Source organism: Xenopus laevis, chromosome 7L (assembly GCF_017654675.1).
Source record: "Xenopus laevis strain J_2021 chromosome 7L, Xenopus_laevis_v10.1, whole genome shotgun sequence".
In the NCBI taxonomy this organism is placed as follows: Eukaryota; Metazoa; Chordata; class Amphibia; order Anura; family Pipidae; genus Xenopus; species Xenopus laevis.
The window spans coordinates 131137792-131281970 of record NC_054383.1 but is presented as its reverse complement, the minus strand read 5'-3'; the positions used below and the strand labels follow the sequence as shown (position 1 = coordinate 131281970).

Sequence of the window (144179 nt, the reverse complement as noted above, 5' to 3'; positions counted from 1 at the left end):
CTTCTAAGTCTTATTCTCCTACTGCCTCTCTGACTCTCCGTCTCTCCATCTGAACTACCCTCCTCTTGCTCTCTTCTACTAGGCACCCACAAAACATCAATCTCCTCATCATCATTCTCCTCAGATGCATCAATTTCTTCTGACACATCACAGAAGGAAGCAGCAGCGGGGACCTCCTCCTCATCACTCATTATGTCCATCTCTATCGTGTTCTCTGCCAGAATTAAATCTGGTGTAAGGTCCTCATCTCCTTCATCTTCTTCTGGCAATAATGGTTGCGCATTACTCAGTTCAAGAAACTCATGGGAAAATAACTCCTCTGACCCCAGTGAAGAAGGGGCACCGGTGGTGGAGGAAGTGTTACGTGGGGTGGCCATAGCAGTGGAGGATGAGGAGGATGTTGTGGTAAAGTTAGAAACGGTAGAGGATGGGGTGTGCTGTGTAAGCCAGTCAACTACCTCTTCAGCATTTTGGGAGTTCAGGGTCATTGGCTTTTTAAAACTGGGCAATTTGCTAGGGCCACAGGATTGCATAGCAGCACGGCCCCTAGCACGGCCTCTGCGTGGTGGCCTGCCTTTGCCTGGCATTATTTTTAAAAAAACAACAACAACAACAAAAACTCAGTTGGTTTTTCTGGAAACGATAATACACACAGCTAGATGGCGGGTTGAAGAAAACAGTGTGCAAATAATGCCTACAAGGTCAACGTATACACTACTACAGCGGTGGATACGGATTACGTAAAATATATGAATGCTGCTTGAAAAAAAGTAACTCAAGTGGTTTTTCTAGAGACGATAATATTATCAATATTTAGACAAAATGTGAACAAGCTCACACAGCTAGATGGCGGGTTGAAGAAAACAGTGTGCAAATAATGCCTACAAGGTCAACGTATACACTACTACAGCGGTGGATACGGATTACGTAAAATATATGAATGCTGCTTGAAAAAAAGAAACTCAAGTGGTTTTTCTAGAGACGATAATATTATCAATATTTAGACAAAATGTGAACAAGCTCACACAGCTAGATGGCGGGTTGAAGAAAACAGTGTGCAAATAATGCCTACAAGGTCAACATATACACTACTACAGCGGTGGATACGGATTACGTAAAATATATTATGGCTGCTTGAAAAAAGTCACTCCGGTGTTTTTTCTGGAGACGGTAATATTATGGATATTTAGACAGAATGTGAACAAGGTCACACAGCTAGATGGCGGGTTGAAGAAAACACTGTGCAAATAATGCCTACAAGGTCAACGTATACACTACTACAGCGGTGGATACGGATTACGTAAAATATATGAATGCTGCTTGAAAAAAAGTAACTCAAGTGGTTTTTCTAGAGACGATAATATTATCAATATTTAGACAAAATGTGAACAAGCTCACACAGCTAGATGGCGGGTTGAAGAAAACAGTGTGCAAATAATGCCTACAAGGTCAACGTATACACTACTACAGCGGTGGATACGGATTACGTAAAATATATGAATGCTGCTTGAAAAAAAGTAACTCAAGTGGTTTTTCTAGAGACGATAATATTTTCAATATTTAGACAAAATGTGAACAAGCTCACACAGCTAGATGGCGGGTTGAAGAAAACAGTGTGCAAATAATGCCTACAAGGTCAACGTATACACTACTACAGCGGTGGATACGGATTACGTAAAATATATTATGGCTGCTTGAAAAAAGTCACTCCGGTGTTTTTTCTGGAGACGGTAATATTATGGATATTTAGACAGAATGTGAACAAGGTCACACAGCTAGATGGCGGGTTGAAGAAAACACTGTGCAAATAATGCCTACAAGGTCAACGTATACACTACTACAGCGGTGGATACGGATTACGTAAAATATATGAATGCTGCTTGAAAAAAAGTAACTCAAGTGGTTTTTCTAGAGACGATAATATTATCAATATTTAGACAAAATGTGAACAAGCTCACACAGCTAGATGGCGGGTTGAAGAAAACAGTGTGCAAATAATGCCTACAAGGTCAACGTATACACTACTACAGCGGTGGATACGGATTACGTAAAATATATTATGGCTGCTTGAAAAAAGTCACTCCGGTGTTTTTTCTGGAGACGGTAATATTATGGATATTTAGACAGAATGTGAACAAGGTCACACAGCTAGATGGCGGGTTGAAGAAAACACTGTGCAAATAATGCCTACAGGGCAAATAATGCCTAAAAGGTCAACTTATACACTACTACAGCGGTAGTAAAATAAAAAAAAGTAAAATAAAAAAAAATGAATATTAAAAAAAAAAAATTAAAGTTGGTGCTGCTGAACTACTAGGAGCAGCAGATTAGCACACCAGTCCCACTCCCCAACACTGCTAGACTAATAGCACTGGGCTCTTATAGTAGTAGTAGTAGTAGTAGTAAAACAACAAAAAAATAAATAAAAGCAGTCCTTACAAGGACTACTGTTATTGCAGCAGTCAGCAGATGAGATCAGAAGCAGGACAGCTGCCCACTGCAGCTACATACAGAGCACTGCAGTAGAAGGTAGATTACTAGCCAGCAAAGCTACCTAAGCTTAAATGTTCCTCAAACCCCTGCAGACTTCTGTCCCTCCAATAACAGAGCAGTATCAAAACGATTACTAGCCAGCAAACTTTCAACTGTCCCTGAAATCACTAACAGGCAGCAGCTCTCTCCCTACACTATCTCTTCAGCACACACAGGCAGAGTGAAAAAACGCTGCAGGGCTTCGGTTTTTATAGGGAAGGGGAGTGGTCCAGGGGAGAGCTTCCTGATTGGCTGCCATGTACCTGCTGGTCTGGGGTGAGAGGGCAAAAAAAAGCGCCAACAATGGCGAACCCAAAATGGCGAACGTCGCGCGACGTTCGCGAACTTCCGGCGAGCGCGAACACCCGATGTTCGCGCGAACAAGTTCGCCGGCGAACAGTTCGCGACATCTCTACTTGAGACCCGACCAGGCCTTAGAAAACCCAACTGCTCAGGTCAAAACCGAACCCCTAGTTGCCACCTGCCTGGTTTTGACCCGGGGAGTCTGGTTTGGACTGGAGTTGCGCCCGGGTGAAACTGCTGCCCCTTTTTTTCTAAATTAAGAAAAGTGGGCAGGACTGTCAATTACCAATCACTGAGTCATTATCCCTGACATCAAAAGCACCTTCAACACCACCCGCCTGGTCTCAGACAACCCAAATCAGGTGACGGGCTCACAACTGATCCACATCTGATGCGTTTGTAACCAGTTCAACTTGCTATTGCCCTGCACTATTTTAGATTGGGAGACAGCAGTGGCAAGTGAAGGCAGCAAACAGGTGTGTGTGTCTGGGTCGGCGGGGCCCATTGCTTTTTCACCCGAGGCTCCCCTCAGACCCCCATCCATATTGCAAGCCCCCTCTGGACCCCTGGTGCGCACACACAGTTTCCGCACACGCTCATACCCACCCCCGCTGGTACTTGCACCATTTACTAAGTGAGACTGGGCCAGGAGGACAGGAGTTTTCGGGGCAGCGACAGGGAGTTGGCCTGGGCCGGCGGGGCCCACCAGGTTTTTTCCCAGTGTCACACCGGCCCAGTCCGACCCTGCTCCCTCCTCTCCTCTGTCCTATGTTTTTAGCTTTTGGTCAGAGCTTTGCTTTAGTCTATTTCAGCCCATCTCTATACTCCATCCTATTCCCTCACTAGTACATTCCATGTCAGGAACATCTTTCTGTCCCTCTAAAAGCAGCTGTTGCTAAAAGTCCATCAGAACAGAATATTTTGCTTCACTTCATCCCCTGAATCTGATCTTCCAATGTCCATTTTTATAGATTTCCCTTTTAGTGACAGTGAGCTGAGCCATTAAATTCCGAGGGTCAGACTGTAGAACGTACCACAATGATATGCAGGGGGAGTGTGGCTGTGAGAAATGCATGTGATACACTTGTGGAAAGTTTTAGGGACACAATATACCAAGTAATGGTGGGGCCACGGTCTCTGTCTAAAAACATTTCTGCACTTGGTGTGTCTGACGCTATTCCAGTTAAGGGAAATGGGGGCATTACCAAACGTTTTCACTGCTCTGCAGATATTTTTTCCCCTCTTTCCAATTCTCAAATGTTGGGAGATATGTATTCAGGGCCGACCAACAGTGGGGCACAGGGGGTACAACAGTTCTACGGGTCACCAATGCGTGTTTTTTTGTATTTTTTTTAAAGTCCTAGCCACCAATGTATTATTTTAATACTTTTCAGGCCCCAATGTTTCTTTTAACTTGTAAGGGGGGCCCTGGCACCAACATTTTTTTGAACTTATGGGCAGCCCTGACCACCAATGATTTTTAAAAAACTTTTATGGGGGCCCTGGGACAACAGTTTTTTTTTTGAACTTATGGGGGGCCCTGACCACCAATGATTTTTAAAAACCTTTATGAGGTACCTGGCGCCAATGATTTAAAAAAAAAAACTTTTATGGGTCCCTGGTGCCAATGATTTAAAAAAAAAAAAACTTTTATGGGGGGCTCTGGCACCACAGTTTTTTTTTAACTTATAAGGGGGCCCTACCATCAATGTTTTTTTATAACTTGTGTGTGGTGGTTACCATTTTTAGTGCTGATGTCTGTGTGGTCTCTTAAATGTGGTGTGGAAGCAGGATCTGGGGTGCGGCTTTGGGGCCTGGGTGGGCGGGGCCCCGTGATTTCTAATGGCGGCCCTGTATGTATTCACCGGCCCAGCCAATAAAACACCAGCCAGAGCCAGGACCAGCCTTGATTAAGTGCTCCACGGCTTGGCCCCGCCTCCTCGATATTATGGCCCTTCCCCTATGACATAACCGTCCCGCCCAGTTACATCACACTCTTCCCCCTCAAAGACCTGCCCCCGACCCTGGTCAGTAAAGTTCTAATAAAAACCTGGAAACCATATTCATGGAATTCCAAGGTGACTTCTAGGGGGTTATTTATAAAAGGATATGTTTTTATACCTCAAATTAACTCACAACTCGAAAGTTTTCTGACCTTAAGAAAAAACTAGAATGTAAAAAACTCCAATCAGGGAATTCGAGGTGAAAAACCCAAAAAACCCGAATTAATCGAGTTTTCGGGGAAAAAAATCCCAGAACTGCTCAAATGAATCGAGTTTTCAAGCGAGACCCACCGAACAAAAAACTCAAACATCATGAAGTCTACAGACATCTTCAAATGGTTGAAGGGACCATTGATTACTACATGACCCCGACAGGTTTTAGCTGGAGTATTTTTGGGTTCAAGCTATTTCCAGGGTCAGGGTATAATACATCTTAAATAAAAAAATTGAGTTTAGAAAAAAACTTAAAAGATTTTAAGTTTTTTTTACCCAAAAATTTGAATTTTGACTTAAAAATACCCTCGGAAAACTTGAATTTTTCAGGGAAAAATCGACTCGACTTTTGATAAATAACCCCCCAATATCCTTATGTTACACAACAGAGGGTACATTTTTTTCAGTGAGTCATGTGACTGAAGTTAAATCACTAAGCACCGATTATAAGGATATCATTTACAGTCGGGGTCCATAGGAAAATAGCCATACTTTAGATATGATAGTAGTGAAACTTTAGATGATATAGTGAATAAAGTAGCCCCTATTGTAATATATACGGATATTATAAGTCACAGGAGTTCCATGACCATATAAAAGCAATAATGTTCTGCTGGGGCGGAGCTTAGAGAAGTGACATTTAGAGAAGTGACATTTGGGGCAGAGGACGCGGAGGTTCTTTATAAATGGGGCAAAGAGGAAAAATCTGTTGCATTTGCTGCAACTTTTCAATGAAGTGAAACCTTCTGTCAGAGCTGAAGTCTAATAAATAGGGAAACCTTTCCAGTAATTTTACTGTTTCGGGGTTTTCCATCTTCTTTGATTAAATCCAACAAGTGAGCGGTTGGGTCTCGCCCCGCTGTGAGCGTAATATCCTCATTCATCGCAAGGGGTAACGATCGTTACATTCTCTGTCATTAGAGATTGTAAGCTCTTCTGGGCAGGGTTACTGTGTCTGTAATTCTGTATGTTCTTTATATAAAGCCATTAATTACACTGCATGTTGGAGCTATAAAAGTACATACTAATAATATTGAAATGAAAATATCACATTTGAGAACCTCACCTCCACCAACCTTGAACCTTCTCTAAACAAGTTAGTCTGAACCCTACACCATAAGCCACTGACATCCAGTGTTGGGGGGAATTTGCACTCACACGGGTTCCTGTAGCCCCTGATTTATATGGAGGGTCAGACTGAGGGGCCACAATCTCAGAACATCTTCCTGAGGGACCAGATCCTAATGGAAAACCCAAATGATCTCTAATCCCTTCCATAAACTGAATCACCTCCGTAGCATTTGCCTCTGTCTCCACAGAACGGATTTGAGAGAGGCCCCTGGTTGTCAGATTCTCTGGGGGCCAATAGAGGCCCCACCTGAACTTTTTAGGAGCAAAGTGACCCTGATGTTGCCTGACTTCTCCCTAATGATTTACTAAGGGTCTTTGCCAATGTCGAACACAATCAATGTCCCTGATACTGTGTCTGATCCACTTCTTTAGTTCTCACACCAGGGCCACCATCTTTGTTCAGAACAAAAGCACCACCTTATTGTTATTTCCTCCCAAGTAATAAAACTGACAATTAATATGATTTTCACTGACACCCCTACCTGAACCCCAGAACAGCTGCACCTTCCTCACTGCCCACTTTATATTTAGTCCCTTAAACTGCCACATTTTCCTTTTTAGCCCCACCCACTTCAGGGCAAAAGTACCTTGAAAGGGAAATTAACATTTTTATCATCCTGTTCCCACAATCATTAACTTCTTTGAAGCGACACCAAATTGTCTATATGGAAACTATAAATGAAGTGTCTCTGCTTTCTTGGATCAGGCTGGAGGCCGTGTGATCCTCCCATTGGCTGCAGGCACCTGTACAGGTATAAGATCCGTTACCCAGAAACCCATTACCCAGAAAGCTCAGAATTTCAGAAATAGACTCAATTTAATCCAAATTTCTAAAAATGATTTCCTTTTTCTGTGTAATAATAAAACAGTAACTTGTACTTGATCCCAACTAAGATATAATTAATCCTTATTGGAGGCAAAACCAGCCTATTGGGTTTATTTCATGTTTACATGATTTTCTACTAGACAAAGTATGAAGATCTAAATTACAGAAAAGATCCATTACCTGGAAACCCCCAGGTCCTGAGTATTCTGGATAGCAGGTCCCATACCTGTATAATAAATGCAATTACATGTATGCCCCTCCAGCATTACCAAGAAGTCTCTCTATATCCTGAGAAGTAAAATAGGGGAAACTGAAGGATTTAAGGGGAAACTGAAGGATTTAAGGAGTTTGAGTACAAGACACTTCCTCACTCTGGGGGTCACAACAAAGTCCTATTCTTTTAGCCTGAACTGTATCTCAATCCTTCTGGCTCCGCCCCATTCACTTACCAGCCCCAAGGGTTTCTGGGTACAAAGTTAGAGAAGGGATTCTATTTCTTTTAGCACAAACTGATCAGTTGAAAGACTTAATCTCAAGTTTCCCTTTATACAATGTGTTTTTATACATTACTCTGCACAGGTTCCTATAACTGAATACAAATAAATATCATGTGTAGGGCCCGGGGAGGAGTTCATTGCACTGCTAATACTGATACACAAGGAATTATTATTATTATTATTACTAATAGCTTTAGCAGTAAGTCAGTGCCCATTCCACTGAAGAACATAAGGAGTTACAGTTCATTAGACAGAACAGCAAGTGTCACAGGGAAGCACAGACACCAGGGTTTTTATCTCTGCCAAATCAGCTGCAACCAAGGGTGCCATGGAACTTAACACCCCAAAGTGCAGTTAAGAGCTCTGGTTATGGTGAACAAAATGCTTTAACTCAACCCATCGTTAGTTTCCCCTGTAATTAACTGGGCTTCATCTAGCCACACCCCAAAACCCACTTTTCCCCACCAGAAGGCACTTGGAAACTACAGACTAGTTAATAAAAAGGTTGTTGGTATAACCCAAATGTGTAATGCACCCCTTCTGTCCAACCAACAACCTCATCTTGGATTGGTCCATGAATGTCTGCTGTTATAATGGTCAGTAATGCATTGGTCATATTCTGACATGTAGCAGCTACATCCAAATCAACGTCTTAAAGGAACAGTTCAGTATAAAAATAAAAACTGGGTAAATAGATAGGCTGTGCAAAATAAAAAATGTTTCTAATATAGTTAGTAAAAATGTTATGTATAAAGACTGGAGTGACTGGATGTGTAACATAATAGCCAGAACACTACTTCCTGCTTTTCAGCTCTTACTTTCCACTGATTGGTTACCAGGAAATAACCAATCAGAGACTTGGGGGGGGGGCACATGGGCCATAACTGTTGCTTTTGAATCTGAGCTGAATGCTGAGGATCAATTGCAAATTCACGAAACAGTTATGTCCCATGTGGCCCCCCTTATAGTCACCAGTGGCGAAACTAACTGGGGAGCAGGGGGTGCAATTGGGCCAGGGCCCGCACCCCCTCAGGGCCCCCCGGCATCTTACGGCTCGCCAATTTCCGTGAAGATAGCTGCACGTTTCGCACCAGGGCCCGCCCCCCTCTAGTTACGTTACTGATAGTCACTGACTAACTCAAGAGTTAGAGAGCTGAAAAGCAGGAAGTAGTGTTCTGGCTATTTAACCAGTTTTTATTTTCACACTGAACTGTTCCTTTAAAGTGGTTATTCACCTTTATTATAATGTAGAGCGATATTTAGTTACTGATTTGCAATTGACTTATTTTTTTATTATTTGTGTTTTTTGAGTTATTTAGCTTTTTATTCAGCAGCTCTCCAATTTGCAATTTCAGCAATCTGATTGCTATGGTCCAAATTACCCTAGCAACCATGCATTGATTTGAATAAGAATATGGAAAATTAATAGAGGAGGGTCGGTACAGAAAGATGAGTAATAATTAGTAACAATAACAGTAAATTTGTAGCTTTACAGAGCATTTGTTTTTAAACTGGGTCAGTGACCCCCTTTTGAAAGCTGTAAAGAGTCAGAAGAAAAAGGCAAATAATTCATAAACTATAAAAAAAAAAAAAAAGAAATAATGAAGACCAATTGAAAAGTAGGGATGCACCGAATCCAGGATTCAGCCTTTTTCAGCAGGATTCGGCCGAATTCTTGTGTCTGGCCGAACCAAATACTAACTTGCATATCTAAATTAAGGGCGGGGAGCGAAATCATGTGACTTTTCATCACAAAAGGAAGTGAAATAATGTTCACACTTTTTCCTTTCCCATTCCTAATTTGCATATGCAAATTAGGATTTGGTTCGGTATTCGGCCGAATCTTTCACAAAGTGTTTGGCCGAATCTCAAATAGCTGATTTGTAGCATCACTATTGAAAAGTTTTTAGAATTGGTCATTCTATAACATACTGAAAGTTAACCTGAAGATGAACCACCCCTTTAAAGGGATTCTGTCATGATTTTTGTGATGTAGTTTTTATTTCTAAATTACAGTTTACTCTGCAAATAATTCACTCAAATAATTCACAATATAAAATGTCATTCCTAAACCAGCAAGTGTATTTAGTTGTAATATTGGTGTGTAGGTGCATCTCAGGTCATTTTGCCTGGTCATGTGATTTCAGAAAGAGCCAGCACTTTAGGATGGAACTGCTTTCTGGCAGGCTGTGGTTTCTCCTACTCAATGTAACTGAATGTGTCTCAGTAGGACCTGGATTTTACTATTGAGTGTTGTTCTTAGATCTACCAGGCAGCTGTTATCTTGTGTTATAGGCGCTGTTATCTGGTTACCTTCCCATTGTTCTGTTAGACTGCTGGGGGGAAAGGGAGGGGGTTATATCACTCCAACTTGCAGTACAGCAGTAAAGAGTGACTGAAGTTTCAGAGCACAAGTCACATGACTGGGGGCACCTGGGAAACTGACAATATGTCTAGCCCCATGTCATAATTCACAATGAAATCAGTTTATTCTTTTGAGAAATGGATTTCAGTGCAGAATTCTGCTGGAGCAGCGCCATTAACTGATGTGTTTTGAGAAAAAAATGTGCTCCCATGACAGTATCCCTTTAATGATAGCACCATGAACACGAAACAGGACAGCACAGCTGTTTGGTGAGAGAAAAGAAGGATTAACCAGTGCTTTTTGGTCAACTCAGAACCGACCAACTGCACGTTTGTTTGTATCAGTTTCACTGTACACAGACTTAAGGTGGCCATATACACAGATACAAATACAAAACTAGTTTTCTTATGATATTCGGTGCATGTACGGTGGGAGACAAACCAATCCATCTTGGATATTGGTCGGCTCCTTCAACATCGGCCATTGTTAGTGCTGAATCGTCAGATACAGGTAGAATTCTATTGTTTCTATATGTATCTCCGACAATTCAGCTCTACACGTGTGTATTGAAACCAACGATCTTTCCTGGAAACGTCTTTTCCAGGAAAGATCGCAATTGATTGTAATAGTAATGTCTATGGCCACCTTAAAGGGGTGGTTCATCTTTAAGTTAAATTTTAGTATGGCTATTGTGAAGCTAATTTTCCATTGGTCGTTATTTATAGCTTTTTCCTTATTTGCCTTCTCCCGACTCTTTCCAGCTTTGAGTCACTGGCCCATCTGAAACGCAAATGCTCTGTAAGACTTCACATTTACTGTTATTACTACTTTTTATTACTCATCTTTCTATTCAGGCCTCGCCAATTCATATTCCAGACTCTTATTCAATTCAAGGCATGGTTGCTAGGGGAATTTGGACCCTAGCAACCAGATGGCTGAAATTGCAAACTGGAGAGCTGCTGAATAAAAAGTTAAATAACACAAAAACCAATTGCAAATTGTCTCAGAATAACACTCTCTACATCATGCTAAAATTTCATTTAAAGGCGAACAACCTCTTTAAAGGCACAGGATACAGATGGTGAGGTCCACAAAGAGAAATGCAGCAAACTAACGGACCTGTTTACCAACATTGGAGATAAATATCTGGAGATGTTACTCATAGCAACCGACCAGCAATTAAGTTAGAAAACAAAAGCAAAGATCTGATCGGTTGCTATGGGCAACATCTCCAGATATTTATCTCCAATGTTAGTAAGCATGCTTGTTCCCTTGCAGCAGACCCAAAAAAGTCAGTGTTTTTACAAGAGACATTTGTAACTCTGGAACCTCTGTGCCCCCATCCAATACCTACAAAACAAAAAAAACGGGAAGGGCCATAGTGATTAAACACCTTCCATGGTCCATAAAGTCACTTCAAAGTCTAACTTCCCCTTTACATTTCATAACAGTTAAGAATTGTGACAATCAAAAAAAATAAAAATCAGATGCAGAGACAGAACTTACCCAAACGTTAAATATTTCTATTTAATTCAGTTTTTTCCCCTGAATCAATGACACAGAGCCCGTCTGAACGATTGGAAAAGCAGCACAGGTCACTCTTAATTACAATTAGCATTAATTAATTAGTCAATTACTCGGGAGTCTCAGATCTGCAGAGAGTCACTCATGATACAAGGTTTACGCTAGTTTAATTGCATTAGGCCCAGCTGATGAGCATTAACAAACAGGCAGAGCTGGGGTAACTCAATAAACACAACTTATTGAATTATTAAATAGAAGGAATGAAGTAGCACTGCGGGATCGATTTAAACTGTAAAAAATAAAATTCCAGCAGAGGCGGCGTCTGTGCGAGGGATAACACGCTTAGAAATCGGGTCCTTCCTTCTTCAGCTTCTTGTAATCGATGGTTTCATTGTAGAACTGCAAAAGGATAAGGAATAAAAATGAACTTCTCTAGCCAGGGCACGAGTACAATGTGATCTACACAGGATAGAACTAGTCAATCTATTCACATATTACCTTGTTATTAAAGGAGAAGGAAAGCTGCAGAGAGTTTATTGCCAATACATTAGCCACAATAGTGCAAGCTAGAACACTATATTTATTCTGTAGAATACTTTACCTGAGTAACAGCTCTAGACACTGTTAGTGGACAAGGGGTTTAGATGAATGCAGTCATTTCCTGGTTATATCCTAAATAAGGGTCAGTGTCCTCTTCCGGTCTCCTTTCAACAGACACATGATTCCAGTATGTTGATTGACAAGGGGCAGTAGCTATGGCAACACTGAAGCAACTCAATGGCAGGAGAACTTACCTGACAAACCTTCATTACACTGACCAATATTCCTGCCACACTCACTAGTGTGTAAATGTAAATATGCAGGGATACATATACATGCATCAATATTGCCAGTTACTGGGTTGTCGGAGATGGGACTGTCTCTTAAAAGGAGAAGTAAACCCTAAACAATGGCTAAAAATGCCATATTTTTTATACTGAACTTACTGCACCAGGCTAAAGTTTGAGCTTGTCAATAGCAGCAATGATCCAGGACTTCAAACTTGTCACAGGGGGTCACCATCTTGGAAAGTGTCTGTGACACTCACATGCTCAGTGGGCTCTGATTGGCTGTTGAGAAGCTAAGCTTAGGGCTCGTCACTAATTATCCAGCAGAAAATGAGCTTCCCTGGCTGTAATATAAGCTGATGCTACAGGTTTGCTGATTATTAAATTCTGATGCTAATTGCACTGGTTTCTGTGCTGCCATGTAGTAATTATGTGTATTAATTACTAATCAGCCTTATATTGTGACATTTCTATTCTATGTGTACTGTATATTGTGAGTGGGTCCCTAAGCTCAGTAAGTGACAGCAGCACAGAGCATGTGCAGTGAATCAGCAGAAAAGAAGATGGGGAGCTACTGGGGCATCTTTGGAGACACAGATCTTTACTGCTAAAGGGCTGTGGTTGCCTTGGGCTGGTACAGAAGCACAAAACATCATGTACAACATTTCTACCTACTTCTTTAGTTAGGCTTTAGTTCTCCTTTAAAGCACATGTAATATAAAGGAAGGGAAAGCAATATAGATCTGTATAGTGAGCGTTACTCCAGCGGGTAAGTACAAATCTCCACAGCAAGTTGACTTACCTTATACTGGTAGTTGGGGCTCTTGCTCATCCAGGGGTCGGGGTTATTCTTCCTGTCCCAGCTTTAGAGACATCAAATTGAAGGGTTAACAGAGCAACAGCAGAACCTAAGTGATATTATAGAAGACTCCCGCTGTCGCTTACCTGACTTCAGGGCTACGAGTGGTGACCCGCAGTGCATACAGGATTGAGCCAACACCCCCAAAGCCGACAAACACAAATAGAGGAATCAACTAAAAGGAGGAGAGAAATGGATGTCATATGTAATTGCTGAATGTTACAACAGAAAATGCTTTGTTGCAAAAATAAATAAATAAGACAGAAAAATACAATTCTAAAGCATCTTCCCAATATACATCTATTACAATTGCTCAGTGCTTTTAATGTGGTTTATAAAAACAATTGCTAATGAAAGCAGCATTTAAAAGGGGTTGTTCACCTTTAAGTTTTTTTAGGATGATGTAAAGAGGAATATTCTGAGACAATTTGCAATTGGTTTTCATTTTTCATTGAAGGTTCGAGTTATTTAGCTTTTTATTCAGCAGCATTTTAAGCAATCTGGTAACTAGGGCCCAAATCCCCCTAGCAACCATGCATTGATTTGAACAAGAGACTGGCATATGAAAAGAAGAGGCCTGAATAGAAGTATCAGTAATAAAAAGTAACCATAATACTAGGGATTCCCCAACTCCACTAATTTGATTCAGCCGAAACCCAGAATCCTTTGTGAAACATTCGGCTGAACACCGAACCCACATATGCAAATTAGGGGTGTGAAGGAAAAACATTTTTTACTTCCTTGTTTTGTGACAAAAAGTCATTTGAGATTTCCGTCACCGCCCCTAATTTGCATATGCGAATTAGGATTCGGATTGGCCAGGCAGAAGGATTCTGCCGAATCCAGAACTAAATCCTGTGTTTGGTGCATACCTAAATAATACATTTTTAGCCTTAAAGAGCATTTATTTATTTTTAATAAGGGGACAGCGACACCCATTTGAAAGCTGCAAAGAGTCAGGAGAAAAAGGCAAATAACTATAAAAAAATAATGAAAACCAATTGAAAAGTCGCTTACAATTGCCCGTTCGAGAACATAAGTTACCTTAAAGGTCACCCCTTTAACTCCTGGTTGTTACTTTTTAAACAATGCTGCAAAAGTCTGAGCTCCCCAGCAGCAAAGACAGGTCTGTTAATCGTCTGCCTTGTCTTACATTGTATCAACAGTCTGAACCAGCAGTGCAGAGAATAGACGGGACAGACACGCTTTCAGTAGAAATATATATCAAAACTTAACGATAGAAAATTTGTAATGAATGTATATTGCAATGTTGCTTAGAATTAGGTTTTGTTTTATTAGACAAAATATTATTCTTAGGGTAAATGTTTTATTTGAAGTACACAGAGGCAGAGTTAAGTTGCTGATAAGCTCCATGAATGCTTTAACTGCTCTGCAGAACAGCGAGACAGATATAAGGACATTTACAGGACAAACTGGAGTAAATAAAAGTTTCTTCCAGCAATGAACGGCGTAACTGCAGCTTTAAAAGCAGCTGCACCAGTTACACCCATATCAATCCCAGTTGGATGGCAGATAAGAATAAGCTCCGCCCCCAGTGAGTTGTAAACACATTCGAGTTATGCAGCGTCCATGAGCTACGTGCGGGCGAGAGGGTGCTTAGGTGAAATGAAGGATACAGCAAGTCACAGCTACTTTATAGGGCTTGTTCACCTTTAAATTAACTGTTAGTATAACGTAGAGAGACCGATATTCTGAGACAATTTGCAATTGGTTTTTATTATTTGTAGTTTGAGTTATTTTGGTTTTTATTCAGAAGCTCTCCAGTGTGTTCCTATGGTCCAGATTCCTCTAGCAACCAGTTTGCAATTTCAGTCATCTGGTCGCTAGGCTCCAAATTCCCCTAGCAACCATAGATCTGAAGAGACTGGAATATGAATAGGAGAGGGACGGAACAGAAAAGAGGAGTGATAAAAAGTAGCAATAACAAACGATTTGTAGCCTTACAGAGAGAGTGTTTTAGATGGGGTCGGTGACCCCCTCCCCCATTGGAAAACTGAAAAGATTCAGAAGAAAGGGGCTTATCAATAAAAAACAATGAGCAATTGAATGAGCTATTCTAGAACATACTAAGAGTTAAATTAATGGTGAACTACCCATTTAATTGCCAGCAGCAGCCTGTGCCCATGATACAAGCTGGGTATATGCTGCAAGAAGCTGCTGGGTATACGGGACAATGATTGAGCAATAAGTCTGGAGGGTCTCAGAACTGTCAGGTCATACAGCAACTGTCATTCACTTTGTGCAGTTCACCTTTACTTTAAACATGTTCTAGAATGGCCCATTCTAAGCAACTTTTCAATTGCTCTTCATTTAATTTTTAACAGTTTTTAAACTTCTGATTCTTTCCAGCTTTTAAATAGGGGTCGCTGACCCCCATCTATAAAAACAAAGGCTCTGTAAGCTCCACATTTACTGTAATTGCTACTTTTTATTACTCCTCTTTCTATCCAGGCCTCTCCTATTTATTTGCCAGTCTCTTAATCAAATCAATGGTTGCTAGGAGAGTGTGGGTCCTAGCAACCAGATTTCTGCTAAATAACTCAAAAACCATAAATAATAAAAAATGAAAACCAATGGTAAGTTGTCTCAGAATATCCCTCTCTATATTATACCAAAAGGTGAACAACCCCTATAATATCAGGGTGGGAGCTGCAGAAGTCAAGCTAATGTTCAACTACAACTCCCAGCTGCTCTGGGACATGGGGAGTTCGACTACACCTCACACACCTGTGACTCATCAGTAATAATAGGAGGGAGCCGGCAGGGGCCCCACATGAGCGTTGGGAAGTGTCCCCGGGGGTTGTTTGTATAAAGTGTTCCTGGGGCCGGGGCTAGGACCCGAGAGGAAGCGGCGGCGGTGCAGGTAACAAACAGCGAGGAATCGTGACACGGGGAGGAGACAGGGCAATACTCGCTGTAGACTCGACTAGGGAGCGACCTCTCAGGGTTGAGCAGAAGAAGGGAGACACGAGGGTGCTGCTACTTACACTGGGGTGCTTCCTGGCGTGGGTGATCATAGTGCGGAACATGATGGCGGCGGTCAATGCTCCGAGATCCTCTCAGATTCCTTCACTGCGCCACAATGTCAGAAAGTACAAGCGGGAGGACCCCTAATACGTCACTGGCGTCCTCACCCAGGCCTGCCCCGCGAGTGCCTGAGACTGTCCAACGAGCGCCTGCCAGATTCGCACCCAAATCAGTAATACTATACGAACAAATGGGCAGGGGCCCGGAAGAAATATAAAACCACGGTAGAATATTCCCTCTGCTTTCTGGTGCTGAGCGGTATAGAGGTGCCATTATTAGTAGGGAGCAAGTGTGTTCATCTGTCCTTGGTCATGTGCTTCCTGGTTCCCTTCTTATACCTTAATGTAAATGATAGTAATAATAATAGTGATAATGATAATTTATAATAGGTATATAATGGTATATAAAACATCTGCAGGGCCACAGGTTTCTCATCTATCTACTCAGTTTTACTGCAGCCTTGTACCTTTATATGGTCACAGAACAACCCCTCAGTGACTTCTAATATCCTTATCATTTACAGTAGGGGGTACATTATCCCTTATAATACATGAGTGATACTCAGAGTTCCCTGTATAACTCAGCCTGCAGCCTTGTGCCTTTATATGGTCACAGAACAACCCCTCAGTGACTTCTAATATCCTTATCATTTACAGTAGGGGGTACATTATCCCTTATAATACATGAGTGATACTCAGAGTTCCCTGTATAACTCAGCCTGCAGCCTTGTGCCTTTATATGGCCACAGAACAACCCCTCAGTGACTTCTAATATCCTTATCATTTACAGTAGGGGGTACATTATCCCTTATAATACATGAGTGATACTCAGAGTTCCCTGTATAACTCAGCCTGCAGCCTTGTGCCTTTATATGGTCACAGAACAACCCCTCAGTGACTTCTAATATCCTTATCATTTACAGTAGGGGGTACATTATCCCTTATAATACATGAATGATACTCAGAGTTCCCTGTATAACTCAGCCTGCAGCCTTGTGCCTTTATATGGCCACAGAACAACCCCTCAGTGACTTCTAATATCCTTATCATTTACAGTAGGGGGTACATTATCCCTTATAATACACGAGTGATGCTCAGAGTTCCCTGTATATCTCTGCCGCCCTGTGCCTTTATTTGATCACAGAACCCCTCAGTGACTTCTAATATCCTTATCATTTACAGTAGGGGGTACATTATCCCTTATAATACAGGAGTGATACTCAGAGTTCCCTGTATAACTCAGCCTGCAGCCTTGTGCCTTTATATGGTCACAGAACAACCCCTCAGTGACTTCTAATATCCTTATCATTTACTTGCACTTGCTTAGTGCAATACTATGCAATTTAATAGGCATAAATTCAAGCAGAATCTTGCTTTGAAAATCAATGGGACAACGGTGCCACCTAGTAGTAAAGTAATAGAACTGCAGAGTACCGAACTGCATAACCACGGAGATACTAAGGCTATAAAATGCATGTTGTATTTTCGCAAATTCCATTAAAGAAACAGCAACATCAAAAAATTAAAGTAGAAATATAATGCAGTGTTGTTCTCGACTGGTACAAAGTGCTGTGTTTGCTTCAGAAACACTACTATAGTTTATATAAACAAGCTGCTATGTAGCCATGGGGGCAGCCATTCAAGCACAGGATACACAGTAGATAACAGATAAGTACTACTATAGTTTATATAAACAAGCTGCTGTGTAGCCATGGGGGCAGCCATTCAAGCACAGGATACACAGTAGATAACAGATAAGTACTACTATAGTTTATATAAACAAGCTGCTGTGTAGCCATGGGGGCAGCCATTCAAAGCTTAAAAAGGAGAAAAGCCACAGGTTAACTCAGCAGATAGAAACTTTCTGCAGAATCCCATTATATTTTACAGAGCTTATCTGCTGTGTAACTGGAGCCTTTTCAGCTTTGAATGGCTGCCCCCATGACTTCACAGCAGCTTATTTACAGTATATAAACTATAGTAGAGTTAATCAGAATTCAATTACTTCCAATTACATCCCAGGTGCATGACTTTACATTTATCAACATTGAATCTCATTTGCCACTTAGCTGCCCAGATTGCCAGTTTGTCAAGATCCTGTTGCAAGTGCCACATCCTGGATGGAATTAATTGGTCTGGATAATGTTGTGTCATCTGCAATCACTGATACATTACTTACAATACCCTCCCCTAAGTCATTAATGAACAAGTTAAATAAAAGTGGACCCAATACCGAGCCCTGAGGGACCCCACTAAGAACCTTACTCCAAGTAGAGAATGTCCCATTAACAACCACCCTCTGTACCCGATCCTGTAGCCAGTTTCCTATCCACGTGCAAACGACTTCATTAAGCCCAACAGACCTTAGTTTAGAAAGCAGTCGTTTGTGGGGCACGGGATCAAACACTTTGGCAGAATCCAAATAGATCACATCTACTGCCCCCCCACTATCCAGAATCTTACTTACCTCATCATAAAATGCAATCAAATTCGTCTGACATGACCTATCCTTCATAAAGCCATGCTGATTGCTGCTCATAATGCCATTCACTAGGACAAAATTTTGAATGTGATCCATCAACAAGCCTTCAAATAATTTGCCCACCACAGATGTCAAGCTTACTGGCCTATAATTGCCAGGCTGAGATCGTAATCCCTTTTTAAATATTGAAATTACATCAGATTTTCTCCAATCCATAGGCACCATAATAGATGAAAGTAAATCTGATAAAATCAGAAATAAGGGCTGGTCTAAAACTGAACTAAGCTCTCTTAGAACCCGGGGGTGTATGCCATCAGGCCCTGGAGCCTTGTTTACATTAATTTGTATTAAAGCTTTATGAATCATATCCTGAGTCAGCCACTGACTAGATTGAGCTGAGCCATTCGTGCAGTTATTAAGTGAGCCTGGGAACTCAGACTCCTATTGTATACACTGAAGAAAAGAACTGATTTAGCACATTTGCCTTTTCCGTATCTGTTACAACCATACTGGTACCATTATTTAAAGGAGCAGCACTCTCAACACGCATTTTACACACACTAGTCTAACAGGAACACATCAGTGGCAAACCACATTAATGAGCTCCATAATAGCAACACTGGAGTTATTTTGAACATATAAAATGAACGAGGATTGGGGATATTAACAAGAAATAATTACAGGGCGAAGTACAAAGGATTTATTTATTTTTTTGTCACAATTTTTCATTTTTTATCTTCATTATAGAAAAACAAGCAGTTAACAAGATGAGACATTAACATAAAATAAAGTTAACAAAATAACTATAAATCATAATAATAAAGATAGACTCAAGAATTTATAAATAACACTGAATTTAAATTATTTTCAGGTATCTCGAGCAGTAAGGCTAGACTAGAACGACGTTGTGTATCCATGGAGCAATTAAGAATATTGTTGAATTTCTCTCTTTCTTCAGAATCTAAGTTTTGAAAAACAATATTCCATTTGGAGACGAACTTAAAATAATTATGAATATTTTCAACTCTATAACCAATTGCTTCATTAGTGTAAAGAGTTTTTAACTCTAACATCTCACATTCGGTTGGTAAAGAATTTTCTATAAATTTTTTCAATATAACTACAAGCTGACGCTAAAATCAATTTTATATATTTTGATATATGTGCAACTCTAAAATCTTGGGATTGACGCGCGATTAATTAGGGATGCACCGAATCCCTAATTAATAGCGCAGAGTCAAGCAATTGAGTTCCACGCAGCCATCTTCCTGGTCTTCGGTAAGCTGAGTGGGAGACGGAGGCGAACCGGCGCACGTGCATTCGGAGAAATTTGCGCTGCGTGGATCTCCGTTGGCTGACTCTGCGCCAAGGAGGTAAGTATAAAGTTAGGGGCATTTCCCCGGGGGGCAGCTATGCTGGGGGGGGTGGGAGAAGGGAGGGGGTCTACATGGGGTAGGGGTTTTTTGTGAAAACAGTTGAATTCTCCATTAAAGGAACAGTAACTTCAAAAAATGAATGTTTTAAAGTAATGAAAATATAATGTAGTGTTGCTCTGCACTGGTGTAACTAGTGTGTTTGCTTCAGAAACACTACTATTGTTTATATAAACAAGCTGCTGTGTAGCCATGGGGGCAGGCATTCAAGCACAGGATACACAGTAGATAACAGATAAGTACTACTATAGTTTATATAAACAAGCTGCTGTGTAGCCATGGGGCAGCCATTCAAGCACAGGATACACAGTAGATAACAGATAAGTACTACTATAGTTTATATAAACAAGCTGCTGTGTAGCCATGGGGAAGCCATTCAAGCACAGGATACACAGTAGATAACAGATAAGTACTACTATAGTTTATATAAACAAGCTGCTGTGTAGCCATGGGGGCAGTCATTCAAGCACAGGATACACAGTAGATAACAGATAAGTACTACTATAGTTTATATAAACAAGCTGCTGTGTAGCCACGGGGGCAGCCATTCAAAAAAGAAAAGGCTCAGGTTACACAGCAGATAAGTTCTGTAGAGTATAATGTTATTTGTTATACACTATTTATCCTGTGACATTTAGACTTTTTTCAATTTCCGCCATTGCTACACAGCAGCTTGTTTATATAAACTATAGTAGAATTTCTGAAGCAAACACACACCAGTTTTACCAGTGCAGAGTAGGGATGCACCGAATCCACTATTTCGGGTTCCTTCGAGAAAGATTCGGCCGAATACCAAACTGAATCCGAATCCTAATTTGCATATGCAAATTAGAGGTGGGAAGGGGAAAACATTTTTACTTCCTTGTTTGGTGACAAAAAGTCACGCGATTCCCCTCCCCTAATTTGCATATGCAAATTAGAATTTGGCTTGGCAGAAGGATTCAGCCGAAACCTGCTGAAAAAGGCAGTGAATCCTGGCTGAATCCCGAACCAAATCCTGGATTTGGTGCATCCCTAGTGCAGAGATACACTACATTATATTTTCATTACTTTAAAACTTGTTTTGGTGTTACTGTCTCTTTAGCTGTAGGAACCTTATCAGTATCATTCAGGTTCCCATTCTTTGCTGCCAAGACCCTTTTTGCATATTTTGAAAAAAAAAAAAAAATTATATATATATATATAGACAGATTCATACAGAAAAGTTATATTATTCATTTATTCAGTAGACGGGGGGCTCGGCTCATAGTATAGTGACACCAATGAGAATCTATTTAGCAATATACAGCTTTATCATGAGAAAAAGTGGCGTCCTGCTTGTGCAAATGTATTTTTAACTATTGAAAAAAAAAAATCATCACAGTATGGCGAGTGTATTACATGATATCATAGCGCTAAGGCACCGGATAAAGCTCCATCGGATAAAGCTCCATAAAGCACTATAGAGGCTGCACATATTATAAGCAGAAGGATTTAGCATATGGCTCAATATTTGATTTAATGTTAGACCCTTCCCCACCGGGACCCATGGGCATTAGCAAAGGCCTCACAGAATGCAAGTGGTGTTATACCCTCAGTGTGTCATTGTGTATTGCAGCTCTATACAAACACACACGACTGGTGCACACAGATGCCGCACGTACTGTAGGTCTTAAAGGCAACAGAGGAGTGAATCTCAGTGACTCACACCATAAAACAGATTATTAATAACAGACCTAAATATAAACCTACTATTTACAAGTAAACAGACATTTCTAGAAAAATTAAAAAAAATAATATATATATATATATATATATATATAAAAAAAAAAAAAAGATTGCTATTCCTAAACAAAAAGTATAAACGACTGATCCTCTACTTGGAGATGAGATAATTAAGTAATAGCAAAGACTACCCACAAGTCTTATATTAAAAGGTATAGACGCAAGGGAAGATACCTTTGTGTTCAAAATATTTTCTTTCTTTAAAAAAAAATTACAAAGATTCATACAGAAAAGTAACATTATTCATTTATTCAGTAGATAGGGGCTCGGTTCATAGTATAGTGACCCAATGAGAATCTATTTAGCAATATACAGCTTTATCATGAGAAAAAGTAGTGTCCTGCTTGTGCAAATGTATTTTTAGCTATTTATAAAAAAAAAAAATCACAGTATGGCGAGTGTATTACATTATAATACCCAAAAGCCATAAATATCTTGTAAATTATATCCTTATAAACGGTGAGTACTGATGTCATCACTTATAAACGGTGAGTTCTGATGTCATTTCTGTCACATGATTAAAACGAGTGTATTATAATAAATAAAGTACCCCCAGTTGCAAAATATGACGATATTAGAAGTTACCTCGGAGTTCCATGACCTGTATAACAACACTTGTGATTTTATATGGTCATGAAACTCCTCGGTAACTTACCGTATATACTCGAGTATAAGCCGTCCCGAGTATAAGCCGAGGTACCTAATTTTACCTCCAAAAACTGGGAAAGCTTATTGACCGGAGTATAAGCCGAGGGTGAGAAATGCAGCAGCTTCTGGTAAGTTTCAATCTCGTTTTTGGATGACTATTCTTAGGCGCCGGCTACTATTCTAAGGCGCCGGCGAATATTCTTAGGCGCCGGCTACTATTCTAAGGTGCCGGTTAATATTCTTAGGCGCCGGCTACTATTCTAAGGTGCCGGTTAATATTCTTAGGCGCCGGCTACTATTCTAAGGCACCGGCGAACATTCTTAGGCGCCGGCGACCGTTTTTGCGCTTGACCCGAGTATAAGCCGAGGTAGAGTTTTTCAGCATATTTTGGGGGCTGAAAAACTCGGCTTATACTCGAGTATATACGGTATAATATCCTTATATTTTACAAGAGGGGTTACTTTATTCACTATATACATGATATCACAGCACTAATGCATGGGATAAAGCTCCATCTAAAAGGCACTATAGAGGCTGCACTTATTATAGGCAGGAGCATAAAGCACATGGCTCAGTATTGTATTATTTAATGTTAGACCCTTCCCCACCCGGAACCCATGTGTATTAGCAAAAGCCTCACAGAATGCAAGTGGTGTTATACCCTCAGTGTGTCATTGTGTATTGCAGCTCTATACAAACACACACACACGACTGGTGCACACAGATGCCGCACGTAGGTCTTAAAGGCATCAGAGGAGTGAATCTCAGTGACTCACACCATAAACCATATTATTAGTAACAGACCTAAATATAAACCTACTATTTACAAGTAAACAGAACATTTCTAGAAAAATGTATTAAAAAGGCTAAAAAAGGCTATCTGCCATGAACTCCATTTTATTCAAATAATTACGAATATTAAAGATGATTTCCTTTTTCTCTGTAATAATAAAACAGTAGCTTGTACTTGATCCCAACTAAGATATAATTAATCCTTATTGGAAGCAAAACCAGCCTATTGGGTTTATTTAATGTTTATATGAATTTCTAGTAGACTTAAGGTATGAAGATCCAAAGTACAGAAATATCTGAAGTCTGAAGCATTCTGGATAACAGGTCCCATACCTGTATAAACAACTGATCATTCAGAGATGAGATATTTGAGTAATAGCAAAAACTGCCCACAATTAATTATATTAGAAGGTAGAAATGCACGGTAAGATACCTTTGTGTACAAACAAAAAGCTTTACCTGAAGGTTCAGCCTAAATGGATTGTACAATTCATTAGAACATGAGAATGTTGCTCGCCGGCTGCAAATAGTAAAAATGTACATGGCACTCGTATAAAAAGGGAATATAAAGTCTGTGTGTGGTACATACACATTAAAAAAAGACAAATGATCACAATTTAGGTATTTTTCTTTGGTTGGGTCTGTTCCCCCGAGTATTTAAACAACCAAACTCTCACGGCTTAAAGCTTCACCCTGAAAGAGAAAAGAGAAGAGATTTGAGCATGGCACATAGCACAGGGCAGCCATGTTTTGTTCAATCAGCAGCTCCTGCAGTCAAATCAATAAAGGGATACCGCCATTGCTTAATCTTTACGGGGTTGTTTACCCCCATGGCTACACAGCAGCTTGTTTATATAAACTATAGTAGTACTTATCTGTTATCTACTGTGTATCCTGTGCTTGAATGGCTGCCCCCATGGCTACACAACAGCTTGTTTATATCAACTATAGTAGTACTTATCTGTTATCTACTGTATATCCTGTGCTTGAATGGCTGCCCCCATGGCTACACAGCAGCTTGTTTATATAAACTATAGTAGTACTTATCTGTTATCTACTGTGTATCCTGTGCTTGAATGGCTGCCCCCATGGCTACACAGCAGCTTGTTTATATAAACTATAGTAGTACTTATCTGTTATCTACTTTGTATCCTGTGCTTGAATGGCTGCCCCCATGGCTACACATCAGCTTGTTTATATAAACTATAGCTGTATAGTTTTCCTGAAGCAAACACATCAGCTTTGTCAGTGCAGGGCACAAGCACATTATATTGTCTTTCCTTTACAAAACTTTAATTGTTACTGTCTCTTAAGACATGAGGGTCTTTACGGGTTTACCCCTCTCACACTTTTCATATAATGGGCAACAAGATCAAGAGGATGAACTAGCCAAGAATACCCAACGCTTGGATCTTTGTGGGTTCATGGTTAAAACAGTATGGATACACAGCAATTTGTAAGTGCCTGAATGAAGTTGGACAAATATGTCCCTTTTCAATTTCTTCCCTCTAGAAGAGACAGACTCTGTTCTGCTTATAACAAATACCTACCCTTTTCATTTTCTTCCCTCTAGAAGAGACAGACTCTGTTTCAGTGTACGGAGGAGGTGGAGGAGGAAAATCGTCGTCATCATTACAATTCCTTCTCCCATCAGAGCGCCCCTTCTTTCCAAGGTTGTCCAGTCCATCCCTACTTCCTGCCCTCTGCTGTTTCTTTCTCAGAACATCCTCCAGAAAGCGGTCGTCGTACTCTTGATTCTGATGCTGTCGGCCTAATTCACGCAGATCGTCTCTACTTCGGCTCCTCTTTCCTCCTCCGTAGTCATCACGGGGGTCAGGGGAGCGACTCTGATGGCTTCTGCTGTAGCCGCGACTGCTATGGTCATCGTCAGAGTTGCGCCTTCCCCGATTGCGGCTGTCAGGAGGCTGCTCACGATTGCGGTCTCTTCGGTCGTAATCATCCAGGTCATCCATGGAGTGAGCACGGCCGCGTCTCTCTAAAGGTGGCCCCCCACGGAACCGATCTTCATATGGGTCTTGTCGTGAGGATGGGGGGTGCCTGTATTCACTTCCAAGCAGGCTTTCCTCTTCAATATCCCGGATCGGCGCCATAGGCTGGTTCCGTAAGCGACCCAGATCATTTCTCAAGTTGTTCCTGCGATCGTCCTCATGCAAAGAGCTGATCTCACTCATTGCTGTACCTGGGGAAAAAATACACATTTCGGCAACTTTATTTTAACCACTTATGCTATATTCCCCATGGCATGCAGATATGGCTCATTAACATGCGAGCAGGATCATCAAACGAAAGATTTGACCGAATACCGAACCCTAATTTGCATATGCAAATTAGGAGAGGGAAGGAGATTTTTTTTTTTACTTCCTTGTTTTGAGACAAAAAGTCACACAATTTCCTTTCCTGCCCCTTATTTGCATATGCAAATTAGGATTCGGTTCGGCCAGGGAAAAATCCAAATTTGGTGCATCCCTAATAAAAACTCACCTTTCTCAAATCTGTTATTTGGTTCTCCCGGTCTTGCTGGATCAAAATTTGCCAATTCTTTCTCCATGTAATAAAGAACTCTCATGGAATCTTCCTGCTGGTTGGCTTGGATCCGGTAGCCACTACGAACTAGGAAGGAGGGGAGTAATAATATATTCCTTGAATTTAATATGCTTAATTAAAACTTTCATGTGCTCTAGTGATCCACATTAGTCCTGTTAGACACAGTAAAGGTGACCAACACACAGACTGGATATCCCAGATTGTACTGGTCATCTTCCCATGTGAGGACACTGTAACCCAATTAAATTTAGGAGCTAAACTAGTGCAACAAAAACAGGGTAATCCAGACCAATCAGGGGAATAGAGGCTGAAACTCCACAAAGAGAACAGCTGCAATTAACATGTGTAACAGATCATATTGTCACAGTTAATTCGTTATCATTAGAGAGGAATGCCATGCATATTAAAAGGCTATAAATAGGACTTTCTAATTACCAGAGGTTACGCCGTCGTTGTCCCGAATGAGAGGTGCCTGGGAGCTGTGTCCGCCCACTGCAAACAAATAAAAAAAAAAAAAAAAAAGGACAAGATTTACGTTGCAATTCCTCATATAAAACTAAAGAAGGGGCAAGCCAATTCATCCTATAAATGAACAGTGGGGGTGTAATAGGGATGGGAGTAAATTTAGAAAGAAATGATCCCTTTTTAGCGACGGCACAGCATGGGCCACAATAACTAAGTGGCGCTTCTTAAAGGGATTCTGTCGTGATTTTTATGGTGTCTTTTTAATTTCTAAATGACACTGTTTACACTGCAAATAATTCACTCGACAATATAAAATTTCATTCCAGAACCAGCAAGTGTATTTTTTTAGTTGTAATATTGGTGTGTAGGTGCATCTCAGCTCATTTTGCCTGGTCATGTGCTTTAAGAAAGAGCCAGTGCTGCATTATGGAACTGCTTTCTGGCAGGCTGCTGTTTCTCCTAATCAATGTAACTGAATGTGTCTCAGTGGGACCTGGATTTTACTATTGAGTGCTGTTCTTAGATCTACCAGGCAGCTGTTATCTTGAGTTAGGGAGCTGCTATCTGGTTACCTTCCCGTTATTCGGTTAGGCTGCTGGGGGGGGGGGGAAGAGGGGGGCTGATATCACTCCAACTTGCAGTACAGCAGTAAAGAGTGACTGAAGTTTATCAGAGCACAAGTCACATGACTGGGGGCACTTGGGAAACAGACAATATGTCTAGCCCCATGTCAGATTTCAAAATTAAATATAAATAAAAATATTGGTGGAACATCTGGACAGAACTACTTTTTCTTGACCACTTGGCAGAAACCCTGTGCTGTGCTAGTTGGATGTGTGAGGGTTTCCAGAGCAGATGTGACTGAACAGATTCCAGTCTATAAGGAAGGGTTGGCTGACATTCAGTAAATGGCAGGGAGTATGCTTGTGGAGTCATGATGCTGCTGTAAGAATATTATTGCATTACTGCAGACATTAAGCAGAGACTTACCTGAACTTGCTGCATCATAATCCATTCCATATCCATTGTACATGGGAGGCACTGGTCCCATCTGAATCACAGAGCCCGGCGGGGGCATTTTCACTTGGGTCGGATGAGAGTACATTGATGGGGCATAGGCACTGGGAGCATAGATACTGGGGACTCCGGCAGTAGCCGCCTTTCCTGCTTCATACACTGAAATGAGAAAATAGGATTACTTAATCACATGCACAACAGGATTAGTTAGGGCAAGCTTTGGGGTGAGTGCTTATTTGTGCCCTGGTACCCCTGGAACTATAGCAGGGTGACACCCCAATGTTTCTATATATCTGTAACCTTATGAGCTAAGGGGGCCCAGTCTGAAGGTCAGTTGGGGTGAGATTTGGGGTGAGTGTTTATTTGTGCCCTGGGTACCCCTGGAACTATAGCAGGGTGAGTGTTACCCCAATGTTTCTATATATCTGTAACCTTGTTATGAGCTAAGGGGGCCCAGTCTGAAGGTCAGTTAGGGGGAGATTTGGGGTGAGTGTTTATTTGTACCCTGGGTACCCCTGGAACTATAGCTGGCTGACACCCCAATGTTTCTTTATATTTGTAACCTTGTTATGAGCTAAGGGGGCCCAGTCTGAAGGACAGTTAGGGGGAGATTTGGGGTGAGTGTTTATTTGTGTCCTGGGTACCCCTGGAACTATAGCAGGGTGACACTTTGTTTGCACCTGTAATGCTGCTATTCTGCCTTTACCAAAAGCTTACCACTAGGTGTCAGTATAATACCTTTGCAGCACTCTGGACATGAAAGTGCATATTGGCAATAGATGAAGTGGGAAGTGGAATGCCACCCTTTCATATTTGCCTAACGACAAATTACTTCTACAGTCAGACCCATTAACCAGTTTCTTATTTTAATTGCCTTTCAGTTGTGCGAACCACAGCCCTCCAGCATTCCCCAACAGCCTGCTGGTATGTGTAGTTCAAAAGGTCGGACCACTGCCCACCCAGAATAGAGTACTGATAGGGACGTACATGCTCGCGGGCAACAGCATTTCTCTGGGCAACACGGGCAGCGCACGTAACAACAGCAGGTGTGTGGGCAGCACTGGCACCAGCAAACTCCAATGAGCAGAAAAACAAGGAACCCGCCAAGGACCACAAGAACGACGAAGAGCCAGTCTGAAAGACAGAAATACAGACGTAGGTTACATTCTACATTGCACAGGGGAAGGGGTACAGAATCTATACAGAAAAAAAATGTGCTAATTTCATCCCTGGGAGATAAAATAGGACTTCAAATAGACTGTTTAGTGAGCTGGTCTGGCAATTCCACTGCTAAGCTTTTCTTTCTAATGGAAATTCATTATATAATATGACACAGAGGAAAAGCAGATATTCCTGCCATGGCTGTGACCCCTTTATTAGGTAACCATCTAGTAATGTATTCAGTGTATAGCAAGAGATAATTATACATGGCAGCAAAGGAATTCACTAGTCAAGGAAACGGTCGGGAAGTCAAATTCATTCATTGTTAGTCAACTAAGTAATGTTTAAAGGGACTCTGATTTTGATGATGTCGTTTTTATTTCTAAATTACGCAGCAAATAATTCACTCTACAATATAAAATGTAATTCTTGAACCAGCAGGTGTATTTAGTTGTAATATTGGTGTGTAGGTGCATCTCAGGTCATTTTGCCTGGTCATGTGATTTCAGAAAGAGCCAGCACTTTAGGATGGAACTGCTTTCTGGCAGGCTGTTGTTTCTCCTACTCAATGTAACTGAATGTGTCTCAGTGGGACCTGGATTTTACTATTGAGTGCTGTTCTTATAGCTACCAGGGAGCGGTTATCTTGTGTTAGGGAGCTGCCACCTGGTTACCTTCCCATTGTTCTGTTTGGCTGCTGGGGGGAGGGAGGGGGTGATATCACTCCAACTTGCAGTACAACAGTAAAGAGTGACTGAAGTTTATCAGAGCACAAGTCACATGACTGGGGGCACCTGAGAAACTGATAATATGTCTAGCCTTATGTCAGATTTTAAAATTAAATATAAAATAAATCAGTTTGTTCTATTGAGAAATGGATTTCAGTGCAGAATTCTGCTGTAGCAGCACTATTAACTGATGTGTTTTGGAAAAAAAAAATATCTTTCCCATGACCAGAATCTCTTTAATTTTCCCTTTAACTGTGAGAAATAGACTAGTGGAAATGTCCAGCCCTGTATATTAAAAAGCAGTGGAAGCAAAGAAATACATTCATCTTCATGATAAATATATCAGGGATTATTAACATGTATTTATAGAGCGCCAACATATTGCGTGGTAGGGATGTACCGAAACCACTTTTTTGGATTCGGCCGAACCCCCGAACGAATAATGAACCCTAATTTGCATATGCAAATTAGGGGTGGGAAGGGGGAAACATTTTTTTTGCTTCCTTATTTTGTGAGAAAAAAAAATTTGATTTCCCTCCCTGACCCTAATTTACATATGCAAATTGGATTCGGTTCGGCCGGGCAGAAGGATTCGGCCGAATACGAATCCTGCTTAAAAAGGCCGAATCTCGAACCGAATCCTGGATTTGGTGCATCCCTAAATATATCATTTAAATAAATGAATAAAATTTATATTATTCCATAGTTTCAAAAACAAGTAGTCCTAGCGCGTTTCGTATCAAGAGATATGTAATCATAGGCACAAGTTCAAAACGAACATATTTAAACCCCATATGACGTGAGGACAAACCTCACTCGAAATTATTTTAACTCTATGGGTGCTGTTCAGCATATAAAACATTTATATCCATATATTACATAAATTAGATTAACAATTTAAACCACTGATGTTAAATTACAGATTTAAACGTAACTATAATTCAACTAAAGATTATACAGGTATGGGATCCGTTATCCAGAAAGTTCCAAATTACGGAATGGCTGTCTCCCATAGACTCCATTATAATCAAATAATCCAGATTTTTTTAAATGATTTTCTTTTTGTTTATAATAATCAAACAGTAGCTTGTACTTGATCCCAATTTAGATAAAATTAATCCTTATTGGAAGGAGAATGAGCCTATTTGGGTTTATTTAATGTTTACATGATTTTCTAGTAGTCTTAAGGTGTGAAGATCCAAATTACGGAAAGACCCATTATCCGAAAAGCCCCAGGACCCGAGCATTCTGGATAATAGGTCCCATACATGTATCAAGAAGGAGAAGTTATGTTAATATTTATAGCGCTACAAAGAGCAATACAATATAAAATATTTATATTAATGTAAATATACATATTCATAAAAAGTCAGGTTATTTTTAGCAGGCACTTAAATTTTATGGGTTTTCATTCACAGCACAATAGATAATCTAATTCCAACATTCACATCAAACTATTAACGGAAGGTCGGCCCAAGCCAGTAATTCATTAAGCTGCATTTTGCAATTTGGTGGTTAATACATCAGATCAGCTAAACTTTGATTTTGTGAGCAAAAGGATAAATAGTTACCCAAATCAGGACAAGTATATGTCGGGTGAGCCTCGGTTCTTTATTGGACTTTTGGAGCTTTCACTTTTTTCTTGTTTGAGTTAATACATATACACAGAATAACACAGGTACCTAAATCCACCTACCCCACATATATACCTATTAGTACATGTCTGGGAGTCGGATAACCAGCAATGTCTGTCCTGTATCCTTCTAGCTTTCGGCCTACAACACCCACATACCAGAATTTTAGTCTGCACCTTAGTTGAAGAACTGCAGGATTATGGATTCCTACGGCATCACTCAAACAGAGAAGAGCATGGAAGAAAGACCAAACACAGGGCTTTAAAGGAACAGTTCAGTATAAAAATAAAAACTGGGTAAATAGATAGGCTGTGCAAAATAAATAATGTATCTAATATAGTTATTTAGCCAAAAATGTAATGTATAAAGGCTGGAGTGAGTGGATGTGTAACATAATAGCCAGAACACTACTTCCTGCTTTTCAGCTCTCTAACTCTGAGTTAGTCAGTGACTATAAGGGGGGCCACATGGGACATAACTGTTCAGTGAGTTGTAACGAAATTTATTCATATTAACAGTACATGTATCCCTTAATATCTTGGAATATATAGAAAATAAATAATGAATGTACATGGCAAAAGTGCTTAGAATAGCACTCTCATCAATTTTTCACTTATTTTAAAGGTTTACTTATCCTTTAATAAGGAATTAGTGATACTGTGAGCAGCTCATTAGCATTATAGGCACTAACCCGAAAATGGCCTAAGAAGCCACCCTGATTAAACTATGGGCCTTGTGCACTGCAGTATATTCTTAGGGACCATCAGGGTGCAACCCCTTCTGGCTCCCTTTCCTCAATGAGGCTGGAGGAGATTGCTAGCTCTTGAGTACAGGAGATGGTACCATTACATATAGACAGTTTTTCATACACGGACGCCTGTCAAAAGACACGAGAGAAGGGACTGGGATGGGGGGGGGGAGACAAAAAACTACCAGTCCAGTAGTATCAGGACCAGTCCAGTAGCTGATCCAGTAGTATAGGAGAGCAGGCTGACAGATTTGGGGGGAGGAGATGAAAATAATGATCGCCACAGGACACAAATAAAATCACACCTTATGAATAATTAGGCTGTATGTACAGCCAGGGATAATAGATTTACAGCAGGGATAATAGATTTATTCTTAAAGGGATACCGTCATTGCAAAAAAAAAAAAAAATAATAAAATAAAAAGTTTTTTCCCCAAAATGCAGTGAAATCCATTTCTCAAAAGAGCAGACATTTTTTTTACATTTAATTTTGAAACCTGACATGAGGCTAGACGTATTGTCAGTTTCCCAGCTGCCCCAAGTCATGTGACTTGTGCTCTGATAAACTTCAGTCACTCTTTACTGCTGTACTGCAAGTTGGAGTGATATTAACCCCCTCCCTCCACCCCAGCAGCCTAACAACAGAACAATGGGTAACCAGATAACAGCGCCTATAACACAAGATAACAGCTGCCTGGTAGATCTAAGAACAGCACTCAATAGTAAAATCCAGGTCCCACTGAGACACATTCAGTTACGTTGAGTAGGAGAAACAACAGCCTGCCAGAAAGCAGTTCCATCCTAAAGTGCTGGCTCTTTCTGAAATCACATGACCAGGCAAAATGACCTGAGATGCACCTACACACCAATATCACAACTAAATACACTTGCTGGTTCAGGGATGACAATTTATATTGTAGAGGAAATTATTTGCAGTGTAAACAGTGTCATTTAGAAATAAAAACTACACCATAAAAATCATGACAGAATCCCTTTAATGCCCCCCAAATCCACAGCCAGACCAATAAACAACTTTATAGATTTCAAGCATAAACCATTACAAAGAGGACAGTAGATTGAATAGCTTTATTGATACACAGCGAGATAGCCTTAGTTACAGTTGGGCAACTCTATAGACAGATGGAGCCGGAGACAGAAACCAGCATGTTGGAGATGAAATTCCTCATGAGCGTGAGACGACATGTTCCTCAGCCTCAATTAGTCTGTTGCCTGGCTGTAAATGGAGCAGCAGGGGGTATTTAACATTGTACTAAGGAAACGTAGATAGTAATTATATCCTGGCTAAGGTTTCGCATAAACTGGCCTTACTGCCACAGTACATTTCTTTATCCTACTCAAGGTGCCCATACATGGAGAGATCACCAAACGAGCGGATCTCCCTCCCATATGCCCACCTTGAGGTGGGCAATATCGGGCTGATCCGATCGTGGGCCCTAGGGCCCAACGATTGGATCCTAGCGAACGCAAACGGGCGGTCGGATCGTGGGACCACATCAACGAACAGATGCGGCCGCGATCCTACAGGATTTTTAATCCCATCCGATAGAGATCTCGATCGGGGAAGCCCGTCGGGGGCCCCCATACACGGGCCAATAAGCTGCCGATTCGGTCTGTCGGCAGCTTTTATCAGCCCGTGTATGGCCACCTTTAGGAAGAAAGAGGCCCTCTAACTGGCCAACCCTGCATCTTCCCATAGTAGAATGTTTTGCTGTCCATAAACTGGATGGGGCAGTGTAGAGCAATTTAACTCTGCAGGAAGAGATCTCTGGGAAATGAGAATTGTTTTATTAATTGTCCATTTCTCTTGCAACTAGGGTTGCCACCTGGCCGGTATTTTACCGGCCTGGCTGGTAAAAATGATGGCTGATCCCAATGTTGTTAATAGGGAAAAAAGCTAAATATATAGGAAGGCCGGTATTTTTTTCCAGAAAAGGTGGCAACCCTACTTGCAACTGGAATTACAAGTTACACAGGAACAGGCTGATACAGGTCTGCTTTTGTCATTTAGTTTCTCCCTTTAGGCCATCAGATTCTTTAGTTACTGATCCGTTCTGCCCCTGTATCCACTCACCCTGCAGGCCAGCTGGGAGTTGCTACCCGAAGGCAGCTTTGGTGCAGGGACAATATTCTGTGTATTCTGAGTAAGCGCCAACTTTCAGCAGGGCATTAACTGTCACTACCTGGTAGGGATGCACCGAATCCAGGATTCGGCCTTCTTCAGAAGGATTCGGGGGTTCGGCCTTCTTCAGAAGGATTCGGGGGTTCGGCTGAATCCAATAAAGTGGATTCGGTGCATCCCTACTACCTGGACCAAAGCAGATCAATATTTTTTTTGTTATGGTTGGTTGTGATTGTTGCCTTGAACAGAGTTTATAAAAAGAGGCCTTGTTAAAGGGATACTGTAATGGGAAAACATGTTTTTTTTCAAAACACATCAGTTAATAGTGCTGCTCCAGCAGACTGCTGCACTGAATCCATATCTCAAAAGAGCAATATGATTGTTGTATATTTCATTTTGAAATCTGAGATAGGGCTAAACATATAGTCAGTTTCCCATCTGCACCTAGTCATGTGACTTGTGCTCTGATAAACAATAGCACTCTTTACTGCAAGTTGGAGTGATATCACCCCCCTCCCCAGCAGCCTAACAACAGAACAATGGGAAGGTAACCAGATAGCAGCTCCCTAACACAAGATAACAGCTGCCTGGTAGATCTAAGAACAACACTCAATAGTAAAATCCAGGTCCCACTGAGACACATTCAGTTAAAGGAGAAACAACAGCCTGCCAGAAAGCAGTTCCATCCTAAAGTGCTGGCTCTTTCTGAAAGCACATGACCAGGCAAAATGACCTGAGATGCACCTACACACCAATATTACAACTAAATAAATACACTTGCTGATTCAGTAATGACATTTTATATTGTAGAGTGAATTATCTGCAGTGTAAACAATTTACAAGGTAATTTATAAATAAAAACTACATCATAAAAATCATGACAGAATCCCTTTAAGGTATGGAGATCCAAATTATGGAAAGATCCCTTATCTGGAGCATTCTAGAGAACAAGTCCAATACCTGTCTGAAACAGTGACTGTATTAGGGTATGTTACACCTGGAGGATACAATTAGTTTCCTGGAGGCCATAATAGATTACTTGCCATCATAGAAATCTATTAGATTTCAGGGCTACATCAAGGCGATACACTTTTCAAACAAGTAAAGAACATTCATGGGGTAAAAGGTAAGCAATTATAGTCACTAATTGGGGAGCAGAATAAAATGCCACCCCCACACTGGCTTTCTTAGACCTTTAAGAAAAATTGGCTGAATATAATCCAAACCTGACCCCTAATCTTTTTTTTTTTTTTAATACATTCACTTCAGTGTGTCGTGTGAATTATGAAGCACTTTTTAATGGATTTCAAAGGTGCTTCATAGTTCTTGTGGTATAATCTGTAAACAGAAAGTATAGTACAGGTATGGGACCTGTTATCCAGAATGCTTGCTAGCTGGGGTTTTGCAGATAAAGAATAATTTTTGTAATTTAGATCTCCATACGTTGTCTACAAAGAATATTTTAAAGGAGAACTAAACCCTAGACATGAATATGGCTAAAACTGCCATATTTTATATACTGAATGTATTGCACGAGGCTAAAGTTTGAGCTTGTCAATAGCAGCAATGATCCAGGACTTCAAACTTGTCACAGGGGGTCACCATCTTGGAAAGTGTATGTGACACTCACATGCTCAGTGGGCTCTGATTGGCTGTTGAGAAGCTAAGCTTAGGGCTCGTCACTAATTATCCAGCAGAAAATGAGCTTCCCTGGCTGTAATATAAGCTGATGCTACAGGTTTGCTGATTATTCAATTCTGATGCTAATTGCACTGGTTTCTGTGCTGCCATGTAGTAATTATGTGTATTAATTACTAATCAGCCTTATATTGTGACATTTCTATTCTATGTGTACTGTATATTGTGAGTGGGTCCCTAAGCTCAGTAAGTGACAGCAGCACAGAGCATGTGCAGTGAATCAGCAGAAAAGAAGATGGGGAGCTACTGGGGCATCTTTGGAGACACAGATCTTTACTGCTAAAGGGCTGGGGTTGCCTTGGGCTGGTACAGGAGCACAAAACATCATGTACAACATTTCTACTTCTTTAGTTTAACTTTCCTTGTTCTTTAAACATTAAATCAACCAACAGGATTGTTTTGCTTAATTAGGTACAAGCTACTGTTTTACAGAGCTACAAAATGTGAATTATTTTGATTAAAATCTAAATCTATGGGAGATGGCTATCCAATAATTTTGGATAACTGGTTTCTGGATATCAGATCCTATACTGGTAATAAAAAGTACATTAATGTAAAATCAAAACGCAGACGTGTTCAGACAAACATGCCCGGCAGGATGCACAGGATTCTTTACAGCACAAGTCAGGACAGACTTACCCAGTACCAAAAGCTCAGAGTAGGCCTCGTTGTTCCCTGTGAGATCCTGATTGGAAATAACAGAGCAGTAATAGACTCCGCTGTCACCCCATGCGGTCTGATCAATGCTCAGGTCTGCAGCTAAAAGGGTAGAAAATAAATGTATTAGTATAAGAGGAGGAAACAAAAGGTCCTATGCCAATGTATCTAAGCCTTAAAACAGACTTCCACACAGACAAATGATATATTTAAAATGACTTCTGTATACAGTGAGCCCTCTTTGACTTGCCCCTATATAAGGAAGGAACAGTATTACTGATCAGGCTCCCTGCTACTAAAGTAACTAACTAGTTCTCACTGACCGTGACAAGCAGATTTTGTTTTTTGCAATTGAGCATTTCCAGGAAGAATCCCACCTGTCACTGCTGGTGGTTGCCATTTAAGCCTATGACTGGCAGTTTTAAAGGGGCTGTTCAACTCTGAATTAACGGTTAGTATGACGTAGAGAGAGATATTCTGAGACAATTTGCAATTGGTTTTCATATTTTATTATTTGTGGTTTTTGAGTTATTTCGCTTTGTACTCCATTACTCGCCTGGCCCTTATATCTTCCGGTCTTTAAATGGGTTGTTCACCTTTAAACGAAATGTTAGTACGATAATGTAGAGAGTGATATTCTGAGACAATTTGCAATTGGTTTTTAATTTTTTATTAATTGTGGTTTTTGAGTTATTTAGCTTTTTGCTCCATTACTCGCCTGGTCCTTGTATCTTCCTGTCTTTAAATGGGCTGTTCACCTTTAAATTAACGGTCAGTATGATGTAGAGAGTGATATTCTGAGACAATTTGCAATGGTTTTGATTTTTTTATTATTTGTGTTTTTTGAGTTATTTAGCTTTATGTTCCATTACTCACCCTTATAGCTTCCTGTCTTTAAAGGACCAGTAACAGCAAAAAATCTTTAAAAAAAAAAAAGTGTTTGTGTACTACGAAAAAAAACAACACCAACACATATTAAATTTAAAATCACAAAGTCTTTATTTTGAAATAACTTACCGAATCTCCGCTTGTGCTCCTCTTCAGAAAAGGCGACAATCCATCATGTGGCGGTCAATTTCTCCTCCCTGGCTATCTCCTATAAGGAAGGCAGGGAGGATTAATCGAGCGTGGCACAATGGATCACCTGATCGCCTTTTTTTGAAGAGAAGCGCAAGTGGAGATTCCGTAACTTATTTCTAAATAAAGACTCACTTTTAAAGTTTTATATGTGTTGGTGTTTTTTTTTTTAGTAGTATACAAACAATTTTTTTTTTAAACAAATTTGATGTTACTAATCCTTTAAATGGGTTGTTGTTCACCTTTAAATTAACTGTTAGTACGATGTAGAGAGGGATATTCTGAGACAATTTTCAATTGGTTTTCATTTTTTATTTGTGGTTTTTGAGTTATTTAACTTTTTATCCAGCAGCTTTCCTGGTGCCATCTGGTTGCTAGGGTCCAAATTATCCTAGCAACCATGCACTGATTTGAAAAGGAGACTGCAATATTAATAGTAGAGGCCTGTATAAAAAGATGAGTAATAAAAAGTAGCAATAACAATACATGTGTAGCCTTGTAGAGCATTTGTTTTTAGATGGGGTCACTGACTGTCCATTTGAAAGCCGGAAAAAGTCAGAAGAAGAAGGCAAATAATTAACAAAAAATTATTAAAAAATAAATAATGAAGACAAATTGAGAATTTTCCTAGAATAGACCATTATATAACATACTAAAAGGTAACTTAAAGGTGAACTACCCTTTTAAGCTAGTCACAAGTCAACTTACAGCCCAGACAAAAGGAACATGCACACTTTAGCCTGAAACAGTATCAGCCAATCAGCAATGAACTTTTTGATCAGTGCATGTAAAAATGAGGTCTGTTGCAATACACTTAAAGGGGTGGTTCACCTTTAAGTTATGTTATAGCATGGACAATTCTACGCAACTTATTTTTTTTATTATTTTTTTTTTTAACTATTTGCTTTCTTCTGACTCTTCCCATCTAAAAGGGATGCAACGAATCCACTATTTTGGATTCGGCCGAAACCCCAAATCCTAATTTGCATATGCAAATTAGGGGTGGGAAGGGGAAACCATTTTTTACTTCCTTATTTTGTGACAAAAAGTCATGCGATTTCCCTCCCCATACCTAATTTGCATATGCAAATCAGGATTTGGTTCGGCCGGCCAGAAGGATTCGGCCGAATCCGAATCCTGCTGAAAAAGGCCGAATCCTGTCGAAATCCCGTACCGAATCCTGGATTCGGTGCATCCCTACTAAAAAACAAATGCTCTGTAAGGCTACAAATATATAGCGAATAAAAAGTACCCCCTCTTGTAAAATATAAGGATATTATAAGTTACCGAGGAGTTTCAAGACCATATAAAAGTACAAGGCCGATATACAGGTCATGGAACTCCGAGGTAACTTCTAATATCCTCATATTTTGCAACTGGGGTACTTTATTTATTATAATACACACATTTCAGTGAGTCATGTGACAGAAATGACATCAGAACTCACCGTTTATATTCTTTGATGTTAGGAAGATTAGTACCGCCAAAATATTTAGGTTGCTGCAATTTAAAGAGGCTGATCCTTGGTCGTTTTTTATTCCAAATAAAAGTTCTACATGTATGGTTTAGTCTTTTTAGGTCAGTTGGCTTTATGTAAAATGGCAACATCTGTAATGGGTATAATAGTTTGGGAAAGATCATCTTGATGAAGTGTATTTTACCAAGGAATGTCAGATTAGTAGGTTTCCATTGGTGTACCTCCTGTTGAATATTTTCTATTATTTTCCGTATATTTAAGGCATATATATCCTTATGATGTGATGGAAGTCTGATCCCTAAATATTTGATACTAATTTTAGTTTTTTTAAAAGGAAAGTGTGGGAGCCAGTCTGTAGTGCCTCTGATTTGTCCAGATTTATTTGGAATCCTGCTAATTTACCAAACCTTTGTATAAATTGCAGGATACAGGTATTTCTGTTTTAGGTTGGTTGAGGAACAATAGTATGTCGTCCGCGAATGCTGCCACGTTTAGCTTTGTTTGGCCTATTGTCATGCCTTGCAGTTGCTGAATTTTTAAGTATGTGTCGTAACAGTGGGTCAATTGCTACGTTAAATAGAAGGGGCGACAACGGGCATCCTTAGCGTGCACCTCTGTGAATCTGTCCGAGTTAGTGTTGTTCACTGTTAAAAAGGTAGTGGGTGTTAAATATAGATTTTTAAAAAGGTTTAACATATGGCAGGTCCGGTGTGACAGAGTGTGTGTGCTAGAGTGTTTAATAGAAGATGGCCGGGGGTCTAGTTCGAGGCAAGCTGATAGCGGTTATCGGGGACAAGGACACCGTCACCAGCTTCTTACTCGGTGGAATCGGGGAGCTGAACAAGAACCGGAAACCCAATTTTTTGGTGGTGGAGAAGGAGACGAGCGTAACCGAGATCGAAGAGACGTTTAGAAGTTTTCTAAATCGTAATGATATAGGCATTATTTTGATCAACCAGTTCATTGCCGAGATGATCCGTCATGTAATTGACACGCACACCATCTCCATCCCTGCAGTACTTGAGATTCCTTCAAAAGAATATCCGTATGATGCAACCAAGGACTCTATACTGCGCAGAGCCAAGGGAATGTTTACAATGGAGGATTTGCGGTAATTCGGAAAACATTTTGGCAAACGCAGGGATCTGCCCTACATCAGGTCCTGCTGAGAGGCTCGATTCCTTCTGTTGGTCATAGCCAGTAACCCTTTTCTCAATTAATGCTGCCTGTGTGTGGCATTAATTAGTTGTTAAATGTTGATTATGAAATTAAAATTGTGTTTCCTTGCTGTGTGTTATCTCCTCAACTGCAAATGTTAAATCTTTGCCCCCAAAGTCTGTATTGCCTAGAAATGTCTCCATATTGCTTATGCTTAGAAATATACTTTTTAATAGACTATAGTTAATTAAAAAAAGAATATTTAAATGCTCATTATGGTTACTGAGAAGATCATCAAACACATTTAACTATTAGTCAAAGATAACACAAGTAAACACAAAATGCAGTTTTTAAATGAGGATTTTTTTATTAAGGGAGAAAAGAAATCCAAACCTGTGTGAAAAAGTAATTGCCCCCTGAACCTAATAACTGGTTGGGCCACCCTTAGCAGCAATAACTGCAATCAAGCGTTTGCGATAACTTGCAACGAGTCTTTTACAGCGCTCTGGAGGAATTTTGGCCCACTCATCTTTGCAGAATTGTTGTAATTCAGCTTTATTTGAGGGTTTTCTAGCATGAACCGCCTTTTTAAGGTCATGCCACAACATCTCAATAGGATTCAGGTCAGGACTTTGACTAGGCCACTCCAAAGTCTTCATTTTGTTTTTCTTCAGCCATTCAGAGGTGGATTTGCTGGTGTGTTTTGGGTCATTGTCCTGCTGCAGCACCCAAGATCGCTTCAGCTTGAGTTGACGAACAGATGGCCGGACATTCTCCTTCAGGATTTTTTGGTAGACAGTAGAATTCATGGTTCCATCTATCACAGCAAGTCTTCCAGGTCCTGAAGCAGCAAAACAACCCCAGACCATCACACTACCACCACCATATTTTACTGTTGGTATGATGTTCTTTTTCTGAAATTCTGTGTTACTTTTACGCCAGATGTAACGGGACGCGCACCTTCCAAAAAGTTCAACTTTTGTCTCGTCGGTCCACAAGGTATTTTCCCAAAAGTCTTGGCAATCATTGAGATGTGTTTTAGCAAAATTGAGATGAGCCTTAATGTTCTTTTTGCTTAAAAGTGGTTTGCGCCTTGGAAATCTGCCATGCAGGCCGTTTTTGCCCAGTCTCTTTCTTATGGTGGAGTCGTGAACACTGACCTTAATTGAGGCAAGTGAGGCCTGTAGTTCTTTAGATGTTGTCCTGGGGTCTTTTGTGGCCTCTCGGATGAGTGGTCTCTGCGCTCTTGGGGTCATTTTGGTCGGCCGGCCACTCCTGGGAAGGTTCACCACTGTTCCATGTTTTTGCCATTTGTGGATAATGGCTCTCACTGTGGTTCGCTGGAGTCCCAAAGCTTTAGAAATGGCTTTATAACCTTTGAAATTGAACTCAGGTGTGATAAACCACAGTTAAGTTATTTTTTAACAAGGGGGGCAATCAATTTTTCACACAGGCCCATGTAGATTTGGAGTTTTTTTTCTCCCTTAACGTAAACCTTCATTTAAAAACTGCATTTTGTGTTCAATTATGTTATCTTTGACTAATAGTTAACGGTTTTTGATGAGCAGAAACATTTAAGTGTGACAAACATGCAAAAGAATAAGAAATCAGGAAGGGGGCAAATAGTTTTGCACACCACTGTACACTCGCTACTATCAATGCTTTTGAGACTGTGTACTATTGAAATAAAATATTTAGTGCTTGTCATTAAAGTTACTGTGGGAAATCCTAAGATATCTGTGAATGCAGACCGCATCAACAATGCAAAAAATGGGAACCAAACCCCGAGATGTTCAGTATGTCTTTACCTTATAATTGAAATTGTGGTGTTTATCCTAATAAAAATATATTATCATAGAAAAAGGTTTAACATATGTACGCCGAAGTGTTGAAATTTAAGTAAGCGACGTAAATGTGTGTGTTATTCTGTCAAAAGCCTTGTCTGCATCTAGATTTATTAGCATTCCGGGTTTTCTTTTTTCCAGGTTGTTAACGTATATTGCGGTGAGAACTTGTCGGAGGGCTCGGACTGGGTGGCGGTGTTTAAGTAAACCTACCTGATTTTCGGTGAGTATTGATGGTAGTATTTGTTGTAGTCTATCTGCCATTATTTTGTTTCAAATTTTTAAGTCCTGGTTTAAAAGTGAAATCGGTCGATAAGATTTTGGATCCCTGCCTTCCTTGGGTATCAGTATGATTCTGGCCACATTTGCCTCTTGCCAGAGTGGGCGTCCCTGTAAGGTGTCTATTCAGGCCTCTCCTATTCATATTCCAGTCTCTTGTTCAAGTCACTGCATTGTTACTAAGGTAATTTGGACCCTAGCAACCAGATTGCTGAAATTACAAACTGGAGAGTTGCTGAATAAAAAGCTAAATAATTCAAAAACTACAAATAATAAAAAATTAAAACCAATTGCAAATTGTCTCAGAATATCCCTCTCTACATCATACTAACAGTTAACTCAAAGGTCAACAACCCATTTAAACAGGGTCACCAAGATTTAAAGTTGTAGCTTCAGACCACACCAGATGTCGGATCACTAATCCAGTAACCCAACACAGGAACTAGTTTTACAATCAATGACTTAAACACTCAATAAAACCCACGTACTGTTGCTTATTGTGATTCTGCGTCCTTGGTAGAAGTCCCCCAGAGTGACGGTGTTCCCTTGCTTGGTGGCCACAATCCTCACCGTCCTGGAACTGTCCTGACACTCCACATACGGGTTGAAGCCGGGATTATTCTGCTGCAGTTGGCTATTGATCTGGGAATCTTGGCTCGTTGGGTTGAGCGCGTCAGTCAGGCGATCTCGGCAGAACGTCTTGTATTTCCAGACGACGATGGGCGGCTGCGTGGAGGAGGTTTCGTAAGTGCACTTTAAGGTGATCCGCTGGAATAAAATGACCACGTTGAAGGGGTTTTGCACAGTAACTTGTATTCCATAGGCCGATCCTAAGGGAAGAAGAAGGAATTATAAGCATATGACAAAAAAATAAAGCAGTATTATTACATTAATGACAAGGTTTGGTCTGTATATTAGAAATACAGCAGCCCCATGCCAATGATATTCAAACATAAACCCTCTCATCTAATAACTGTATCCTTTAAAGGAGAACTAAACCCTAAAACATGAATATGGCTAAAAATGTCGTATTTTATATACAGAACTTGTTGCACGAGGCTAAAGTTTGAGCTTGTCAATAGCAGCAATGATCCAGGACTTCAGACTTGTCACAGGGGGTCACCATCTTGGAAAGTGTCTGTGACACTCACATGCTCAGTGGGCTCTGATTGGCTGTTGAGAAGCTAAGCTTAGGGCTCGTCACTAATTATCCAGCAGAAAATGAGCTTCCCTGGCTGTAATATAAGCTGATGCTACAGGTTTGCTGATTATTAAATTCTGATGCTAATTGCACTGGTTTCTGTGCTGCCATGTAGTAATTATGTGTATTAATTACTAATCAGCCTTATATTGTGACATTTCTATTCTATGTGTACTGTATATTGTGAGTGGCTCCCTAAGCTCAGTAAGTGACAGCAGCACAGAGCATGTGCAGTGAATCAGCAGAAAAGAAGATGGGGAGCTACTGGGGCATCTTTGGAGACACAGATCTTTACTGCTAAAGGGCTGTGATTGCCTTGGGCTGGTACAGAAGCACAAAACATAATGCACAACATTTCGAGCTACTTCTTTAGTTAAGCTTTAGTTCTCCATTAGGTGGCCATAGACGTAACAATTATTATCTTTCTTGGAAAAGAAAGATCGTTGGTTTCAATACACACGTGTAGAGCTGAATCGTCAGATATACATATAGAAACAATAGAATTCTACCTCCATCTGACAATTCAGCAATAACAATGGCAGAGGTTTGGGTATCTTCAAAGGCACCCGTTTAAAATTTTCCGTCCAGCCCGATCCACGAGCCAATCAATATCCAAGTATTCTGCCGATATCACTCTTACGAAAATTCGTTTTGTACGATATGATCTGTGTGTTTATGGCCACCTGAAAAATCCAGATCTGGCAAAGTAACAGCACCCATATATGTGTAATCAGAGGGGACCCATCTGGATATCAGATAGTTAGTACAGGTATGGGATCCGTCATCCGGAAATCCGTTCTCCAGAAAGCTCCGAATTATATAAAGGCCATCTCCCATAGACTCCATTATAATCAAATAATCCAAAATTCCAAAATTTTAAATATTATTCCCCTTTTCTCTGTAATAATAAAACAACTAAAATATAATTAATCCTTATTGGAAGCAAAACCAGCCTATTGGGTTTATTTAAATTTTACATGATTTTCTAGTTGACTTAAGGGAGGTTCACTTTTAAGGTAACTTTTTATTGTTATAAAAGACCAATTCTAAGCAACTTTTCAATTCGTTTTCGTAATTTATTTGTAATAATTTGCCTTTTTCTTCTGACTCTTTGCAGCTTTGAACAATCCCCTTAAGGTATGAAGATCAAAATTAGAGAAAGAATCTAATATCCATTAAACCCCAGGTCCTGAGCATTCTAGATAACAGGTCTGATACCTGTAGTGTGCAAAATATGTTTTAAAGTGATTAATTAGAAATTCCATGGTCTCTACTGGTTTCTATATCTAACTATGTCAGTGCTAGAGACCATTTTTAACCACTGCAGGATTTTGTGCCCTTAAGGGTCAGGCAACACGAGCAGATTTGGGGAGATTAGTCGCCCCGGTGCAAAATTTCCTCTTCTTCGGGACAACCATCTCCCCGAACATTCACCTTGGGGGGCATTTTTGACATCCGCCAATGCAAAAGCGGATCTATCCATCATGAAAAGGAGTCATTTGTGGTGTAAGTTACCCTTTAATCCTATATTTGATATATAAGTGAGAGAGAGAGTTTCATGATATTACATGTGCTCAGAGCCAAAGTTGTCCTCTACAGGCAATAATGTCACTACATATAATACAGCGGAACATCAATATTGCATCCCCTGATTTTAAGGTTTCCCTCATTTTAAATTGTGGTTTTGTGGTCTCATCTATATATTATGCATAATACATTTCCCTAGATTTAAAACCATTTTTTTTTCTGGTCCCCTGAAAAAACAGGGATTCTACTGTATCTATATATTAAAGGGGAACTAAAGTCTAAAATAGAATAAGGCTAGAAATGCTGTATTCTTTATACTAAACATGAACCTACTGCACCACAAGCCTAATCAAACAAATGATTTATGCTTTCAAAGTTGGCCACAGGGGGTCACCATCTTGTAACTTTGTTAAACATCTTTGCAAGACCAAGACTGTGCACATGCTCAGTGTGATCTGGGCTGCCTAGGGATCGTCGTAAATTATCAAAACAGCACAAGTCAAATAATATCTGCCAGAAGCCGATACAGCAAGTGATTAATAATCAGAATATACAGACTGCACTGGGTCCTGTGTTGTCATGTAATCTAATGTGGATTTTATAGTTTTTGTATTGTTTAATATAAACTTTCTCCAACTCTGCAGAACCAGTGGCTGCAGCAAAATAATCCTCCAAATAGAATCCCAGTTTATCTGTTTAAATCTGACTCCATGATCTTTGTCCCTGCAGCTGGAGTTGGAAACAGTAAAGGGGATGTAAAGGCAAAAATAAAATCCAATACAAATCTCTACACAGTCGCCGACTGCTCTACAGGGAAACAAACAAAGCTGCTTGAGTTCTGCATGGCTGGGAAGTAAGGTGGGGGCTCCCCCTGCTGTGCATAAGTATGATTGTTTCCCTGCAGAGCAGTTAGGGACCGTCTGACAATTCCTATCCACAGCAGTAAATGAAGGGAGAATTTCACGGCATACAGTCAGGTTTCTTATAAAACCGGTACACATTTTTTTTTATTAAAGTATATTGGAGATAGGTTCCGTTTTCATTAAAGAATGGGATTTTATTTTTTTTGCCTTTACATGCCCTTTAACAGGGCTGTGGCTGTGTGTTTTAAACTTTGCCTCGGGCACCTGTTTGCCACAACCACCCATGGGTAACTTGATGAATTATCAGTTCTCTATCCAAAATTTACCTGGCCAGTAAAAATGATGGCTGATCCCAATGTTATTAATAGGGAAAAATTATAAATATATAGGAAGGCCGGTATTTTTTTCACAGGTGGCAACCCTAACTGCACTCTGTACCTGTGTTACCCCTAGTCTCGATGTGTTCCAGTGCGGAGGGGGGGGTGACAGAGCTTTATGGGGATATTTTTTAAGCCCTCAGTTATTCAAGAACACAAACACAGGCTGGTTCAGATACCAGAGCAACGTGTCTCTGTGGAAACAAAGAGCCACCAATTGCCTTGTGTCCTATAACGATCAGTCATTGCTCATGCCCACAAATGCCACAATCACACCCTATAAACAACACATTCACTGCTAATTAGTCACGGTGATTAATGTGATATGCCGGAATAACCCGACTATTCCCAAATTTAAGGACAGAGACAAACGGTCAGATTGGGGAAGATTAGTCGCCCGGCGACAAATGTCCTCTTCTTCGGGGCGACAAATCACCCCAAACTGCCTTCCCACGGGCTAGAATCTAAATCACCGGCGGGATGGCACTGAGCGCTTCATTTTTTGGAAGTCGTCCGAAGTTTCCTCGTAAAGGAAACTTCGGAAAACGAAGCAATCCGAGTGCCATCCTGCCGGCGGGAAGGCAGTTCGGGGAGATTAGTCGCCCCGAAGAAGAGGAGATTTGTCGCCGGGCGACTAATCTTTCCGAATCTGAGCGTGTCTCTGCCCTAAGGAGCATTTCTACGAACCGAGTTAATGAGTGCGTCACCCTCGTTAAATGTTTAACAGGACAGTAAGGGAATTATGGTGCCTGAAAGGCAACTCTTTAAAATAAACCCGAAGTTTCCGCCGAGGGTCTCATTCAACCGTCAGTTGGGCAGGGCTTATATAATATAAAGAAATTTATATAGTGAACTTGCCCTTTAAATTTCCCAGGTATCTGAAAGGCACAAGTGTGTCGTCCCCAGCTGCTCACTGGAGGACACATAATGCTAAAGAGCATGTGTGGGGGGGCTCAGCGATGGGGCCACACTATAATACTTAGCTTAAAAGACAACTCCAAAGATTGTTTTTTTTTTTTTTTTTTAAAGGGCTTGTTCACCTTTGAGTTAACTGTTAGTATGATGTAGAGAGGGATATTCTGAGACAATTTGCAATTGGTTTTCATTTTTTATTATTTGTGGTTTCTGAGTTATTTAGCTTTTTATTCAGCAGCTCTCCAGTTTGCCATTTCAGCCATCTGGTTGCTAGGGTCTAATTTCCCCTAGTAACCATGCACTGATTTGAATAAGAGACTGGAATTTGAATAGGAGAGGCCTGAATAGAAAGAGAATAAAAAGCAGCAATAACAATAAATGTGTAGCAGGAGCAGCACAGGGAACAAACTGCAGCCCCGCTATTACACTAAGCCGGCGCCTGTATCTATCAGAGACCGGCAGGTGGCGCTGGGGAGCAGAACATCGTTTGTGGGAGAGACCCAGGTGCTTCAGTCCCAGGATGTGCCCCTCCTCCTTTTCTTGTTGTTGGAGTTTCGGTGCAACCATTCCACTCCCCCCCGCGGGGGGAATCCCAATCACCTGCCAATGAGTCAGCTTCCGCCCCTTCCCCCGGACTAATGATGGTGCCCAGGAAAGTAAACAGTGAAGCCTGATTGGTAGGGGTGAGATATCTCCTGGGCGCAATTAATCACACTGGCTTCATATTAAACTATTAACCCCTCTGCCCCACCTCGGGAATGAGCGCAGCCTCAGGGGACTATATCTAGAGAGACCTTTAGGCGCCAGTATGACTCTTTGCTGTGCGCTTGGTACTTATTCCTGACAGCGGAGACTTCGCTTACCTGAAAGTAGGAACAAGCAACCGATAAGGGCGGGAATCCCGGTCCCTGACATGTTCTCCCTCCGCTCAGCGTTACTCCGAACTCCCCTCAGGTACAGCGGCACGTACCAACTCCCGGGGAGGGGCGCCCACAACAACCTTACCAGTAGTTACTGAGCCGGCGCTTGTTCGAAAGTTTGTGCGGTCGGAGGGAAAGGCAAGATAGTGAAAGGAAAAGGAGGCACAGGTAGTAGAGAATGTGCCTTCAAACTAGTTTCGAAATGGTTTAGTCCAGGTGAAAGTCCCTCCCTTTGCCAGTTAGTCTGTGGGCGTGGTAAGGTGGGCGTTCCCTGGTCCAGTGTTAGTTAAGTGTTAGTCAGGGATCGTCTTTGGGTTATTGGGGGAAGGACCTTAGTCAGGACATTTCCCTGTGAGGTAGAGGACACGACATTCCTTAGAATTAGGTGTTTTCAGTCTATAAAATCTCAGGGATGTCCAGTCTGAGTGTTTGTTGAGCTACAAATCTCCTTCTCATAGTTGTGCCCTAGAGACTGAGGGAGGAGGTGCCCACTTTTCCCACACCTTGACTTTGGGCTTATTGTAAATAAAACACTATCGTCTGCTTTTTCTTAGGACTTCCTCTCTGACAAGTTGTCTTTTATTGCTGCAAGTTTCTACTCCGAACCTCCAGCTGGAATCCCGCTAGGGTTGATACCGGCCTTCCTATATATTTATATTTTTCCCTATTAATAACATTGGGATCAACCATCATTTTTACCGGCCAGGCTGGTAAAATACCGGCCTGATAGGGTTTCAATAAATTGCATCGGCTGCTGCTGGTGGCGGGGCGGTAAAATGGGGCGGGGCGTTGTGACAGCAAAGGGGGCGGAGTCGCATTATGCGATTGGCCAGGCGCCAAAGAAAAGGTAAATTTTGAGCAGATTGGAGAGGGCCAAGCGCTTTAGTTAGGGATATTACAAATGTACCGGCAGCCAGTAAATTTGTAATACCGGCCCTGGCCTTGGCGGGTGTTTTACCGGCTAGGCTGGTAAAATACCGGCCGGGTGGCAACCCTACGGCCTGTGGCAAGCCTAAATCCCACTGACCCTCCCTAACCTTGCCAACCATGACTTTTACCCCAAGGAAGGACCCAATCTGCAGGGGGGCTTAGTAGACATGACCTAACCCTTAGCTGTGATGTCACGGGAGTGACATCATTTCTGTGTAACAGGCGTATGGGTCCGGGGTGCTCCCAATCTTCCTCTTGTTGCTGTTATTGTTGTCAAGAACTGGGCATGGGGTCTAACTCCCAGCAACTCCCAGTAGGCACTGATATAATTTGACTCTTTCTTCAGGTGGGCCCTCGCTTATGAAATGGAGGACGGGATACAACTCTGGTATGAGCACACAGCATTCACTTTTTCTTTAAATAACTTTGGCTGTCAATGGTTCTTAAAAACAATGAATCGATTTATTGAACGAATGGTAGACTTCAGGATGCCAATCTCTCCCAATTTGTAGGGTGTACTTGCAAACTTTCTCAGTGGTAGTATTGCCTGCCTCGTGCTGCCCAACTCCCTGTCCCTAGATGAAGCCCGCAGAGGTGAATTACTCCAGGATATACCTAATCCTGAGCCTGACCGTTCGGGTCCCTATAAAGGCAGAAGAGGTGCCGCAGGGAACTTACCCCTCACTTGTTGGAGCCTTAGCTGCTCACTAACTTTCCTGATCCTAACGGTCACTCCTATAGTGACCTGTAACCATTTCTGTCCTTACACTTCTCCTATACTGTTGTCTACCTCCACCTCAGGCGCTAATGGCAACACAGAGACAGAGCACACGTGCGCATCCCTTTTTATTACCTCAGAGGACTACTCCCCCTCCCCTCTTAGAAAAACCTTACCTTCCTACACCTGGAAGAATGGAGAAGGACCAGCACCCACCCAGATGCACATATGGGGTGGTTGGGGATTGCCTGCTCAGCTGTGAAATCAGGGCATTCCAAAACCTGACTGCTCATCAGGATTCCATGGATCCCTTCCAAAGATCTCATGCCACCTTCAGAGCTGTCAACCCTCCCTATTTTTTAGGGTTAGATTTGAAGGAACTGTAACACCAAAAAATGAAAGGGTTTTAAAGTAAATTAAATATAATATGCTGTTAGCATGCACTGGTAAAACTGGCATATTTGGTTCAGAAACACTACTATAGTTTATATAAACAAGCTGCTGTGTAGCCATGGGGGCAGCCATTCAAGCACAGGATACACAGTAGATAACAGATAAATACTACTATAGTTTATATAATCCAGCTGCTGTGTAGCCATGGGGTCAGCCATTCAAGCACAGGATACACAGTAGATAACAGATAAGTACTACTATAGTTTATATAAACAAGCTGCTGTGTAGCCATGGGGGCAGCCATTCAAGCACAGGATACACAGTAGATAACAGATAAGTACTACTATAGTTTATATAAACAAGCTGCTGTGTAGCCATGGGGGCAGCCATTCAAGCACAGGATACACAGTAGATATCAGATAAGTACTACTATAGTTTATATAAATAAGCTGCTGTGTAGCCATGGGGGCAGCCATTCAAGCACAGGATACACAGTAGATATCAGATAAGTACTACTATAGTTTATATAAACAAGCTGCTGTGTAGCCATGGGGGCAGCCATTCAAGCACAGGATACACAGTAGATAACAGATAAGTACTACTATAGTTTATATAAACAAGCTGCTGTGTAGCCATGGGGGCAGCCATTCAAGCACAGGATACACAGTAGATAACAGATAAGTACTACTATAGTTTATATAAACAAGCTGCTGTGTAGCCATGGGGGCAGCCATTCAAGCACAGGATACACAGAAGATAACTGATAAGTACTACTATAGTTTATATAAACAGGCTGCTGTGTAGCCATGGGGGCAGCCATTCAAGCACAGGATACACAGTAGATAACAGATAAGTACTATTATAGTTCATACAAATAAGCTGCTGTGTAGCCATGGGGGCAGCCATAGCATAGCACATAACAGATAAGCCCTGTCAAATACAATGGTGTTTTATCTGTTCCCTCAAAATTCGACATTCATTAAAAAAGGAAGGCTGCAAACAACTCCAAATTGATCCCGGGACATCTCCCATAAACTTAAACAGCAATTCGGCAAGTTTTAGGTGTCGAATAGTCAAATTCGAGTTCTTAAAAGTCCAGAGTATGATAAATCTTGAACATTTTTAAAAAACTTGAATCGAATTTGAATAATTCACTAGTCTAATTTGACGGTTTTGACCATGAAAAAAACCATGAAAAAACCATGAAAATGCGAACTTCAAATTTTTCACTTTGACCCTTGATTAATCTGCCCCTTAAGGTATGAAGATCCAAATTAACAAAACATCCGTTATCCGGAAAAACCCTGATCCTGAGCATTCTGGATAACAGGTCCCATACCTGTACTACAATTAAGTCCATAGACATCCTCAGTTTTTCAATATTTGTAATTGTGGACCCAGACTATTCATATGTAAAGTATGCACATGGTAAGGACACGCAAAGCACACTAGGGAAGTAACACACACACATACAGGACCCATGTAGAAAACACGTCATGAGGATAATATTTATTGTTCTTTCTGGGAGTTGGTGGCAGGTTGGCTTGGGATAGCGGTGTCTGTCACCAAAGATGAGGGTGTGAGTCAAACAAAGGGTCAGTTTATTAGTCTCCATGACTCACGGACAAGCTACAGCAGCGTTACTCATTGTTATACAACCCCTTTCAGGAACATCATCAATAGACTAAATCATCCCAGTTGGTATTGACAAGGGCACATTGTCTTGTATGTGATCTAGTAATTTACTCATCTGGGTCTTGTATGACATACCCATGAACTGGATACAGTTGATGAGCTTTTATCTGCTCAAAGGCACAGTTACACAACTTAATGAGAGCTAAGACATCAAGGTGAATCATGTGGCAAGCAATGCAAACAGATGCACTTACTTCTCCTGGTCTTTAAAAGTCTCTTTAGTGAAAGGTGTCAGGGATGGGTTTGTTTAGACAGAGGGCTTCTGGGTGGACTACAGATTTACTTTGATTGTGCCTGTAAGGACAGAAAGAAGAATGTGACTTTACTTTCAGATTTATCAAAGGTCGAGGTGAATTTTCGAATGAAAAAAAAAACGAATTTCAAGCTATTTTTGTGTACTTCGACAACAAATTTGAGTCGAATTTGAAAAAAATTCGAAAAATTATCATGTACTGTCTCTTTAAAAATTCGTCTTCAACCATTCACCATCTAAAACCTGGCGAATTGCTGTTTTAGCCTATGGGGGACCTCCTAGAACTTGGAGTCAATTGGTGGACTTTGAAAAATCAAAGGTTTTTTTTTGAGAAACGTTGAATCGAATTCGAATGCGATTTTCTTCGATTCGTACGATTCAAATTCGGCCCGAATATGGACCTATTCGACAAAAAAAACTTCAACTTAATTTCGGTTGGTCTTTTTGAATTCGAATTTCGAAGTTTTTTCAATTCAAAATTCGACCCTTGATAAACATGCACCTTAAAATTCAATTCGAGTTTTTAAAAAAATTGGAATTTGATTTTCGAGATTTGTCATACTCTGGCCCTTTAAGAACTCAAATTCGACTATCCGCCACCTAAAACCTGCCAAATTGTCAATGAGTTACATCCTGGGATCATTTTGGAGTTGTTTGCAGCTTTCCTGACAAGTTTTTTTCAGAGAGAAAAACTCAAAGCGAATTTGATTCAAGTTTTCTGGTCGATCCTATTCAACCGAGTTTATATAATTCTATTTTTTTAAATAAATTTCAATTGGTCGAATTACGAGTTCATGGGAGTTTTAAAAAACTCCCATGAATTCGAAATCCGACCCCATGGGGGAAATTTACTAAAGGACGAAGTCTCTAACGCCAGGCGAATTTTCGGTCTGGCGAAAGATCGTTACTACGCAAATTCACTAAGTTTTTGATTTTACTGACTGTTACCTCTATCGCCAGACTTGCCTTCACCACCTCAGACCAGGCGAAGTGCAATAGAGTAGATAGGACTTCCTCAAAAAAAAAGTTGAGAATTTTTCCAATTCCCAAAAAAGCTGGTGTCTTTTCCTATTTAAAGGGTGATAGATTGAAAAAGATAGTAAATTTGCCAACATATGGCACCTAAACTATACAGTGGGCACATGTGTAGGGCATTATAACAACTTTATATAATTTTATTAAGGTTCCCTGGGCTTGTGTAATGTAATGTAGTTGCTGCAGCATATACGTCCATTGTACTTTAACTGCACGCCGTATGCTAATTAGCCAACGCTAGCGTAACTTCAAACTGCTGGGCGTAATTTCGCAAGCGTTCGGTACCCTGTGCTCAACTTCGGATCTTTGTGAATTAGCGTTGTCCAGGCGAATTAACGCCTGGCGAAGTGTCCTGGCGATGTGCGCAAAGCCTGCGCTGGCGAATTTTCGCCGGTTAGTGAATTTGCCCCTGAGTGTTTACTTTTCCTGGTCACCAACTGAATTTATCGTTTGACAAATATGTTTAATTTTTATACAATGTCCTTCTCTTTGACGTAGTTGGCCAACTTTAATACATTGCAATATAATGCACAAAAGCCATGAATATCTTGTAAATTATATTCTTATAAACGGTGAGTTCTGATGTCATCAGTTATAAATGGTGAGTTCTGATGTCATTTCTGTCACATGACTCACTGAAACGTGTGTATTATAATAAATAAAGTACCCACAGTTGCAAAATATGAGGATATTAGAAGTTACCTCGGAGTTCCATGACCTGTATAAAAACACTCACCCTTCAGCCTCGTACTTTTATATGGTCATGAAACTCCTCGGTAACTTATAATATCCTTATATTTTACAAAAGGGGGTACTTTATTCACTATATATGGACAAACAATCCCTGTTTTGTTTAAAATGTAAGCCATTTTTAGTAGCAGTATGCACAAAATGTCTCTGTATTAAATATATTGATAATGGGTTGAAAGCAGAGGACTCTTGTATTTGTCTATGTTGTGGTCACAACCTCATTGCACCCCCGCCTAATGTTTTTAAAAATTGGGGTGAGCACAACTTTCCCTTGTTTGTTTTAGTTATACAGGAGCAGTGACCAGCTCCATGTTGTAGCTCCCACCCTTCCCAGCTATAGTCAGGTGATCCCACTGGTGTCTAATAAAAGGGCAGCCAAGTTTGGGAGTTTTAACCTTTAAAGTAGCAAGTAAGTTGCAGGTAAAACTTAGTCCCTGTGTAAAATGTATAATGAAGCAATAGAATTCTTAATGAATCAGATAAAATTGAGCGTAGGACTGGCCAGATATGGGAGGACTTTGATATAGTTATTCAGCTTAAATATATTGCAATATATGGACAAACAATCCCTGTTTTGTTTAAAAGTTAAGTTATTTTTTAGTAGCTTATGGCACAAAATGTCTCAATGGGGCAAATTTACAAAAGGCAAAGTGACTAATGTTCGCGAAAATTTGCCGTCAATACGTTACTTCGCCGTTTTAATAACGGGCGCTGGCGTAATTTTGCTAGCAAAGGAGATAGACTCTAGCACTACTTTGCACTCTTACTTCACTAAGATGCACCTTTTACTGAACGTTACCTGTCCGCCAGACCTGCCTTTGCCAGCTCAGACCAGGCGAAGTGCAATGGAATGTATAGAGCTTCTTCAATTTGTAGTTGAAAAAATTCCCAAAAAATGCTGGCATCTTTTACTTTTTTGAGGGTGATAGGCTGCAAAAGTAAATTAATTTTTTTTGGGTACCCGGGCTCCCCCCTACATTTCCTACCATATGGCACCTAAACTATACACTGGGCTCATGTGTAGGGCAATATAACAACTTTATTTTATTTTATTAAGGTTCCCTGGGCTTGTGTAGTGTAATGTATTTGCTGCAACATATACGTCCATTGTACTTTAACTTCCAGCCCTATGCAAATTAGCCAACGCTAGCGCAACTTTGCTTCGCTTGGCGCAGTAACGCTAGCACAACTTTGCCAGAGTTCGGCACCCTGGACGCAAATTTGGATTTTCGTGAATTAGCGTTGTCCCAGCGAATCTACGCTTGGCGAAGTGTTGCGATGTGAGCGAGGCCGTCGTTGGGGAATTTATGGAGGTTAGTGAATTTGACCCAATGTCTTAAATATATTGATAATGGGTTGAGTGCAGAGGACTCTTGTATTTGTCTATATTTTCCTTCTCTTTGAGCAGGTCATTGAAATGTTATTAAAGTAATGGAATGTCAGCAACAATTTGCTAAAAACATGGCAGATTTATCAAAATTAAAATTTCGGAGTATTCCCTCGAACGTGTGCTTCTTACAGAAAAAAAATGTAAAACTCGATTGCTTAGAAACATGGAAAAATACAAACAAAAAATCACATTCTACCCTCCGTTCTTAATGAGCCTGCCAAATTTCTAAATCATTTGGGAAAACTAGAATTTAAAAATAGTTTTACTTTTGAGAATATCTACCACTGACTTCTACATGAACTCACCAGCTTTTAGATTACATATTTTTTAACCTGAGTGCTTAAAGGGGGTTGTTCACCTTCCAAACATTTTTTTCAGTTGATTTTTTTTCAATTACTTTCCATTTTTATTATTGTTTCCCAAAATTGAAGCTTAGGGGCACATTTACCTAGGGTCGAATATCGAGGGTTAATTAACCCTCGATATTCGACTGCCCAATTAAAATCCTTCGACTTCGAATATTGAAGTCAAAGGTTTTTGCGCAATTCGTTCGATCGAACGATCGAAGGAATAATCGTTCGATCGAAGGATTTTAATCCATCGATCGAAGGATTATCCTTCCATCAGAAAAGTATTAGCAAGCCTATGGGGACCTTCCCCATAGGCTAACATTGGCCGCGGTAGGTTTTAGGTGGCGAACTAGGGGGTCGAAGAAATTTTTAAAGAGACAGTACTTCGATTATCGAATGGTCGAATAATCAAACGATTTTAAGTTTGAATCGTTCGATTCGAAGGTCGTAGTCGAAGGTCAAAGTAGCCAATTCGATGGTCGAAGTAGCCAAAAAAACCATTCGAAAATCACATTTTTTTTCCTCTATTTTCTATTAGTGAATGGGCCCGTTAAAGTTTAATGTTCCAGTCTCTGGTGTTTCAGTCTGACAGCTCAGTGATCCAGAGTAGATTCTGTACTGTTACAATTTGCTTTATTGAGTTGATCCATTTCTCAGCAGCATCACTGGAGTATTAGCAACTATTGTATCAATTCTAACAACTGCCTGTAATGAAACCCAGGGATTCTGCAACAATTTTACAACATTTAGTCGATACATTTCTCAGCAGCAACTCTGGACTATTCACAACTATTGTGTCAATTTTAACAGCTGCCTTAAACGAAACTCTGGGATTCTGCTCAGCAGGGACGAAGATAAGAAATGTATCAACTAAAGGTATCAATTTAGAACAGTTAAAGGGTCGGCGACCCCCCTCCCAGAGCTGCTATAGAAGGTGAAAAATTAAACTTTACACTTCAATATTAGAAAAACTGTCGCACATAGAAAATAGAAAGTAATTGGAAAAAGTCTTTGTTTCTGCTGAACTATCTGAAAACAAGTTAACCAAAAAAAGTGTTTGAAGATGAACAACCCCTTTAAATCTTGAATATATTTTACTGCAAAAAGCTTGAATTGTGGTAGAAAATGTAATTGAAATGTTGATAAAGCAGTCCCAAAGGGGCTGATTCTTTGGCTTCTATTGATGCAGCATATTGAGGGAACCCTGAAATCTCCATCACGTTCAAGATGGCAGTATCTCCAGGGTTTCCCAGGGTTAATGGGAGCGCTACAATTAACATAAGTCATGGATGTCCTGGTGCAGCTATACAGAAGTGCAAGTAGCATGTTAGGACACAAGCATGTTTATTGAATGGCATCAGTGCACACTGACTCTGCTGGCATTTTGACTTGACTCCATTTCAACATCATTTTAATTCTTTATAAAGAGACAATTATGACATTAGGGGTGATTACCATGACCCCTGACACTACTACACAGTTGCTCCCAGTCCTTACCACCTGTCCTATATAATCTGAGGCAAGACCACCAATGGACCCCTAGTCTGATGCTGGAAAGGGGGCAAGAGGGGAAACCTCGGCCTGTTTACCCCCTGCCTCTTCCCGCCTGCCCGTTTCTCCTGAATTCAATGCTGTGAAACACAGATCCTGGTTTTTCATGCTGAAATGTAAGAACCTGTGACTGTGGGCTCTGCCAGCAGGGTAAGGTGCCAACTGATAAACATAGCATAGCTTGTGCCTGATTTTCACACTTTGCACCCTGCCCGCCAATGGTAAAGGACCCCTGTTCACAAAATACAGGAAAGTGCATCAAAGTAGTAATACATTTGTCCAATGCAGTGATGGGCGAATTTATCCCGTTATATGTCGGAAATGCCGCCGATGACAAAAAAAAACTTTGACGCTGGCATCAGAACCGTCGCCAGCGTCAAATGTTTTTGTGGCGCTGGCGAATTTTAGCAGGTGAATTTTCGCGGCAAATTCTTAAATTTATTCGCCAGCGGCGAAACACAAAAATTTGCCGCGAATTCGCGCCTGCGGAATGAATTCGCCCATCACTAGACCAATGTGTAATTTATTAAAAGATAAACCCTTATTGTTATCTTACTATATATATATATATATATATATACACACACACACACAGGTATGGGATCCATTATCCCAAAATCCATTATCCAGAAAGCTCTAAATTACAGAAAGCTTGTTAACCATATCCATTTTATCCAAATAATCCAAAATTTAAAAATGATTTCCTTTTTCTCTGTAATAATAAAACAGTTACTTGTAATTGATCTAATTAGTCCTTTTTGGAAGCATAACCAGCCTATTGGGTTTATTTAATGACTTTCTAGTAGACTTAAGGTATGAAGTTATCCAGAAAACACCAGCTCCTGAGCATTCTGGATAACAGGTCCTATGTGTATATATATATATATATATATATATATATATATATATATATATATATATACATATTTATATATATATATATATACATACACACACACACACACATATACACATATATATATATATATATATATATAAGAAAGCAGAATAGGGACCGCACAAGCTCACCGTTTTTCCACCGGTTCAGGTGCTCAGTCTCACAGTGTCCCCACTGTGAATATAGCAAAAATTCAAGAAAGCAGACGGCACTTCTGAAACTGGGGTTTATTGGAGTACCTGCTGGTAACACCTGACGCGTTTCGGGAGTTATCCCTTATGATTAAGGGATAACTCCCGAAACGCGTCAGGTGTTACCAGCAGGTACTCCAATAAACCCCAGTTTCAGAAGTGCCGTCTGCTTTCTTGAATTTTTGCTATATATATATATATATATATTTATAAATATCCACAAATATCAGAAAACCGTCACACCCACGTAAAACATTTTCACCTCTTTATTTTTATTGTATCAAAGTCCTATATATATATACTGTATATAAAAATATATATATACTTAATGATTCTTAGGCTATAAAGCCCCTGCTTTGTAGTACTCTGTAGAATTACTGTTTATTCACAGGCACATCCAGAGAACCAAACTAACAAAAGACTAATACATAGGCAGAAATAATGCATATATTATGTCAACACAGCTACCACCCTTTATAGTGGCAAGAGACAGTAGCAAACAATCGGACCCCTGGGAGAGGGCTCTATTTTGCTATAAACATTGGTGGGTCGCTGGGCTATAGGCACATCTTGGTATGTAATGCACAGTTTGATTTTCACTGCTTTATTTTACCATTTTCTTCTGCTTAGTATTTTCGCTGGCATGTATTAGTAATTGTCTGGTTTTCTTTTGTGCCCTCCTGCTTGGTTATTCTTGATATAGGGACTACATGGCGTTATTAAAGGGGTTGTTCACTTTAAATTAACTTTTAGTATGATGTAGATTGTGATATTCTGAGACAATTTGCAAATGGGTTTAATTTTTATTATTGGTGATTTCTGAGTTATTTAGCTTTTTATTCAGCAGCTCTCCAGTTTGCAATTTCAGCGATCTGGTTGCTAGGTCCCAAATAACCTAGCAATCATGTATTGATTTGAATAAGAGACAGGAATGTGAATAGGAGAGGGCCTTAATGGAAAGAAGAGTAATAAAAAGTAGCAATGACAATAAACGTGTAGCCTTAGAGAGCATTTGTTTTTAGATGGGGTCAGTGACCCCCATTTCAAAGCTGGAATAAAAAGCAAATAAATTAAAAACTACAAAAAAGAAACAATGGTGGCCCAGTGAAAAGTTGCTCAGAATTAGCCATTGTATAACATATTAAAAGTTAACTTAAAGGTGAACAATCTCTTTAACTATGGCATATGCAGCTCCTAACATTCCCAGGAATGCTGGGAATTGTAGTTCAGGAGCACTTGCAGAGCTACAGGTCTGCGGACCCTTGCAAAGCAGCAAAGTGGTTAAAGGCCCAGGAGCGGCCATAACAAAGATCTGCTTGTGAGGGACACAGAGGCTTGGTCCCATGGGACAATCCTCACAGTTAGAGGACTATTAGTCTTTTGTCCCTCTCTCAGGGTGGTATCACTTGGTACTGTTCGTGGCTGAGCCAGTAACGGGACAAACAGAGGCATCGCTCCGCAGGAACCAGGAATGTCAAGGGATCCTGCCTGAATCCTTACTGGTGAGTGAGGCTTATAAAAGTCATGTATCCCTAATGATATGTTACTGCTGGTGGTTATTATCATATTTTAAAGGTGAACACTGCCCTTAAAATGGAACTATCAGAAAAATGAAAATTTTATATTAGCTTCGTCATACTGAAATAAAAAATTCTAAATACAATCAATTAAATATTCTGCATTGTTTCTGAAATAATCAAGTTTATATTCATTATTCCTCTCTCAGCATCTGTTTCTCTTCATTCTCTCTTCATGCAGCAGTTGGGTGTCATATGAATGATCCAATATATCTTCTACTTCCTAACAGATGAATTAGAGGTCACTCAAATAACTGATTCCAGTACAAACACAATCTAACAAAATAACCCATTTTCTACAAATTTTGCATGTAGAGGGAGGATTTCTGGTGATTTTACTAGTGAGCTCTAATACTTCTTCTAGGCAAAACGAGCCCCCCTATAAGATATATTGGATCTAACTGTCAATGATTATCTGACACCCAACTCCTAAATGAAAACAGAATGAAGAGAAACAGATGCTGAGAGAGGAATAGTGAACATAAACCTGATTATTTCAGAAACGGTACAGAATTTTTAATTGATTGTATCAATTAAAAAAAAAAGTTTCTTATGTCAGTATTATGAAGCTTATATTACATTTTTATTTTCGCGATAGTTCCCCTTTAAGATTTGCACAATGATAGAAAATGTAATTTTAAGCAGCTTTGCTGTATGCCTTTCTTTTAAAGGGTTTTTTAAATTGTTTGTATATTGTGTGGTTGCTATTAAAAGTATATATTAGTATATTCTCTGCACTGCTGGTTCGTAGTCCAGAAACAATGTAGCAGAAGCCAGACCTGGAAGAAAATGGACTTCTAATGCATTGTTCAGAAGCAGAGTTCCAGGAACAAGAAAAGCGAAGCACCGGGAGAATTCAGTAAAATGTAAAAAAATGAAATTTTATTCAATAGACATGTAAAAACCAGTTACAGCAGCAACCCGTGGCTGCCCGCTTAACGCGTTTCGTGGCGTCCTGCCACTTCATCAGAAGCTTCTGATGAAGTGGCAGGACGCCACGAAACGCGTTAAGCGGGCAGCCACGGGTTGCTGCTGTAACTGGTTTTTACATGTCTATTGAATAAAATTTCATTTTTTTACATTTTACTGAATTCTCCCGGTGCTTCGCTTTTCTTGTTCCTGGAATTCTTGTGACCGTGTGGGATGGCGGCTAGCTGTACAGCACGTCTGAATTCAGTGTCCGGTAAGTGCTCCCACTAAAACATACTTTTTCAGAAGCAGAGGAAAGAAAGGGATAAACAAATGCAGCTTTCAATATTTTTTGGATGCAGTTACCCTTTTTTTATTTATTGTAAGTGTTGCTTGTCTTATGCCTTGACATCCTATGGAGAGATGTTTTTAATGCAACTGACTTTGCAATTGGGTATTTGTAAAGATATTCCCTTTGTACCAGTTATACAGCAGAGCTGTTGCATTGCTCCATGGCTTTATAGACGTTAAGACCCAGCTTCAGTTTTGTTACAGGGATAGTTTACCTTAAAGTCAACTTTACTATGTTATAGAATGGGCAGTTCTTAGCAAGCTTTCAATTGGTCTTGCTGCTGAAATTCCAACCTGAAGAGCTGCTGGGCAAAAAATAAATAAATAAATAAAATACCAAGTGATAAATAAATAAAATGAAGACCAATTGCAAATTCCATTAGAATATCACTCTCTACATCACACTAAGGGCTCTTACTGACGAGCGGTTGTAGCTGCGCTCCCCTGCGTTCCGTTTTTCTCCGCAGGGGAGCGCAGGAATAGACGCATTACGTTTTTTCCAATGGGGCTGTACTCACACAGGTGCGTGTAGGCGCCAAACGCAGGTTGAGACGCAACATGCTGCATTTTTCCTGCGTTCGGCGCCTATACGCGCCTGTATGAGTACAGCCCCATTGGAAAAAAACGTAATGCATCTATTCCTGCGCTCCCCTGCGGCCGAACGCAGAAAAACGGAACGCAGGGCAGCGCAGCTACAACCACTCGTCCCTCGTCCCTTAGGGGCAGATTTATTAAGGAACGAGTTGTGTCTTCCACGAAATTCTAGTTTTCAAGGTTATTTTTTTGGTCAAAAATCAAAGTTTCAGTCTAAAAAAAACAATACATTTTCCAAGATTTATTATACCCCGCCTCTGAAAATACACCTGGAATCCGAATATACACCATTTAAAATCTGTCATGATCATGTAGTAGTCAATGGCAGAGGTCCCTTTTGAAGATGTTAATAGTCTTCATGATATTTGAGTTTTTTCAGATGGTTTTGCTCGAAAACTTGATCAATTCAAGTGATTCAAGTTTTTTTTTTGCCGAGATTTTGGGATTTGAAACTCGAACTCGATGAATCTAATTTTGTCCATTAGAGTTTTTTCTTAAATAAGAAATCATTAGAGTTATAAAAAAAACTCTAAAATTTGACCTTTTATGAATAACCCCCTAAAAGTTATTTAAAAGGTGAACAACCCCTTTTTAGTATAACACAGAATACAGATCATGGGGATCAGATAGGATCTGTGCAGCCACTGGGACAGAATGCTCTGTTATACAGATAGCTAGAATCTCAGCTGCCATAAAGCAGGACAGGACTGCTGCTTACAATGGGGATCGGATAGGACCTGTGCAGCCACTGGGACAGAATGTTCTGTTATACAGATAGCTAGAATCTCAGCTGCCATAAAGCAGGGCAGGACTGCTGCTTACAATGGGGATCAGATAGGATCTGTGCAGCCACTGGGACAGAATGCTCTGTTATACAGATAGCTAGAATCTCAGCTGCCATAAAGCAGGACAGGACTGCTGCTTACAATGGGGATCAGATAGGATCTGTGCAGCCACTGGGACAGAATGCTCTGTTATACAGATAGCTAGAATCTCAGCTGCCATAAAGCAGGACAGGACTGCTGCTTACAATGGGGGTCAGATAGGATCTGTGCAGCCACTGGGACAGAATGCTCTGTTATACAGATAGCTATAATATCGGCTGCCATAAAGCAGGCTTATAGCAGCTTTCACAAAAACTTTATTTTTTGATAGTGTCCCTCTTTTATTGTTGGATTTCTTCTGATAAATGTTTAAAAAAAACATTGAAGTGTTAACATGCCATGGTATCCAGAGGGTAAAGTGCATAAATGCAGAAGCCAGTCCGAGGCAAATAGAAACTACAGGCAATTTATTTTTATTTTATTTAATTTATAAGTACATTAATGTTCACTCAAACCTGCCAGTAATTGTACTGTGTATAGTATGTGTGGGAGATGCAATTAAGCTTGCTTTTTCTTTGGAAAATATATCATTTTATATTCTAATGATAAAATAGGATAAAACATAACCAATATACACAACATAAATGGTCAATATGACATCCCTTTTATACTTGATATAACTACTTTTACAGAAGTTTCAGCTTTGCTTCCACGCTCCATTGTTCTGAATTTTATGGGTGAGCGGAGTGAAATTGCTGGGGCTCATTTATCACCAATAAAACCACAATGTTGCATAGCATCGCTAATAACGAGAATGCAGGAATATCTATTTGTGTTTCTATGAAATGTAAATGTATTTCTCATAACACAGAGTAGTAATGCCGCTCCATATGGCGTTTGTTACTTTGCCTTTGACAAGATGATTCATCGCTCAGAAAACCTGTTCAATAGGAAACATGGGATGCCAAGAAATAGTCATTTGTTATTGTAATACCGTTACGTTCATCTTACACACGAGTTCTGATGCAATTTTGGTATTATGTATTCAGAGGGGGAAGAATATGTCACTGTGTGATCTTTTGTATAAAGCTATTTTGAGAAAATAAGCGCAATCTGATGAGTTTCCGAAAAATACAGGCATGTACTAAAAGGAAATACATTGCTAAACGAGGGAGTTTAAAAGTATGAGCTACAGCACATGATTCTAGGTTAATTAAAAGACTACTATCCCTGGTGCTGTACAGACTATGAGCAAACTTAATGGACTGTTCCTGCTGAATTGTGCTTAGTACAGGGGAATACCTATGCTGCCATAGTTTTATGGGATTTCTCTGTACAGATTATGATCAAATTTAGGGGCTGTTCCTGCTGAATTGTGCTTAGTACAGGGAATACCTATGCTGTCATAGTTTTATGGGATCTCTCTGTACAGACTATAAGCAAACTTAGGGACTGTTCCTGCTGAATTGTGCTTAGTACAGGGAATATCTATGCTGCCATAGTTTTATGGGATCTCTCTGTACAGACTATGAGCAAAATTAGGGGCTGTTCCTGCTGATATGTGCTTAGTACAGGGAATACCTATGCTGCCATAGTTTTATGGGATCTCTCTGTACAGACTATGAGCAAACTTAAGGTGGCCATACACGGGCCGATAAAAGCTGCCGACAGACCGTGTCGGCAGCTTATTGGCCCGTGTATGGGGCCCCCCGACGGGCTTCACCGATCGAGATCTGGTCGAAAGTCGGCGAGATCTCGATCGGATGGGACGAAAAATCCCGTCGGATTGCGGCCGCATCTATTCGTTGTTGCGGTCCCGCGATCCGACCGCCCATTGCTATTCGTTAGGATCCGATCGTTGGGCCCTAGAGCCCACGATCAGATCAGCTCGATATTGCCCACCTCAAGGTGGGCATATCGGGGAGAGATCCGCTCGTTTGGCGACATCGCCAAACGAGCGGATCTCTCAGTGTATGGCCAACTTAAGGGACTGTTCCTGCTGGATTGTGCTTAGTACTGGAGAATACCTATGCTGCCATAGTTTTATGGGATCTCTCTGTACAGACTATGAGCAAACTTAGGGACTGTTCCTGCTGAATTGTGCTTAGTACAGGGGAATACCTATACTGCCATAGTTTTATGGGATCTCTCTGTACAGACTATGAGCAAATTTAGGGGCTGTTCCTGCTGAATTGTGCTTAGTACAGGGAATACCTATGCTGCTATAGTTTTATGGGATCTCTTTGTACAGACTATGAGCAAATTTAAGGTGGCCATACACGGGCCGATAAAAGCTGCCGACAGACCGTGTCGGCAGCTTATTGGCCCGTGTATGGGGCCCCCCAACGGGCTTCACCGATCGAGATCTGGTCGAAAGTCGGGAAGATCTCGATCGGATGGGACGAAAAATCCCGTCGGATCGCGGCCGCATCTATTCGTTGATGCAGTCCCGCGATCCGACCGTCCATTGCTATTCGTTAGGATCCGATCGTTGGGCCCTAGGGCCCACGATCAGATCAGCCCGATATTGCCCACCTCAAGGTGGGCATATCGGGGAGAGATCCGCTCGTTTGGCGACATCGCCAAACGAGCGGATCTCTCAGTGTATGGCCAACTTAAGGGACTGTTCCTGCTGAATTGTGCTTAGTACTGGAGAATACCTATGCTGCCATAGTTTTATGGGATCTCTCTGTACAGACTATGAGCAAACTTATGGGACTGTTCCTGCTGAATTGTGCTTAGTACAGGGAATACCTATGCTGCCATAGTTTTATAGGATCTCTCTGTACAGACTATGAGCAAACTTAGGGGCTGTTCTTGCTGAATTGTGCTTAGTACAGGGGATACCTATGCTGCCATAGTTTTATAGAATCTCTCTGTACAGACTATGAGCAAACTTAGGGGCTGTTCCTGCTGAATTGTGCTTAGTACAGGGAATACCTATGCTGCCATAGTTTTATAGGATCTCTCTGTACAGAATATGAGCAAACTTAGGGGCTGTTCCTGTTGAATTGTGCTTAATACTGGGGGATACCTATGCTGCCATTTGTTTTAGGCTTTACTATACACACATTTACAGCTAATTTCCCTTTCAGCATCTTGCTTGCTATGTCTATGTTTAAGCAACAAAAACCCCTTTGCATGACCCCCATCTTGCCTTACTATACAAACTATCCTACAGTTACAGCCCCTTCCTAGAAAATTTTACTGTACATTTTAGAAGTGACCCCTTGCATTACGTTTAACAACAAATTTAAGAAAAGCGCACGTGTTTGCTGCAAATCAGCCTCATGCTAAAAGAAAGGGATTGACAGTATGAAATAATAGTTTTATTAGCAACACATGTCTGAGCATATGCTTAGTGTAACACACAGCCTGGGAGGCGCTGCCATACACAACAGCAGCAGAAAATAAGAGAAAACACAAGTTAATAGAGAGAGTGTGAGAGATGTGCACTGAAATTCAGCAGTCGTACAGGACAATTTCTTTAACAGTATCTTTTAAAGTGGTTGTTCACCTTAAGTTGTAGTATGATGTTGAGAATTTGCAATTGGTTTTCATTTGCTATTATCTGTTGTTCACTTATTTAGCTTTTTATACAGCAACTCTCCAGTTTGCAATTTTGCCAGTCTGGTTGCTAGGGTCAAAAATTACCCTAGCAACCATGCAATGATTTGAATATGACACTGCAATATGAATAGGAGAGACCTGAATAGAATTAAATAGTAATAAAAAGTAGCACCTCATCTTCTCATTGTTCTGTTGTTAAGCTGCTGGGGGGAAATGGAGGGGGATGGTATCACTCCAACTTGCAGTACAGCAGTAAAGAGTGACTGAAGTTAATCAGAGCACAAGTCACATGACTGGGGGCACCTAGGAAACTGACAATATGTCTAGCCCCATGTCAGATTTCAAAATTAAATATAAAAGAAATCTGTTTGCTCTTTTGAGAAATGGATTTCAGTGCAGAATTCTGCTGGAGGAGCACTATTAACTGATTCATTTTGAAAAAAACATTTTTCCCATGACAGTATCCCTTTAATACATTTGTAGCCTTGCAGAGCATTTGTTTTTTTTAAATGGGGTCATTAACCCCCATTTGAAATCTGGAAAGAGTCAGAAGAAAAAGGAAAATAATTAAAAAACTATTAAAAAAACAGTAAAAATTAAGGTCAATTAAAAAGTTGTTTAGGATTAGCCAGTCTATAACATACTAAAAGTTAACTTAAAGTGGTTGCTTATCTTTTAATATGATGTAGAGACTGATAATCTGAGACAATTTGCAATTTGTTTTTTAATCTGGTTGCTAGGATCCAAATTCCCCTAGCAACCATGCACTGATTTGATTAAGAGACTGGAATATGAATAGGAGAGGCCTGAATAGAAAGATGAGTAATACAAAGTAGCAGTAACAATACATTTATAGCCTTACAGAGCATTTGTTTTTTTGATGGGGTCAGTGACCCCCATTTGAAAGATATAAAGAGTCAGAAGGCAAATACTTCAAAAACTAGAAAAAAGAAAAAAATTACCAACTGAAATGTTGCTTAGAATTGTTCATTTTATAACATACTTAAAGTTAACGTAAAGGTGAATCACCCTCTTAATGGGAATTCCCCCTTAATGGGAATTCACCAATGAGAAAGTGGATTCCCAGCACTATGTCAGCCATCTTGCTGTTATGCTCTATACAGAGATCATCGTTTCATTTTGGCTTCATGATATTACACTGGAATGAAACATCTGAAGGAAGGACAGACTGCTGTTTAGTTGTTCTGTGATAAAGGAACAACTGTGTTTACAGCTTCCAATGTCAGTGACAGCAGCAAAGAACTTAATGCAGATCCACTGGGATTCTCATTGGAGGATTCATTTGCATTTTAATAGGGTTGTTGAACCTGGGGAGCTTGGGAAAGTGATGAACAAAAGAATACAACTCTCACGTTCTTAAAGGAGAAGGAAAGATTAAAACTAACTTTATCAGAAAGGTCTAAATAAATACACCAGTAAACCCTCAAAGTAATGCTGCTCTGAGTCCTCTGTCAAAAGAAACACAGCATTTCTTTCCTTCTATTGTGTACTCATGGGCTTCTGTATCAGACTTCCTGTTTTCAGCTTAAACCTCCAGGGCTAGGGCTTGAGCATGCTCAGTTTGCTCCTATGAGCCCAGAGCTATGAGTGAGCAGGGAGAGAGACTCGGGGAGGAAGTGATGTCACAGCAAGCTAATATGGCAGCTGCTAAAACAGAGAGAGCTTCTAGAGCCGTTTACTCTGGTATGGTAAAGCATTCTACTGAATAAATATAGCTTGCACTATCGTGGCTAATCTATTGGCAATACTCTTCCTCGAAAGATTTCCTTCTCCTTTAAACTACAGCTCCCAACATACTGTAATGCTTGGTAATGTATTAAAGTATGATGAGACTGCTAGTTCAGCAACACTGGGCAATGGAACTTACAAACCCTTGAAGTGCCTTTTCTTCTCTTATTTCCCCAATGTATTTCTCTCCTCCTTCCCCACTGAACTACCAACATTGCATGTTCATTTATTGGTACAAGGCTATATATGGCATCATTGTGTTCCCAGCGCTATGCTAATAAGGTGGAGGGGGTCAGGCAGAACAGGTGGGCGATTGGAGGAGAGCTGTCACGCACTGTCATTTAGACATGAACACAAAGAGATATATAAAGAGAGATATATAAAAGGAAACACAGAGATGTGCAGAGACAGGCATCAAGGCTGAAAGGGAAACTCTATCCAGAAACTCTTCTTTATACATTGAAATAAAATGTAACTCTAAGCAACTTTCATGATATCCAATTCAAAATGTTCAATAGGTGTAGAATTATTTGTTAATATAATATATAAATACTAGGCTTGGCTTTACTTTTAACCTGCCAATTACAGCTGTAGTGAAAATGCACACATGACCACTATCTGACCTACCCCATTGACTCTCGTCTATGAGCCACACACAGCCCGCTTCCTTACCTGCAAGCCCCACCCCTCTTGGGCATGTAGTCAGTCAGGGCAGCCATCAGGGGGGCATGGGGGTACTGTTGTACCGCGCCTAAAGGGGGGCCCAATTGTGATGCACTTTTCGAAATAGCCAGGCCCCCCTTGACAGCGATGTTCCAAAGTCCAGAACCACCGAAGATTCAAGTCCTGAAGAGCTGAAGTCCCGAAGAGCCAAAGCCGTGAAAAGACTCAAAGCCACAAAAGGAGCCGAAGTTGAAGTCCTGAAGCTGCAAAAATCTCAAAGCCGCAAAAGGAGCCCTGAAGTCCTGAAGCCGTGAAAAGACCGGAAGTTGAAGTCCTGAAGCCGCGAAAAGACTCAAAGCCACAAAAGGAGCCAAAGTTGAAGTCCTGAAGCCGCGAAAAAACCGGAAGTTCAGTCCTGAAGCCGCAAAAAGACTCAAAGCCACAAAAGGAGCCCTGAAGTCCTGAAGCTGTGAAAAGACTGGAAGTCGAAGTCCTGAAGCCGCGAAAAAGACTCAAAGCCACAAAAAGAGCCAACGTTTAAGTCCCGAAGCCGTGAAAAGACCGAAAGTTGAAGTCCTGAAGCCACGAGTTCAGTTCTACTGAACACCAATGTGTTTTTTTTAAATTTTATTAAACCCCTGGCCACCAGTGTATTATTTTGATACTCTATAGGCCCCTGCCACCAATGTTTTTTTAAAAAAAATATTCTCTGGGGCCCCATTATTTATTTTTAAATTGTATCTGGGGGCCCTGGCACCAATGTTTTTTTAAAAACTTTTATGGGTGGCCCTGGTCACCATTTTTTTTAACTTAAGGGGGGCCCTGACCACCAATGATTTTTAAAAAAAATTTATGGGGGGACCTGGCACCAATATTTTAAAAAAAAAACTTTTATGGAGGGCCCTGGTGCCATTGTTTTTTTAACTTATAGGGGGGCACTGGTCACCAATTAATTTTTTTAAGTTGCAGTAGGTGGTTTTATTTGGCATAGACCATTGTTACCATAACAATTCTGTTGGCCTTGCAGATGAGCAGAGTTGGGTATCCTCAACCGAACTGGATTAGGGTTCCAAGTATCACAGGAGATGGTCATCACACTAATAAGGCCCCATATAAATGATGCAGTAATTTGCCCTCATTAGGATCCTTGAGAAAGGTCCTAATGAGGTCTGAAACATTCGGCTTCAGTATAAATGTGTGAAAAATAAAGAATCACATTATAAAGGGAGAGCTGGACCTGAAATCTATGGCTATATGTGTGTGAGTATTGGTTTTCTCAATATTAGCCTTGTTATTGCCTTTGAATGTTTTATATCATGTTGCATGAAAACAATAGGTAGAAAGAAAGTCATCATAGAGCATGGTAGGTCAGCAGATTAAATAACTTTTTTTTCTCATCATATCTCTCATAGACTGTAAACTTTATTTCCAGTCATATATAAGTATATTTGATAACATTGACATTTCATTTGTAAAGAAAAAACATCCAGACCCTGTTTTTTTTTTTTATTACAACAGCTAACACCACAGGCATATTAAGGGGCAGATTTGTTAGTGGTTGAAAAGTAAATTCAAATTTTCGATTGTATTTTTGGTCAAAAAATTTATCCAAACTCAATTCAAATTCAAGATTTATCAAACCTTGACTATTCACCACCTAAAACCTGTCGAGTTCATGTAGAAGTCAATGGCAGAGGTCCAGTGACCCATTTGAAGATGTTGATAGCCTTACTGAAATTCGGAGAAAAGACTCAAATTGAGTTTAGTTGAATCTGATTCGAAGTCGGAAACATTAGTCCGAGTTTTAGACATTCTTCTATTTTTTTCTTAAACAACCTCCCATTCTAATTTCGAGTATATTCGAATTTATAAGAGTTAAAAAAAAAATTCACATGAATTCGAAATCCAACCTTTGATAAATGGGCCTCTAAGAGATGGCGGGCTGCTCCCTGGGTATCCTTGAAATTATATTGAAATAGTTACAAAAAACATTATTTTGTCCAAAAAATTAAAAGCTTAATTTTATAGGCTTTTACTGAATGTATTTCTTACCCGGCCTTAGAACTCTGGAGCGAGTCTAATGGCATAACTGGAAGGAGCCCGGCCCAACTGGAAAAATCTTTGATGGGGGCACCCATAGGCAGTTCCCCCAACTGACTACCAACATGTTATTTCTTTTGGGAGGCCAGAAGGGGCTGGAGAGGGGGCTAATATACAGCAGTCTCTCTAGTCCCTGCTCCCCACCGGCGACCCTGGTGGACCCATCTACTAGATGGTAGTTATGCCTGATAGAATATTCCCATAAAAGACATGATTGCCCCATTGGATAGAATGGTGCTGAGCTCCTATGCTGTTTTGTTGAGAAAATGCTAGTGAAAAAAACGGGAGAGAATAAAAATATCTAAGAAAAACTTTTTTTTGATCTTTGATAAATCTGCCACATAATTATATTCTTAACAAAGTCTGAATTTAGTCCAGAATATCTGGACCAAGATACCAAGATATATAAGCGGCTTTGGATTGGAAGATGAAGAAGATGCTGTGGGGGGGGGGGGGTGAGGAGCCTGATGGTGAGAATTGTTTTGGATCAGGATAGCAGAGGAGGTGGGAGGGTCTCATACATTTTTAATACAAGCCCCGTCCTTAAAAAGTGTTTTACTGGGCAGATTCACTGAGCATGTGCCGTGTCACTGACTCTCAAATGATGATCTAACAAGATGAGAGGACAGGGAGGTGCCATGAATAACTTGGAAGGATCATTACTGTCCCAGGCTACTAAACCTCATTTGCAGTACATTCACTATATAAAATAAACCATTTTTTTTTAGGTTGTAGTTCCCCTTTAAGTAACCCTTTTGCTTGCTGCAAATACTTAGGGACATTCTCGCTGCTTTTCTACCATGTGTAACGTGGGAGTCCTCCAGAGCCGCAGAGAGAAAGCAGACAGCTAATTACCAGCCTTGCTTTCTAGACACGATGACTGCTGAGAAACTCATGTTATTCTTCATCCACTTAATGACAGATTTCATCTGCCTCAGTAATCCTCTCCGCTCTGTGTATTTACTATGTTTTACTCATTTTTATAAGCTGGCCCATAATGTTGAATTGAAAATGGGGCCCCTGAATTGTAATCTATTTTTGTATATGATTCCTGTTTGTATTGGTGTTTGTGGTCATATAAGTTTGAATTGCAGCAGGGGTCCGAGGATGAACCATGGGAATTGCAATGAGTGATAATTCTGATACCTATGACATTGGTAGGTGCTCATAGGTAGGAATCACCTGGAGGTGATGATATCTCCGATCCCCTTCTATACAGTGTTAGCCTCTGCCCCAGAAAGCCCTCTAATCTTTATGGTCCCCTATAGATTACTAGACCTGAACGAGGTCGGAATGGTCTGGTGGGACACCAGTTAAAAATCCAGTGGGCCCTGTTGACCAATAACCACACCCCTCTGAGACCCTGTGTTGCCCCCTGATCTCCCTCCAGCCCTGATTGCGGCCAGGCGACAGGGAGGTGTCTCAGGTTGCAGTTTTGGTAGGGGGTCTGGAGGGGAGTTGTGGCTGGGCACCCGGAGGGGGGTAAGGGCCCTGAGGCAGTAGCGCCGGTGGTAGGGTTGCCACCTTTTTGCCCAGTGCAAAGGGCAGGGGGCAGGACCATGATGCAATGGGGACAGGGCCATGACACATCGGGGCCGTTACATCAGCTATGACTCTGTTATTGACCTGTCGCCGCGTCAATTGTAGGAAATTGCTAATTTGGAAAACCGGTGGTCCTAGGACCCTCCAGTCCGATGCTGGACCCGTGAATTTTTGGGCCAAATTCCACCCTGTGTAAACAATGACAGGCAGATACCACTGAAGTCAATGGCATGAGGCATGGTTGGTATCTTTCAGTATTTAGTTGCATTTGAGACTGTTGCCAGCTATTGTCCATATTTCTGCTTGCTTTTCCTTTTAGGGCCGAGACAGACGAGAAGATTCGGTTACACAGATAAATTACAACGTCCATTATAAACACCTTCAGCCATCAAGCAATGACTTCTGTGATGGTTAATGGTAGCAAAAATATCACTAAGGGCAGAGACAGACGAGAAGATTTGGGGAGATTAGTCGCCTCTTCTTTGGGTGACAAATCTCCCCGAACTGCCTCCCCACCGGTTAGAATCTAAATCACCAGCGGGATGGCATTCGGAGCGGTTTGTTTTCCGAAGTTGCCTCACAAGGAAACTTTGGGTGACTTCGGAAAACAAAGCTGTCCGAGGCGGTTCAGGGAGATTAGTCTCCCAAAGAAGAGGCGATTTGTCGCCGGGCGACTAATCTCCCCAAATCTTCTCGTTTGTCTTTGCCCTTAATGATATTTTTGCTACCATTAACCCCCACATAAGTCATCGCTTGATGGCTGGAGGTGTTTATAATGAACGTTGTAATTAATCTGTGTAAACAGTCGCTCTATGATGTCTCCTTGCTCTGTATAAACACAAAAGTGAATACATCAGCCAAAAGAAATAATCAGAGACATATACACTGTAGATCCCTTAATGACCCATCAATTGCCAGAGTGTGCCCACAATTACACCTCACTAAGTTCTCCTGCACTTTCTCCTCTGTCTGTGATAAATGAGCCCTAGTGTGCGTCATACTCTCAGGCACAACATTTATTTTTTTGAAAGTGAAACTGCTGATTCCTGCTGAGCAAGTCTAGAGGGAAACCGGACAAAGGGCAGACTGGTGAATGAAGGACATTAGAAGGAGGTGGAAAGTCATGAAAGATGTATGTGCAGATATACAGACTACTGAGAATGCCTTTGTACTTAGATGGTGTAGTGTCAGAAACGTGAAGGCTACAGATATATAGAAACATTGGGGTAACAGTCACCCTGTTGTAGTTCCGGGGGTACCCAGGGTACAAATAAGCACTCACCCCAAATCTCCCCCTAACTGGCCTTCAGGCTGGGCCCCCTTAGCTCATAACAAGGTTACAGATATATAGAAACATTGGGGTAACAGTCACCCTGCTATAGTTCCAGGGGTACCCAGGGCACAAATAATCACTCACCCCAAATCTCCCCCTAACTGACCTTCAGGCTGGGCCCCCTTAGCTCACAACAAGGTTACAGATATATAGAAACATTGGGGTAACAGTCACCCTGCTATAGTTCCAGGGGTACCCAGGGCACAAATAAGCACTCACCCCAAATCTCCCCCTAACTGACCTTCAGGCTTGGCCCCCTTAGCTCATAACAAGGTTACAGATATATAGAAACATTGGGGTGTCACCCTGCTATAGTTCCAGGGGTACCCAGGGTACAAATAAACACTCACCCCAAATCTCCCCTAACTGGCCTTCAGACTGGGCCCCCTTAGCTCATAACAAGGTTACAGATATATAGAAACATTGGGGTAACAGTCCCCCTGCTATAGTTCCTGGGGTACCCAAGGCACATACAGTATAAGCACTTGCCCCAAATCTCAACCTTACTGACTTATCTGCATCTTCTGCTTTAAGCTACTTGAATAAGCATAATATGTTTTTCTTATTCATTAGCACTGATGTTAGGCCCCCAAAACCCTATAGGGCTCTGACTGGGGGCAGGCAAGGCAATATGTGGGTCCTCTGCAAGTGTAAAATATTAGTCCCTCTGTGCTCACTAAGCCATAATAGATATTCTATCTATGCACAGGAAGTAAATAGTGCAGATCAAAACAGCTTCCCCCAGGTAGGACACATTTAATCCATCTGAATGCTGAACCAGCCAGTTCTATATAAAAGAGCCATGTACAGTATTTCATGGTTATATTCCCTATAAACATAATCAGGTTCATCCCATGCATCAGGGAGTGGCGCTGAAGGTTTCTGGCAGAAACTAAATATCTTATCAGTACAGGAACTATCTCTGCCTGTAACAGTTGCCAGAGCACGGGGAACATATTTTGCATTCTTTCAACCATTGAACGTGTTCTTACTTGGTTCTGCTAAAGAATGAAGTGACGCGGAATATGCCAGTGCCAAGTAAATAAAGGGTAATACAGGGCCGATTCTGCCATGAGGCACCACTTTACCAGATAGAGGCAGCAAAAACCAACCCCTGGTAACTAAGGGGAAAATTCACTAAGATTCGTAGTTTCGGCAGGCGCAACTTCGCCGCGCTTTGCCGCACTTCGCCAGGCGTAGGTTCGCCAGCGCTCTGCAAATTCACTAAAATCAGAAGTTGCGCACAGGGGTAGCGTAAGGTTGCGAAATTGCGCTACCGTTGATTCGCTAAGTGAAGCGAAGTTACGCTAGCGAAGGTTAATTTGCATACGGCGCCAAATTCAAATTTCAATGGAGGAATGCGTATCAGCACTACAAATGCCTAGAAAACCTTCAAAACATCAAATAAAAATTTTATTTTGCCCTACACATGTGCCCACTGTCTAGTTAAGTTGCCATGAGTCAGGAAATGTAGGGGGGAAGGAGGGGAGCCCTAAAAATTTTTTCGATCTTTTTCAGCCTATCACCCATCATGTAGAAAACACGCCAGCGTTTTTTGGGACTTAGAAAAAATGTTGACTTTTTTTGAAACAGGTGGCGAAGGAAGTCTAGCGTAAAAGGTAGCGTTCAGTACACTGCGCGCGTTAGTGAATTTGCGTAGTTACGTCCGTAGCGAAAATTCGCCAGGCGTAAGGGTGCGAAGTAACACTAGCGAATCTACGACAGCGTTCATTAGTGAATTTGCGAAGTAACGAAAATGCCCAACGCTAGCGAATTGACCCTAGCGTTCGGCACTTCGGCGCTTAGTGAATTTGCCCCTAAGAGAGAGCTGAATATCTGGTTTTATAAGTATAATTTGGGCTTTTGTAGTGTAGATTCCTGCCCTAACTTACCCGGAAACCCCACTGGACAATAATAACTTTAATACAGCAATTAGCAGTTTTTAAAGTGATAATAAGGTTGAATGTTTTAGGCTCTGCCAGTGGGTCACCATAGAGCAGCCATTTTTGGTAGGAAGAGTAGGGATTAGCAGCTGAATTATTGAAAGGTGGGGATACTAGAGTCAGATGTTGACTGTAGGGTAAGATGGAAACAGTTGGTCAAGATGATGAACTTATTGCACGAGGCTAAAGTTTCAATGATGGCAGCAATGATCCAGGACTTCAAACTTGTCACAGGGGGTCACCATCTTGGAAAGTGTCTGTGACACTCACATGCTCAGTGGGCTCTGATTGGCTGTTGAGAAGCTAAGCTTAGGGCTCGTCACTAATTATCCAGCAGAAAATGAGCTTCCCTGGCTGTAATATAAGCTGATGCTACAGGTTTGCTGATTATTAAATTCTGATGCTAATTGCACTGGTTTCTGTGCAGCCATGTAGTAATTATGTGTATTAATTACTAATCAGCCTTATATTGTGACATTTCTATTCTATGTGTACTGTATATTGTGAGTGGGTCCCTAAGCTCAGTAAGTGACAGCAGCACAGAGCATGTGCAGTGAATCAGCAGAAAAGAAGATGGGGAGCTACTGGGGCATCTTTGGAGACACAGATCTTTACTGCTAAAGGGCTGTGGTTGCCTTGGGCTGGTACAGAAGCACAAAACATCATGTACAATATTAGATCCAATATATCTTATATATCTTTTATCCCTTTCCTAGCAGATGTATTAGAGCTAATTTACATAACTGATTCCATTACAAACAAAATCTAACAAAATAACTACCTGTTGCACAAATTCTGCATGTAGAGAGACATGATGTCTGGTGATTTTAATAGAGTGAGCTCTAATACATCTTCTAGGCAAAAGGAGCCCCCCTATAAGATATATTGTATCTAACTGTCAATGAATATCTGACACCCAACTGCTGCATGAAGACAGAATGAAGAGAAACAGATTCCGAGAGAGGAATAGTGAAGATAAACTTGATTAATTCAGAAATGGTACAGGATATTTAATTGATTATATATTTAGAAAGTTTCTTATTTCAGTATGCTGAAACTTTTATTAAATTTTCATTTTCACCGTAGTTCCCCTTTAAGAAAGAGGTTTGCTAAAGAAAGAAGTGGGAGATATTAGCTGGTGGGTGCAGCGCCCCTATAACTTATGGTGGAAGACACCCATTGACTTAAATGAAAAGCCTATATTATTCATGTACTAGAACTTTTAGGTGGTTCCTATTGAGGTCAATGAGAGGTGTCAGGGATGGTTTCCATTGGCTGAGATAGGCTGGTAGAGAATAAATCATGTGAGCAATAACCCTAAGGGCCAGATTTATCAAAGGTTGAGGTGAAGTTTCGAAGTTAAAAACTTCGAATTTCGAGCTATTTTTTGTGTACATCAACTAGGGAATAGTCATACTTCGATTCGAATTTGAAAAAACTTCGACTTCGACCATTCGCCACCTTACATCCTACAATCTGTATGGAGGCAATTGGGGGAGTTTGGGAGAGCGAAGGTCAAAGTTAAAAAAACTTTGAATAGAAGTACGATCGTACATTTCGAAGTGCGATCGTATGATTCGAAGTAGGCCGAATTCATCCCACTTTGACCCCAAAAAAACTTCGACCTCCATTCAGTCTTTTTGAATTCGAAGTTCGACTTTTTTTTAACTTCGAACTTCGACCTTTGATAAATCTGCCCCCTAGTGTGCTACAGTGTGTGTGTTGGCTGCTTCCTGCAGTGATGTGCAGAAAATGGGGCATGCTGGGGATAAAAACTTAACATTTTAGTTAAAGTACATTCCCATAGTAATATAAAAACAGTATATAAATATATATATATATATATATATATATATATATATATATATATATATATTTTTTTTTTTTTTTTAACATTTTTGCAATAAATTAGTTAATTAATGAACTCCTATGACTCACCAATCTGGCAGGCAATCTGTCTTGTATAGAAAAAGGGATAATATGGTTTCTTACATTTATTCTCCAACGGACAAATGGAAACCAGCAGAAAAATGCAAAATAATTCAGAAATCTCCAGTGAATAAGAAAGAAACAAAGACCAATCACAAGTTCCCATTGTAGTTTCCTGCTGAAAGGACAGCTTAATTCCAGGAAACAGTTACATTTGTACAAATTGTGTGACGGTTCCGTCATTTGATGATACAAATGTCATAAATGTTATGAAAAAACCTGGTGGGCCCCCGCCGGTCCAGACCTGCTCCCTCCAGTTGCCACAGAAGGGAAAATTGTTAACGGCACAGATCATCAAGTCTATTGTGCACGCGCTGTGCGTTTGTGGAGTTGTGCGTTGGGGGCAGGGGTCCGCCATTCACGAGGGGGCCCTGGGGACTGCCAGGAGGGGGGCCCTGAGACAACAGCCCCGATGGGCCCCGGACCCCCAGTCCGACCCTGGTCACTGCTTTATGTACAAAGGGGAAGTCAACCTGCCAGAACCGTGTACATTGTACTTAGGGGCATATTTATCACGGGTCGAATTTCGAATTGAAAAAACTTCAAAATTCAAATTAAAAAAAAAACAACTGAAATTAAGTCGAAGTTTTTTTTTGGTCGAATAGGTCAGTTTTTGTTCAAATTAGAAATGATCAAATCGAAGGAATAGCGCATTCGATTCAAAGTTTTTCCCAAAAAAAACTTTGATTTCTCAAAGTCCACCAATTGACTCCAAATAGGTTCTAGGAGGTCCCCCATAGGCTAAAACAGCAATTCAGCAGGTTTTAGAAGGGGAATGGTCGAAGTCGAATTTTTACATGATAAATTTCCATATTCAAATTTTTCTAATTTTTTTCAGTTTTGAATAGAATTTGGACTATTCCCTAGTCTAAGTACACAAAAATTAGCTCGAAATTTGAATTTTTTTCATTTGAATTTTCACTTCGACCTTTGATAAATCTGCCCCATAGTTGATACATTTCTCAGCAGCATCTCTGGAGTATTAGCAACTAATGTTTTAATTCTAACAGCTGCCTGTAATGAAACCCAGAGATTCTGCTCAGCAGGGACAAAGAAAATGTATCAACTAAATGTATCAATTAGAGTCGTTACAGAGTCGGCGACCCCCCCCCCCGAGCTGCTTTAGAAGGTGAAAAATGAAACTTTACACTTCAATATTAGAAAAACAATCACAAATAGAAAGTAATTGTCTTTATTTCTTTATTTTCCCTATCTATCTGAAACCAACAAAACTGGAAAAAGTACCAAACCAAGGAGACTACCCCAGCACAGCTAAACAGGGTTGGCAGCCCCCCAATGTATGTTCTTAGAGAGGAGGGGCAAAAAGTCACGTGTCCAGACATGGTGGCTATCAATACAACCTGCAGCTCCCAGGCCCGGATTTCGGGCTGCAGGGCCCCGAGGCCACTGGGTCCTAGTGCCGGGACCTGCGTTTGCACCACCCCCTCTCCTGCGTTGGAGCACTAGGGATAATGATGTATAAAGGAGTACGCGTCCCCAGTGCTCCCTTGGATTGCGGCTGGGCGGCATGCCACCCCTAAAATCGTGCCACTCTAGGCCCAGGCCTTTGTGGCCTCACCACAAATCTGGGCTTGGCAGCTCTGAATTTCATTACAGGTACTGGGGACTAGGGCCATACTGATATGTCTTCTTAAAGTGGTTAGGGACAGCGTCAGACTGGGGGGTGGGAGCTTGGGCACACTGGGGCTGCCACATCAGGGCCCAAAACACTCCCTGGGTCCCCCGCCCTCCCACACTCCCTGGGTCCCCCACCCTCCCCTCTGCCACTCCCATGGGCTCCCCACCCCAGCTGCCATCCCCTTCTGCCCCCATTAACCCCCCACCAGTGCATACCTTTGAATCTATTATTCTAATCTAATTCTATCTAATTCATGTACTAGAAGCCCTCCACATGCATACCTCCCAACTGTCCCGTTTTTAGAGGGACAGTCCCTCTTTTGACAGCTCAGCTTGCAGTCCTGGAAAGTCCTGTTTTTCTCTGCAATGAACAGCCAGAAAAATAAACAATGAGGCTAATTTATTAACATTGGGCAAATTTGCCCATGGGCAGTTACCTATAGCAACCAATCAGTGATTAGCTTTTTGAAGCCAGGTGCAAGTAGGACAATGAATGCAGCAATCTGATTGGTTGCCATGGGTTGCTGCCCATGGGCAAATTTGCCCAGTGTTTATAAATTAGCCCCAATGTTTCTAACTTAATTGGCTTTTGGCAGAGAGCCCAGAACAGCCACAGCAGCTGATAAGATACTTTTGTAACAATTTCAAGATAAGCAAATAAGTAATTGTAACAATATAAGATAACAGGTCCCTTGGGAAAAGTTAGACTCACAGCTTAAAGGGCAATTCACATTCATTAGCAAAACTGTAATAACTGAAAAAAAACCACAGAAATATGTTCAAACTTTCATAACCTGCCAAATTTTGTAAAATTAACATGGTAATTAGGGGGTGTGGCCACAAAAATGGGCATGATCAAAACATGTCACCGTTGTTTACAAACAGTCGCCACTTCGGGCGACTTCGGTAATCGAAGTGCTGCAAGTGCATTGGCGCTGGCTTTTTTTCATTATAGCAGGGGGAAGGCAGTTCGGGGAGATTATCGCCCCGCAGAAGAAGCGATTGGTCGCCAGGCGACTAAATCTCCCCGAATCTGCCCGTGTGCTAGCTCCCTTAAGCTGCCCATAGATGCAAAGATCCGATCGTTCAGATCAAATAAAGTACAAAAGAACAGATCAGCCAAAAGCTAGTGACAGTCTCCCACTGAAAATTGTACAATCGGCAATACACGCAGAGATATTATCAGCAGCCGAATGAAATCTATAAACCCGTCCGATCGACCAAACGACCGATCTCCGCCGGACAAAATATGTCGGGACTCTCCACACACGGACCAAAAATCGTACGAATCCTCCATTCGTACGATCGGATCTTTGGGTCTATGGCCAGCTTAAGGCTGAAATAAGAGAGACCTATGACCATACAAAGACGGAAGTACTATCTCTAGCTGGCAAACACTGCAGAAAATGATTAACCAGAAAATGTATTTGTAAAATATTCCTGGTAGCAATCAGCAGTTCAGTCCTACCCAGGTCACAGGAAGGCTACAGCCACGGGGTCAGGCTGCTTTTATCTGGTCCAATAGCTGATCACTGATGTAGAAAGCTCTTCTGTAAAGTCAAAAGATATGACTTAAGGTGGCCATACACTGAGAGATCCGCTCGTTTGGTGATGTCGTCAAACGAGCGGATCTCTCCCCGATATGCCCACCTTGAGGTGGCCAATATCGGGCTGATCCGATCGTGGGCCCTAGGGATCCTAACGAATAGCAATGGGCGGTCGGATCGCGGGGTTGCATCAACGAATAGATGCGGCCGCGATCCGACGGGATTTTTTGTCCCATCCGATCGAGATCTGGCCGATCGATCGCTGAAGCCCGTCGGGGGGCCCCATACACGAGCCAATAAGCTGCCGACACAGTCTGTTGGCAGCTTTTATGGGCCCGTGTATGGCTACCTTTATTCACAAGCAGTGATTGTTTTTAAGACGAATTAAAGCTTAAGAATAAATGTGGCAGAGGTGCTGTATGTTACATATATACAGAACGTACTGTACCAGCCCGGACTATAACAGTACTGAACCAGGCCAGTGTCGGACTGGGGGGCTAAGGCCCACTGCTCCTGCATCCTCAGGGGCCCTTCACACATCCCCCGGGCTCCCCAGCCACAGAGCCCCCTTTCCCTCCATCCCAGCCGCAACCTGCACCTCCCCCTCACCTCACGCATGGGCGCATGCTTGTACCTTTTACTGCGTACCGCAGCTGGGATCAGGGAGGGAAGTAAGCAGTACCAGTCCAGGGAGTGGGTCTGGGCCAGCAGGCCCAATAGAGCCAGGGCCCACCAGGTTTTTTCCTGGTTCAACCTTGAACCAGGCCTTCAAATTCATGCCAGCAGTAGTGATGGGAGAATCTGTCCCATTTCACATCGCCAAAAATGTAGCAAAACTGCAAAAAGACTATTTTTGTCCAAATGCATTAAAGTCAATGGGCATTTTTTCTCTGCAAATTTTTCCACTGCAAATTTTTGCCACGGTTTTGTGAAAAAATCCACACATGGGGAAATGTGGAATGTCGCTGCAAATCCATGGCTGGCGAAAAAATTCGCTCGTCATTACCCAGCAGATCCCATCTTGTTAGGAATCTTTTGTGTGTCAGTCGCACTGCACATGCTCAGTGTGCTCTGGGCTGCTGCTGAGAAGCTGAACTTAGTGGTCGTGGGAGATCATCAAAACATCAGAAAATTAGGGTCATCTTTCAAAGAAATCCAATTCAGAGTTGCGAAAGGAAACCAGCGCTCATCCAGCACGAGGTATAGACAACAAGAGAATGATTCTCATATAGTGTAGTATTTTTGCATAGATGTAATACACCACTTTGTGAAATTAGAGTACTAAAAAGGTGCCCTTTACAGATTATACTATTTGCCGTGCCACTTATTAAAATTCACACGGTGAAGTAAATCTTATGTGAGGGTACTCACGAACGTTTAAACGAGGTTTTGGCGTTTAGAAAGATAGTGTAACAGTCATCCTCTCACTTCTCTCCAGACTCTGTGGCTTTAAAACAATGCGCTGACATAGTGTGAAATCGTCACTTTTTTAATCCCAAAATAACATTAAAAACACACTCACAATGTTAATGTTAAAATATTCGCAATAAAACAAAGTCACCACTTCGCCGTCTGTTGGAGTCACCAGGCAGCCAATGTAGATGGTTTAGCCGGCGTCTTGGCCGCCTCGTGTATCCCAGTGCGCTCGTGGATGACGTCACTGCCCGACGCGTTTCGTCTGCTGACTTCCTCAAGGGCTTCAAAGCTGTCAGTGCGCATGTCGCCTTATGAAGGGACGGCAGATCCGGTTGCATATTCCTCCCTTCCGCTTCTCTCGTCCTGTTTGTTTACATGTTGCTATAGTAACATCTTCCCAGCTCAGAATCTTCTCTTCGTTACCACAGTATCTAACGAATTTCTTCCATCATAGAGGGAGGATTTTAATTTCCCTCACTGATGGATCAATAAATCCCTATGGCATAAACTTTTCACCCACTTTTCCATAAGGACATTTAAAAGAATTTTTCATATATAACATAAACAGCATATTTGTAACTCTAGGACATTTAGACCTTTTCGTTCACATACAAATTTCTTGTTCCCATTAAATTATAAAAAAGCTCTCAGATTGATGTCTACATTAAGTCCTTTAGGCGTAAAGGTTTCTAGGCTATAAATCCAGCGGCTTTCGCACTGTAGGGTGGTTTTTACCAAATCTCCCCCTCTCCATCTAATCTTCACTTCTTCAACCCCCCAGTATTGTAGACAGGCAGGATTCATTCCGTGGGCATCTTTGAAGTGTTTAGAGACACTATGTTTCTCATTTCCTTTTTTTATGTTATTAACATGTTCCCTAATCCTATCCCTCAGTTTCCTATTTGTTTTCCCCACGTATTGTAATCCACATGAGCATTGTAAGCAATAGATCACATTTTTTGTTGTGCATCTAATGCCCTGTTTTATTTCAAATTCCCTTTTGTTTACTTCTGAGATTAATTTTTTCTTTTTTTTTTCCATATCTACAGGCCGTGCACAAGGAACATGGGTAGAATCCGGCCCATGTGTGTCCCTTGTGAGTTTTTGCTTGCCCTTTTGTGGTACAGTGATTATTGGTTAAGATTTGTTTCAAATTGTTCGCTCTTTTAAATATAACTTTGGGTTTGTCTGGGATAATTTTCTGCAATTCTGTATCGCATTGTAGTACTCCCCAGTGTCTTTTAATGATTTTACCTATACTTTTAGCCAATGGATTATATGTGGTAGAGAAAACTATCTCTTGTTTTATCTCCCCTTTAATTTCCTTTTCTTTCCCTATCAATAGGTCAGTTCTTATTATTTTATCCACCTTTTCTCTAGATTCTTTTAATATTTTTTCTTTATACCCTCTTTCGCGAAATTTGTTACTCATCTGGTCTAGTTGTTCCTCCAGCACTTTATCTTCACTACAGTTCTTTTTTATCCTGCACATTTGACTGAAAGGGATACTTTTTACCCATTGCGGGTGGTGGTTGCTGTATGGTAGTACATAATTATTCGCATCTACCTCTTTAAAGAAGGTTTTAAAGTGCAGTTGTGTGTCTTTTGAGTATATCTCTAAGTCTAGAAAGTTGATTTTTTCATGACTGTAGGTGAGTGATAAATCTATATTCAAATCATTTTGATTTAGGGAGGCCACATACTCACATAATGAGCTTTCCGAACCCCTCCAGACAAGCACTATGTCATCTATGTAGCGACGCCATAGGACAAGGTTAGCCCCCAGTTCTAAGCACTGCGTCGGGCAGTGACGTCATCCACGAGCGCACTGGGATACACGAGGCGGCCAAGACGCCGGCTAAACCATCTACATTGGCTGCCTGGTGACTCCAACAGACGGCGAAGTGGTGACTATGTTTTATTGCGAATATTTTAACATTAACATTGTGAGTGTGTTTTTAATGTTATTTTGGGATTAAAAAAGTGACGATTTCACACTATGTCAGCGCATTGTTTTAAAGCCACAGAGTCTGGAGAGAAGTGAGAGGATGACTGTTACACTATCTTTCTAAACGCCAAAACCTCGTTTAAACGTTCGTGAGTACCCTCACATAAGATTTACTTCACCGTGTGAATTTTAATAAGTGGCACGGCAAATAGTATAATCTGTAAAGGGCACCTTTTTAGTACTCTAATTTCACAAAGTGGTGTATTACATCTATGCAAAAATACTACACTATATGAGAATCATTCTCTTGTTGTCTATACCTCGTGCTGGATGAGCGCTGGTTTCCTTTCGCAACTCTGAATTGGATTTCTATACAAGTCTGAGGGAGAACAGACCCTTTTGGGAACCGGCAGAGGGAGCGGACTACCAAAGCCTTTGATATCCTTTTTTTACTGTGTACATCTTTCAAAGAAGCTCTGCATGCGTAATGTAAATCTTTATTAATTACTAATCAGCCTTATATTGTGACATTTCTATTCTATGTGTACTGTATATTGTGAGTGGGTCCCTAAGCTCAGTAAGTGACAGCAGCACAGAGCATGTGCAGTGAATCAGCAGAAAAGAAGATGGGGAGCTACTGGGGCATCTTTGGAGACACAGATCTTTACTGCTAAAGGGCTGTGGTTGCCTTGGGCTGGTACAGAATTTCCCAAAATATTATTCTTTAAATTGATTTAGCCTTATACTCACTGACTGACTGATGACTGATTGATGACCTCCGAAGCCTGCCTTCTACCTACTCTGTGGGGCACAGCGGTGTACAAGGCTGAGGGTAGGTGTCCCAGCATGCACCTGTCTAGGTGACTCTGCTCTTACACTTGCCCATAGTCCATTCCAACTGATCAGCTGATTCAATAACATTTTGTGTGTCCAAAATGTACAGTATCAAACTGGTTGTTCGTTGGGGTGAATGGACAGAGAACTTTGCAATCATTAAGCCACTAGAGGCCACTGTTACATAGTTACATAGTTACATAGTTAAATCGGGTTGAAAAAAGACAAAGTCCATCAGTTCACCCCCTCCAAATGAAAACCCAGCATCCATACACGCACCCCCCTTCCTACTCTCACATTAATTCTATATACCCATATCTATACTAACTATAGAGTTTAGTATCACAATAGCCTTTGATATTATGTCTGTCCAAGAAATCATCCAAGCCATTCTTAAAGGCACTCAGATCTATAGATGATAAATAAAATAAAAATATGAAGCTTAGATGCATAGAACAACATACAGTCCCAACTGTGGCACCATCTAGTGTCCATTCTATTCATAGAGTATACACAACGCTGCAATGTCCCTGTGATCCTACAACAATCCTGGCCTTTCCTCCCCTATTCCTATTAATACACCCCTAATTCGATTGCCCCCCTGGGCTACACAAACCCAAAACTAATTATAGCATTAGAATATGTGAGAACCTGTGCATTAGAATATTCCCAGGGGAAGGCCAACCTATAGAGAAGAACTTTAGTGCTCCTATAGGATTGTAACACCCTGTACCTTATGATATGATTATACTCTTCATGGGCCTAGTCCACCCTGTATCCCATGATATGATTATACTTCTCATGGGCCTAGACCACCCTGTACCCAGTTACAGGTTCAGACTGTTTATGGGCCCAGACCACCATGTACCCAATCACATTATAAGACCATTCATGGCCCATGTTCAACTTGTATCCAATTACATTGTTAGACCAATCATGGGCCTTAACCAACTTGTAGCCAATGAGAATGCCAATTTCACACCCCAGACTTTAACAGCCAATTACAGTTGAACCAGCAGTAAATCTTTAATATGATAGGCTTGCCTCTAATTAGGGATGGTCGAATTTTTTCGCCTCATTTTGCCGAAAAAATTACGCCCATAGACTTGTATGGCGTTGTGCGTACAAAAAAAAAAGACGCGCGTCAAAAAAATTTCGTCGCACGACAAAATGTTTTTGATGCCCATAGACTTTAATGGGTGTCTGCGACATTTCGCCGGCGGCGAATTTTTGGCGAAACGAAACTGGTCAAATTCGCCCATCCAATCCAATTGTCCAATTTCCTTGACATTTATTAACACCAGACTATAATGATATTTATACGGAAATAATTCATATTTTGTAACTTCCCAAATTAAATGTGAATTTGGAGAGATGTTGTGGCTCTGCTGATTATCGTCGGTGCCCTCGGGCTCTGTCGGCTCTCTGTGCCCTCATGTTAGCAGCTCTCTGTCTGAATAGAGACATTTATTGACTTTAACAGAAGGTCAGTTTTTCTCTGCATTTTTTCATTGCCAAAGCACATTTACACTGAATGACAAAAATACCACTCGTGCTGTTATGATGGCGAGCTGCCCACAGCTCCTCGTATGTCGGGCCAGTGCTTTCAGCAGCTGCGGTTCTGCATATACATCAGCTCAGTGTCCTGATTCCTTTCTTAAAGGGGATCTCCACCCAAAAACTGTATTTTTACAACTTTGCACTATATAGAAAGCAGCACCTGTCTGTCTGGCTGTTCCCTCTGCACTTGCACTACTGGTTCTGACAACGGAAACAATGTAGCAAAATGTCTTTCAGGCTTCATAAGAGGTAAATGTGAAATATTTCAGTTATGTATTTAAGATCTTTGAAAACGTGGCCTATAATTAAGCACAATACATGGCAGGAATCAGTTGTTTGAAATATAAGTAATTTCTGTTAACCCTTTTGCAAACTGGCTTATCATTACAGCTTTGGTTCTCTCTGCTCCCCCTGCTGCCAACATGTGGTATTACACACAGACCACTGACTTTTTAGGTTGTTTCCACTTATCGATATTTTGTACTTGCCAGTATTAAAAGGGGTTGTTCCCCTTTGACTTAACTTTTAGTATGATGTAGAGATTGATATTCTGAGACAATTTGCAATTGGGTTTCATTTTTTATTTGTGGTTTTTGACTTATTTAACTTTTTATTCAGCAGCTCTCCAGTTTGCAATTTCAGCAATCTGGTTGCTAGGGTTCAAATTACACTAGCAACCTTGCAATGAGTGGAATAAGAGACTGGAATGGCTTGAATAGAAAGATGAGTAATAAAAAATAGCAATAACAATACATTTGTAGCCTTACAGAGTATTTGTTTTAGATGGGGGTCAGGGACTCCCTATTGGAAAGCTGGAAAGAGTTAGAGGAAGAAGGCAAATAACTAAAAAACTATAAAAAAAACAAATAATCAAGAGCAACTGAAAAGTTGCTAAGAATTAGCCATTCTATAACATATTAAAAGTTAACTTAAAGGCTAAAAACCCCTTTAAAGGGGTTATTCACCTTTATGTTAATTTTTATTATGTTATAGAATGGCCAATTCTAAGCAGCTTTTCAATTGCTCTTGATTATTTGTCTTTTGTATAGTTTTTGAGTTATGTGTCTTTTTCTTCTTCTGACTCTTTCCAGCTTTCAAGTAGGGTTCACTGACCCAATCTAAAAAATACAAATGCTCTGTAAGGCTATAAATGTATTGTTATTGCTACTTTTTATTACTCATCTTTCTATTCAGGCCCCTCCTATTCATATTCCAGCCTCTTATTCAAATCAGTGCGTGGTTGCTAGGGGAATTTGGACCTTAGCAATCAGATTACTGAAATTGCAAACTGTAGAGCTGCTGAATAAAAAGCTAAATAACTCAAAAACCACAAATAATAAAAAATGAAAAACAATTGGAAATTGTCTCTGAATATCACTCTCTACATCATATGAAAAAAGCACATTTAAAGGTGAAGAACCCCTTTTGCCAATGCACCTCAGTTTTGTAAAATCCAAGGCTGATAGTAAGTTGGGTTTAATAGTAAATGCCTGGCCTGCCACTATCTTAGATGGGAGTAAAGCTAAATCTTTGCTCATCAATATGGTATATTTCCCCTTTAAATTAAACTTTTTCAGTTTGGGCCCCTACCTGAATAGCCTGTGGCCATTTTCTTTAACTTCCACCTGGAAGCTTGTTGGATATACACTGAGCCATAAATACTAACGGGCACATCACAGTGATACTTTGTGGCAAGATACATACCGTATAATTTATATTATGTGGATTAATTTAGATTTGTAGTAGTTGTTTTTATACAGGAGTTAAAGGGGAACTATTGCGAAAATGACAATTTAATATAAACCTCCTCATACTGAAATAAGAAACTTTCTAAATACAATCAATTAAATATTCTGTACCGTTTCTGAAATAATCAAGTTTATCTTCACTATTCCTCTCTCAGCATCTGTTTCTCTTCATTCTGTCTTCATGCAGCAGTTGGGTGTCAGATGAACAATCCAAGTTTATAGGGGACTCTTTTTGCCTAGAAGATATGTTAGAGCTCACTCTATTAGAATCACCAGACATTGTGTTTCTCTACATGCAGGATTTGTGCAAAAGGCAGTTATTTTGTTAGATTTTGTTTGTACTGGAATCAGTTATTTGAGTGAGCTCTAATACATCTGTTAGGAAAGGAGCCCCCCTATAAGATATATTGGATCTAACCGTCAATGAATATCTGACACCCAACTGCTGCATGAAGACAGAATGAAGAGAAACAGATGCTGAGAGAGGAATAATGAAGATAAACGTGATTATTTCAGAAACAATGCAGAATATTTAATTGATTGTATTCATAAAGTTTCTTATTTCAGTATGAGGAAGCTTATGTTAAATTTTCATTTTCACTTTTAAATAATGGACCAACATATCCCTGCAGGGATAAAACTGTGCTTATATTATTACCTTTTGCAGTTGGTCACTTTATACTGCTTATTTTACCATACTGAAATTGAGTGGGTTGGCTGGGTATGTTGGAGCTCTGTAAAGACTACCCTTCACCAGAACCCATAGTAGCTCCAACTGGTGTATATCAATAGGAGCAGCATACCCAGAAGGTGGTGTAAGGGAATTCGGTGAGGAATCCTGACTCTTTCGTTACATGTGTGCTGAACAGATCACTACCATCCCTGCTACTGACTGAGTCAGAAACCTTATAGACTCCTAAGAAGTTGACCTTTTCCAGCATTTATAAAGCTGCCCTGGTGCCCTCAGCTTCTCCTGTCCCAACAGACATTCCAGCAATGGGAAATGAGACTGGCGTAGCAGCACACAACCAAACAACACTAATCTTTTGTGTGTCCTGCCCGTTGCACAGTTGCTTTCCACTAGTGTAGGTGTGACGTGTGCTTGGAATGCTTTGGTGGGAAGTGAGGAATTCCTGTTACTGTGTAGCTCCATTGAATCCACATGGTTGGACACGGTTATTATGGGCTCGCTCAATGTGTTGCGTTTAGCCCAGAGCTTCCATGGTCAATCCGCCATTGTCTCACTGACACATTAGTTATGGAAGGAGGTGCCTGGAGGCAGTTGGAAAATGCCCAGTGTTATTACAGGGGCTGAGATATAACTACTCCCTGGTTCTCTTCTCCTGTGGCTTAGGTTCATTTACTACAGCAGCGCTGTGGGCAAGTTGGTGAAGAGAATGTGCCACGCCACTTGCATACGCAGGTGCACCATTAGACCCTGGTGAGCGAATGTTTTGAGGGTGTGACTAGTGGATACGATGGTCATGATGCTTCTGAAAAGCAGTTGTGTAATCCAAACTGTAACATTGATTGGCAGTTACTCTGGCATTTTTAATCCAATCACAATGAACTTTTTCAGGAAGGTGTTGACCAATCCAATCACAATAGTTCCATGAAACCTGTTGGAGCTGGGTTGTTTGTTTACATGACTGGAAGTGTGAATCGTGAAATCACCTTTGTGAACGTGCTACACACAACTCTTTTTTTTTAGATGGGCCTCTACTATTGCATTGGAGGATGGGATTCGAATCAGACGCACAAGAGGTGTCCAACCCTAGGGTACAAGATCCTCACAATGGTGTCCGTTATATATCTTTATGAGTGAGCTAAGCCAGTTGAGTCCCAACTTTTTGCTCTTGAAGTTGGAGCCTCTGGCTGCCGAACTAGGGGGTCGAAGTTTTTCTTAAAGAGACAGTACTTCGATTATCGAATGGTCGAATAGTCGAACGATTTTTAGTTCGAATCGTTTGATTCGTAGTCGAAGTCGTAGTCGAAGGTCGAACTAGCCCATTTGATGGTCGAAGTAGCCAAAAAAACACTTCGAAATTCGAAGTTTTTTTAATTCGAATCCTTCACTCGAGCTTTGTAAATGTGCCCCCTAAGTTAAGAAGGTCTAGGGACACAAGATGGAATGCAAACCAGCAGTTAGTATTGCAATAGGACTATAGTATAGTCTATACTCTATAGCAGTGATCCCCCACCAGTGGCTTGTGAGCAACATGTTGTTCAACGACCCCTTGGATGTTGCTTCCAAAGGACTCAAAGCATGTGCTTCATTTTGAATTCCAGGCTTGGAATTAATTTTTGGTTGCATAAAAAACAGATGTCCTACCAAACAGAGTCTCCTGAAGGCTGCAAGTCCACATAGGCCAATCACAGACCTTATTTGGTACCTAACAGGATCCATTTTCATGCTTGTGTTGCTCCCCAACTCTTTTTACATTTGAATGTGGCTCACTGGAAAAATGTTTGGGTAGCCCTAATCTGTAGAATGGTGAATGTCCTGTAACTGATGATGGTGATTCATATGCAACTATGTTGGCATATTAGGGGGTAATTGAATTGGTCTGATACAGGCATAGTGTGGGAAATCACATAGTCCTTTGTGGTTGATTAGGGGACTGTATCTGAGTAGTGGTTGGGTTATCTGTATGATATTTAATTCTGATCCTCAAACTGTCACATAACCAGGCTTCAGATAACTAATTGTCCAATTTCCATGTATCTAAGGGCAGAGACACGTGCTTAAATTCGGGGAGATTATTCGCCTGGTGACAAATCTCCGCTTCTTCGGGGCGACTAATCTCCCCAAACTGCCTTCCCCTGCCTTCCCACTGGCTAGAATGTAAATTGCCAGTGGGATGGCACTCAGAGCTCTTCATTTTCCGAAGTCGCCCAAACTTTCCTCGTGTGTCTCTCTGCCCTAAGTATCACTACTGTGTAATTAAGAAACGTAATACATTCAGATGCCTTTCGAAACCTTTACACACCTAATGTAAAACTTATGTGCTAATCTTGTCAAATCGTGTACTAGTCATGTTTAGCTACAGCAATAAAGGAAAGCATATATGTTATCAACATCATTGGTCGGTCGGAGCAACCACAAACCTCTGTCGAGTTTAATTGCAGTTTTCTGAGCTGTTTTAATTCCCCTGTTTAAAACATATCTGCTGTCTGTGTATGTATATATATATATATATATATATATATATATATATATATATATATATATATATATATATATATATATATATATATAGCGCACAAAAGAACCGCACACACAGGACTATAGTGAAAAACAAAAATTGTTGGCTTTATTACGACGTTTCGGCTCCTAAACTCGAGCCGTCATCAGGAACTTCTGAACTTTATATATATATATATATATATATATAGTTTTCCTTTTGCCAGATCACACACCCGGCTACCAACTCTGCTTGCTGTGCCGAAATGCAAAGTGGTAATTGCCCACAATCTAAACATCTGTCTGACCAACAATGGCATAAGAGGTTCCGTCCTTGTTTAACCTTGATCTATCTACAAACAATACCATGTCAGGGTCAGGTAATAGAAACCCTTGAACAAAGGTCAACTGGTTTATCTCCTCCTTCATGAGTAGGGAAAAATCATTGTTGTCTCAAAGTCACCCTACTCTGATATATAATTATAATCAGGTCTGATCTTGTACATTTTTACTTTGGAATATGCTCTTGTATTCCTGATATCCACGCTTCTGCCCAAGTAAGATTTTGTGAATCTTAAATTTTACACATATCATTCAAATACATAACCCTATTTTTTGGGTGGATGTGGAATATTTTTAGCTAATTGCCTACTTTGAAAATGAGTAAAGGAAGTCCATGTGCTGAAAGTTATAGTTTTACCCCTTGTACTTCCCTAAACTAGAGGCATTCATAGTCATATTCTTATAATCAGGCCTGATCTTGTGCAGTTTATTTTGGATATGTTCCTGCAATCCAGATATCCAGGCTTCTCCATCTGCCCAAAAAAGATTTTATGAATCTTTAAGTTTACAAATCTCATTCAAAAATACAACCCTATTCTCTGGTGGATGAGGAATATTTGTAGTTAATTGCATAGTTTCAAAATGATTTAAGATAGCCCATGTAGTTACTGTTTTATCAACAGTTCTTCCCCCAACTGAAGGGGAATTCATACACAGACAGGGGTCTCTTGCGAGAAAGTTTTTTCATGACGCTGTAAAGCTATTAGGGGCAAATTCACTAAGATTCGTAGTTGCGCCAGGTGTAACTTCGCCGCACTTCGCCACACTTCGCCAGGCGTAGTTTCGCCAGCGCTTCGCAAATTCACTAAAATCCGAAGTTGCGCTCAGGGGTAGCATAAGGTTGCGAAGTTGCGCTAGCGTTGATTCGCTAAGTATAGCGAAGTTACGCTAGCGAAGGCTAATTTGCATACGGCGCCAAATTCAAATTTCAATGGAGGAATATGTATCAGCACTACAAATGGCTAGAAAAGCTTCAAAACATCAAATAAAAATTTTATTTTGCCCTACACATGTGCCCACTGACTAGGTAAGTTTCCATGAGTCAGGAAATGTAGGGGGGAAGGAGGGGAGCCCCAAAAATTTTTTCGATCTTTTTCAGCCTATCACCCATAATGTAGAAAACACGCCAGCGTTTTTTGGGACTTAGAAAAAATTTTGACTTTTTTTGAAGCAATCCCTATCTACTCTATTGCGCTTCGCCTGGTCTGAGGTGGCGAAGGAAGTCTAGCGTAAAAGGTAGCGTTCAGTACACTGCGCGCGTTAGTGAATTTGCTAGCGAAACTTCGCCAGGCGTAAGGGTGCGAAGTAACACTAGCGAAACTACGCCAGCGTTCGTTAGTGAATTTGCGCAGTAACGAAAATGCCAAACGCTAGCGAAGTAACGCTAGTGTTCGGCGCTTCGGCGCTTAGTGAATTTGCCCCTTAGTCTCAAGTCAGACCTTGATGGATAAAGTGGTTCCTGAGGAGGCTTATTAGGACCCTCCTCTTGGCATCTGCTTCCTGGTGAGTATGGTAAAATCCCAGTGGTCTTTTTGGGTCTCTACATGTTTCTGTGTCTCACTGGAATTGGAGTTTATTAGAAATGGAGTTCATTAGCTCATTTATATTCCCTGTGTTGATAGTAGAACCTACACAGCATTTGCAGGGAGTTTTATGTGCAATTTCTGTTTCCCTAATATTAAGATACTCTTGCAGCCTTGTAAAACAAGTTCTTATATATTCATATTTATCATTTCTGGTTTGTGTGTTGTCTGCATTCTAAAATCCAAATAGTCACAGCATCCTTTCCCACTTTTTTAAAACCTGTCAGAATAATTTTCTTTAAAATTTGCCCATATGTTTAAGCTAAAACTGCCCTGTAAAGGGATTTGGCCAAAGTGCTTACCCTAATTCCACTCCGGCAATCGTTCATTCATCCGCAACCCATATTTATCTGACTTTTCTTTGGCAGGTGTCAGACTTATAGCTGTATCTCTTTGTTAACATCAAATTCCCCAGGTTGATGAACTTTATCCTGTGTAGATAAGTTCTCTGTACCTTATCCTTGTAACCCTACTACATCAGGATCCAAACCCGGTTGGCAGGCCAGAGGCCACCACCAAGTCTATGCCGGGCCAAAGGTCCCACGCAATGTTGTTACGAATAGGACGGGGGAATTTCTCTCTAGCGCATAATGAGTGTTTAATCATTGCCAAATTTGCTACTGTGCAAAAAGGGTACCAATGGTAAAGGCAAAATCAAGTGGTCTAACAAGCAATTACATGGCTATTAATTTGGGTTAGTCATTTCAAATTCAATAGGATAGAGATATATTCTGACCTTTTGTAATAATGGTAATACAATAAGGAAATGAAAAGTCCAATCAGGGATAAACATAAAAAAGGGTAAAGGCTATGAAGAAAGAGGGAAATACTAGGAACCACTCAGGTGGTATTTGGTGCCTGTGTTCCTGGGAGTACCCTGACCAAGAGAGAGTGTAACCACAAGTAAAACAAATAAGATCAAAAAGGATTCATATCTCATGAATTGGTTTTGCCCATGGGAAATCTCTTGTCTCTGTGTGAGGATCTGTTTTCCAGCTTGAAGGACCAAAAATGTAAGGCTATTTACCGAGGGCTAAAATCTTCGCCATTGAAATACCACCAGGACTTTGAATTGGCAAGAAATCAAGCTTTAATAGACCAGTGGAGAATACAGATGTACCTAGGACAGTGTACATAAGTCTTCCAAAAACGACACCATTTTTATCTTGTTGTTATAGGCCAGTGGTCCCCAACCTTTTTCATCCGTGAGCAACATTCAGATGTAAAAAGAGTTGGGTTAGCAATAGTGATGGGCGAATTTGCGCCGTTTCGCTGGAAAATTTGTGAATTTCGCCCGTTTTTCGACGCCGGCGCCCGTTTTTGAGGAAAATTTTTTTTTTGACGCCGGCGAATTTTTGCCGTGAATTTTCGTGGGCGCTTTGCGAATTTATTCGCTGGCGGCGAATCGCGCAAATTCGCCGCGAATTCGCCGCGAACTAGTTAGCAACACAAGCATGGAACAAGTTCCTGGGTGGTGCGAAATTAGGGCTGTGATTGGCTATTGATGGCCTCTATGTGGATTGGCAGCCTACAGGAGACTCTGTTTGGCAGTATATCTGGTTTTTATGCAACCAAAACTTGCCTCCAAGCCAGGAATTCAAAAATAAGCACCTGCTTTGAAGCCACTGAGAGCAACATCCAAGGGGTTGGTGAGCAACATGTTGCTCACAAGCTACTGGTTGGGGATCACTGTTATAGGCCCTCTTGCCCCCTCCCAGTCCCAATATGTTTACCAATTATTGTACAGCGTCCCTGTTTACTCAATAGTCATGTTCATTATTCTTGTTTATATCAGTTTATCTTCTTTGACACATATGGAGTCTTCATGGCCTTTGATGATAATACTTTCTAGACCAGGGGTCCCCAACTATTTTTATCCGTGAGTTACACTTCAATGTAAAAATAGTTGAGGAGCAACACAAGCATGAAAAAAGTCTCTGGGAGTATCATATAAGGGCTGTGATTGGCTATTTGGAAGCCCTAATGAGGACTGGCAAGCTGTACCGTTCGGTTTTTATGTAACCAAGACTTGTCTCCAAGCCTGGAATTCAAAAATAAGCACCTGCTTTCAGGCCACTGGGAGCAACAGCCAAGTAGTGGGTGAGCAAGCCTACAGTTGGGGAACACTGTTCTAGACTATTCCAGATGAGATGCTGATGTTAGATAGAAGAGATGTTGGTGGCTGATATGATTTGGACTGAGTGATTCATTGCACTTTTAGTTATAAACAACCAAGTGCAGGAACACCACAGTGATTCGGCATACTTGCCTGTAAATAACAGTATGGCCAAAGTATGGCTAAGCTATAATTCTGTCATGAAGGCCTCTGTTAGCTAAATTACCTCACTATCATGGGAGATCAAATTTATCCTCAGAGTTTGCAATAACCATAGGACATATTTTGTAGTGGCTGAGATGAACAATGGTCCATTCAGACCTTTATATCAATGACACAAATGGTCAGACTCCTCTGTACATAAAACATCAATGCAAATTTTGCGGAGATAGGAAACTAGGCAACTGCTATTGTTTAACATATACATAGTACTAGGTATCATCTGAAATTCCAAGTCCCATTATATTTAAGAGAATGATCTATAATGGCTCACAGTTCTTGCCTTCTCTGACTTTTATCTCTTCTTCGATAAGGCAGATAAATACCCACGACTCAATGTAGCACCGCAATAACACACATTCAAGTGGCACTGGTTCAGATTTTTAATGATCTGTAGAATGCAATGAGATGGATGAAAGCATGTTCACAGTCTTAATCCGACTTGTAACACGTGAGATACTGGTCACAAACATGTATCTATCCTTTGGAGACTGTGTGACGATCTCTCTCTCTCTCGCCTGCCAGGATCGACACAGATTGCACACCCACCTCAACACCTACACAAGAGGCAGTCAGACACCAGCAGAACACTGAGTAACTTGCTATATGCCATTGCCATGCAGCTGGTTACTTACCAGTTTTATGGAATGATCTCTGCACAGCACACACACATAGGAATTTCTGTGTGGGTTCAATGCCTGCTGAAAATGTGACAAAGTGCATTTCAGAACTCCTACTGTCATACTGTACCCAGCAGAGAGACTTTATTCTGGAGGGGAGACACTAACACACTGTGGAGCCAAGCGTTTACTTGTTTGCTGGAGAGGGCTTTATGAAACCTGAGTTTTGAAGGCAACGGCTCTAGGTATCTGTGAGACTTCATCCACTCCTCCTCTAATCAATTGATGTTGTGTCTGAGTTTGAAAGTGACTGCTCTAGGTTGCTATGAAAACTTCTTTCCACTAACCCGGTAGTGTTTGATGCCATTGATGTTGTGTCTGAATTTGAAGGCAACTACTCTAGGTAGCTATGAAACTTATTTCCTTAATCCTGTAGTATTTAATTCAATTGATGCTGTGTCTAGTTTGTAGGCAACTGATGTATGTAGATACTGTATAACTTTTTCCACACTTCTTCATGTGTTTAATGCCATTGAAGTTTTGTCTGACTTTGAAGGCATCTGATGTAAGTAACTGGCACTGTATGTAGCTATGAAGCTTCTTCCACTCCTTCTGTAGTGTTAAATGACATTGATGTTCTTTTCTAGAGTTTAATTTCACTGATATCCCTCTGTCGTTTTTGATGCCATTGATGTTGTGTCAGAGGGCATCTGCTCAAGTTAGCTATAAAAACATCTTCCACTCTTCCTCTACAGTTTATGCCATTGATGTTGTGTGTGAGTTTGAAGGCATCTGTTCTAAATAACTTGAATGCATCTGCTTTAGGTAGCTTGAAGGCAACTGCTCTAGGTAACTTGAAGGCATCTGCTCGAGGGAATGTGAAAGCATCTGCTCTAAGCAACTAGCAGTTAGGTAGGTTAAAATAGAGTTAAAAGGTTGAACTTGATGGGCTTGTGTCTTTTTTCAACCTAACTTACTATGTTGCTATGTTACTTAAAGGTACCTGCTCTAGGTAAATTGGAGGCATCTGCTCTAGGTAATCTGATGTCATCTACTCTAGGTAATTTGAAGGCAGCTGCTCTAGATAACTTGGGAGCATCTGCTCTAGGTAACTTGAAGACAACTGCTCTAGGTCACTTGAAAACAACTGCTCTAGGTAACTTGAAAACAACTACTCTAGGTAACTCGAAGGCATCTACTCTAGGTAACTTGAATACAACTGTTTTATATAACTTAAAGGGAACTGCTCTAGGTAACTTGAAGGCAACTGCTCTAGATAACCTGGAGGCTTCTGCTCTAGGTAATCTGAAGGCATCTACTCTAGGTAACATGAAGGCAGCTTCTTTAGGTAACTTGGGAGCATCTGCTCTAGGTAACTTGAAGACAACTGCTCTAAGTAACTTGAAGGCAACTGCTTTAGATAACTTGGGAGCATCTGCTCTAGGTAACTTGAAGACAACTGCTCAAGGTAACTTAAAAACAAGTGCTTTAGGTAACTTAAACTGCTTTAGGTAACTTAAAGGCAACTGCTCTAGGTAGGCAAGTGCTCTAGGGAACTTGAAGGCAACTCCTTTATTTAGCTTTGAAATGTCTTCTAAAGATGTATTATATCAATGTTGTGACTGTGGACAGTTACAGGGATGCAACCAAAATGTTCTTTCTATATGCTAGTTTTACAACAGTAGTACAAAAGTGTTTGTAACAATAATATTCTTAAAATTATTTTTTTAATGAACTGTTTGTAAAAGAATAGAAGAAAAAAATTTTTTTGCTAACCAGTCCCACGTTCCAATGTATTTAAATTGTTGAGCTGCAGACTATAAATGAAATAGATAAGGGGAATTGTGTTAGTCTCAAAGGGACTGGATTATCCTACAACTCATAAAAATAGGATAAAATCCATGACATTACCAGTCCTGCTCCTCTGACATTTTTATTACAGCTCCTTGGATCTCCTAGGGTAGTGTATGTATATATAGAACATCCTACCAGCTGAGCTAGCATCTGTTGGTTTAGTAGAAAGCTTAAAATAGAGGAAGAAATAACCCACTAGCTAAATTATAAAATAATGAACAGCAAACGAGGTAACATTTGTTGTCCTATTTGTAGTCAGAAGTTGTCTGTCGATGGAGGCAATTTGGAATTTGTTTTACTGGATTATTTTCTCATCTTCTGGACCAACACAACGAGAAATGTCAGTGAGGGAATGGCTGAACTTGATGGATACGATTCAAGGCTAATGACTGTAATTATATAATTATATGTTGCGCACAGACAGCTTGAACTGTGAAACAGATTAGATTGGTAGAATGGAGTAAGGACGCAGTACAGTATTATATTTGATGCTCTATTTTATCCATTAGATCTGGCACGTTCCGTAAAGCAACAACACTTAGAAGCCACCCAGAGCTCCACAGGTAAGATTGTGTTGCATCTCAATTCAGCTTTTCAGGATATTAAAGGGAATGTTTCATAAGACTACAAGATGAATTACATAGAGCCATAATAATCCCATCACTCCTTCCTAATTGCATGATCTTAATTTTTTTACTTTTGAGCCACAATAATTTCTTCTTTGTTAAAATTTTATGATGATAATAATATTGATAAGATTATACTTTTAAATAAGGTTCTGTTTTGTTTCACTAATCAGTCATTGTTTCTGCACATTCTGTGACGTGAACGTTAAGTTCTTTCATCTGATTCTCCTGAATTATTGTTGAATATTAAAATAGTGGACATATTACAGCAAATGTAATTGATGATGTGTTTAACTTGGATTTGCAGTGATGTATTGTGGGAGGTATCTTGTGGGAAGAAAGCAATTGTGGTAGCCAGTAGTGTAAATACCCTTCAACGGGCCCATCCACAAAAAACCCCAAAAAAAACCTTAAGCCCCCAATCCACCGCATCTGAGACAGAAGCCTGGACGTGGGCCAAACCCCCCCCCCCCTCTACCAGCATGTGCCAAAGCAGACTTACTCTGTGGGAGTCAGAAAGTGACTGTGGGATAGCAGGTATAGTAGGGAGAGATGGTGTCTATAGTAACAGTGGATAATAGTCTCTGGGAAGGGAGTGTGACTGTGGGATAGCAGGTATAGTAGGGAGAGATGGTGCCTATAGTAACAGTGGATAATAGTCTCTGGGAAGGGAGTGTGACTGTGGGATAGCAGGTATAGTAGGGAGAGATGGTGCCTATAGTAACAGTGGGGATAATAGTCTCTGGGAAGGGAGTGTGACTGTGGGATAGCAGGTATAGTAGGGAGAGATGGTGCCTATAGTAACAGTGGGATACTAGTCTCTGGGAAGGGAGTGTGACTGTGGGATAGCAGGTATAGTAGGGAGAGATGGTGCCTATAGTAACAGTGGGATAATAGTCTCTTGGAAGGGAGTGTGACTGTGGGATAGCAGGTATAGTAGGGAGAGATGGTGTCTATAGTAACAGTGGATAATAGTCTCTGGGAAGGGAGTGTGACTGTGGGATAGCAGGTATAGTAGGGAGAGATGGTGCCTATAGTAACAGTGGGGTAATAGTCTCTGGGAAGGGAGTGTGACTGTGGGATAGCAGGTATAGTAGGGAGAGATGGTGCCTATAGTAACAGTGGGATAATAGTCTCTGGGAAGGGAGTGTGACTGTGGGATAGCAGGTATAGTAGGGAGAGATGGTGCCTATAGTAACAGTGGGGTAATAGTCTCTGGGAAGGGAGTGTGACTGTGGGATAGCAGGTATAGTAGGGAGAGATAGTGTCTATAGTAACAGTGGATAATAGTCTCTGGGAAGGGAGTGTGACTGTGGGATAGCAGGTATAGTAGGGAGAGATGGTGCCTATAGTAACAGTGGGGTAATAGTCTCTGGGAAGGGAGTGTGACTGTGGGATAACAGGTAGAGTTGGGAGAGATGGTGTCTATAGTAACAGTGGATAATAGTCTCTGGGAAGGGAGTGTGACTGTGGGATAGCAGGTATAGTAGGGAGAGATGGTGTCTATAGTAACAGTGGATAATAGTCTCTGGGAAGGGAGTGTGACTGTGGGATAGCAGGTATAGTAGGGAGAGATGGTGTCTAATAGTAACAGTGGATAATAGTCTCTGGGAAGGGAGTGTGACTGTGGGATAGCAGGTATAGTAGGGAGAGATGGTGTCTATAGTAACAGTGGATAATAGTCTCTGGGAAGGGAGTGTGACTGTGACATAGCAGGTATAGTAGGGAGAGATTGTGCCTATAGTAACAGTGGATAATAGTCTCTGGGAAGGGAGTGTGACTGTGGGATAGCAGGTATAGTAGGGAGAGATGGTGTCTATAGTAACAGTGGATAATAGTCTCTGGGAAGGGAGTGTGACTGTGGGATAGCAGGTATAGTAGGGAGAGATGGTACCTATAGTAACAGTGGGATAATAGTCTCTGGGAAGGGAGTGTGACTGTGGGATAGCAGGTATAGTAGGGAAGAGATGGTGCCTATAGTAACAGTGGATAATAGTCTCTGGGAAGGGAGTGTGACTGTGGGATAGCAGGTATAGTAGGGAGAGATGGTGCCTATAGTAACAGTGGGATAATAGTCTCTGGGAAGGGAGTGTGGCTGTTGGATAGCAGGTATAGTAGGGAGAGATGGTGCCTATAGTAACAGTGGATAATAGTCTCTGGGAAGGGAGTGTGACTGTGGGATAGCAGGTATAGTAGGGAGAGATGGTGTCTATAGTAACAGTGGGATAAGAGTCTCTAGGGGAAGGGACTGTGGCATTTTATGTTTTTTTAATATTTTGCATTTTTTTTAATTTTCTTATTCTTCAGTTAAAGAATTTGTAATTTCACCACATATCTCTATCCCAGACCTATATGACCTAGTAAAATGGAAATTCCTAAAAGCCAGAATAGAAATGTAAGCCATATAAAATATAATCAAATACAAATGTGCCTTCACGAGCAATCTGATAGCTGGGGTCACTTCCTAGAAACCATAAAACTGCACTTTAAAGGTAGTGGCAAAAACAACCCTGCAGACCTGAATATCCATGGCAACTGAAGTGTTAAACCATATTTGTTACAATCCATTAATTATAAGCACAGAACTTAGTTTAACAAGGGTTCTGATTCACAATCCCAGCTATAAATAAACAGGGAACACTGTGCAGGGTAGTAATTGTCTCTAGTAATTACTACCTACTGTGCAAGGCCAATGTCTGTTTATGGGAAGAGCAAGATGCACTTTCTAAAACTTTAATGTCATTAAGGAAAAGAGAAATTGGCTCCTTTTCAGGAGAAATTGTTGTGATATGGCTAAGGATGGTGGGAAATAATGATGCCCAGGTTAAACTGCCTCCCTTGAGGAGTGGGAGAGAGTTATATTTTTAATATCATATACAGTAGTTTTTCATTAGTTGAGATGTGGAAGCCGGAAATCCAAGTCCTGCTTTGTATTTTGTGGGCATTGTAGGGCAACCGGGTCATGGTAAATGAAATCCATGAAATCTATGCGCTTCGCCCCTTCTAGGGTTTTATCAAGTAGATTATAAAAATGTAACCTGCTTGATAAAGCCCTGGAAGGGGCGAAACAAGAGGTGTTTTGATATATTCCCAAAGTTGCCTCATGAGGAAACTACGGGCGACTTCGGAAAACAAAGCGACGCAAGTACCATGCCGCAGTCGATTTCTCATTCTAGCAGGCGGAAGACAGGGGGAAGCCGTTCGGGGAGATTAGTCGCTCCAAAGAAGAGGCGATTAGTCGCCAGGTGACTAAATCGCCCTGAATTTCCAGGTGTGACCTTACCCTAAGTTGGTCTTCCGCTGTAGCTGGTTCTTACCTGTATATGAGTCTTCTCTACTGGTGGACATCCTCTTTAGCTGGTTCTTATATGTAAGGGAGTCTTCTCTACTGGTGGGCATCCTCTGTAGCTGGGCTAATTTGTCAGTGAGTGCATTGAATATCTCCAACCTGACCCTAATCCATCCCTTGCTAACTCTGATGATGTCTGAAGGCCCCCCATACACGGGCAGATATAATCTGCCTACAGTTTAAATCGGCATCTTATTGCCCAGTGTATGGGGCCCTGGTCGATATCTGGCAGAAAGTCGGGCAGACGTCAATCAACTTAAAAATGCCGTTGGATTGTGGACTCACGGTTCGTTGATGCAGTCCTCAATCCGAATGCCCGTTTTCTCCTTGTGATCTGATCGTTGGGCCCACAATGGATCAGCCCGATATCGCTCAACTCAAGGTGGGCATATCGGGAGAGATCCGCTCCTTTGGTGACCTCGCCAGCTTTAGTCTATATCTTCTACCCATGTTTGCATAAGTTTCCTCTGGATGGTCAGAATATCTGGCAGGTTCATTGGGAGGGGCACTGTGCTGAAACTTGCCATACCTGGTAAGACTTACAATGTGACCATGTCTTTGTCTGAATATTTGAAACAAGGAACACACCAACACCCATTGACTATAATATTCAAACCTTTCTGATAGATATCTTGTCAATTTTCTGCCCGATATTAGTTGGCTAGGTCCTCCCAAGGTCCCCATACATAAGCCAATAAGCTGCAGACTTGGTATGGAGAGGTTCAGTATAGAATCAGCAGCTTTTATTGGCCCATAAATGACCAGCTTAAATCTGATGTGTTCCCCACTTAAACACATAACTAGGTTTTTTTGTGATTGGGCCTCCTCTGTGAAATGGCCTACTCTATAGTTTGTCTCTTTTGTAAGTGGGCATGCTCAGTAGCTGGGTCTCATGTGTAGGAAGGTTCCTCTGCTTCATGAACCTTTGTTTGCAAGCTGGCCTCCTCTGTACCACTGTTCCTTTTGCAAAATGGGTCAACTCTTTACATGATAGAGGTGCATGGGTGGGCTTGGGCCAGCTATTTAGCTCTTTGATGGGTCACGGAAGATGGTGGACCTAAATATACACTGGATTTACTCCCCAGTCTCTCCAATATCTCTCTATTTCCCTGGCTCCAACTCTACAAGGGCTAGCTTTTATAGACTCGCAGCCACCAGCCCTGCCCTTCCTATTTCATCAGATGGGCAGGTATATATATTTTGCAAGAATGGCTGAATGCCAAGTATAGCTGACTTCTACTCTGGCAACTCTACCTCATTGGGCATTGAGAGGATAGAAAGATAGCACATGTAAGGGCATTGTTTGGTAAACAAGTAAACATTCCAAAAGGAACCCAACACTTTTTTTTTTAACGGAAAATGTTATAAATAGCCAAATTGCATGCTGGGTAAGATTTTACTCAACAGGTACAAGTAATAGTATCCCTGGTGCCCTATTTCTCAGACCAGTGGTTCCCAAACTGTGGAGCTGCCCCACTTGAGAAAGCATGTTAGAGTGGCAGCCTGAAGGTCAGTTAGAGGAGATAGGGGATATTTGAGCTCCTAAATTCACCTGCTTGTCGATAGTTAGGGTGAAATGTGGGGTGAATATGTATTTGCTGGTTTATAGATTGTTAATCTGCTCATTTTATGAGTAAATTGAAGCCCCTGACCAAATGTTGGGCCTTCAAGAGTAATCCTCACTAAATGTTGCACCTTCAAATGGGGCTTATAGCCCCTTAAGGTGATGAGCTAGTTCTAAAACTAATGACCCCAAAAGTTAAGGAACGCATACAATTCCCTAAGAGTATCACATCAAGTAGTAGATTTAATAGTCTGTATAAATCCCTGATATGTCCAACACTGTGAAACAAGGAAAGAGACCACCAGAGAGGGGAGTGCAGAGTGCTGAAGGCATTAAGGGAATGCAAAGCATGCTAACCAATTTCTCTCTCAAATATTTGCAGGCAGTTTATTTTGCTTTTATTGGGCAGCACAGAAGCCCCTTTTCTTCTCTCTAAAGCTCATTGTTACTTTTCTGTTGGGTTTTCCTATGGCTGCTGTGTTTGTGTCCTGGAGTTCAACACTGAAGACAAAGACCATTTGTATCAGATTCCTCCAGGGTCAGCGCTAGGCAGTACTAAGGCTTCCAACTGACACTGGGTCTGATATGAATATTATACCCCAAGTATCTAAGCATTGAATTATTTAGCTATAGCTTATACTTTATGTAGGCTAAGCTGTTTGATGGGGGCTCAGCCAAGGGCAAATGCTTTGGGTTCCACAGTGTTGATGGCAGAAGAGCAAGACTCAAATAATATGGCAAGATTAGACCAAGATGGAGGCAGTTCTGCAAGTTGGTGACATTAGATCAAGGTGGAGACATTTGGACACATTGGTGACAAAGAATAATGTACTTTGCTCAAGCAGAAGCCCTGATTTCATATTTATTATCTGTTCAATGAATGTGTATCAGTGAATGTCTATTTCATCTCATTGCTCTGTGCTCAGGATTGTCTTTTCTGGTGGTGGGACTAGGGATAATAGTTACATAGTAAATGTGGGAGGAAAAAAGCACAAAGGGTAGGTCTTGAGATTATTGTAAGTTTGGATATTATGCTTCTCCACAAGTCTAGCCAAACCCCCTCTGATTTCCCTAGTGGGTGGTGCACAGATTGTCTGTAAAGCAGAAGTCCCAGAAGTCATCACTTCACAATGGTACAAGGTGAGGGAGAGGTTGCATTACACTGTGAGCCTTAAGCTCCCCATAGACGCGACGATTCTTATTGCCAAACGACCGATTTTAGGGAAGCCCGACCAATTATCGTGTGGTTAGTGGTAATCGAACGATCGTACATCTTACGATTTTTCGGCCGACCTCTGTCGGGAAATTGATCGGCCAGGTCAAAAAATCTTTGTCGGTCCCAGTGCAATCTCTCTATGTTTGCAGGGCCAAGCAGGCAGCTCCCCTTTGTTTTCCTGGTAAATTGGTCTTTTTAGTTGATGGTAAATTCGTGCGATCGTACGATCGTTCTGAGAAGATCGTGGTCTACGATCAGGATTCTGATTTTTTAAAAATCTCAACATCTATGGCCAGCTTAAGGGTCACCAGTCCCAGTTTCTTGTCTTCTTTAATCTGTGAAATCAGTTATGTGTTAAATAATACATATATTTATTCACATATATATTTACAGAGACTATTATCCCACTGTTACTATAGACACAATCTACTATACAGTCACACTCCCTTCCCAGAGACTATTATCCACTGTTCTATCCCAAGTCACACTCCCTTCCAGCTATTAGTACTATCCACACATATTCTTACTCCATACTATATATCGTACCTCCTATTCACACTTATTGTTACTACCACCAGTTCTCCCTACTCTATACTGCTATATCTGCTATCACAGTCACACTCAGAGACTATTATCACTGTTACTATAGACACCATCTCTCCCTACTATACTGCTATCCACAGCCACACTCCCTTCCCAGAGACTATTATCCACTGTTACTATAGGCACCATCTCTCCCTACTATACCTGCTATCCCACAGTCACACTCCCTTCCCAGAGACTATTATCCACTGTTACTATAGACACCATCTCTCCCTACTATACCTGCTATCCACAGTCACACTCCCTTCCCAGAGACTATTATCCACTGTTACTATAGGCACCATCTCTCCCTACTATACCTGCTATCCCACAGTCACACTCCCTTCCCAGAGACTATTATCACTGTTACTATAGGACCATCTCTCCTACTATACCTGCTATCCCACAGTCACACTCCTTCCCAGAGACTATTATCCACTGTTACTATAGCCCATCTCTCCCTTATACTGCTATCCCACAGTCACACTCCCTTCCCAGAGACTATTATCACTGTTACTATAGGCACCATCTCTCCCTACTATACCTGCTATCCACAGTCACACTCCTTCCCAGAGACTATTATCCACTGTTACTATAGACACCATCTCTCCCTACTATACCTGCTATCCCACAGTCACACTCCCTTCCCAGAGACTATTATCCACTGTTACTATAGGCACCATCTCTCCCTACTATACCTGCTATCCCACAGTCACACTCCCTTCCCAGATACTATTATCCCACTGTTACTATAGGCACCATCCTCTCCTACTATAACTGCTATCCACAGTCACACTCTTTCCCAGAGACTATTATCCACTGTTACTATAGGCACCATCTCTCCTACTATACCTGCTATCCCACAGTCACACTCCCTTCCAGAGACTACCACTGTTTACTATAGGCACTTCTCCCTACTATACGTGATATCCCACAGCACACTCCCTTCCCAGAGACTTTTATCCACCTGTACTATAGGCAAAGCGCGATCTCTCCTAACTCATAATACCTGCTATCCACAGTCAACACTTCCTTCCCATGAGACTTTCATCCACTGTTATATGACACATCTCTCCTACTATACCTGCTATCCACAGTCCACTCCTTCCAGAGACTATTATTGCCCACTGTTACTATAGGCACCATCTCTCCCTACTATATCTGCTATCCACAAGTCACACTCCTTCCGCAGAGACTATTATCCGCACTGTTACTAATAGGCCATCTTCCCTACTATAACCTGCTTCCACAGTCACACTCACCTTCCCAGAGACTATTATCCACTGTTACTATAGACACCATCTCTCCCTACTATACCTGCTATCCCACAGTCACACTCCCTTCCCAGAGACTATTATCCACTGTTACTATAGACACCATCTCTCCCTACTATACCTGGTATCCCACAGTCACACTCCCTTCCAGGAGACTATTATCCCACTGTTACTATAGACACCATCTCTCCCTACTATACCTGCTATCCCACAGTCACACTCCCTTCCCAGAGACTATTATACCCACTGTTACTCCATCTCTTCCTACTATATTACTCCCTACTACTACAAACATTGCTTATACTGCTAACATTTATATTTGGGGTATATAATGGAGCTTTCCAAAATTATTGCTGTAACTGTTTCTCTGTTGGGCCATTTTAAATTTTGGGTCCATTTTAATGCCCAACTTATTTTCCTTCAAAAACAACAAAAAGCAGGAATAGAAATTGAAGGCGAAACAGCAACATGTTGTGCAGTAGTGGGAGGTAGGCTGAAGAAAGTTGCCAATAAAGAGAGCCAGAAGTGGGGGAGAGAAAGAGACAGCAAATGAGAGAGGTGAGGAATGATGTAAGATTTGGATCTATTTACTTTGGCCCAAACAGAAAGATGTATAAAGCTGAAACCTTTTTTGTGGATTTTTTGTGCAGCCAAATCTGAATATAGTCTATATAAGTTATATAAAATGTATATGGATGGATAATGCTCCCAAAACAAGGTACATATAGAGTGCTACATGAATTCCTGCACCCCCTGGTGAAGGTTAAGTCCTCTGATTGTTGTTAACTCTATTATGATTGATACAAATCAGAACCACTTGTAGAAAGGTTAAAGCAGAGGTTGAAATAGACTCTTGGCGTCCATGAAAGCTATTTGTTTTTGTAGTCGCACAAGTGTAGGAGGTCCCACGGTCTACACCCTGTACCGAGGGTCGGAATTTTTCTGGCCTACATAGTGGATGGCTGATAATGGAAGCCAGTTTTGACCACTCCCTGTTTATAAACCAGACCCACTTAAAACCACACCCATGTTACCACAAGACCATGTCAACATTAATGGTGGTAGGGATACCAAACAAAAAAAATACCAGGCTTATGTTCCGCAGGCAGAGCAGGGCACACACAGGGAGCATAGGGAAAGCTGAGCATGGCAGAGTATGGCACACACAGGCAGAGTATGGCACACACAGCCAGAGTATGGCACACACAGGCAGAGTATGGCACACACAGGGAACATAGGGCAGGCAGAGTATGGCACACACAAGGAACATAGGGCAGGCAGAACAGAGCAGGAGACAGGGAAACCTATTAAGGCCTCTCTAAGATGTACTACAGACAGTGACACAGTGCTGTTGCCCCTCCAGCAGTTTGTATGAGTGTGAACAGGTGAACCGTTTGAACAGTTTCAGTCTGGGTCTCAGGTGTGAACAGTACAGGACTTTAGCGGTGTGAACAATAGAGGTGTTACAAGTGTGAACAATACAGGGGATTACAGTCTGAATTTGAGGTTTAAACAATGCAGGGGCCAGTTAATACCTGTAGTGATACCTTTTAAAGTTGATACATGGTAAGCAGACACAGCAGGCAGATTTTCATGTGGGGGCAACACAAAGGGGGGTCTCAGACCAAATGTGGCCCGTGGGCCAACAGTTGGACAGCCCTGGTCTACAGTATGGGACCAGCACATGGAGGGCAAAAGCTAAAATTTACATCACACATAAAGATGGAGCATGAGTGGGTTTATAACTTATATAGCAGAAAGCCTGAGGTCTTGTCTTTGCACCTCCACCATTGGCTGCAATTGCCATCTTGAGCTGGAGTCAAATTTGGAGCAAAGTGCACATATGGCTGCAAAGCAGCACTGAATCAGTGGTACAGGCTGATACATTAGATAGTTATAAGAAGGGGTTGGATGGTGTTTAGCAAGTGAGGGAATACAGGGTCATGGGAGATAGCTCATAGTACAAGTTGATCCAGGGACTGGTCCCATTGTCATTTTGGAGTCAGGAAGGAATTTATTTTCCCTCTAAGGCAAATTGGAGAGGCTTCAAATTAGAAGTCATTGAGGGGTTCTGTGCCAATTGTATTATAAGGGGTAATGTACCCCCTACTGTAAATGATAAGGATATTAGAAGTAACTGAGGGGTTGTTCTGTGACCATATAAAGACACAAGGCTGCAGGTTGAGTTATACAGGGAACTCTGAGTATCACTCATGTATTATAAGAGATAATGTACCCCCTACTGTAAATGATAAGGATATTAGAAGTTACTGAGGGTTCTGTGACCATATAAAGCTACAAGGCTGCAGGCTGAGTTATACAGGGAACTCTGAGTATCACTCATGTATTATAAGGGATAATGTACCCCCTACTGTAAATGATAAGGATATTAGAAGTCACTGAGGGGTTGTTCTGTGACCATATAAAGGCACAAGGCTGCAGGCTGAGTTATACAGGGAACTCTGAGTATCACTCGTGTATTATAAGGGATAATGTACCCCCTACTGTAAATGATAAGGATATTAGAAGTCATGGAGGGGTTGTTCTGTGACCATATAAAGGCACAAGGCTGCAGGCGGAGTTATACAGGGAACTCTGAGTATCACTCGTGTATTATAAGGGATAATGTACCCCCTACTGTAAATGATAAGGATATTAGAAGTCATGGAGGGGTTGTTCTGTGACCATATAAAGGCACAAGGCTGCAGGCGGAGTTATACAGGGAACTCTGAGTGTCACTCATGTATTATAAGGGATAATGTTCCCCCTATAATAAAATGTTATTTTGAAGTGTGTGTAATACATTTGGCCCCTGGGTGTTTAAATGAGAAACCTTCCACTTCCATGTAAAAAAAGTAATGCTGTGCCCTAAAACAACACCCGTATGTGCATTACACATACAGAACTAGCAAACTGACAGACACATGCTGCTTTGCCCATCACTGATGAGTCACTGGTATCTGGAACCATCAGTTGTACATTTTTAGTGCTAGTTAATAGATAAACAATATTAAAAGTATTAATAGCTCATGAGTCAGGGAAGTTGAGGATCACAGGAGAGGATCAACTGCTATAAGGGAAATCTATCTTTTTCCAGGACCAGGACTTTGAAAGGTGTCATTATTCACATTAAGGACAGACTATCCAATATGTTGAGATATGTCACAATACATTTCTCCTACTTTGTCTGCTTTTATAGCAATGCCAGTCCATATCCAGAGGCTTTCTATTAGTGATGGGCGAATTTGCGAAACGGCGCCGGCGTCTCGTTTTTGACGCCGGCGCCCGTTTTTCCGACGCTGGCGCCCGTTTTTGAAAAAAAAATTTTTGACGCCGGCGAATTTTTTCAGCGAAATTTCGCGAATTTATTCGCTGACGGCGAATCGCGCAAATTCGCCGCGAATTCGCGCCTGGCGAATAAATTCGCCCATCACTACTTTCTATCAGGGAAGTGATAAGGAAGGATGTGGCTCTAGACAGAACAATGGTGTTTTGTGCAAATCTGAAACTAAAAGCTGAGTCAGTAACATCTTCAAAGAAATTAGAAGAGACAAAGTCAAGGCGAGGTAATGATACAACCAGCTCTTAAAGGTTTATTCCCCAGCAAAAGAAAGAATAAAAGAAACCGTTTAACTGGAGTTTTATGGAAGTTTCTTATGATAACAAATACAGAAGGCTCGCCCCTGGCATCTCCCTGCTGTAACAACGTCTCTAAACCCATTCCAAGTTCTTCTCCCATTGTTCTTGTGTTGTGAGAGTAAATATTTAGTTTTAATTTAGTTTGTTGTTGTAGAATTTATGAAGATTTGTCTCTCTCTTGTATTGTGTGCAGCGCTAGGCCGTCTGTTCAGTCGCAAGGAATAACCTTAAACAAGATCAACACAATCGTACCAGCTGGTATTGTTTTTGGTTGGTTTGCCAGGCCTTTCATTTTGGTGCCTGGTTGTCCTTCATGAATCCATATCCCTGTGATGTCAGGGCCTTTCAGCAGCGAGTATGTTAAATGGAAAGAAAACATCAAGATCTGTAGCGGAGCAGATGAAATTTACCTCCCACTCGCCTTCTAATTCCCAAATTCTCCCGCTTGTGCAAATGACTCAGCCATTGGCTCAACCCACAGCACCGGAGGAGATCAAAACAGCTCTTGTACCATCCCATCGCGTTCAATGGTTTCTTGTGGCGTTATGATACAATGGGCCCCATTGTATGACCGATGGTCTGGCCCAGTTCCAAGAAGGAGATGCCTTGGTGTGTTGATTTGTGCCCCTAGCACAGAATGGCACTGCTGGGGGGTGGGAATGGTACATTATGTTTCCAATCAGAAAATGTAACTTTGGCTTTCTAGATAGAATCAGAAGTCAGTGATTTGGGATGGAAGAAATTAATTTTGGACCAAAAAAAGAAGACATTTTCTGCAGACCCCTTACATATTATAAGTATTTGCTCTATTTTTATTAGCTTGTTCCTATGGTTATTATGGGGATACATGCCCAGAGACTGTTGAGGGCAACAAAATTATAAGAAATATGGTAGACGTTCTGTGTCCTTTTAACACAGCCCTTGTTCTCCAAGTACAGGTATGGGATTTGTTATCCAGAAACCCATTATCCAAAAAGCTCCGACTTATGGAAAGGACATCTCCCATAGACTCCATTTTATCCAAATAATCTACATTTTTAAAAAGGATTTCCCTTTTCTCTGTAATAATAAAACAATATCTTGTATGTGAACCAAACTAAGATATAATTAAGCCTTATTTGAAGCAGAACCAGGCTATTGGGTTTATTTAATTTTTACATGATTTTCTAGTAGGCTTAAAGGAGAATTCAACCCCTTATTAAAAAAACCCTACCCCCCTACCCTACATAGACCCCTCTCCCATCTCCCCCCAGCCTAGCTGCTACCCTGGGTAAATGCCTCTACCTTCTTACTAGGGATGCACCGAATCCACAATTTGGAATCTGGCTGCATCCCCGAATCCTTGGTGAAAGATTTGGCCAAATACGGAACCGAATCTGAATCCTAATTTGCATATTTGCATATGCAAATTAGGGTCAGAAAAGGAAAAGGTGGAAATAGGTTATTTCCCTACCAGCCCCTAATTTACATATATAAATAGGATTGGTCAGGCACAAGGATTCGGCCGAATCCAAATCCTGCTGAAAAAGGCCGAACCGAATCCTGGGTTCGATGCATCCCTACTACTTACCCCTCGGTGCAGATTCAGGGCATCGGAGTTCGCGGCAGCCATCTTCTTCTTTTTCTGTAATCTTCGGGTCTTCTAATGGCGCTTCAGCAATTTCCGTGACTTTCGGAGCATGCACAGTTGTTCGGGACCGGCAGACTGCTCCAACTACGCATGCGCCGATACGGCACTTACTTTTCAAAGATTACCGAAGAGAAGAAGATGGCTGCTGTGAAATCTGATACCCTGAATCTGCACCGAGGGGTAAGTAAAAAGTTAGAGGCATTTACCCGGTGTAACAGCAAGGGGGGGGAGGGAGAGGGGGTCTATGTAGGGTAGGGGGGGTAGGGTTTTTTTTTCATAAGGGGTTGAATTCTCCTTTAAGGTATCCAAATTATGGAAAGAACCATTATCCTGAAAGCCCCTGGTCCATTCTGGATAATAGGTCCCATACCTGTACTGGTTTGGGCAATGCATATTGGTCCTCCTCATGTTACACCAGGATATATAGTTGCAGGCTTGCAACAATCCTGAACAACCCAGGAAGGTACAACTATTGTTCGGATTGGTGCCAGCCTGCAACTATATTTCCTGCTGTAAACTCTCCTTGCTGAAGGTCTTGGGCATGTGCACCTGGACCCACCATTGTATGCGGTATGTCTAAACTGATGTCCACTACACTGGCTACCTTTATTTTCTTTTGATCCTCCTCAGGTTACTTTATAACCATGGTCAATGGATCTTCTGTTCAGGGGTGGTACTATGCACTTGTGAAGAATAAGAATAAGATGATGTCCATAACTAGAGGAACTCAGATAGCGTTGTATATACAGTAGAGTTTTAAATTGCTAGCCTACTCCATAAGACATTTTTTTAGGATGACCAACGCACTCATCTCACCGGCTGACTAGTCTCCCAGACCAATATTGATTTTTAAAATCACAAGACCATCATTAAAGGGAGGGGTGATTCATCCACATGGAAGTTTGCCTTTCCCTCCTGCAGAGTACCAAGTGAGGCAGCAGGCATGCCCAGAGACTGTTGAGGGCAACAGAAATATGAGAGATTTGGTGGATGTTGGGCATCCTTCTGGCACAACCCTAGTTCTCCAACTACTGGTTTGGGCAATACATATCGGTCCTCCTCAGGTTACTTTATGACCATGGTCGCCTAATTCTGGGTTCAGGGGTGGCACACTTTATATGTGGTCTGCAAAAGACGTATAACCTGATGCCCATTACTAGAGAGACCCAGGTAGAGTTGTATGTGGAGTTTTAAGTTGCTGACCTACTCCATAAGACTATAAAAATGTATTTCTGGGCATATTTTTCATAGACTGACATCTCCGTGTTTGGTTGCATTTTTAAGGAGAAGTGGTTGATTCTCCCTCCCCTGTAGTTTTTATAGGTGAGAGTTCTCCCAGACCAACATTGATTTTTAAAGTCATAAGACCACCATTAAAGGGGTGGGTGCTTCATCACAAGGAAGTTTGTCCTTCCTTTCTGCAGAGTACCAAGTAAGACAGTATGCCCAGAGGCTGTTAAGGGCAACAGAAGTATAGAAGAGTTGGTGGACACTCTGTGTCCTTCTGGCACAACCCTTGTTCTCCAACTACTGGTTTGGGCAATACATATTGGTTCTCCTCAGGTTACTTTATGACCATGGTCACCTAATCCTGTGTTCAGGGGTGGCACTCGTCTCAACTAGAAGTATAACATGATGCCTATTACTAGAGGAACCCAGATAGAGTTGTATGTTGAGTTTGAAGTTGCTAAACTACTCCATAAGACTATAAATATTTATTTCTGGGCATATTTTTTATAGGCTGGTTCCATACATATCGGCCCTCCTCAGGTTACTTTATGACCATGGTCACCGGATCCTCTGTTTAGGGGTGGCACTCTGAACTTATGGTCTCCACTAGAAGTATAAGATGATGTCCATGACTAGATGAAACAGAGTTGTATACAGAGCTTTAAGTTGCTGACCCTTATTCTCCCTCCCCTGTAGTTTTCATTTGGGAAAGGTCTCCAAGACCAACATTCATCTTTAAAGTCATAAGACCTCCATTAAAGGGATGGGTGCTTCATTCACATGGAAGTTTGCTTTCCTTCCTGCAGAATAACTCTGCTGATATATATACACATACAAATGGGGTTGTGGGAGCACTCTATGTAAAATAACAGTAGAGTACAATGGAAAAGAAGAACCAAGCCTCCAAAGCTACCCCCATAGCTCCATATATTCATACACCTTTCCGATGCGTGCAGTTAGCTGCTCCATCATCTCCCAGATGCCATTTACTTTGCCATTTACCACCAAACTAGTCGTTTGCCTTCATGGGCAACTTCTGTACCTTCTCTTTGCATGCACTCCTATACTTCGGCAGTTTGTCCATCTGCATCTGTGTGTGTTGCTTTGAGAATAACATATATGGTCAAAAGAAAACTGCTGCCCTAGGGAGAATGTGGGTCGTATATAGATCTTGTACTAGAGGGTTTGCTTTGCCATTACATTTTCTTGTGATACTGTTGTGAATCTTGAGGTTTCATTGCTAAGCTCTTACTGGCATGAGTAGTGAGGTTGACAGCTCTAGATATGGATGAAAATGAAGTGGTAAAAAGTGATATCCTTATAATTAAAAGCCCCATTATTAGTGCCCCTATCCAGGTCTGTATCAGCTGATTTTTTTCCTTTATTTTTGTGGATGAGGCCCAATGCCATGAAATTCGGTAACTGTAGCAAATGTGGTTCTAGATGTGCCATCTAGTGGTAACAATTGATTATGACATGAAATAGTAACTAGAGCGAGCATGGATCCCAGGGGTGCAATTAGATGAGCAGCAAGAACTTTTGGAAAATAAAGACTGGGTGGACAGCCCATATGCAACCCTCCAGCTGTTGTTAAAATCCCAGCAGCCCCACAACCTGATTTATATACTGAAAATATCTAACAATTGTCACAAGATAAATGTCATACATATATATATATACATAAATAAATACATTTAGGGATGTATCGAATTCAGGATTCGGTTCGGGGCTTCGGTCATTTTCAGCAGGATTCAGATTCGGCCAAATCCTTCTGCTCGGCCGAATCGAATCGGGGAGGGGGAGGGAAATCGCATGATTTTTTGTAACAAAACAAGGAAGTAAAAAATGTTTTCCCCTTCCCACCCCTAATTTGCATATGCAACATGCGTATTCGGCTGAATTCGGAGGTTCGGCCGAATCCAAAATAATGGGTTTGGTGCATCCCTAAAGTAAATGGAGAATATTTTGTCTAGCAGGAAGTTGCAATTTAGTTAAAGGGCTGGTTCACCTTTAAGTTAACATTTAGTATGTTATAGAATGGCTAATACTAAGCAACTTTTCAATTGGCGTTTATTTTTTTTGTAGTTTATAAATTATTTGATTTCTTCTTCTGACTCTTTCCAGCTTTCAAATGGGGGTCACTGACCTCATCTTAAAACAAATGCTCTGTAAGGCTACACATTTATTGTTATTGCTACTTTTTATTACTCATCTTTCTATTTAGGCCTCTCCTATTCATATTCCAGTCTCTTATTCAGATCAATGCAGGGTTGCTAGGGGAATTTGGACCCTAGCAACTAGACTGCTAAATCTGCAAACTGGAGAGCTGTTGAATAAAAAGCTAAATAACTCAAAAAACACAAATAATAGGAAATTAAAACCAATTGCAAGTTGTCTCAGAATATCACTCTCTACATCATGCTAAAAGTTAATTTAAAGGTGAACGACCCCTTTAAGTTGTTCATTTTGGATTTGCACAAGAAACTCTGTGCTAAAGACTGAATGTTCTCTTGTAGGTACAGGAATATCTCACGTCAGATATGATGGCATGGAGGTGGCAATCTTTGTTGTTGCTATGGATCTTCACTAATGGTAAGAAGGGCCTATGGCCATAATACATTATATAACAGAGCTAGTGTATAGTTGTAACAGTTGATCCTATAGAGCTCCCAGTCCAGAACCGTCCACATTTCCAGAATCATTTTCAAGAGTAGCATAAATAACCTCAAGGCTGTGCTGCCCCCCCCCTCTTAGCTGCAAATATCTTCACAGCATAGCTTGACCACGCCCATTTTTTGTGGCCACATCCCCTAATTAACATGTTAATTTTACAAAATTTGCCAGGTTATGAAAGCTTGAACACATTTCTGTGTTTTTTATGTGTTATTACAGTTTTGCTAATGAAGCTGCAAGTCACAGTTTTCCCAAGAGACCTGCTTATCTTAAATTGTTACAATAGTTTCTGTGCTTATCTTAAATTGTTACAAAAGTATTTAAGGGCAGCTGCCACATATTCTGGGCTCTCTGCCAAAATACATTATAATAAAGGGCAAAAAAAAGACGGAGCGAAAAAGGGGGAAATTGTCCAATATTACCAGGAGGTCCATGTGCTCAACCCCCAGACCTTCAGCTTCGGGAGGTAATGTCATACATTTTCAATTTAATTGTTGGGTGGCGCAAAAAACGGAATTCACTCCAAAATACGATGCAAATAAAAAGTAATTTATTAAACAAAAATAATGTTCCTTTTTGTTTAATAAATTACTTTTTATTTGCATCATACTTTGGATCGCCAGCCTACAATTGAATCCAAAATATCTCTGCCAAAAGCCAGTTAAGTAAGAAATCTTTTTTTTTTTGTATCTTTGTCTGGCTGTTCAGTGCAGGAGATCAAAGAGAAAGTTGGGACATTTCAGTAACAATCTGGGACTGCGGGTTGAGCTGTCAAAATCGGGACTGTCCCGCGAAAAACAGGATAGTTGGGAGGTATGCTAGTGTGCCCCAAGCAAGGACAGTTCCTTTTAGCTCGTTTTACTTTCCAGCATAAGACAATGTAACAAGCAGAACATGTAGCACTATGTACAAAAATTGCTGTAAGATTGGGCCCTGGATGAAATGTTCTCCGCTGAGCTCTAGTTGTTTCAGTCCTACACTGGGAAGGTCTATGAATCCATCCAAGGAATGCAATACCCTGAACCCCAGTTCTCCCCATTTCATATATAGTGAATGCAGTGAGTAGTAACCAGCAGGTGTCACTGTTGCACACTGTCTAAATTACTTCTCTGATCAGAGCTACAAACTTCTTTTGGATGTTTTAAAGACCAATAACACCAAAAAACAAGTTTTCAATACATTTAAATATAATGTAACATTATTCTATCCTGTTAAAACCAGAATCACTGCTACATATATATATATATATATATATATATATATATATATATATATATATAAATAAATAAGCTTCTGTGTAGCTATGGGTGCAGTAGGGCACAAGAGTACATATCCTGTCCCTGTCCTACACGTACCAGTCAAGGCACCGGCATTTTGAATGGCTGAAGTTTCATTCTGTGGGATCATCACCCATGATGGCCTGGCAGCAGTGCCGGATTCCCAAATGATAATAGACAATTCGCCTAAACACAAAGCTTGGAGACTAAAGGCCGTATGGGCAAGGGTACTAATAGGGCCCCTTCTGACTTGATGAGAATGAATAAATACTAGTCTTCAGGGCCCCATCAATTAATTTTTTGAGAGTTTAGTCCTGCCTGGCAGTTGCGCTGATAATAGACAACTGCCTAAATACAAAGCTTGGAGACTAAATGCCATATGGGCAAGTGTACTATTAGGGCCCCTTCTGACTTGATGAGAAAAAATAAATACTTAGTCTTAAGGCCCCATCAATTCATTTTTTGAGAGTTTAAACCTTTCTGGCAGTTGCGCTGATAATAGACAACTGCCTAAATACAAAGCTTGGAGACTAAATGCCATATGGGCAAGTGTACTATTAGGGCCCCTTCTGACTTGATGAGAAAAAATAAATACTTATTCTTAAGGCCCCATCAATTCATTTTTTGAGAGTTTAAACCTTTCTGGCAGTTGCGCTGATAATAGACAACTGCCTAAATACAAAGCTTGGAGACTAAAGGCCGTATGGGCAAGTGTATTATTAGGGCCCCTTCTGACTTGATGAGAATAACTAAATACTTGTCTTCAGGGCCCCATCAATGAAGTTTTTGAGAGTTTAGGCCTTCCTGGCAATTGCACTGATAATAGACAATTGCCTAAACACAAAGCTTGGAGACTAAAGGCCGTATGGGCAAGAGTACTATTAGGGCCCCTTCTGACTTGATGAGAATAACTAAATATTAGTCTTCAGGGCCCCATCAATGGGGTAGCTCAGAAACAATGGCTATAGCTGTACAGGTATGGAATCTGTTATCCAGAAACTCATTAACCAGATAGCTCCGAATTAACGGCAAGGCCATCTCCCATAGACCCCATTTTAATCAAATAATTCACAATGTTAAAAACAATTTCCTTTTTCTCTGTAATAATAAAACAGCAGCTTGCACTTGATCCCAACTAAGATATAATTAATCCTTATTGGAAGCAAAACCAGCCTATTGGGTTTAATACATGTTTAAATTATTTTTTTAGAAGACTTAATGTGTGGAGATCTGAATTACAGAAAGATCCCTTATCCAAGTCCCAAGCATTCTGGATAACGGGTCCCATAGCTGTACTGTGTGGCTAAACCAATATTTGACACTGTACAGTAAGACCATTTTCCAATTTTTTTGGGCCCTAGAGAACCAAATTGGCTTATGATAGCGGCAGTGAAGGAAGCCTCGAAGGGATTGGGGTTCAGAGAGCAGACTCGAGTTTTGGGGTCCAGTACCAATGCATACTCCTTATGTCTTTCCAGCCTAATGCTAATGTATATATGTTTTTATTTCTCCCAGGTGCCTTGAGTAGACAATGGGCTGCTTGGATGCCACAATCGATCTCAGCCTTCAGGGATACCTGCGTGTCCATTCCATGCACCTTCAACTACCCTAACGACATCCGCCCCTCTATCATCCACGGTATCTGGTACTTTAACAGCCCGTACCCCAAGAACTTCCCTCCTGTGGTTTTGAAAACAAAGACCAACACAGCCCACGACAACTACATGGGCCGCACAAAACTGCTGGGAGATATCCAAGAGTTCAACTGCACTCTACAGATCGATCGACTAAGCATGGACCTGCAAGGAAAATACTACTTCCGGGTAGATTTGGGAGGATACAACCAGTACACTTATTCAGAACATGCCAACCTCTATATGTTGGGTATGTAACACTGGGTGTAACTTAAAGCACAAAGTTGCTTGTGTTTTATTCACAGCAGGGTTTTCCCCACATACAAGCACTTTTTAATTCACACAACACAGGTATTCTTAGCCACTATTAGGCTAATTCAGGAAAATTACAAATATTTAACTCAAAGTCTATAGGTGATTTTTTATTTGCTTTTCCAAAACTGCACACATTCTCTTTCTTCCTGGACAGAGAGCTCACTAACAGCCCCTATTCCCCATGTGGTGACTCATCAATCCTGGCTTCTTCAGCCTCAGTGAACACAGCCCCTGGTATTTGTTATGTTATAGGTGTGGAAATATGCGAGGCCTATGGTAAAAATAAGATAGGGCTGTCCTTAGCTGGGGCCCACCAAGAGATGCTCTTGTACCCTGGCAGTCCATTCAAACCCTACTAGCAGCCTAATTATACTTAATTGTGAATTTAAAGGGATACTGTCATGGGAAAAAACTTTTCAAAACGCATCAGTTAATAGAGCTGCTCCAGAAGCATTCTGTGCTGAAATCTGTTTCTCAAAAAAGCTTTTAACAGATTTATTTATATTTAATTTTGAAATATGACATGGGGCTAGACATATTGTCAGTTTCCCAGCTGCCCCCAGTCATGTGACTTGTGCTCTGATAAACTTCAGTCACTCTTTACTGCTGTACTGCAAGTTGGAGGGATATCACCCCCTCCCTCCATTCCCCCAGCAGCCTAACAACAGAACAATGGGAAGGTAATCAGATAACAGATCCCTAACACAAGATAACTGGTAGATCTAAGAACAGCACTCAATAGTAAAATCCAGGTCCCACTGTGACACATTCAGTTACATTGAGTAGGAGAAACAACAGCCTGCCAGAAAGCAGTTCCATCCTAAAGTGCTGGCTCTTTCTGAAATCACATGACCAGGCAAAATGACCTGAGATGCATCTACACACCAATATTACAACTAAAAAATATACACTTGTTGGGTTAGGAATGACATTTTATATTGTAGAGTGAATTATTTGCAGTGTAAACAGTGTCATTTAGAAATAAAAACGACATCATAACAATCATGACAGAATCCCTTTAACATAACTGTTGTTAACTATTCATCTGTTTTTCAGATGAGCCATTTGTAAGCCTACCTCAAGAGATGGTGTCAGGTTCTGAAGCAGAGTTGACCTGTCGGGTCCCTGACAATTGTCCTGACATGAAGCCCTCTGTCAACTGGATGGAGATTGAAGGGCTGGAACACCATTCGGTCTATGGCAGCCTTGAGGAAAGCAGTTCTACCTGGACACAAGTATCTACCCTTAAATTTGTTCCCTCTTACAAAAACAATGGGCAGAGACTAAGCTGTAAAGTGAGCTTCCCAGGGACGGACATGGAATATAAAGGATTTGTTACGATGAATGTGAAGTGTAAGTAAAGTACGAGCTAGTTCCTTTTCTCATCATCTACTACAGTATGCAGGCTTACAGATAAAGGAAAGGTAGATGATGGCACTCGTGCATTGAAAATGACATGAAGTCTTGCATTGTGTCTCTTTCAGATGCCCCACGCATTGTTGATATCAACTCATCCTTTGAAACAACAGAGGGCACCCAGGTGGTGTTTGTGTGTGTGGTCGACAGTAACCCGGTGTCCCAAGTTGGGTGGTACAAAGAAGGAGCATTGATAAAGGAAGAAGTAACCGGCAACCTGACTCTGGAACTGGACTATGTGACCTTTAATCACGACGGGATTTACATCTGTGCAGCAGAGAATGAGTATGGCAGAACCAACAAAACCATGGGGCTGGCAGTGATGTGTAAGTCACGCATGGCCAGCTGAATATTCTATAAACCAAAGAGTAGGAGCATTTTCTTTGAGTCTAGATCACTTGTACCCCAACCTGCTCTGTTAAAGGAGAAGGAAAGGTCTAGCTAAATATAAGCAAGCAATATAATTAAGCATTATCAGAAAGGTCTAGATAAATATACCAGTAAACCCTCAAAGTAATGCTGCTCTGAGTCCTCTGTCAAAAGAAACACAGCATTTCTTTCCTTCTATTGTTTACAATAAGTTTAACCTGTTTTCAGCTTAAACCTCCAGGGCTAGGGCTTGAGCATGCTCAGTTTGCTCCTCTCCCTCCTCCCTTCCCTGTTGAAATCTGATCTCAGAGCTATGAGTGAGCAGGGAGAGACTCAGGCAGGAAGTGATGTCACACCAAGCTAATATGGCAGCTGCTATCCGAAACAAACGGAGACAGTGTCTAGAGCTGTTTTTTCTCAGGTATGGAAAAGCATTCTAAGAGCAGAGACACATGCTGCTATTCAGGGAGATTAGTCGCCTGGTGACAAATCTCCTCTTATCCGGGGCAACTAATCTCCCCAAACTGCCTTACCGCCGGCTAGAATGTAAATCACCGGTGGGATGGCTTGATTTTATGAAGCTGCCAGAAGTTGCCTCACGAAGTAACTTCAGGCGACTTCGGAAAACAAATCGCTCCGAGTGCCATCCCGCCGGCGATTTACATTCTAGCCGGCGGAAAGCCAGTTCGGGGAGATTAGTCATCCCAAAGAAGAGGAGATTTGTCGCCGGGTGACTAATCTCCCTGAATCTCAGTGTGTGTCTCTGCCGCAAACAATAATGGTGTTCTAGCTTGCTCTGTTGTGGCTAATCTATTGGCAAACTATTGGTAGCTTTCCTTCTCCTTTAACATACCACCCCACTCCTATCCCCTCCTAGTACTCCTTTCTCTCCATGGAAACCCACAACTCCTCCAATTTGCTCCCTAAAAATTTAAAAATTGCTTATACTATTCATACACTGGTCAATAAGTTGATGGTCTGCATCTGATCCAATCCTGCCTCTTCCCAAGCCAGGTCAATGTTCCTCTATGATTTTTTTAATCGACCCACCCTTACACTAGGCAACTCCTTTATATATATATATATATATATATATATATATATATATGCACAAATACTGAAATACACCACCACTTTATTCAAGGTACGCCGATGCCTATAACCAGTATCTGTCTTGTAGATCCCCCATGGAAACCATCTGTGAATTCGTCGGCTGTCGCAATGGAAGGGGAAACAGTGACAATTCTGTGCAACACGCAGGGAAATCCAGATCCCATTATCTCCATTGTGAAGGACAAACAAGTGCTCACTTCTGTGATCTTCGAGAATGAGTTGGTGTTGGAGATCCCGGCCATCACCCATGAGCATGATGGGGAGTACTGGTGCACGGCCGAAAACCAATATGGCCAAAGCAACAGTTCATTTAACCTCACCGTTGTGTGTAAGTCCCTATGGTGCTCTAAAAGCATTATGGTGGGAATGTACATGACTACTAGCTGGAGTCTACATTGGCTCCTCATGATCTGCTTGGCTCTCATTTATAAATGGGATGTACAAGATGAATTATGAAATACAATGCTAGAAAGGTTGCCCGTGGTTACAAGACCTCCTTTTTTTCTTTTCTTCCAGTCTCACCGTTGGTGCTGCCTGAATCCAAGTGCACCGTAAGCAAGGACACGGTTCAGTGCATGTGCACAGTCAAAGCCAACCCTGACCCTTTCATTCTGTTTGAACTTCCTGAAATGAACCTAACTGTCAGCGAGGGGGATCCAGAATTTGTGTACTCTCAGAGGAATGGGTACATAGTGAGCAGCATTCTGACTCTACAGAAGAACAGGGATCTACCAAAACCCATACTATGCTCAGCAATCAATCTATATGGCAAGAAGGTCCATGAGCTCCCATTCCCTGATACTGGTAAGAACTACCTTTCTCTATGCTGTACAGTTAGTTAGGTCAAAGCAGTTTGTTGGCCCATCTACCTATGCTTCAGTAAGTAGGACTCTACATTAGTAAAGCTCATATGGCTAGGCCAGGCATGGGGTTTGTTGCCAAGGGAGCTTTAATTATTCCTCTTCTATTGCCAGCAGTGCTGAGTGCTATTGTTCTTTATCTCCTTTGTGCCTTTATCACATCCTTCATGTGTTTTGCCAACAGATACCCTAGTATGGGCAAAGGTTGGACCAGTTGGAGCAGTCGTCGTGTTTGTGATTTTAGTGGCAGTCGGAGGCTACTTTATAAAAACGAGAGAGAAGTAAGTGCCTTGATTTCACCAAAGCACAACACAAATACTGTTACTTTCTGTCAATATTATCCCATGTGCCAACGGCTTAATATGAAACAGCTGCTATTGTACTGGGAGTTGCCCGGCTGCATTATGGAGCCTCCAGGGAAGCCTTTTGGGATGTAGAAGTGAAAGGTAATACGGACTGAAAAACAGATTTATAAGGGGAAAGAAGCCAAGGTGGGTGGTTCACGTTTTACTTCTTGAAACACAACCACACAGTACAATATGGAAACACTAACCATAAAGTAGAAGATGCTGCAGCTAGGATACAGCTAGAAAAATATTTTTGGAAAAGGCTATATCCATATGCCTTGCTTTATGGCCAAAGGTCAAGAACATTTGATGGGGTTTAGCTCTACCTCTAATACTAGCAGACTATGTTCTGGGCCACCTAACCCTAACTGCTTATTGCTCCTAGACACAACATCTTCTAGCCATGCACTAACCAAAACCTCACTGGGTTCACCAACCTGGCATAGAATAAAGATTGCTTGCCCCAGCTCCAGAACATGCACCCACCCCAAGATCTACTACTGACTACTTAGTCTGCCCTAAGTTCTCTCGTGACTTCTACTCTAAGAAAAGCGATTATCTAGTTACTCCTAGGGGTTCTACCATTTATTTGAGGTACTAGTGTCAACATGTTCCTTGCATTTCTGTTACAATTGCACTCAATGCTGCTGCCTTTCTCCTGCCTCCTTTTCTGAATGTAGCATAGTTGCACTTATTGACATAGGGGTGCCCTTGGCTATACCTGATTTGGAGGTGGTTCCCACAATGTTCTCCAGCAAGTTCCTCAAGTCATGGATGTAAAATGTGTTGTGTTTCATACTTTTTTTTTTCATACTTTTTTTCATACTTTTTTGTCCTTGTAGAAAGAATATCACTGAAAGCTCAAGTTTTATACAAACAGAAGCATCTCCAACGTCCTGTAGTGGCAACGGCAAGAAGAATCTGGGAAAAATAGAGGTAAGAACCTGTAGTAGGGACTGAGGTCCATTGTGAGAGCCAATCTGTGCCAGTTCCAGTAACCCAGCAATAATGGCTGAGGCATCCTGAACCATAAACCTTTTTATTGACCTTTAGTGATCACTGCAATTGGGAACATGACCCTTAAGATGCTGGATTGGTCTCCAGGGGTTCCTCTAATTCCATTATGGCACTCATAAAATGTCAATTCTTCAAGACTTATCAGAGGGGAAGGTAAAATATTGACAGTGGATATTGTAGACAGTGATGCTACCCAAGAGGGTTATCTTATTACAGTTAAATCCCTATGGATAGTTTTTCAGCGGAGCAGTACACTGCCCCGCCATATTATATCACTAGTTCAGAGGTATGTGATAATACAAGCACTCTGTACTACATACAACTCTGCGTCATCCAAGCTGACAAGCTGAATGGTATGTGTACCAGGTTAAATAATACAATGGTGCATTCCACAACTTCTATAAAAAATGGACTCCTCTATCATTCAGCTTTATAAATAAAAATTGCCCGATATAGAGATGGGAGGGCATTTAGCATGTCTCCAACTATTTGGAAGTTATATTCTTTACCCAGCATGCAACTGCTACATTTATTCTGCATTCTGCCACTAGGTGGTGCATGCTGTAAATAGTCATAGGAAAGAAAACTGCTAAAATCCTTGGAAAATTGTATTGCTGCTTCCATAAGTCTTTATCAGACCTGATGGATGTCAGGAGAATTCTATGTTTATATACAGCTAGGCTACAGACCAGACAAGCCCATATCCCCATAGTACTAGAAATGCAATATAGTAAGCAGATAACTCAGCTATGTCTATTATTGAGAAACTCAAATGTGTCCAGCCAATGACTCCAAAACTCACAAGTTTTGCTGCTGGAGATGCTTAAGGTATTATTTCAACAACTGCTGCTGGACGTCTCTGTAGTAGATGGTACACTACACATATTAAGTGATATAAGCACCAGAATTGGAAAGGCCCTGATTTCTTAGTGACTGCTCTCCCTTCTTTAATAGTCAGGAGAAATCAGCTCGCTGGAAGGCAAATGACTGAAAAGGTATGTACTGTCCTGCTTGTGTGGCACTCTATCTCTTAAATGTAAATGTTCTGCATTTGGTGAAATAATATTGTTATTCAAAACTGGGAAAAGAGACAGACCAGAGCTGCCTTTAGATTGGGTCCAAGTATAACAAACTTCCCTTGGTCACACATAGTTACTTTTATTGAAGGGAAGATGGTGCCTGTAGTAGCAATGACATAATAGTCTATTTGAAGGGAGTGTGACTGTGGGATAGCAGGTATAGTAGGGAGAGATGGTGCCTATAGTAACAGTGGATAATAGTCTCTGGGAAGGGAGTGTGACTGTGGGATAGCAGGTATAGTAGGGAGAGATGGTGCCTATAGTAACAGTGGATAATAGTCTCTGGGAAGGGAGTGTGACTGTGGGATAGCAGGTATAGTAGGGAGAGATGGTGCCTATAGTAACAGTGGATAATAGTCTCTGGGAAGGGAGTGTGACTGTGGGATAGCAGGTATAGTAGGGAGAGATGGTGTCTATAGTAACAGTGGATAATAGTCTCTGGGAAGGGAGTGTGACTGTGGGATAGCAGGTATAGTAGGGAGAGATGGTGCCTATAGTAACAGTGGATAATAGTCTCTGGGAAGGGAGTGTGACTGTGGGATAGCAGGTATAGTAGATAGAGATGGTGCCTATAGTAACAGTGGAATAATAGTCTCTGGGAAGGGAGTGTGGCTGTGGGATAGCAGGTATAGTAGTGAGAGATGGTGTCTATCGTAACAGTGGGATAATAGTCTCTGGGAAGGGAGTGTGACTGTGGGATAGCAGGTATAGTAGGGAGATATGGTGCCTATAGTAACAGTGGATAATAGTCTCTGGGAAGGGACTGTGGCTGTGGGATAGCAGGTATAGTAGGGAGAGATGGTGCCTATAGTAACAGTGGATAATAGTCTCTGGGAAGGGAGTGTGACTGTGGGATAGCAGGTATAGTAGGGAGAGATGGTGCCTATAGTAACAGTGGATAATAGTCTTAGGGAAGGGAGTGTGACTGTGGGATAGCAGGTATAGTAGGGAGAGATGGTGTCTATAGTAACAGTGGATAATAGTCTCTGGGAAGGGAGTGTGACTGTGGGATAGCAGGTATAGTAGGGAGAGATGGTGCCTATAGTAACAGTGGATAATAGTCTCTGGGAAGGGACTGTGGCTGTGGGATAGCAGGTATAGTAGGGAGAGATGGTGCCTATAGTAACAGTGGATAATAGTCTCTGGGAAGGGAGTGTGACTGTGGGATAGCAGGTATAGTAGTGAGAGATGGTGTCTATAGTAACAGTGGGATAATAGTCTCTGGGAAGGGAGTGTGACTGTGGGATAGCAGTGATAGTAGGGAGAGATGGTGCCTATAGTAACAGTGGATAATAGTCTCTGGGAAGGGACTGTGGCTGTGGGGTAGCAGGTATAGTAGGGAGAGATGGTGCCTATAGTAACAGTGGATAATAGTCTCTGGGAAGGGAGTGTGACTGTGGGATAGCAGGTATAGTAGGGAGAGATGGTGTCTATAGTAACAGTGGATAATAGTCTCTGGGAAAGGAGTGTGACTGTGGGATAGCAGGTATAGTAGGGAGAGATGGTGTCTATAGTAACAGTGGATAATAGTCTCTGGGAAGGGAGTGTGACTGTGGGATAGCAGATATAGTAGGGAGAGATGGTGCCTATAGTAACAGTGGATAATAGTCTCTGGGAAGGGAGTGTGACTGTGGGATAGCAGGTATAGTAGGGAGAGATGGTGCCTATAGTAACAGTGGATAATAGTCTCTGGGAAGGGAGTGTGACTGTGGGATAGCAGGTATAGTAGGGAGAGATAATGCCTATAGTAACAGTGGGATAATAGTCTCTGGGAAGGGAGTGTGACTGTGGGATAGCAGGTATAGTAGGGAGAGATGGTGCCTATAGTAACAGTGGATAATAGTCTCTGGGAAGGGAGTGTGACTGTGGGATAGCAGGTATAGTAGGGAGAGATGGTGTCTATAGTAACAGTGGATAATAGTCTCTGGGAAGGGAGTGTGACTGTGGGATAACAGGTATAGTAGGGAGAGATGGTGCCTATAGTAACAGTGGGATTAATACTTTTTTAAGGAACTTCTGCTGCAGGTACAGTAGGGTAATATGGCTGTAATTGGCACTTTAGATCAGTGCTGCCCAACCTAAGACCCCTTAGTAGTATAACTGGTGGCACACCCCCAGGACACACCAATACTAAAGAGTACTGGGAGGCAGATTTTTATAATTCCAACTAAATGAGAATCAGTTTAATTGTGTTTTATCCTCTGTGAACCTGATATGTTCACAACATTCTAACAAACCTCACCCAAAGCACAAGGTTAAGAATCTCTTCTTCAGATTTCAGAGTTTGTTTATGAAAAAATAATCCGTTTGATACACAAAAGATTTAGTTAGTTAGTTTTGTCCATGAGCTGCATGACTACAGATATTAAACATTTGTGTCATCCATCAATTTTGTATTCGCCAAATTTGGAATCTTTCACAAAGGTTTTGATAAAAAAACAAATTTATTTTGGTTGGCGGTGGGTCTCATGTCCTAATTTAACACAGAGTGTTACATGACACCATAGGCCTCTCTCTAAATATTCTCCTCCTGTCCCATTGGGTTCAATTACAAGCAATTTATTTGTACCTCACTTCCCAAATAGGGGTAACAGAGCCCTGCCCAGTAGGTCAGACTCTCATGTCTGGATAACAGATTATTTCACCACCGGCAGCCCCCCGAGGTGCCATTACATATGTCCCGAGCAGTCTGTCATTATTCGTCTGAATGGCTCTAAAATAAAGTGTCACCTGTTCTTGTGCTGATCTGTGAAACTCTCCGTTCTTACATAAGCATACAGCTGAGTGCATGATACAATAAACTGTGTGCAGATATGTTGCATGTTTTCTGTAAAATGTTATTATACCTTAATTAATACCAGTCTGTCTTGTACAAAACTGTATCTCATGAGTTAAAGTTAAGGTGTAAACACACAGGCATCCCCCTAACAATGCCTACCTGTCCCCTAACTTACTTGTCATTGAGACATACACCTTGGTGAATACAGTGCTGTCTGTTTTCAGGAGCACTGTATTCACATATAGGCATCCCCTCTGCCAACCCCTACCTGTCCCCTAATTTGCTTGTCACAGAGACATGAACCATATTGAATACAGTGTCATCTAATTTCAGGAGCACTGTATTCATGAGGGGCAGCAGGCTGGAAACATATAGGCATCCCCTCTAACAACCCCTACGTGTCCCCTTATTTGCTAGTCATTGAGACATGAACCATATTGAATAGAGTGCCATCTGATTTCAGGAGCACTGTATTCATGAGGGGCAGCAGGCTGGAAACATATAGGCATCCCCTCTAACAACCCCTACGTGTCCCCTTATTTGCTAGTCATTGAGACATGAACCATATTGAATAGAGTGCTATCTGATTTCAGGAGCAGTGGCGGGAGGGTGTAAACACATAGGCATCCCCCCTACCAACCTCTACCCATCCCCTAACTTGTTCATCATTGAGACATGCACCCTAGTGAATACAGTGCCATCTGAGTTCAGAAAAACTGTATTCCTAAGGATCAGGAGGCTGTAAACACATAGACATTCCTTCTACGAAACTACCTGTTAACAAACTTACTTGTCATTGAGACATGTACCTTAGTGAATACAGTGCTGCCTAATTTCAGGAGCACTGTAATCATGAGGGGCAGCAGGCTGGAAACATATAGGCATCCCCTCTACCAACCCCTACCTGTCCCCTAATTTGCTCATTATTGAGACATGCACCTTAGTGAATACAGTGCTGACTAATTTCAGGAGCACTGTATTCACAGGGGGCAGCAGGCTGGAAATATATAGGCATCCCCTCTACTGACCCCTACCTGTCCCCTAATTTGCTCGTCATTGAGACATGAACCTTAGTGAATACAGTGCCGTCTGATTTCAGGAGCACTGTATGCATAAGGGCAGGTATTGAGTAAACACATAGGCATCCCCCCCTACCATGCACCTTGGGGAGCCTTGTACTTACCAGGATCCATAGCCCTGTTGTGAGCTGTGGATATACATTATTATCTACCAGGTTCAGACTGGGCTGGTAAGACACCAGGAGAAATCTTGATGGGCCCACGAGCCCTACTTTGTGCCTGGGATCTGTGGAGTTTGGGGATCAGTTTGCATCGGCTGCAAGAGGAGGTATGCAATTGGGGGTGGCTGGAGAGTTTGCACTAGGCAGCGGACCTAAAGCTGCCATCCTTGGCTGGGGTCCCCTTGCATAGTAGCTCCCAGTGGGCCTCAAACACACCTGGTCCAACACTTTCAAGGGATCAGTTACAAAGTGGAAGGCAGGATACAAAGTACAAAACTGAGCACAACAAATATATTTGCACTTTCCCGCTTTGTCTTCGACTCTTTTTGAATTACTGCAGGTCACTGTCCTGGCCTGATAAAGACGTGAGAACTTTAGTTGCTTTACAAACACTTTATAATTCTTTGTGTTGTCATGACAATTTGTGCTTTGTGTTAAACCCTTTATTTTTGTGTTTCTCTTTTATTGCCCTCTATTCGCCTTATCCTGTTTGTTGCCTGTCATTCCTGGAACTTGCATGCTAAAAATAAATATATATATATACATGTCAGGAAATCTTTCTTGCTTGCCTTATTACCAGGCCACTGTTCTAGATGCCCATGGAACTGACCCTCGCTCTCCCCTTGTCTTTTCTAGAACCAATTTCTCAGCATTTCAGAAAAAATCCTACTGAGCAAGAGGCAGCAACCATCACACGCGGATACGGACTATGCAAACATTGACTTTACAAAGAGGAATGTAAAAGACAGCTTCACCTCGCCCGAGGAGCTTACCGAATATGCCGAAATTCGGGTCAAATGACGGGCACTCATCTAACAGCACAAGCACAACTGCTACTCGCAGCCTGCCACCCCCAAACAGACTACGGAGAAGCCATTTTTATTTATTATTAGGACAGATACATCCTACCCAGATTAGCTATTAAAGACTCACAATAGAACCATCTACAGAAGATAGAATTTGTTTTGCTTTTAAGGTTCCTCCATGATTCTTCTCAAACTAAAACAATGATCCATCATCTCCAGTACATTTTGGATTTTTAACATTCTTTCTATTGAAAGACCAGCAGTGGTTGCCAATATTTTATTGACATTGAGCCTACATATCCATGCTGTAGACATGGGTTTTGGCAGTATTAGTTTATCCAGATGTGATGAGATCCTGGCCTACAAAGCTTTGTCCAGGTATAGAAACGGAGGCACAGTGAGGCTGACCAGCTTGCCTGAAGTCAGCACCCCAAAGCTTTATTTAGCAGTCCTGAAACTTTGAGGGTTGGCCCAGTAGTCAGGTCCAAAACAGCAGGTGAAGGTCCCAGCCTGAAGCTCAGTAAGGGTAAGATCTGAGGAGAATTAGCTGTCCTGGGGACCCCTGAAACTATAGCAAGGTGACTGTTACCCCAATGTTTCTATATATCTGTAACCTTGTTGTGAGCTAAGGGTGCCCAGCCTGAAGGCCATTTAGGGTGAGATTTGGGGTGAGTGCTTATTTGTGCCCTGGGTATCCCTGGAACTATAGCAGGGTGACTGTTACCCCAATGTTTCTATATATCTGTAACCTTGTTATGAGCTAATGGGGCCCAGCCTGAAGTCCAGTCAAAAGCTTATTTGCTGCACTAGGAACTATTGGAACAATAGCAGGTTGACTCTATCTTTTCTGTAGCCTTGTTATTAAATTATAAGGGCTCTGACCAAATATTGGACCCAAAAGGAGAACTTTAACCCCTCCTAAATTGAGTTGCACCCACAGGAACCCTCTTTCTTCAGCCATGGAAACATATCCTAGTCTTTCACAACAGTCACTACTGTAAATATTCATTCATGTGGCAGTGGGTGAGTAAATGCTGTGTTCTGTATTATGGATTTATTTATGCCCTGTATCTATAATACTCTGTGCTGTTAGCCGCTGAGACCCAAACCTTATATTTATTACCCCCCTCCCATAGATAATATTTGCTTACATTCTTCACTTGCTGGAACAGATAGTGACAAGGGTTATTTTTAGTTCAACATGCTGGTAATTTTTTGTGGCTCCTTTCCATCAAATAGCTTAGTGGATTTTACAGATTTACTAAGCCTCAGAAAATGCAGGATGGTATGCTGGGATCAGGAATGAGAGTGCTAGTCCCTGGCGTAAAGAGAACTTGCTGGGCACCAAGGCAAAATATTCCTGACTTTTGAGAAATGTACTTGTTTACCAGGGAAACCCCACATCAGTCAGGACCCAGTAGCCCCACAATGCTTCTTGGGCCCTCAGAGTCTGTTCCACCCATTGATCTGCTCTGGTGGCAACATAATTCAATCCCTGCCCCTTCTGCTGGTTTTGTGGGTGCATTGTGTTCCATTAGATCCCTCCAGAGACATTAACCAACACATTCCGATTAGATGGCTTAGCACATGAAGTTCAGTAACACTAGGCAAGGACGTTTTAATCTCCTGTCCCAGTTCAATATATAATCCCAACCACAGGTACACAAGCACACTTGGGTTAGTATCAGAATAAATTAAACTATAAGTATGTTTTTGAACTGTGGAAGTACCAGCATGTAAACATACAAAACAACATACAAAAGTGCTGACTAATGGTCGGAGTTAGACCCAATAACTCGACCACTAACCATGTGTAGTGTTAGACCCAAGAAAGTGAAAACTAACTCAGGTTTGAGTTAAATCCAAGGCCCCAACCACTAACTCTGGTTGGCGTTAACCCAAGGCCCCAACCACTAACTCAAGTTGAAGTTAGAGCCAAGACCTTGGACACTAACTGGGTGAAGTTAGACCCAAGGCCCCAACTACTAACTCTGGTTGGAATAAGACCCTGACCACTAACACTGGATGAAGTTAGACCCAAGACCCTGACCACTCACTCTGGCCTGAGTTAGACCCAAGACCCTGGACACTAACTCTGGTTAAAGTTAAACCCAATACCGTGACTACTAACTCTGGTTGGAGTAAGACCCAATACCCTGACCACTAACTCTGGTTGGAGTTAGACCCAAGACGCTGACCACTAATTCTGGTTGGAGTTAAACCCAAGACCCTAGCATGTGAGCACTATACTAAACACTGAATTGCTAATTACTTTCACTGTCATCAAGTGTTAGTCATTGGGGGCGTTCTGTAGGGGCCTAAATGGTGGGCATGTTAGTGGACAGGAAATTGGTGGGAGGGTAGTACTCCTATGTACCTCCCACCACCACCTCTCATGAATACAGTATTCATAGGGAAGGCTGTAGGTCTCCATGCTCCAAAATAGAGAGCAGATACAGTACCTGCACCAATTCTTTTTACCAAGGCAGGGTGCAAAGAGCAAAGTATTTTGCACTTTGCACCCTTTCTTTGATGTCATAAATGGCACCTTATGTCCCTTCTGATGTGGCAGAGATCCTCTGCAGCGGATCTCTTTTTGGGGAGGCTAAGCCTCCCTAAATATTCATTAATCTCTGTCTATGCTTGGAGACTCTGATTCCCAAAGATTAGCATGGTCAGTACTGGGCTCACTACCTCTACAACAAACAGCAAATGCTGTATGTTGGAAGGCTTTGTATTTCAAGGACACTGAAACCCATCATGGTGGAAAAGAGTAAAGCACAGGCCTATTTTCTACATTAATAAAACCAAAACTAAATTCTTCTGTTGTTTAGTAAATTTAGTTGGAAATCTATTAACTCCTTTGCAGCAGCCTGAGAGGCCACCACGAACTGTGAGGAACTGGCTTATCTAACCTTATCTATGTACTAGACTTCCCATTACCTCTTACAGGAATAACGATGGGCAAAAAAATGCAGCCAATGAGTAAGCTTCAATCACACGATAACTATTTTCTATAGAAACCCCATAAAACAACCTGTTGTAGATGCTCACAGATAGACTGGGACTCGGTCAGATCTCCCTTATTTTTCAACTGTTTAATCTGTTGCTTGATGTATGTACTTTGTTACCAGCTAACGTCACTCTTGGAATATAGGATGTTTTTGGTATTATAATAAAATGTACATAATATGAAAGTAGCAGTTCATGCTCAGTGTCAGTATTGATCAGATAGTAACACTGAAGTGTGTTAAGGTGGTTGAACGAAGGTGCTTGTCTACTGGAAATATTAAGAAATGTAATTGTTTTTCTTGTTGCTTTATTCCCCTAAGCTTCTCTGAAGCTGCCATTGTTTCTCAGGCTGGCTGATGGCCTTCTAAGGACCCACCATTATGTTTGAATGACCTTTTAAGATGCTAAGAGGGGTTCTAGCCCAAACACATGACATTATTATGGTCTGGACTCCCCATAAAAGTTTTTAAAAAATCATTGGTGGTCAGGGCTCCCCATAAATTAAAAAAAGAATGTTGTCACCAGGGCCCCCCATAAAAGTTTTTAAAAAAAAACATTGGTGCCAGGGCTGCCACTTACAAGTTAAAAAGAAACATTGAGGCTTTTAAAAAAAAAACATTGGTGGCAGAGGCCTATAGAGTATTGCATTAATACATTGGTGGCCAGGGGTTTAATAAAAAAAAACAACTCATTGGTGTTCAGTAGAACTGAATGCATGGCTTCGGCTCCTTTCGTGGCTTCATGACTTCAACTTCGGCTCCTATCATGGCTTTGGGTCTTTTCACCCCTTTGGGACTTCAACTTCGGCTCCTTTTGTGGCTTCAGGTCTTTTCGCGGCTTCAGGACTACAACTTTGGCTCCTTTCTTGGCTTCAGGTCTTTTTGCCCTTTCGGGACTTCAACTTCGGCTCCTTTCGAGGCTTTGGGTCTTTTTGCAGCTTCAGGACTTCACCCTTGGCTCCTTTCGGAGCTTCGTGACTTCAGCTATTCGGGACTTCGGCTATTCGGGTCTTCAGGACTTCGGCAGGTGAGGCACGGCTTTGCGCTGTCAAGGGGGGCCTGGCTATTTCAAAAAGTGCAGCACAGCCGGGCCCCACTTTAGGCCCGTCACAATTTATTGGGGTTAAGGTGGATTTTGAGCAGACAGAGCACAGCACTTTGGACCTGGTTTTTGTAATTTGCTGCTCTGTGATCAACACCCTTTAATGTGCTCAGCATTCTGCTGTGGTCCATTGGACTGACCACAGGATGAGTATCACATTGGTTCATGTATACTGTCCTCTCATGATGGGCCTTATGTGAAACCATCATTGGCCTGGGGTCCAACTCAGGCAAAGAATTTGAATTTGATCATGCACAGAAGATACGATTGTTTTCCAGTGGTCTCCAAACAAGCACACATTCCAGTTGCTGTATGGTCTTCAGAGTTTCTACACATACATCAAGGATTTTTTGATGTCCAAACTTTTAAAAAAATAAAAAACTTTTTCACTGAAGTTCATAGAAATACTCTTTGCCAAATAATTGTTGGGCTAAGGAAGATGTCATAGGCATTTTATGGACCTTCATGGGGACATTGAATGATCATTGGCCTGGTGTCCAGATGATATGATTGTAGACTTCCAAGCATTGGTTCATGGTTCAACTCATGGTTCCCTTACTGTTGGGTTAGAAAAGTCTTGCCTTGTGGACTGACAAAGTAACTTTCATCCCCAAAAATACCAGTCAGGAAAGAAAACTGCAAGCACCTTTATGTCAGTACACAACAAATATCTTTGTCTTGTCCTCTCGCTGCTGGCCACCGAAAAGGACTGCAGTCCCCTCACTACCAGCCTAGGAAAAAGACTGCAGTCACCTCACTGCCAGCCCAGGAAAAAGACTGCAGTCCCCTCACTGCCAGCCCAGGAAAAAGACTGCAGTCCCCTCACTGCCAGCCCAGGAAAAAGACTGCTGTCCCCTCACTGCCAGCCCAGAAAAAAGACTGCAGTCCCCTCACTGCCAGCCCAGGAAAAAGACTGCTGTCCCCTCACTGCCAGCCCAGGAAAAAGACTGCAGTCCCCTCACTGCCAGCCTAGGAAAAAGACTGCAGTTCCCTCACTGCCAGCCCAGGAAAAAGACTGCAGTCCTCTCACTGCCAGCTCAGGAAAAAGACTGCAGTCCCCTCACTGCCAGCCCAGGAAAAAGACTGCAGTCCCCTCACTGCCAGCCCAGGAAAAAGACTGCAGTCCCCTCACTGCCAGCCCAGGAAAAAGACTGCAGTCCCCTCACTGCCAGCCCAGGAAAAAGACTGCAGTCCCCTCACTGCCAGCCCAGGAAAAAGACTGCAGTCCCGTCACTGCCAGCCCAGGAAAAAGACTGCAGTCCCCTCACTGCCAGCCCAGGAAAAAGACTGCAGTCCCCTCACTGCCAGCCCAGGAAAAAGACTGCAGTCCCCTCACTGCCAGCCCAGGAAAAAGACTGCAGTCCCCTCACTGCCAGCCCAGGAAAAAGACTGCAGTCCCCTCACTGCCAGCCCAGGAAAAAGACTGCAGTCCCCTCACTGCCAGCCTAGGAAAAAGACTGCAGTTCCCTCACTGCCAGCCTAGGAAAAAGACTGCAGTCCCCTCACTGCCAGCCCAGGAAAAAGACTGCAGTCCCCTCACTGCCAGCCCAGGAAAAAGACTGCAGTCCCCTCACTGCCAGCCCAGGAAAAAGACTGCAGTCCCCTCACTGCCAGCCCAGGAAAAAGACTGCAGTCCCCTCACTGCCAGCCCAGGAAAAAGACTGCAGTCCCCTCACTGCCAGCCCAGGAAAAAGACTGCAGTCCCCTCACTGCCAGCCCAGGAAAAAGACTGCTGTCCCCTCACTGCCAGCCCAGGAAAAAGACTGCAGTCCCCTCACTGCCAGCCTAGGAAAAAGACTGCAGTTCCCTCACTGCCAGCCCAGGAAAAAGACTGCAGTCCCCTCACTGCCAGCCCAGGAAAAAGACTGCAGTCCCCTCACTGCCAGCCCAGGAAAAAGACTGCAGTCCCCTCACTGCCAGCCCAGGAAAAAGACTGCTGTCCCCTCACTGCCAGCCCAGGAAAAAGACTGCAGTCCCCTCACTGCCAGCCTAGGAAAAAGACTGCAGTTCCCTCACTGCCAGCCCAGGAAAAAGACTGCAGTCCCCTCACTGCCAGCCCAGGAAAAAGACTGCAGTCCCCTCACTGCCAGCCCAGGAAAAAGACTGCAGTCCCCTCACTGCCAGCCCAGGAAAAAGACTGCTGTCCCCTCACTGCCAGCCCAGGAAAAAGACTGCTGTCCCCTCACTGCCAGCCCAGGAAAAAGACTGCTGTCCCCTCACTGCCAGCCCAGGAAAAAGACTGCAGTCCTCTCACTGTCCCACTTTAGAAACCCAGGAACAGGACAATATATTCCTCCCTGTCAGTCCAGAAACAAAGACAGCAGGTCCCTCTCTGCACATATGAAATCACCATAGATACCAGGTATTACTTTGCTAATAAAAATATGTTTTCCCCGTTTGCTCTGAGACTCATACTGTATATTATATATATACAGTATATATATTATACATGGTACTTGTAGGCAAGTTGTACAAGGACATAAAACAGAGCTGAATGAAACGGCATCACATCAAGGGGAAGATAAATGTGTCACTGTATTTGTTCTTTTCTATTCCTTTATCCAATGTATCATTACAGCGCAATGACAAGAACATTATTTACAGTCACTGGCTGCTCTGGGTCTGTTTGTTGGAGGGGGCAGAACATGATTATTCACTAATTCATTGACCCTGAAATCTGCTTTATAATGTCCCTCCAAATGGTAAGTGGAAGGGATATCTGCCCTTTAATGAATGAGTGGATGTATGGAGAGTCCAGCAGATAAAGACAAATACTTTCAGTTACTGAGCACTGCAGGGTGAGTTCATATTTTCAAGATCTCAGAGTCAGAAAAGCTAAAAAATTCCTAAGGGGCAGAAGCCCCAAATGTCATTCAACATCAAGACCTTCGACTACGACTACGACTACGAATCGAACGATTCGAACTAAAAATCGTTCGACTATTCGACCATTCGATAGTCGAAGTACTGCCTCTTTAAAAAAAACTTCGACCCCCTACTTCGGCAGCTAAAAGCTACCGAAGTCAATGTTAGCCTATGGGGAAGGTCCCCATAGGCTTGCCTAAGTTTTTTTGATCGAAGGATATTCCTTCGATCGTTGGATTAAAATCCTTCGAATTCGATTCGAAGGATTTAATCGCTCGATCGAAGGAATAATCCTTCGATCGTACGATCATACTATCTGCGCTAAATCCTTCGACTTCGATATTCGAAGTCGAAGGATTTTAGTTCCTAGTCGAATATCGAGGGTTAATTAACCCTCGATATTCGACCCTTCATACATCTGCCCCTTAGGGGCTGATTCATTAAGGGTCGAATATCGAGGGTTAATTAACCCTCGATATTCGACTAGGAATTTAAATCCTTCGACTTCGAATATTGAAGTCGAAGGATTTAGCGTAGAAGATTATTCCTTCGATTGAACGATTAATCGAATCGAACGATTCGAAGGATTTTAATCCAACGATCGAAGGAATATCCTTTGATCAAAAAAACTTAGGCAAGCCTATGCGGACCTTCCCCATAGGCTAACATTGACTTCGGTAGCTTTTATCTGCCGAACTAGGGGGTCGAAGTTTTTTTTAAAGAGACAGTACTTCGACTATCGAATGGTCGAATAGTCGAACGATTTTTAGTTCGAATCCTTCGATTCGAAGTCGAAGGTCGAAGTAGCCCATTCGATGGTCAAAGTAGCCCAAAAAAACCTTCGAAATTCGAAGTTTTTTTACTTCAAATCCTTCACTCGAATTTAGTGAATCAGCCCCTTATTGTATGTATATATAATATATATAAATGTTTCAGCAGAAACAGTCTCCTAAGTTTGTTCAAACAGTCTGTACAGAGAGATCCCATAAAACTATGGCAGCATAGGTACTGTATTCCCCTGTACTAAGCACAATTCAGCAGGAACAGCCCCTAAGTTTGCTCATAGTCTGTACAGAGAGATCCCATAAAACTATGGCAGCATAGGTATTCCCCTGTACTAAGCACAATTCAGCAGGAACAGCCCCTAAGTTTGCTCATAGTCTGTACAGAGAGATCCCATAAAACTATGGCAGCATAGGTATTCCCCTGTACTAAGCACAATTCAGCAGGAACAGCCCCTAAGTTTGCTCATAGTCTGTACAGAGAGATCCCATAAAACTATGGCAGCATAGGTATTCCCCTGTACTAAGCACAATTCAGCAGGAACAGCCCCTAAGTTTGCTCATAGTCTGTACAGAGAGATCCCATAAAACTATGGCAGCATAGGTATTCCCTGTACTGAGCACAATTCAGCAGGAACAGCCCCTAAGTTTGCTCATAGTCTGTACAGAGAGATCCCATAAAACTATGGCAGCATAGGTATTCCCTGTACTAAGCACAATTCAGCAGGAACAGTCCCTAAGTTTGCTCATAGTCTGTACAGAGAGATCCCATAAAACTATGGCAGTATAGGTATTCCCCTGTACTAAGCACAATTCAGCAGGAACAAACACTTCTCAAGCCTTAATAGAGCAGATTCCCGGACCCTATAAAGGGAGACCTTTGCTCTATACATCCCTTTATTTATTAATCTCTCTTTATCATCATAACTATGTTATTTTTCTAATTTTTGAGGGTGTGAGTGTGTGTGGGGGAGGGACCAGAGGAAACCCAATTAGATGATTACAGACTCCATACATAGAGCCCCCCTGGCTGGAATAAGCAGAAAACAGTTATTGGGTGAAATTCCCTATAACTTTGCTATTAATTATAAAGGCTCCTAATTTGTCATGTGGTTAATGGAACTCCATTGTGGTCTCTGTGTTTTTCATCATGTGGGATATTTGTTACTGTGACTTCTTCCCTCCAGTTCATCACATTCCATCTCTTTTGTTTCCCCCTCCCTTTTTATTTCAGGGCACAGAAAGGCACCACAACTTGAACACAGAGGAACCTCCCTGTCTCATTAGAGCTTACAATCTAAAAGCCTCACTACCGTGCCAGTATGACAGTATTCATCTATTTCTCTGCCTTTCCTTATTTTCCTTCATTCCCATCCCCAATTGCCACTGGCACTGCATTTACAGCCATGTTTCTGTTTGTGTCTCTGCTTTTATTGAACCGAGTGTAATGGAAAAACTCAGTAACATTTTCCCTTTAAAAAAACAAACAAACCGTCATGACCCCAAAATCCCCCTGCAATCAATTACGTTTAGTTTTCTGTCACATCCTGACTGTCATTTTTTTCTCTCTAAACTCTGGGGCTGGACCAATGGGGTGTTTGTATTCGTGGAGTTGGGGGGGGGCCAGAGGGGAGAAGAAATTATTATTTATTGTATTTAAAGGAACAGTAACACCAAAAAATTTAAATGTTTTAAAGGAATGACAATATAATGTACTGTTGTCCTGCACTGGTAAAAGTTATGTGTTTGCTTCAGAAACACTTCTATAGTTTATATAAACAAGCTGCTGTGTAGCCATGGGGCAGCCATTCAAGCACAGGATACACAGTAGATAACAGATAAGTACTACTATAGTTTATATAAACAAGCTGCTGTGTAGCCATGGGGGCAGCCATTCAAGCACAGGATACACAGTAGATAACAGATAAGTACTACTATAGTTTATATAAACAAGCTGCTGTGTAGCCATGGGGGCAGCCATTCAAGCACAGGATACACAGTAGATAACAGATAAGTACTACTATAGTATATATAAACAAGCTGCTGTGTAGCCATGGGGCAGCTATTCAAGCACAGGATACACAGTAGATAACAGATAAGTACTACTATAGTTTATATTAACAAGATGCTGTGTAGCCATGGGGGCAGCCATTCAAGCACAGGATACACAGTAGATAACAGATAAGTACTACTATAGTTTATATAAACAAGATGCTGTGTAGCCATGGGGGCAGCCAGTCAAGCACAGGATACACAGTAGATAACAGATAAGTACTACTATAGTTTATATAAACAAGCTGCTGTGTAGCCATGGGGGCAGCCATTGAAGTACAGGATACACAGTAGATAACAGATAAGTACTACTATAGTTTATATAAACAAGCTGCTGTGTAGCCATGGGGGCAGCCATTGAAGTACAGGATACACGGTAGATAACAGCGCACTCTCATACCTCCAAACATTTTGGAAATAAAAAGAGGGACAAAGAAAGTTTCCGCACCCATTTTTGTGGCAACCCCCCAATTATCATGTTCATTTTACACCCCCCCCCCAATTACCATGTTCGGCCACATACAGGTAAAGAAATCTGGTTAACTTCAGTGATAAGGGGAGGAGCATAGGGAGCGATTTGCATAAAATGATACCTTTATTTTACTCCCTGTGCATGAAATTATAAAGTGGGATGAGGACAAGACAAGAGTTTTAAAGACGTTGTGAACCCAACCATAAAACCATCCAACAGCGCCCCCTAGTTTTCTATAGAAGCCTCATTACGTTGGCCATTCATCAAAGTCCAAATTTATCTAATTATTTTATGGAAAATACTCTGACCAAATCCGCATGGATTTTTGCCCCTTATTTATTAATACACTTTCCTGAACATTCCCTGTGCAGGAAAAAACCTGAAAATGTTGTGAAAAAAATGGATTGGTAAAATTTTACGGGGATTTCCACCCTTATTTTTTTTGATTTTTGCCCGAAAACCACAAAATTTTCGGATTGTTGCACGAAACACATCGCAGATCGAGATATCTTCGGGACTTTTCCCATTAACTTATTTGCAACCTCGGCAAGTCTGACATGCCTGATTTTCAGATTTGGACTTTTCCCTCCTCGGGTATAATACATCGAGTTATTTTTTTCCATTAAAAATTCAGATTTTATAGTAAAAAAAAACATTTTCTGTGTTTTTGGCATTCTGACTTTAATAAATAACCCCCTAAAAGTTACAGGGTGCAGCAGAGTTTATTACCCCTTTAAGCATGGTCCAAATATTGACCACAGGATGGCGCTATAGTATTAAAGTCAATGCCAAACACCAATGGCTATGGACAATGGTTATATTATTCTATTTAATAGCGTTCAGCAATGTGATGAGTTCAGCAACTTGGTAATTACCATTTACTTTTCACTTTGTTACTTGCCAAAATAAACTTTCCCAAACTGCCAGCTGTCTCATTAACTGTCGTGTGACTATAATGGACGAACACACACACACACATTTTTGTGCCATCCAACCACAGAGAGATAGAGAAGGGCACAGGCTACTGCACATGTATCGGTCAGTGGGCAGCAGCACCCTGGCATATTCTATCGCTGTATTAGTGAATTATGATAATAAATAACACACAGGGGTTCATTTATCAACACTGGACAGTTACCTATAGCAACCAATCAGTGATAAGCTTTTTAAAGCCAGCTGCAAGTAGAACAATGAATGCAGCAATCTGATTGGTTGCCATGGGTTACTGTCCAGTGTTGATAAATGACCCCCAGTGAGTAATTACAGAGGATTGTAGTCCCAAGGCTCCCTTTACAAAGACCAGCAGCTGTCAGATGAGACTGGTCGCAATTCCTCTAGTCCCAAGGGTCATTTCTATGCGATGCTTTCCCACCTGCAACATAAATCACTGGGACTGAAATAATTCTCAGAACCCCTTCCCATTTCATATCATCATCTTTTTGGAGGGGGCCCAGGGTAGAAGTAGGGGGTCCTACATTGTTATCTTATGACATACACACACTTACATGCTTTATACATACACATACACTTACATATAGTAAAATGGGCATAAATTGCCATGTTTGTACCTGTAACATAATTTACTTTAGTAAATTGAGTGCAGGTTGCATTGGTGGTGGGCAGCACTGAAAAGGATGTTAGCGCCCAATTCATTCAATTCAATAAATGAGTTCTACTGTTCCACATCGAACACAATCTTGCCTTACAACACACTGTTACACAATTTCCTAAATGAAGCCAAGACACGTGAGCAGCTGAGAAGGACCTCACTCGCTTGGTTTACATCAGGGTGATGTTGGTGGGTCCTTGAGGTGGAGACACTGGTGGGCCCCATATCCCCCAGTACAACATTGGTATATGGGGCCCACCAGGTTCTCCACCTCAAAGGCCCACCAACATCACCCTTCTATAAACCAAGCGAGTGAGGTCCTTCTCAGTAGAGATGTCGCGAACTGTTCGCCGGCGAACTTGTTCGCGCGAACATCGGGTGTTCGCGCTCGCCGGAAGTTCGCGAACGTCGCGCGACGTTCGCCATTTTGGGTTCGCCATTGTTGGCGCTTTTTTTTGCCCTCTCACCCCAGACCAGCAGGTACATGGCAGCCAATCAGGAAGCTCTCCCCTGGACCACTCCCCTTCCCTATAAAAACCGAAGCCCTGCAGCGTTTTTTCACTCTGCCTGTGTGTGCTGAAGAGATAGTGTAGGGAGAGAGCTGCTGCCTGTTAGTGATTTCAGGGACAGTTGAAAGTTTGCTGGCTAGTAATCGTTTTGATACTGCTCTGTTATTGGAGGGACAGAAGTCTGCAGGGGTTTGAGGGACATTTAAGCTTAGGTAGCTTTGCTGGCTAGTAATCTACCTTCTACTGCAGTGCTCTGTATGTAGCTGCAGTGGGCAGCTGTCCTGCTTCTGATCTCATCTGCTGACTGCTGCAATAACAGTAGTCCTTGTAAGGACTGCTTTTATTTATTTTTTTGTTGTTTTACTACTACTACTACTACTACTACTATAAGAGCCCAGTGCTATTAGTCTAGCAGTGTTGGGGAGTGGGACTGGTGTGCTAATCTGCTGCTCCTAGTAGTTCAGCAGCACCAACTTTAATTTTTTTTTTTAATATTCATTTTTTTTTATTTTACTTTTTTTTATTTTACTACCGCTGTAGTAGTGTATAAGTTGACCTTTTAGGCATTATTTGCCCTGTAGGCATTATTTGCACACTGTTTTCTTCAACCCGCCATCGAGCTGTGTGACCTTGTTCACATTCTGTCTAAATATCCATAATATTACCGTCTCCAGAAAAAACACCGGAGTCACTTTTTCAAGCAGCCATAATATATTTTACGTAATCCGTATCCACCGCTGTAGTAGTGTATACGTTGGCCTTGTAGGCATTATTTGCACACTGTTTTCTTCAACCCGCCATCGAGCTGTGTGACCTTGTTCCCATTCTGTCTAAATATCCATAATATTACCGTCTCCAGAAAAAACACCGGAGTCACTTTTTTCAAGCAGCATTCATATATTTTACGTAATCCGTATCCACCGCTGTAGTAGTGTATACGTTGGCCTTGTAGGCATTATTTGCACACTGTTTTCTTCAACCCGCCATCGAGCTGTGTGACCTTGTTCCCATTCTGTCTAAATATCCATAATATTACCGTCTCCAGAAAAAACACCGGAGTCACTTTTTTCAAGCAGCATTCATATATTTTACGTAATCCGTATCCACCGCTGTAGTAGTGTATACGTTGGCCTTGTAGGCATTATTTGCACACTGTTTTCTTCAACCCGCCATCGAGCTGTGTGACCTTGTTCCCATTCTGTCTAAATATCCATAATATTACCGTCTCCAGAAAAAACACCGGAGTCACTTTTTTCAAGCAGCATTCATATATTTTACGTAATCCGTATCCACCGCTGTAGTAGTGTATACGTTGGCCTTGTAGGCATTATTTGCACAGTGTTTTCTTCAACCCGCCATCGAGCTGTGTGAGCTTGTTCACATTTTGTCTAAATATTGATAATATTATCGTCTCTAGAAAAACCACTTGAGTTACTTTTTTTCAAGCAGCATTCATATATTTTACGTAATCCGTATCCACCGCTGTAGTAGTGTATACGTTGACCTTGTAGGCATTATTTGCACACTGTTTTCTTCAACCCGCCATCGAGCTGTGTGACCTTGTTCACATTTTGTCTAAATATTGATAATATTATCGTCTCTAGAAAAACCACTTGAGTTACTTTTTTTCAAGCAGCATTCATATATTTTACGTAATCCGTATCCACCGCTGTAGTAGTGTATACGTTGACCTTGTAGGCATTATTTGCACACTGTTTTCTTCAACCCGCCATCGAGCTGTGTGACCTTGTTCCCATTCTGTCTAAATATCCATAATATTACCGTCTCCAGAAAAAACACCGGAGTCACTTTTTTCAAGCAGCATTCATATATTTTACGTAATCCGTATCCACCGCTGTAGTAGTGTATACGTTGGCCTTGTAGGCATTATTTGCACACTGTTTTCTTCAACCCGCCATCGAGCTGTGTGACCTTGTTCCCATTCTGTCTAAATATCCATAATATTACCGTCTCCAGAAAAAACACCGGAGTCACTTTTTTCAAGCAGCATTCATATATTTTACGTAATCCGTATCCACCGCTGTAGTAGTGTATACGTTGGCCTTGTAGGCATTATTTGCACAGTGTTTTCTTCAACCCGCCATCGAGCTGTGTGAGCTTGTTCACATTTTGTCTA

The 144179-nt window shown here is 41.5% G+C and overlaps 4 protein-coding genes across 8 annotated transcripts; 2 read left to right on the top strand and 2 right to left on the bottom strand.

Moving 5' to 3' along the window:
- Nucleotides 1-11372: 11372 nt before the first annotated feature.
- ndufa4.L (NDUFA4, mitochondrial complex associated L homeolog) lies at nucleotides 11373-16202 on the bottom strand. Its single transcript, NM_001092032.1, is given in 4 exon segments — nucleotides 11373-11793; nucleotides 13024-13084; nucleotides 13167-13255; nucleotides 16089-16202. Coding segments are annotated over 4 exon segments (249 nt in total). The 5' UTR covers nucleotides 16131-16202; the 3' UTR covers nucleotides 11373-11736.
- A 7309-nt stretch (nucleotides 16203-23511) lies between these two features.
- Nucleotides 23512-47936, bottom strand: LOC108696942 (lipolysis-stimulated lipoprotein receptor). Its single transcript, XM_018226650.2, has 9 exons — nucleotides 47642-47936; nucleotides 42384-42725; nucleotides 36043-36162; nucleotides 28282-28428; nucleotides 27268-27453; nucleotides 26248-26304; nucleotides 25750-25878; nucleotides 24798-25447; nucleotides 23512-23940 (listed from the first exon to the last, which is right to left on the bottom strand). The coding sequence occupies exons 1-9, from the start codon at nucleotides 47691-47693 to the stop codon at nucleotides 23905-23907; spliced, it is 1719 nt and encodes a 572-aa protein (XP_018082139.1). The 5' UTR covers nucleotides 47694-47936; the 3' UTR covers nucleotides 23512-23904.
- On the top strand, nucleotides 39323-40012 carry LOC108696943 (V-type proton ATPase subunit F-like). Its single transcript, XM_018226651.2, has one exon. The coding sequence runs from the start codon at nucleotides 39361-39363 to the stop codon at nucleotides 39727-39729; it is 369 nt and encodes a 122-aa protein (XP_018082140.1). The 5' UTR covers nucleotides 39323-39360; the 3' UTR covers nucleotides 39730-40012.
- An 11303-nt stretch (nucleotides 47937-59239) lies between the features above and the next one.
- Nucleotides 59240-130275, top strand: mag.L (myelin associated glycoprotein L homeolog). 5 transcript variants are annotated; one of them, XM_041569743.1, is made up of 12 exons: nucleotides 59240-59354; nucleotides 98115-98168; nucleotides 115232-115307; nucleotides 118181-118549; nucleotides 119671-119967; nucleotides 120099-120356; nucleotides 121580-121840; nucleotides 122029-122316; nucleotides 122557-122653; nucleotides 123562-123655; nucleotides 124691-124731; nucleotides 129471-129557. In XM_041569743.1, the coding sequence occupies exons 3-11, from the start codon at nucleotides 115256-115258 to the stop codon at nucleotides 124721-124723; spliced, it is 1749 nt and encodes a 582-aa protein (XP_041425677.1). In that variant the 5' UTR covers nucleotides 59240-59354; nucleotides 98115-98168; nucleotides 115232-115255; the 3' UTR covers nucleotides 124724-124731; nucleotides 129471-129557. The 5 variants fall into 5 exon arrangements, with proteins under 5 accessions (XP_041425677.1, XP_041425674.1, XP_018082141.1 ...); XM_041569740.1 differs by lacking the exon at nucleotides 124691-124731 and having other exon boundaries at nucleotides 59241-59354; nucleotides 129471-130275; XM_041569741.1 differs by lacking the exons at nucleotides 59240-59354; nucleotides 124691-124731 and adding an exon at nucleotides 95779-95996 and having other exon boundaries at nucleotides 129471-130275.
- Nucleotides 130276-144179: the final 13904 nt, after the last annotated feature.

Coding starts and splice junctions, on each gene's coding strand:
- LOC108696943 (XM_018226651.2), top strand. CDS start 39,361: ATGGCCGGGGGTCTAGTTCGAGGCAAGCTGATAGCGGTTATCGGGGAC.
- LOC108696942 (XM_018226650.2), bottom strand. CDS start 47,693: ATGTCAGGGACCGGGATTCCCGCCCTTATCGGTTGCTTGTTCCTACTT. Junction 42,726..47,641: donor TTGCTTGTTCCTACTTTCAG/GTAAGCGAAGTC, acceptor TTCTTCCCTTAG/GATCGGCCTATGGAATACAA. Junction 28,429..36,042: donor CTCTGAGCTTTTGGTACTGG/GTAAGTCTGTCC, acceptor TCTGTCTTTCAG/ACTGGCTCTTCGTCGTTCTT.
- mag.L (XM_041569740.1), top strand. CDS start 115,256: ATGATGGCATGGAGGTGGCAATCTTTGTTGTTGCTATGGATCTTCACT. Junction 115,308..118,180: donor GCTATGGATCTTCACTAATG/GTAAGAAGGGCC, acceptor TATTTCTCCCAG/GTGCCTTGAGTAGACAATGG. Junction 123,656..129,470: donor AGAATCTGGGAAAAATAGAG/GTAAGAACCTGT, acceptor TGTCTTTTCTAG/AACCAATTTCTCAGCATTTC.